Genomic DNA, 144,179 nt, shown 5'->3' with positions numbered 1-144,179 from the left:
ATAGGAAAGAGGGTAAGTCCTGAGAAATCATCAGGTGCCCTCCAGAAATCAATGTGTACCGAGAAAAGTGATACACTTCTGAGGAACTATAAACTGTACAACTCAATTGAAAAACAAACTGAAATCTTTTAGGTGGAGGGAAAAACTAAAAACCTAAAATAATGTGGTTGCATAAGTGTGCACACCCTCTTATAACTGGGGAAGTAGCTGTGTTTAGAATTAAGCAATCACATTCAAAATCCTGTTAAATAGGAGTCAGCATACACCGGCCATCGTGTAAAGTGCCTCTGATTAACCCCAAATAAAGTGCAGCTGCTCTAGTTGGTCTTTCCTGAAATTTTCTTAGTCGCATACCAGAGCAAAAGCCATGGTCCACAGAGAGCTTCCAAAGCATCAGAGGGATCTCATTGTTAAAAGGTATCAGTCAGGAGAAGGGGACAAAATAATTTCCAAGGCATTAGATATACCATGGAACACAGTGAAGACAGTCATCATCAAGTGGAGAAAATATGGCACAACAGTGACATTACCAAGAACTGGACGTCCCTCCAACATTGATGAAAAGACAAGAAGAAAACTGGTCTGGGAGGCGACCAAGAGGCCTACAGCAACATTAAAGGAGCTGCAGGAATATCTGGCAAGTACTGGCTGTGTGGTCCATGTGACAACAATCTCCCGTATTCTTCATATGTCTGGGCTATGCGGTAGAGTGGCAAGACGAAAGGAAAACATCCAAGCCAGGCTACATTTGTACAAAAACACATCTTATGTCTCCCAAAAGCATGTGTTATGGTCTGATGAAACCAGGGTTGAACTTTTTGGCCATAATTCCAAAAGATATGTTTGGCGCAAAAACAACACTGCACATCACCAAAAGAACACCATCCCCACAGTGAAGCATGGTGGTGGCAGCATCCTGCCAAGGGGCTGTTTTTCTTCAGCTGGAACTGGGGCCTTAGTTAAGCTAGAGGGAATTATGAACAGTTCCAAATACCAGTCAATATTGGCACAAAACCGTCAGGCTTCTGCTAGAAAGCTGAACATGAAGAGGAACTTCATCTTTCAGCAGGACAACGACCCAAAGCATACCTCCAAATCAACAAAGGAATGGCTTCACCAGAAGAAGATTAAAGTTTTGGAATGGCCCAGCCAGAGCCCAGACCTGAATCCGATTAAAATCTGTGGGGTGATCTGAAGAGGGCTGTGCCCAGGAGATGTCTTCGCAATCTGACAGATTTGGAGTGTTTTTGCAAAGAAGAGTGGGCCAATCTTGCCAAATCAAAATGTGCAGCTACTCTGACCCGTGTCTCACCTCCTCAGCCCCCTGTTACATATCTTAGAGACAACTGGAGGAAGAGGAGAGAAGCTTCTGAAGTGGTATTTTGTGCTGATGGGGCAGTATATTGTGCTGCATTGTGGTATTTGGTTCTGCTGGGATGGTGTTTGTCCTGCACCATGGTATTTGGTTTTGCTGGGGCAATACCGTATTTTGCGCTGCATTGTGGAATTTGGTTCTGCTGTGGCAGTATATTGTGCTGTACTGTGGCATTTGGTTCTGCTGGGGCAGTATATTGTATTACATTTTGGTATTTGGTTCTGCTGCTTGTGTTGGTTCTACCTTCTGTCAATTTGATCCCTGACAGAAAGTATTCAGACGGAATGCCTAGGATGGCTCCAGCCATAAATGCAGCCCAGGGTATTTGTAATTCAAAAAAACATTTTAAATTGTTTTTTTTATTTTTTATTAAAGGCTATGTACGCCTTTAGGGGCATTTTTATTATTATTATTACATTGTACTTATTTTGAGCTAAAAATCATTTTTTTTTTCAATTGGTCTTGATTAAAAATATTGCATCCTTTTTTGTGTACAGAGCTGAGATTATGTAGTGGATTTTCAGTCTTTTCCGTCATCTGGGGAGCAGACAGACTCCTTATATCTGCTCTCTGACATTATAAGCACTCATTATAGCTCAGTTCTTATCTTACTCATAAGAATGTGGCTTAAATAAGTGTTTATGACCTCTCAGTAGTTTAGAGATATGGTTTATTAGATGACCCGCACAAAGGGAAAGTACCCTTTCACAGCTAGGAAAACAATGACCCCTTTGTGAAATAATGGCTCGATATTTTTTAATAAGGGACAATTGAAAAGTAGATTTTTAGCCCAAAATTTGTAAAATGCAATCTTAAACAAAAATTACCTCCCAAGGTGTACATAGCCTTTAAGCTGGTCATCTCATGTCACTCATCTTGGGATAGATGGAGGAAAAATACCAGCGGATACATGTGTGTTTAAAAAAAACAAAATTCATTGAAAAAATTAAAACCATTTTAGGATCACAAAAACTATTAAAGATATTTAAAGGTCATCTGTCAGCAGTTCTGTACCTGTGACACTGGCTGACCTGTTACATGTGCGCTTGGCAGCTGAAGGCATCTGTGTTGGTCCCATGTTCATATGTGCCCGCATTGCTGAGAAAAATGAGATTTTAATATATGCAAATGAGCCTCTGGGAGCAACGGGGGCATTGCCATTACACCTAGAGGCTCTGCTCTCTCTGCAACTGCAGCTCCCTGTGCACTTTGATTGACTTTGGAAGAAGTCACGGCCAGACGGGATGATGTTTTCACTTCCTAGTCCTGTCAATCAAAGGGCAGTGGGTGCTGCAGTTGCAGAGAGAGCAGAGCCTCTAGGTGTAATGGTAACGCCCCCATTGCTCCTAGAGGCTCATTTGCATATATTAAAACATCATTTTTCTCAGCACAGTGGGCACATATGAACATGGGACCAACACAGATGCCTTCAGCTGCCAAGTGCACATGTAACAGGTCAGCCAGTGTCATAGGTACAAAATCTGCTGACAGATGCCTTTTAAAAAGGGAGAAAATTAAAAAAAACTAAATCCAGCAAAATGTAAAAAAAAAATAAATATGTCATGCCACAAATAAATTTTTTTTTAAAAAAAATTATTCTTAATTTTTATTGACTTGACCCTCAATATGAAATCTTAGGACCTGTAATTGATTTCCATGTCTACGTTTTAGATTTTTCTCTTTTCCAATGCTCCATTTTATTGCTGAATTACATTTCCAAGGGTTACTTCCTTCCAGTAATAGGATCCTATGGGCCCACACATCTTTTAATGGCAATATTTGTACTAAGTCATTTAATGGCATATTGTGTTACAGTCTGAGACAGCCAAATCACCTCGGTGAATTAAATATGCTTGCTGGTGCATTGCTGTCATAGTATTCAAATAATTACCCATATGTTCACGGAAGTTTAAAACGCGTCTGTCATTCCCCCGCTAATTACAGATTGGAGCCAGGCTCGTTTTTCATTTTTGGGACGGTGTCAAACTTATGGGACTTGATGAGCTGTTTACCCCGTATTTTCAGAAGTTTCAGATTTGCATTGCTAATGTCGTGGAGGTGGAAGATGTATTGTCTTCGCAGCTGTAAGATGCGCGGCGTGTAAGGTGTCATCGCCGCAGAACTGGAAGCTAATGTCTACATTTTCATACCTAGGTGGTAGAGTTTATCATCCACTTTACAGGCTGTTATATAAAGTGCAGCATAAACAAAGACAATATGTTTGTTTCAACGGTATAAAGTGGAGGATAAAGAGGAGAACGGGAAAGTGACATTTTACAAAGGTTCTTTCAACATCTACATAACTATCAGATGTGAATACCATGGATGGTCTGAGGATAATGGGCAAATGCAAGGATCTTAGTGAGTTTGGAAAGGACCACATTTTGATGGTTCATTAAAGCATCTCAAAAATGGTCAATCTTGGAGGTGTTCCCGATACGTAGTGGTTGGTACCTACTAAAAGCGGTCAAAGGAAGGTACAACCAGAGAACCGGTGACAGTTTCATGGGTGCCCCAAAGCTCGTTGATGCATGTGGGAAGTAAAGGCTAGCCCGTCTGGTCCGATCCCACATAAAAGCTACTGTTGAAAATCGCTGCTGGTGATTACAGAAAGGTGTCAGGACACAGAGGACATTGCAGCTTCTGTGTAGCCTCAGACCAGCCAAAGTGCCCATACTGATCTCCATCAACAACCAAAACCTCCTATTTTTGGCACAGGAGCATCAATACTGGACCATGTGTAGTACCCCAGAGTGGCACTACCATTCCTACACCTTGCTACGGTCTGTAATGGTTAACACATCATGTCATCTGTGTATTTATTCAAGGTCCTCCTACACTGTGCATTAATGGTACTGCTATGTAACTGTTATTTGTTATGTCCGTGTACTGTGCCTGGTTCACCAGCAGGTGGCAGTCGATCTGTCAGAGACAGATCTTTAGATAGAATGAAACTTACCATTCCATTCTTCCACTTTTGGGCAGAAGTGGGCGAGTCCTGTTTCCTACCAAGGGAAGAGTTGCAGGAAGCTATAGTTTAGTTTAGATTCGATAGTGGAGCTGAGAAGACATGAAAGATGGAGCAGTGAGGAGAAGGACCCCTTCCTGCAACTGGAGTCTCTCTAGGGAATCAGCTTATAGAGCACCATGACTCCTTACAGACACCCCACTCCAAAGGTACCAGAGCAGTTAGCAAGTCCAGTAATTAGACTGAAGCCGAGTTTAGGACACAATCGGCCCTGGGGGGCAGCTTGTTGTACATGGAAGAATGGAAATGGACATCCTGGTCTAATGAATCACATTAGATCATGTGGATAATGGGGAGTATGTGTGTCACTTACCAGGGGAAGAGATGGCACCAGGATGGACTATGAGAAGAAGACAAGCCGGCAGAAGCAGTGTGTTGCTCAGAACAATGTTCTGGCGAGAAACCTTGACTGTGGATGTGACCCAAACCACCTACCTAAGCATTGTACAGACTATTGTACCCCTTTCATTCCAGCAGTGCCCCCTAATGGCAGTGGCCTCTATTAGCAGGATAATTCTCCAATCACATTGCAAAATTTGTTCAGGAACGGTTTGAGGAACATGACACAGAGAACAAGGTGATGACTTGTCTCCAAGTTCCCTGATCATCTTCTGTGGGATAAACTGGAAAAACAGATTCAATCCATGGAAGATGCACCCAGCAATTTACAACATGTAAAGTGGTTTTCTGGTACTTAGATATTGATGGACTATCCTCCGGATAGATCATCAATATCAGATAGGTAGAGGTGCGACTTCAGGCATCCCCACTGATCAGCTGTTCACAGCAGTTGCTAAAGTCTTGGTGCCAGATACCATAGGACACCAGAGTTTTTGAGGAGTTCATTACTCTATGGGTCAGAGCCGTTTTGGAGGCACAAGGAAAGCTATACAATATTAGGATTTAATATGGTTGGTGTATATTCTTAGAAGTACTGTATAGACTTTGCAATCAGCTATTTTTGCCTTGACGCCTCTAGAATATAAAATTAAAAGGGCATCTGTCAGCAGTTTTGTACCTATGACACTGGCTGACCTGTTACATGTGCACTTGGCAGCTGAAGGCATCTGTGTTGGTCCCATGTTCATATGTGCCATTTTTTCCATTGCTGATAAAAATGAGATTTTAATATATGCAAATGAGCCTCTTGGAGCAATGGGGGCGTTGCCGTTACACCTAGAGGCTCTGCTCTCTCTGCACTTTGATTGACAGGGCCAACTCATCATATCTAATCTTTGCTAGAAACTTTAGCATTTAGGTTTTGTTTTGCATTTTTGTGCCTTTTTTTTTTTCTAAAAAATTGAGTCAAATTTCCAAAGCATAGTCTGAATTCCGCACAGGTTTTTCCACTATAAATGAGTGAGACACCCCTTTCATAAGAATCATATCATAAATTGTCTCAAATCTGCATCATACCATAAGGCTCTGTTCACATAGGCTTCCCTTTATGATGAAGCAAAAGCTGATATTGTGGATACAGTTGTCTCACAAGAATCTTTGTCTACTTGCCCTATTAGGGCTTATGGGCATTATTTGTGCCAGAATGGACAGTCTTCTGGGCCCCATGCAATCATGAATTACATGGACAGCCACCTAGCTGCTACTTCTCCTGTAGGCTCTTCTGGATACAAATTCGAACAGTTCCTAAAAGTTTGTTGCTCTGATATATTAAAGATATAAGGTCAAACTTCAGAAAGTTCATCAATAAAGTTATGTCTCTCATCAGAGTCCACGCTGAAAAAGTGCCAAGAAAAGCAAAAAGTAACGTACATTCCTTATTCTGCATCTTTTGTTGGCTTTGTCTAAATGACTGTGCGATATGCTTGATTACGCGCAATCTACAATGTTGTGTCTACATATATTTACTGACTATGCTGACACTGCTCAGAGACATGATGGCTGCTTCATGCTTATGAATGATAAATTCATTTTGTTTTTGTTTTTGTTTTGTATTTTAAGAAAGACTTACGTGAATTTGATTAAAAGTGTGAAGGGATGTAAATGTGCAAAAGAAGTAAAAAAAAAAAAAACTTTCATCAATCAGCCGGAGGGGAGAGCAGCTACAAAGGGAGTCTCTGGCTCTGGAGATGTCTGGCATACAAAGTAAGGAAATTTATGATGTCAGACATCTCAGAAAAGAGACTTTTTAATGCCTAAAGTAGCAGTAGGTCAAGGAAGGGAAGCTGTGGAGAAAGATGCAGAAGGGTAACTGTAAGGGATATAGTGTTCTCACAGCACCAGGTCAGCGTCTGTTATGAGGCAAGATGAGCATTCCGCCTCAGGCAGTGGCCACCCAGCCTCTGAGGGGGCGGCAGGTAATGACGGGGTATGGGAACCTATGGCTCCTGTTCCTGCAGTTCAATCTCATAGGCTTCAGGCCACTAGTCCTGAAGGCTATGAGGTAGTATACCGATGCAGGTGATCATGATTTGATAACATCATCATGACCTCCTGTGCTGGGACCTAGGTGATGCAGATGGGACCTGAAACACAGACCTGCATGGCAGGATGAAGCTATTGTCAAGTGAGTATTTTTTTATTTTTTTATTCTTTCACAGCACTACTGGAGACAATAAAGAGGGGGCCATATTAAATACCTAAGTACTGTGGGCACTACTGGGGGACATTACACATACTGGTGGCACTTGCACAACTGGGGGCATGATAAATATTGGTGGCACCACTAGGGGCATTATAAACACTGGAGAAACTACTTGTGCATACTTAATACTGGGAGCACTATAAATACTGGGGGCACTACAGGGGGCCATTGTAAATATTGGGGGCACTACAGGGGTGCATTATAACTACTGGTAGCACTTCTGGGGGCACTATAAATACTAGGGGCACTAGATGGGGGCCATTATAAACATGGGGGGCACTACAAAGGCTCATTATAACCACTGGGGGCACTACAGGGGGCCATTATAAATACTGGTGGAACAAAGGGTACATTATAACAGTATTATTACCACTGTGGGTATTGTGGGAACATTTTTATTATTAGACACAGTATGGAAGACACTACTACTAATTGGGCACTCTTTGGAAGCATTATCACTATAGGGAGCACTATTACTAATGAGGGCACTCTGGAAGAGAATTATTAGTATTGGTGGGACTTTAGGGAGCACTATTACTATTACTAAGGGGCCTTCGGGTGGGCCGCTGCTTTTTTACGGCAGCCCAGTCTAAGCGATGCACCAGTTGCCCGTGCAGCGGGGAGAGGGGGCCCGTCTCTCACATGAGAGCCACGGCCCTGCTCTAACAGTCCGGACCAGCAGGAGGGCTGATCCGGGCTGTTTAACACTTTACATGCCGCATGTAAAGTATTGACAGAGGAAGAGGACACCCTCTGTTTCCCATCGGCATCGCGCAAATGCGATCGCGGAGTGCTGATTTGTGTGAAGGCTGGCAGGGGTCTTATGTAGGCCCCAGACCTGCCTTGAGTAATTTCCAGCAGGCTGCACCTCTCTGGCGCAACCTGCTGGCCAATGTCAGAATAGCACTATAGGGATAATGCATTGCATTTTAAAATCAATCAAAAAAGTAAAATAAAAAAAGTAAAAAAAAAATACATTTATTGAATAAAAAAACATAAAAAAAGACGCTTTTTTTCCATTGAAAATACGCTTTTCAATGAAAAAAAATTGCAAAAAACTAAATCTCCCCCATATGTTTGGTATTGCGTGTCCGTAATGACCCGGACTACATAAATATCATGTAAAAAAAAAGAAAGAATTGCTAATTTATTCTTAGTTACCACCGAAAAAACGTAATAACAAGCGATCAAAAAGCTGTTGTAATGTAGAACTTTGTGGCACTCTGCCAATATACGCTTTGAGTCCGGTTCCCACCCCTCATATAATAATGAAGAAAACTCCAGCAGTTATGTTGCAAACAGGTGAATCATTTATTTGAAGTGCGGCCTTTACATACAGTAACGTTTTGGCTGCCTATGGCCTTTATCAAACTGTGACAAAAAGGAGTGAAAAAACAGTGTATCAATCTACAAGCAACTCATGGTACAAGTCAGCTATTAGAAAGTATAATACAAGCAAATACAGTACACTCCGGTCTCATATGGTTTATAGAATCCACAAGGAACAACAAGACGAGGTATCTAGTGTGGTCATATAAGGAAAACGGTCCAAAATCACTAATCATAGAAGTTCTGTACAATATGTCAAATATATACAATATATACAATATATACATTCCGGTACTTGTGCTAAAAGATATTGTGTTAACATTGGAATCAGGTACTCTGCATCATAAGTTAGACCAAGGGGTAGCCATATCTGAAAATGGGGCAGTGGTCATATTTGTAACAGGGACACACTGTTTTCTCACTCCTTTTTGTATAACATAAAAACGCAGTGGTAGTATTGCTGTTTTTCCCATCTCCCTACCAGAGAGAGTTAATAAAAGTTAATCAAAAAGTTATGTGTACCCCAAAATGGCACCATTAAAAACTACAACTCGTCCCCCCCAAAAAATAAGCTCTCATAAAGCTATATAGATGGAAAAATAAAAAAGTTATTGCTCTTGGAAAAAAGGAAGAAAAACGCTTGGTCAGTAAGGCCCAATACAGGCTGGTCACTAAGGCGTTAATTATACTCTAGTAGATTAATACTTAAAGGGTTCCATTTTGGGACTTTCATTAAATATTGATAAGATATGCCATAAATGTCAGTTTAGTGCAGGTCCCACGTCAGGGACCCATTCCTATTTCAATAACGAGGCCACACATGCATGGCCATTGTATGGGGCTTAAAAAATGACAATCAGATATCATACAGTACAGGGCAATCTCTCTATAACAAAGCTACCACACATGGATCCAGAGATCTCCCCATTCATTGCTCTGCTAGATTTATATCAGGCTGGCAGCTCAGGAGTTGTGTCCTTTTTTAGGGGACGGGGGGGGGGGGGGGGGGACTGCTAAATTGTTCAGATCCAGATGCTGGTTGAAAAATGTAGAATATTTTTTGTAGGACAACCCATTTACTATACTCACAAATATCACCATAAATATAGCATGTTTTTCATTGGCATTTGATAGGGACGTTCTGAATGAGAATTAAAGGAACTCCAGGGGGCGCTACACCAAGTACACCAACACTGGAGCATTTTTTTGAAAACTATTCCAATTGAAAAAATATTGTTTCATTTTGCATAATCCAACAAAGTACATTTTTATTTATTTGTAAAGCCTCTCCTTGAAATTTCTTCATAATTTCAATTGCATTTTTTTAAAAATTTCAAGTTCTTTTAATATGCCTTCCTTTGACTCAACTCTTCTTTTACCCAGAAAAAGTAGGTGCCACCAAAAAGCTTTTGCGTTACTTTCTTTTTCCCACCAGATATCCTGTTACTTAGTAAAGACCAGGAAGTGAAGAGCAGCGGGGACTGGACCAGTGACGGAACGGCATCGATCGGGGATCAGTGGAGGGGAGTAATGATTCTTTTTTTTATGTTAAACTCCATATCCCGTTTTGACCCATACTGCCTGGAAAACCCCTTTAAGGCTTCCAAACATATTTCAGATTATCAGATTTACTGAACTATTATGTATCTCTTACATTTTGGGCGATTTAACAATAACCATAATTACCGACAGGATATTCCCATGAGATGAATCACAAAAGAGTGGTTCTTAACAAAATGGGAGGGTTGGTTAAAAAGTCCTACATATTGGGAGGTACACTGATTACTGATGTTCATGAGGGCTCATGCACACAAACGTATTTTCTATCCGTGTCCATTCCATTATTTTGCGGACCGTATGCGGAACAATTCATTTCAATGGGTCTGCAAAAAAATGAAAGTTACTCTGTGCGAATTCCTTTTCCATATGTCCATTGCGCAAAACAATAGATAATGTCCTATTAATTGTCCGCATAAGGGTCTGTAAGGACTGTTCGATTAGGGGCCAGCTGCTCCGTTCTGCAAAATACGGAATGCACACGGGCGTCATCCATATTTTTTGCGGATCCATGTTTTTCGGACCACAAAATACATACGGTCGTGTGCATGAGGCCTGACAGGGATCGGACTATGACAACTTCTAATTTTGAGAATGCTGCCATAATAGATTCTATATGTGTAACACAGCAAGTGTGGGCCCACTGTGCCTACTAATGATTTGGCTTGGGGCTACTCCTGAGGACATGGTCAATGTGGACCCCGAATTTTAACCCTTTTAACCCCACAAAGGTACATTTGCTGCAGGGGTCACCAAGACAGTACCTCTAGGCATAGTCTCCAAGGCTGCTCACCCAGGCAGATCAAGATACTTTGGCGCATGGCATGAATGTGACAGACACAAGTTTGGTCAGTGGGCATGTAAAGGTCAGAACAAGCAGAGTTTGAGCAGTACAGTACAACTGCCGCGCCCTCTCACTTTGATTGACAGGGTCAGGTGTGATGACTAGGGATGAGCGAACTCGAACTGTATAGTTCGGGTTTGTACCGAATTTTGGGGTGTCCGTGACACGGACCCGAACCCGGACATTTTCGTAAAAGTCCGGGTTCGGGTTCGGTGTTCGTCGCTTTCTTCGCGCTTTTGTGACGCTTTCTTGGCGCTTTTTGAAAGGCTGCAAAGCAGCCAATCAACAAGCGTCATACTACTTGCCCCAAGAGGCCATCACAGCCATGCCTACTATTGGCATGGCTGTGATTGGCCAGAGCACCATGTGACCCAGCCTCTATTTAAGCTGGAGTCACATAGCGCCGCCCGTCACTCTGCTCTGATTAGCGTAGGGAGAGGTTGCGGCTGCGACAGTAGGGCGAGATTAGGCAGATTAACTCCTCCAAAGGACTTGATTAACTGATCGATCTGCAGCTGTGGATCATTGAGCTGCTGATCCTCAATTGCTCACTGTTTTTAGGCTGCCCAGACCGTTTGTCAGTCACATTTTTCTGGGGTGATCGGCGGCCATTTTGTGTCTTGTGGTGCGCCAGCACAAGCTGCGACCAAGTGCATTTAACCCTCAATGGTGTGGTTGTTTTTTGGCTAAAGCCTACATCAGGGTGAAGCTGTCACACCAAGTGCATTTAACCAGCAATAGTCTGTTTATTTTTTGGCCATATACTACATCAGGGGCAAGCTGCGCCCGTCACCAAGTGCATTTAACCCTCAGTAGTGTGGTTGGTCAAGCTATCACACCAAGTGCATTTAACCAGCAATAGTCTGTTTATTTTTTGGCCATATACTACATCAGGGGCAAGCTGCGCCTGTCACCAAGTGCATTTAACCCTCAATGGTGCGTTTGTTTTTTGGCTAAAGCCTACATCAGGGTGAAGCTGTCACACCAAGTGCATTTAACCAGCAATAGTCTGTTCATTTTTTGGCCATATACTAAATCAGGGGCAAGCTGCGCCCGTCACCAAGTGCATTTAACCAGCAATAGTCTGTTCATTTTTTGGCCATATACTACATCAGGGGCAAGCTGCGCCCATCACCAAGTGCATTTAACCAGCAATAGTGTGGTTATTTTTTGGCCATATCCCAGTCTAATTCTGTCACTAAATCCATACCGGTCACCCAGCGCCTAAATACTAGGCCTCAAATTTATATCACGCTAAATCTCTCGTTACCGCTGTCCTGTTGTGGCTGGGAAAGTTATTTAGTGTCCGTCAAAGCACATTTTTTGTTCTGGGTTGAAATACAATTCCCAATTTAGCAATTTAAAAATTTAGTGGTTTCTGCTATATCAGAGCTATTTGAAATCTATCCCTAAAAGGGTATATAATATTCAAGGTGCACATAGGGTCATTCAGAATAACTTCACACACCCGCTACTGTGCATTTCCAAGTCTAATTCTGTCACTAAACCCATACCTGTCACCCAGCGCCTAAATACTAGGCCTCAAATTCATATCCAGCTAAATCTGTCGTTAGTGCTGTAGCTGGGCGAGTTATTTAGTGTCCGTTCAAGCACATTTCTTGTTCTGGGTTGAAATACAATTCCCAATTTAGCAATTTCATAATTTAGTGGTTTCTGCTATATCAGAGCTATTTGAAATCTATCCCTAAAAGGGTAGATCATATTGAAGGTGCACATAGGGACATTCAGAATAACTTCACACACCCGCTACTGTGCATTTCCAAGTCTAATTCTGTCACTAAACCCATACCTGTCACCCAGCGCCTAAATACTAGGCCTCAAATTTATATCCAGCTAAATCTGTCCTTAGTGCTGTAGCTGGGCGAGTTATTTAGTGTCCGTTCAAGCACATTTCTTGTTCTGGGTTGAAATACAATTCCCAATTTAGCAATTTCATAATTTAGTGGTTTCTGCTATATCAGAGCTATTTGAAATCTATCCCTAAAAGGGTAGATCATATTGAAGGTGCACATAGGGACATTCAGAATAACTTCACACACCCGCTACTGTGCATTTCCAAGTCTAATTCTGTCACTAAACCCATACCTGTCACCCAGCGCCTAAATACTAGGCCTCAAATTTATATCCAGCTAAATCTGTCCTTAGTGCTGTAGCTGGGCGAGTTATTTAGTGTCCGTTCAAGCACATTTCTTGTTCTGGGTTGAAATACAATTCCCAATTTAGCAATTTCATAATTTAGTGGTTTCTGCTATATCAGAGCTATTTGAAATCTATCCCTAAAAGGGTATATAATATTCAAGGTGCACATTGGGTCATTCAGAATAACTTCACACACACCCGCTACTGTGTATTTCCAAGTCTAATTCTGTCACTAAACCCATACCTGTCACCCAGCGCCTAAATACTAGGCCTCAAATTTATATCCTGCTAAATCTCTCGTTAACGCTGTCCTGTTGTGGCTGGGAAAGTTATTTAGTGTCCGTCAAAGCACATTTTTTGTTCTGGGTTGAAATACAATTCCCAATTTAGCAATTTCATAATTTAGTGGTTTCTGCTATATCAGAGCTATTTGAAATCTATCCCTAAAAGGGTATATAATATTCAAGGTGCACATTGGGTCATTCAGAATAACTTCACACACACCCGCTACTGTGTATTTCTAAGTCTAATTCTGTCACTAAACCCATACCTGTCACCCAGCGCCTAAATACTAGGCCTCAAATTTATATCCTGCTAAATCTCTCGTTAACGCTGTCCTGTTGTGGCTGGGAAAGTTATTTAGTGTCCGTCAAAGCACATTTTTTGTTCTGGGTTGAAATACAATTCCCAATTTAGCAATTTCATAATTTAGTGGTTTCTGCTATATCAGAGCTATTTGAAATCTATCCCTAAAAGGGTATATAATATTCAAGGTGCACATTGGGTCATTCAGAATAACTTCACACACACCCGCTACTGTGTATTTCCAAGTCTAATTCTGTCACTAAACCCATACCTGTCACCCAGCGCCTAAATACTAGGCCTCAAATTTATATCCTGCTAAATCTCTCGTTAACGCTGTCCTGTTGTGGCTGGGAAAGTTATTTAGTGTCCGTCAAAGCACATTTTTTGTTCTGGGTTGAAATACAATTCCCAATTTAGCAATTTCATAATTTAGTGGTTTCTGCTATATCAGAGCTATTTGAAATCTATCCCTAAAAGGGTATATAATATTCAAGGTGCACATTGGGTCATTCAGAATAACTTCACACACACACGCTTCTGTGCATTTAAAAGTCTAATTCTGTCACTAAATCCATACCGGTCACCCAGCGCCTAAATACTAGGCCTCAAATTTATATCCCGCTGAATTTGAATACAATACATTGTGCCAAATAATATATTTGTTGTTGTGGTGAACCATAACAATGAGAAAAACATCTAGTAAGGGACGCGGACGTGGACATGGTCGTGGTGGTGTTAGTGGACCCTCTGGTGCTGGGAGAGGACGTGGCCGTTCTGCCACATCCACACGTCCTAGTGTACCAACTACCTCAGGTCCCAGTAGCCGCCAGAATTTACAGCGATATATGGTGGGGCCCAATGCCGTTCTAAGGATGGTAAGGCCTGAGCAGGTACAGGCATTAGTCAATTGGGTGGCCGACAGTGGATCCAGCACGTTCACATTATCTCCCACCCAGTCTTCTGCAGAAAGCGCACAGATGGCGCCTGAAAACCAACCCCATCAGTCTGTCACATCACCCCCATGCATACCAGGGAAACTGTCTCAGCCTCAAGTTATGCAGCAGTCTCTTATGCTGTTTGAAGACTCCGCTGGCAGGGTTTCCCAAGGGCATCCACCTAGCCCTTCCCCAGCGGTGAAAGACATAGAATGCACTGACGCACAACCACTTATGTTTCCTGATGATGAGGACATGGGAATACCACCTCAGCATGTCTCTGATGATGACGAAACACAGGTGCCAACTGCTGCGTCTTTCTGCAGTGTGCAGACTGAACAGGAGGTCAGGGATCAAGACTGGGTGGAAGACGATGCAGGGGACGATGAGGTCCTAGACCCCACATGGAATGAAGGTCGTGCCACTGACTTTCACAGTTCGGAGGAAGAGGCAGTGGTGAGACCGAGCCAACAGCGTAGCAAAAGAGGGAGCAGTGGGCAAAAGCAGAACACCCGCCGCCAAGAGACTCCGCCTGCTACTGACCGCCGCCATCTGGGACCGAGCACCCCAAAGGCAGCTTCAAGGAGTTCCCTGGCATGGCACTTCTTCAAACAATGTGCTGACGACAAGACCCGAGTGGTTTGCACGCTGTGCCATCAGAGCCTGAAGCGAGGCATTAACGTTCTGAACCTGAGCACAACCTGCATGACCAGGCACCTGCATGCAAAGCATGAACTGCAGTGGAGTAAACACCTTAAAACCAAGGAAGTCACTCAGGCTCCCCCTGCTACCTCTTCTGCTGCTGCCGCCTCGGCCTATTCTGCTGCTGCCGCCTCGGCCTCTTCCTCCGCCTCTGGAGGAACGTTGGCACCTGCCGCCCAGCAAACAGGGGATGTACCACCAACACCACCACCACCACCTGCGTCACCAAGCGTCTCAACCATGTCACACGCCAGCGTTCAGCTCTCCATCTCACAAACATTTGATAGAAAGCGTAAATTCCCACCTAGCCACCCTCGATCCCTGGCCCTGAATGCCAGCATTTCTAAACTACTGGCCTATGAAATGCTGTCATTTAGGCTGGTGGACACAGACAGCTTCAAACAGCTCATGTCGCTTGCTGTCCCACAGTATGTTGTTCCCAGCCGGCACTACTTCTCCAAGAGAGCCGTGCCTTCCCTGCACAACCAAGTATCCGATAAAATCAAGTGTGCACTGCGCAACGCCATCTGTAGCAAGGTCCACCTAACCACAGATACGTGGACCAGTAAGCACGGCCAGGGACGCTATATCTCCCTAACTGCACACTGGGTAAATGTAGTGGCAGCTGGGCCCCAGGCGGAGAGCTGTTTGGCGCACGTCCTTCCGCCGCCAAGGATCGCAGGGCAACATTCTTTGCCTCCTGTTGCCACCTCCTCCTTCTCGGCTTCCTCCTCCTCTTCTTCCACCTGCTCATCCAGTCAGCCACACACCTTCACCACCAACTTCAGCACAGCCCGGGGTAAACGTCAGCAGGCCATTCTGAAACTCATATGTTTGGGGGACAGGCCCCACACCGCACAGGAGTTGTGGCGGGGTATTGAACAACAGACCGACGAGTGGTTGCTGCCGGTGAGCCTCAAGCCCGGCCTGGTGGTGTGTGATAATGGGCGAAATCTCGTTGCAGCTCTGGGACTAGCCAATTTGACGCACATCCCTTGCTTGGCGCATGTGCTGAATTTGGTGGTGCAGAAGTTCATTCACAACTACCCCGACATGTCAGAGCTGCTGCATAAAGTGCGGGCCGTCTGTTCGCGCTTCCGGCGTTCACATCCTGCTGCTGCTCGCCTGTCTGCGCTACAGCGTAACTTCGGCCTTCCCGCTCACCGCCTCATATGCGACGTGCCCACCAGGTGGAACTCCACCTTGCACATGCTGGACAGACTGTGCGAGCAGCAGCAGGCCATAGTGGAGTTTCAGCTGCAGCACGCACGGGTCAGTCGCACTACAGAACAGCACCACTTCACCACCAATGACTGGGCCTCCATGCGAGACCTGTGTGCCCTGTTGCGCTGTTTCGAGTACTCCACCAACATGGCCAGTGGCGATGACACCGTTATCAGCGTTACAATACCACTTCTATGTCTCCTTGAGAAAACACTTAGGGCGATGATGGAAGAGGAGGTGGCCCAGGAGGAGGAGGAGGAAGAGGGGTCATTTTTAGCACTTTCAGGCCAGTCTCTTCGAAGTGACTCAGAGGGAGGTTTTTGGCAACAGCAGAGGCCAGGTACAAATGTGGCCAGCCAGGGCCCACTACTGGAGGACGAGGAGGACGAGGATGAGGAGGAGGTGGAGGAGGATGAGGATGAAGCATGGTCACAGCGGGGTGGCACCCAACGCAGCTCGGGTCCATCACTGGTGCGTGGCTGGGGGGAAAGGCAGGACGATGATGATACGCCTCCCACAGAGGACAGCTTGTCCTTATCCCTGGGAAGCCTGGCACACATGAGCGACTACATGCTGCAGTGCCTGCGCAACGACAGCAGAGTTGCCCACATTTTAACCTGTGCGGACTACTGGGTTGCCACCCTGCTGGATCCACGCTACAAAGACAATGTGCCCACCTTACTTCCTGCACTGGAGCGTGATAGGAAGATGCGCGAGTACAAGCGCACGTTGGTAGACGCGCTACTGAGAGCATTCCCAAATGTCACAGGGGAACAAGTGGAAGCCCAAGGCCAAGGCAGAGGAGGAGCAAGAGGTCGCCAAGGCAGCTGTGTCACGGCCAGCTCCTCTGAGGGCAGGGTTAGCATGGCAGAGATGTGGAAAACTTTTGTCAACACGCCACAGCTAACTGCACCACCACCTGATACGCAACGTGTTAGCAGGAGGCAACATTTCACTAACATGGTGGAACAGTACGTGTGCACACCCCTCCACGTACTGACTGATGGTTCGGCCCCATTCAACTTCTGGGTCTCTAAATTGTCCACGTGGCCAGAGCTAGCCTTTTATGCCTTGGAGGTGCTGGCCTGCCCGGCAGCCAGCGTTTTGTCTGAACGTGTATTCAGCACGGCAGGGGGCGTCATTACAGACAAACGCAGCCGCCTGTCTACAGCCAATGTGGACAAGCTGACGTTCATAAAAATGAACCAGGCATGGATCCCACAGGACCTGTCCGTCCCTTGTCCAGATTAGACATTAACTACCTCCCCATAACCATATATTATTGGACTCCAGGGCACTTCCTCATTCAATCCTATTTTTATTTTCATTTTACCATTATATTGCGATGCTACCCAAAGTTGAATGAACCTCTCCTCTGCCTGTGTGCTAGGCCTAAATATATGCCAATGGACTGTTGCAGTGGTGGCTGACATGAAGCCTGATTCTCTGCTATGACATGCAGACTAATTCTCTGCTGACATGAAGCCAGATTGTCTGTTACGGGACCTCTCTCCTCTGCCTGGGTGCTGGGCCTAAATTTATGACAATGGACTGTTGCAGTGGTGGCTGACGTGAAGCCTGATTCTCTGCTATGACATGCAGACTGATTCTCTGCTGACATGAAGCCAGATCGTCTGTTACGGGACCTCTCTGCTCTGCCTGTGTGCTAGGCCTAAATATATGCCAATGGACTGTTGCAGTGGTGGGTGACGTGAAGCCTCATTCTCTGCTATGACATGCAGACTGATTCTCTGCTGTCATGAAGCCAGATTGTCTGTTACGGGACCTCTCTGCTCTGCCTGTGTGCTAGGCCTAAATATATGCCAATGGACTGTTGCAGTGGTGGGTGACGTGAAGCCTCATTCTCTGCTATGACATGCAGACTGATTCTCTGCTGACATGAAGCCAGATTGTCTGTTACGGGACCTCTCTGCTCTGCCTGTGTGCTAGGCCTAAATATATGCCAATGGACTGTTGCAGTGGTGGGTGACGTGAAGCCTCATTCTCTGCTATGACATGCAGACTGATTCTCTGCTGTCATGAAGCCAGATTGTCTGTTACGGGACCTCTCTGCTCTGCCTGTGTGCTAGGCCTAAATATATGCCAATGGACTGTTGCAGTGGTGGGTGACGTGAAGCCTCATTCTCTGCTATGACATGCAGACTGATTCTCTGCTGACATGAAGCCAGATTGTCTGTTACGGGACCTCTCTGCTCTGCCTGTGTGCTAGGCCTAAATATATGCCAATGGACTGTTGCAGTGGTGGGTGACGTGAAGCCTCATTCTCTGCTATGACATGCAGACTGATTCTCTGCTGTCATGAAGCCAGATTGTCTGTTACGGGACCTCTCTGCTCTGCCTGTGTGCTAGGCCTAAATATATGCCAATGGACTGTTGCAGTGGTGGGTGACGTGAAGCCTCATTCTCTGCTATGACATGCAGACTGATTCTCTGCTGACATGAAGCCAGATTGTCTGTTACGGGACCTCTCTGCTCTGCCTGTGTGCTAGGCCTAAATATATGCCAATGGACTGTTGCAGTGGTGGGTGACGTGAAGCCTCATTCTCTGCTATGACATGCAGACTAATTCTCTGCTGACATGAAGACAGATTCTCTGTTACGGGACCTCTCTTCTCTGCCTGTGTGTGTGCTGGGCCTAAATATATGCCAATGGACTGTTGCAGTGGTGGCTGACGTGAAGCCTCATTCTCTGCTATGACATGCAGACTGATTCTCTGCTGACATGAAGCCAGATTCTCTGTTACGGGACCTCTCTCCTCTGCCTGTGTGTGTGCTGGGCCTAAATATATGCCAATGGACTGTTGCAGTGGTGGCTGACGTGAAGCCTCATTCTCTGCTATGACATGCAGACTGATTCTCTGCTGACATGAAGCCAGATTCTCTGTTACGGGACCTCTCTCCTCTGCCTGTGTGTGTGCTGGGCCTAAATATATGCCAATGGACTGTTGCAGTGGTGGCTGACGTGAAGCCTCATTCTCTGCTATGACATGCAGACTGATTCTCTGCTGACATGAAGCCAGATTCTCTGTTACGGGACCTCTCTCCTCTGCCTGTGTGTGTGCTGGGCCTAAATATATGCCAATGGACTGTTGCAGTGGTGGCTGACGTGAAGCCTCATTCTCTGCTATGACATGCAGACTGATTCTCTGCTGACATGAAGACAGATTCTCTGTTACGGGACCTCTCTCCTCTGCCTGTGTGTGTGCTGGGCCTAAATATATGCCAATGGACTGTTGCAGTGGTGGCTGACGTGAAGCCTCATTCTCTGCTATGACATGCAGACTGATTCTCTGCTGACATGAAGCCAGATTCTCTGTTACGGGACCTCTCTCCTCTGCCTGTGTGTGTGCTGGGCCTAAATATATGCCAATGGACTGTTGCAGTGGTGGCTGACGTGAAGCCTCATTCTCTGCTATGACATGCAGACTAATTCTCTGCTGACATGAAGACAGATTCTCTGTTACGGGACCTCCCTCCTCTGCCTGGGTGCTGGGCCTAAATATATGCCAATGGACTGTTGCAGTGGTGGCTGACGTGAAGCCTCATTCTCTGCTATGACATGCAGACTGATTCTCTGCTGACATGAAGCCAGATTGTCTGTTACGGGACCTCTCTCCTCTGCCTGGGTGCTGGGTAGTGTTGAGCGCGAATATTCGAAAAGCAAATTTTTTTCGCGAATATCGCAACTTCGCGATTTCGCGAATATTTCGAATATAGTGCTATATATTCGTAAAAACGAATATTCGTTTTTTGTTTTTTTCCCCCCCCCCCCACAAAATTACAGTACACATATAATTGATTGTTTCCCAAAGGTCCAACAGCTCAGATCTTACTCACATTGCCTAGAAAGTGATTGAGGCGCGAATCTTCGTAAGGCGATTTTATTAGCGCACATGCGAATATCGGCACGTCCCAGAACAGAGGCAAAGGGCTTTGCATTCATACATTAGTGAATTGAGTTGCGAATCTTCGTAAGGCGATTTTATTAGCGCACATGCGAATATCTACACTTGTCCCAGAACAGAGGCAAAGGGCTTTGCATTCATACATTAGTGATTGAATTGAGCTGCGAATCTTCGTAAGGCGATTTTATTAACGCAAATGCAAATATCTACACTTGTCCCCAGAACAGAGAGGCAAAGGCCTGTGCATTCATATAGTATAGCACCATATTCGCGAATACGTAGAACTTCGTAAAATTCGATTTACGAATATTCGTATTTTTTATTTTACTTTCCACCTTACAGATTACATTGATCTGTACTCTGTCAACTACTGTCATCACCCCCCACTGTATCTCGATTGATTCCCAAAAGTCTCACATTCCCTAGAAAGTGATTGAGGTGCGAATCTTCGTAAGGCGATTTTATTAGCGCACATGCGAATATCTACACTTGTCCCAGAACAGAGGCAAAGGGCATTGCATTCATACATTAGTGATTGAATTGAGTTGCGAATCTTCGTAAGGCGATTTCATTAGCGCACATGTGAATTTTGCATAGCATATGTATTATGCGATGCGAAAATTCGAATTATCGCATATGCGAAATAATAACGAATTTGAATAATCGCGAATATTTTACGAATATTCTTTCGAATATTCACAAAATTTCGCGAATTCGAATATGGGACATGCCGCTCAACACTAGTGCTGGGCCTAAATTTATGACAATGGACTGTTGCAGTGGTGGGTGACGTGAAGCCTGATTCTCTGCTATGACATGCAGACTGATTCTCTGCTGACATGAAGCCAGATTGTCTGTTACGGGACCTCTCTCCTCTGCCTGGGTGCTGGGCCTAAATATATGCCAATGGACTGTTGCAGTGGTGGCTGACGTGAAGCCTGATTCTCTGCTATGACATGCAGACTAATTCTCTGCTGACATGAAGACAGATTCTCTGTTACGGGACCTCCCTCCTCTGCCTGGGTGCTGGGCCTAAATATATGCCAATGGACTGTTGCAGTGGTGGCTGACGTGAAGCCTCATTCTCTGCTATGACATGCAGACTAATTCTCTGCTGACATGAAGACAGATTCTCTGTTACGGGACCTCTCTCCTCTGCCTGGGTGCCGGGGCCTAAATATCTGAGAATGGACTGTTCCAGTGGTGGGTGACGGGAAGCCAGATTCTCTGCTATGGAACCTCTCTCCAATTGATTTTGGTTAATTTTTATTTATTTAATTTTTATTTTAATTCATTTCCCTATCCACATTTGTTTGCAGGGGATTTACCTACATGTTGCTGCCTTTTGCAGCCCTCTAGCTCTTTCCTGGGCTGTTTTACAGCCTTTTTAGTGCCGAAAAGTTCGGGTCCCCATTGACTTCAATGGGGTTCGGGTTCGGGACGAAGTTCGGATCGGGTTCGGATCCCGAACCCGAACATTTCCGGGATGTTCGGCCGAACTTCTCGAACCCGAACATCCAGGTGTTCGCTCAACTCTAGTGATGACGTTTTCACTGTTTGGCCCTGTCTATCAAAGTGGAGAGGGTGCGGCAGTTGCAGAGATCGCAGAGCCTCTAGGTGTAATAACAATAACTAGGAGCATCGGGGGCATTGCTGTCACACCTAGAGGCTCAGCTCTCTCTGCAACTGCCGCACCCTCTCCACTTTGAAAGACAGGGCCAAATAGTGAAAACCTCATCACACCTGGCCCTGTCAAAGTGCGAGGGTTTGGCAGTTGCAGAGAGAGCAGAGCCTCTAGGTGTAACGGCAACACCCCCGATGGTCCTAGAGGCTCATTTGCATATATTAAAATGTGGGCACATATGAACATGGGACCAACACAGATGCCTTCAGCTGCCGAGTGTACATGTGACAGGTCATCCGGTGTCATAGGTACAAATCTGACAGATGCCCTTTAATTTCTGTGAGGGTGTGTTGGCCCTAAGGGAGCAGGCAGCAGGAAGCAGGTGGGGACGGTCTGCAACAACATACAGCATGGAGCAGTGAAGAGGGTGACTACAGTGCCCGTGCCTGCCAAGGGTAGGGAGAAGCCAGCAGGCATAGACCAGAGGCACCGCAATGTGGTTGCTTTTGCAGTGTACAGTTATTAAGAACTTCATGAAACTTTTGGAAATACATCAGTTTCAGATAAAACTTTTTTTTTTTATACATGAAAAGTCATCTGTCAAGACTTACCTTCCCCTCATGATGTGCGGGTGGTGAGTGATTACAATAAACCCTTCATGAAGCAATTAGCCATGCAGAAGACCCATGTTTCATCATAAAAATCAAAAAAAGTTGATTAATTAAATTGATTACAATGCAACACTCTAACTTTTGTCCAAATCATCAGAGCAAGTAATTACTTCTGAAATCCAAACTCATTTCTCTGACAATTAGCTACAGTCCACAAGAAACGTCTCTCAACAGTTTGTCTCCTTCACCGGAAGCCTACTGTGATAGAACATGTAAATCATTGAAATCTTCCATCTTCAGAACACAACCCAAGCCTGGGGAAACCGGCATCAATCTGAAAGAGTCAGGATTACGCTCTCAGACTTCTAGGTGGCAGTAAGAGCTCTGGCTATTTACATGGATATATTTTTGGACCATATTTCAGAAGCCTTCAGGAGCATTGAAGACTTACTGCAGCAGTAAGTCTTCAATGCTTAAAAGTTCGGGAGAGTTCACCGCACATGTGAGGCTGCCATCCATTCATTTTTATGGTTATGCCGAAAGTAGCTGAATGGCGTGCTCGGCTATTTTAGGAAGTCCCGGAGAAATGAATAGAGGGCAGCCACCATGCATGGTGTATTCTTTTTCTCTTTGGGAGCTTCTTTCTAGAAACAGGTGTGAGTCCCTGAGGTAGGACCCACAACTATCTGACATTGGTGGCATATCCTAGTAAAATACCACCAATGTTTGAGGGGAGACAGCCCCTTTATATATTCATTGCCTGTTCTTGAGATAGTTCAGAAATTTTAGATAAGTGGGTTCTGGTTCCTAGCAGCCCCACGATCAGATATTTCAGGTGAGCATCATAGTATCTTCCTTGGGCCTGTGACATCATGTTCATCAGTCAAATGGGATTCATCTGCAATACCAAGCACAGCCACTAGCCAATGTACAGTGCTGTGCTTTGCATGCCATGAAGAGGCCTCATCACTCAGGTCCCCTTCAAACAGCTGATCAACCATGGTGCCAGGAGTAGGACCCCCCAATTGGATATTGATGACTTATCCAGAGGATAGAGACAAATGGGCAGGAGCAGCACTCAATGGTCCGTCCTTGTTGTAGGGAGTTGCAACAGCCCCGCACCAGCCGCGGATCCAATCAGCCAGAGAATACGTGAAAATCAAACAGCGGCAGCATCTCCCATTATTCAATTTTTATTAGGACTTCACAGCATACAAAAAATCAGCAATGTTTCGGCTGTGCAACAGCCTTTGTCAAGCATGTCTCTACTACCTTATCCAGAGGATAGGTCATCAATTTTAAGCCCTTTAAGTTCTTCCCATCAGTGTCCCCTTGGAATTATAACCACAAGTTATGCCACAGATGCATAGCACTAAAATGATATTTGGACCCAGTTCCCTTAGACAAAAAGAATCCAAATGAAGACTGGATGCAGAGGTAAGGACACATATACACGGCTCTCTCCATTCAACTCTATAAGAGTTGTGGAAGCTCGCCTCTGGATTCACCCTTTACAGATAACACATTGTTAAACTGGTTATACACATACTATGAAAATCTGATGAAATGGTTGATTTTCATCATTTCTGTATCCAATGTACAGTAAGGAATCACATTGCACAGGTTTTATTTTTTTCAATGATGTGCCTACACTGGGAACCCAGGGGTTCAGGAGGCAAATGAGGATGAAAAAGTGAAGAAAAAAAATATCCAAATCTAACACCAAGCTTGATCATTCCAATTGACTTGTATTGAGGCCCAAAACAAGTCTATGGCAGCCTTGAATCGCAACCTTGTTTCTGTCAGGCTGTGCTTCTCCAGCTCCACCTGTCCCACGAGCAGTTTCTAGACCAGTTAGAAACTGTATAAAAGTAGAGCAATCCAAGCCCCTATAGAGTTCTGCTGAAACCAGTGCTTAGTAGAAGAGATTCTGCCAGACTGCATGAGGGACCAGAATAAGATGCTGAGCCGGGCATACTCTTCCACAGACCCTGGGTCACCAGACCTTTGAGTAGGGAGCCAGCCAAATGACTGAGCAACAGACCTTGGATCACCAGCCCTTTGACCTTAACCAGAGGGAAGACTGGAGAAGCCAGCTTAGTGCATTGCCTGTATTGTTTTGCACTTGAGTTTCTCCAGTAAAGAAGCACACTAGTTTACTGCAAACCAGACTATATGGACTAATTTTCAATTGGGGCGCACCACACTTTACCATCTCCACCGGAGAGCAGCAACATGTGGTGACTTCTCGATGGTGCGAAGGGGACACAGTCTAGCGTTGGGGGGCCACCTCAAAACCAGCCACTGCATGTAAGAGGGTCAAAAACATGTGGATGTGGTCTATGACCATTACATGTTACCCCACTCTAGGATAGTGGCGTAATTCTCAACAAAGTTTAACATGAACTTCCAATATATGTGACGCAGAGAGGGCTGAGCATAACCATATATCACACAAACACATTTTAGTACAAGAGCATAAAATACAGTACATACATAAATACCCCACTATATATAAAACAATCCCGAATCTCAGTATAGAGTATTATATGTCTGTTCTAACAAAAACGGTGCTCGTAGGTGGCAAAAAGGCATTAGTTGTCTTCCTTCTGGAGCTTTAGGCTACTGGTTCTCATTGAGGAGATCCAGCTGGTATATGGGAAAAAATCTATGCAAATTAGATCTCTTAAAGGAGGAAGAAACTGCCTCCATCTATACCATCTATAGGTAGGTACCCTATTAATGGCACTTAGAGGCAGTTTTTCACATTTCATGGTTGTGATCTGGGATGATGATACTGCAGATCAAACTCAAATATCACTCAGCCCAGGTGGGTCTTCTACTTGAGCTAGGAGAACCTCTTGGGTTCGATGGCATAAATATAGACAGGCTGTCTACACCGGCACCACATTTATCACAGTAACTCAGGCTGGATGATAAATGTGGTACAGGGATAGAAACTTTTGTCTAACTCTATGCCAACTATTGTGACATAATTTTAGTGCAAAACATTACATCTTAGGCCATGCCCCTTTCCCACAAACACACACCGCTTCCAGCACAGCTACTCCCCCTTTTTAAGCAAGGAAGAAAAACTAAATTGCATCAAAATTGTGCCAATTTTCACAATTTTGTAGACAGATTCTAGGCACAGAACCAGTTCTAAATCAGAGCCCTCTCCCATTGTTTTCAATGTTTTCAATGGCAATCTGTGCCGTAATTCATATGCAGCGTCCCACTGCAGAGCAGTGGTACACTGCAAAACTGCAAAAAAAGGGATTAAAAATATACTAGTATGTGAAGTAAGTATAGTCATGAATTTTGTATGCAAATAATAGGCCGCGATATCAACCACCAGACACTCGGTGGATCTGTTGTCACTTCCTCCATAAGGAGGAGTTAATCAGTCTAAATTGCGGAGTCTAGTCTGAGACAGCAAAGAGAGCAGATGCAAAATGTAGGAGCTGATTGTAAAGCCATCCCTGGATCAGGTACCAACCAGGACACGGGCAGAAAGACAACAAAAATAACTTTATTTGCTGCAGAAGCCGTTCAGATGAAATAGAGGGAGAGTACAGCTAAAGTCTTTAAAGGATCATCAAAGACTAACTAAACTTTTTTTTAAAGTTCTTTTAAAATCTTCTAAATAGCCCAAAATTTTTTTGGGGAATAAACTTTATTAATAAATTATACTGTTTGCCTACCCAAATAGGCACCTGAAGTCATGAGTGCTATCTCACCTGCGGATTTTAATGGGGGCCGCAGCGAACACTGCACAGGCCAGAGCGCTGATTGCGGCTCCTGCCTGTGCTCCCCTCAAGCTCGGCTAAATTCTGGCACAGCCCGTCGGTATCCTGATGTATCTAAGCGGAGCAGGCTCCTGCGTGAGCTCACTCCGCTCAGCTCAAGGCTCTTATAGCACATCAGCACAGAAGCCCGCTCCGCTCAGCTAAATCCTGGCATAACACATCAGTACAGGGTACAGGGTACCTATGTGCTGTGCCAGAATGTAGCCAAGCTTCAGGCGCAGACATCTGCGCGTTCGCTGCAGCCCCCACTGAAATCCATACTCCAGAACAGCGCTTAGATGTCATCGCTCTACTAGAATAATGATTTTAAGGCACGATAGCACCCAAGACTTCGGTTGCCTATTTGAATAGAAAAACAGTATAATTGATTAATAAAGTATATTACAAAAATAAGTCTCCATTGCCACATGTCTAGGAGATAAAGTCCTCCGGTGCCTGGACTCACAAAGAGCTGCTTGATCACCTGCATGAATAAAATATCCACTCCCGGTAGTGGAAATTGTGCACTTGTACCGCTGGGGTACGGCATCCTGTTCAAAAAAGTGGCAGAGCACATTCTAATGTTTAGGGTCCACTCAGTGGTTGCAAGTGTTACACCCAATGCCTGGACGCTTATGTTCTAGTCAAAAAAGTGTAATGTAAGGAAGACTGCTCTGTGCAGCCGTGCCATCTGTAAGAACTTTGTAAAAGTTCCCTGCCTTGCCCCTCAAAACCTTCAACACCAAGGGCGCCCCAACCTAGACCAGGCAGAAGACCCCAGGAATCAGGGTATGCCCTTCCCATCACTGCACGGCCTAGGGGAGCCAGAGAGTGAGTACTACAGCCACCACTCGTGTTACTATCACTCCTATCCTCTGCTCTCCTTCCCTGCGGCGTGCTGCCCATACAGTGCAGATTTATTTGAAATGCATCTAAACGAGAAAGCCACAGATTCCACGGCAAATGCGTTTAGAACTTTTCGCCATGAGAATATGACTCGTGTAGAGGAATAGAAATGACATATGCCTCATTGATATCATCCAACCTTTTATAAGATTTTTCTCTTTCCATTTTTTAAATTGGCTCTCCGCCGAATCCTCCTATTTTGCTTCCTTACTTGTTAAAATAAAGTACCCATTTTATGCTTTTCCAAGACTAAATTGCTAATTTATTCCTCTGCACCAGATGTCAACCACAAAATAAATGTGTTCTCTTAAATCGCGTACAGTCACATTTACTTAGGAAAACATAGGTTTTATAGATGGACATAAGGCGATTACAAGAAAGAAAAGTAAAAAAAAAAAACATTAAAAAGCATTCTAAGAGGTTTTGCAGCCGATCTGCTGCTGCTCGCACTGGATACTGATACATCACATGAGTAATTATTGGAATCACTCATCTGATTCTGCTTCTCTTGGTTAACTCTCCAGATTGCATGTCCTGCACCTGATACACCCAGTGTGTGCAACTAATGCTCCTCAAGGTAATAATTCATTTAATGTGCAATCAGACCTTGAAATTATATACATGCAATACATATTTATGATGAATGTTCTCTAATAGCATCCTATTAAACCTGCCATTAAGTTCAAACCTAAAATTAGACTACACATGACGATTGAATAGGCAAGTGTGGTCAACATGGTCCTTTGTTCCCCCTTGTTGCCTTCATGTAAACAAAAACTGCTATAATACTGTCTCTATATAAAAGAGTATAATTATTATAATACTGGTCCCTATGCTCACTATTAAATGTAATTAATATAATACTGCTCTTATGTACAAAAATGTACCTACTATAATACTGGTCCTATGTACAAGAATATAACTACTATAATACTGCTCCTATGTACAAGAATATAACTACTATAATACTGCTCCTATGTACAAGAATATAACTACTATAATACTGCTCCTATGTACAAGAATATAACTACTATAATACTGCCTCCTATGTACAAGAATATAACTACTATAATACTGCTCCTATGTACAAGAATATAACTACTATAATACTGCCTCCTATGTACAAGAATATAACTACTATAATACTGCTCCTATGTACAAGAATATAACTACTATAATACTGCCTCCTATGTACAAGAATATAACTACTATAATACTGCCGCTATGTACAAGAATATAGCTACTATAATACTGCTCCTATGTATAAGAATATAACTACTATAATACTGCCTCCTATGTACAAGAATATAACTACTATAATACTGCCTCCTATGTACAAGAATATAACTACTATAATACTGCCTCCTATGTACAAGAATATAACTACTATAATACTGCTCCTATGTACAAGAATATACCTACTATAATACTGCTCCTATGTATAAGAATATAACTGCTATAATACTGCTTTCTATGTACAAGAATATAACTAGCATTATGCACATGTTAATGTGTTCTCTAAGTTGTGTAGCAACTTTCTTTGATATGATGTGTTTGCTGAATAAGCATTTTTCCAGCTGCGCCTGGTACACAAGTTGTTTGTCTTTTCACACGACAATGTGCTTTTCTCATAATAAAAAGAAATTTGATTAAGAATATAACTACTGTAATACTGCCTCCTATGTATAAGAATATAACTACTATAATACTGCCCCTATGTACAAGAATATAACTACTATAATACTGCTCCTATGTACAAGAATTTAAATACTGTAATACTGCCATGTACAAGAATATAACTACTAGAATACTGCTCCTATGTACAAGAATATAACTACTATAATACTGCCCCTATGTACAAGAATATAACTACTATAATACTGTCTCCTATGTATAAGAATATAACTACTATAATACTGCTCCTATGTACAAGAATATAACTACTATAATACTGCTCCTATGTACAAGAATATAACTACTATAATACTGTCTCCTATGTAAAGGAATATAACTACTATAATACTGCCTCCTATGTACAAGAATATAACTACTATAATACTGCCTCCTATGTACAAGAATATAACTACTATAATACTGTCTCCTATGTATAAGAATATAGCTACTATAATACTGCTCCTATGTATAATAATATAACTACTATAATACTGCCCCTATGTACAAGAATATAACTACTATAATACTGCCCCTATGTACAAGAATATATCTACTATAATACTGCTCCTATGTACAAGAATATAACAACTATAATACTGTCTCCTATGTATAAGAATATAACTACTATAATACTGCTCCTATGTACAAGAATATAACTACTATAATACTGCTCTATGTACAAGAATATAACTACTATAATATTGTCTCCTATGTATAAGAATATAACTACTATAATACTGCTCTATGTACAAGAATATAACTACTATAATACAGCTGCTATGTACAAGAATATAACTACTATAATACTGCCGCTATCTACAAGAATATAACTACTATAATACTGCTCCTATGTACAAGAATATAACTACTATAATACTGCCCCTATGTACAAGAATATAACTTACTATAATACTGCCCCTATGTACAAGAATATAACTACTATAATACTGCCCCTATGTACAAGAATATAACTACTATAATACTGCCCCTATGTACAAGAATATTACTACTATAATACTGCCGCTATGTACAAGAATATAACTACTATAATACTGCTCCTATGTACAAGAATATAACTACTATAATACTGCCCCTATGTACAAGAATATCACTACTATAATACTGCCGCTATGTACAAGAATATAACTACTATAATACTGCCGCTATGTACAAGAATATAACTACTATAATACTGCCCCTCTGTACAAGAATATAACTACTATAATACTGCCCCTATGTACAAGAATATAACTACTATAATACTGCCCCTATGTACGAGAATATAACTACTATAATACTGCTCCTATGTACAGGAATATAACTACTATAATACTGCTCCTATGTACAAGAATATAACTACTATAATACTGCTCCTATGTACAAGAATATAACTACTATAATACTGCTCCTATGTACAAGAATATAACTACTATAATACTGTTCCTATGTACGAGAATATAACTACTATAATACTGCTCCTATGTACAAGAATATGTTACAAGTAGAATATTGTACTGTTTATCCTATAGAACTATGATTTCGCTCCCCCATAACACAGAACACATTTGCACATCTCATTTCCTATACACACATATGTCACAATGCCTGTGAGAGTTTAACGAAGACACGTTCCTTAATAATATTATGCAGGAAAGCAGCAATCGTGAGCCAAGAAAGTCTTATCTCTCTGCGTGAGAAGATATCAGTGCGGCTGTGCCCGTTATTGGTATTCATGCAGAGTGCGCCTTAGTAAAGATGTCAAGTGCTCACGTTGGAATCTTCGGTTCCTGGGCTCCAATAAACTCTACCACCTTCTGTGTACATCTACTTGGAATGACAACTTTTTCTGCATGTTATTTATGCCCAGCGGAAGCTGAGGAAAATACATTTTAGTGCCTCGGAAAAACAAGAGTTCACAGGGAGAGAAGTCTGAACTTGTGGATGTTATATCGCATCTTTAGCCATGGGAGCTTAGCAACAAGGAAGACTCAAATTTCACAGAATTTCTAAATGATTCTTTTATTATGATTTTTTGTTTCTTTAATGATAATTTATGTTAAAAAAAATATTATGTTTATCTAACTTGTCATGTCATGTGCGCCATCAATGTCTGAGATAAGACAACCCCTTTAAGCAATGATTGTAATAAATTATTAGTAGTAGTAGTAATTATTCATTTTTATTGTATTTATTAATTATAAAATTATATTTGAGCTAACTTATCCATGTATTCATTTCATAATTTAAAGAGATGTGCTCAACCAATGTATTTTTTATTTATTTTTTTGCAATTAGAATCATTAATTTAAATTTAAAGGGATTATCCCATGATTATTAAAAAAATTAAAATCAGATATCATATAGTAATCGACAATCTCTTTCTAACAAAGCTAGAACCAGCCCTGTACCTCACATGGATCCAGAGATCTCCCCATTCATTGCTCTGCTAGATTTATATCAAACTGGCAGCTCAAGGGGCGTGTCTCAGCTCTCCCTATCACAGCTCAGGGGGCGTGTCTCAGCTCTCCCTATCACAGCTCAGGGGGCGTGTCTCAGCTCTCCCTATCACAGCTCAGGAGGCAGTTGAAGGATGAAACTGAGCATGTGCGGCCTTCTCAGTGAGCAGGACAAAGAAATAAGGAAAAGAACAAACAGCAGGTGGTGCTATACAGATACATTTTATTGAATAACTCAGTTATAATAAATGTTTAACTAGAAAAGCTACAATTTCTGGGGAAATTGTGTGAAGTGATCTTGCCTCCACCAGTAGTCTACAACTGGAGTGGGCGGAGTAACTGTTGAGTGGTTGGAGTGGCTGGAGTAACTATGGAAAGGTTGGACTGGGGAGAGTAACTTTATGGAGTGGGCAGAGTAACTGTGTAGAGTGTTTGTTTGGAGTGAGTAAAGATAGTAAACATTACACTAACCAATTGTTTGATCAAATTAAAAAAGTGCACATGGCAAGCTTGATAGGGTAAGAAATGCATTTCAACTTTTATTTATTGATATAGCACATTTAATTGCAATGTTATTGGCCAAAGTGCTTCACAGTTACATTAAAACATAGATTTATAAAAACATTAGCAGCCGATTTGTGTAGGTGGGTGGTAAAATGAGTGGTGACAGTTTAGAAATCATGCCTTGATTTTTCAGCTCACACTCTAGCTTTTGTCACTCAGCTGGCTGCTCACACACATGGGTTCCCATGGCAATTCACTCTACAGCAAGGGCAGAGAAGAGCGGTTAAGAACAACTATACTGGGCGTAATGGATCCGTGAACAGGGACAAAATAGAACATGCATCCTTGCTAAAAACATGGACCCACGGACCGTGTGATAGACACAAGAAAATTAATGTAGAACACGGAGACCATGTGCCGGTGTAACACTGACGTGTGAATGAGGCTTAATGCTGCACCGGCCGTGTCATTATCAGGGCTGATTGCTTGACACGTGAATCGGAGGAATGAACACCACCCAGAATTCATCCAGCATCAGGGGACGAGGAGCGGAGAAAGCAGGCAGGAATCTGAAACTCTGATGGAATATCTCTAGGACAGGGCTCAGCAACCTCTGGCACTTCAGCTGTTGTGAGATTACAATTCCCAAAATGCTCCATTCACTTATATGGGAGTGCTGAGAAGATCAGAGCAAGTATGCATGCTGGGAGTTGTAGTTTCAAAACATCTGGCGTGTCGGAGGTTGCTGACCCCTGCTCTAAGATATGCCATCAATGTCAGATAGGTGCGAGTCCCACCTCTGTGACCCGCTCCTATCTAAAGAACATGGTCTCCGATTTGAAAGAGAGCACAGTGTAGTTGCACAGGGTGCTGTCTATTCATCTGTATGGGAGTTCAAAAATACCCAGAATGAGCACACTCGTATAATGGTGGATCGGGAGCGCACTGTGCAAGTGTAGTCAACGCTATGGGAGTGACGGAAATAGTGGAGCCAGCACTGGACTATTTTTAGAACTCCCATAGTGGTGAACATAGGGAAGCTGCACAGATGCACTATTGGTGTCCCATTCTGGAGATAGGAGCAGGTCCCAGAGGTTGGACATATCCTAGCGATGTCCTAGATGGGAATACCCCTTTATCTTTCATTATGGCTTTCATCTGGATAAAAAAAAATATATAATGTTGACACCCACGATGGGAATATCCCTTTAAGTTTTCGATGGGGAAAAAAAATGTCTTAAATATTTGACATGAGTTGGACGTTAATAGCGCAAACTATTCCGGCTTCTCAAGATATCGGAGCTATATAAAACAAAGCATTGGAAAGCTTTCAAGGTGGAATGATGAAGAAGGCACCGGGGAATACAATGATTTCCTTTAATTGCTTTTTCCTGAGTTAGGACGGAGAGGGTTGGATGCCGCACTATCCGATCAATATTATTTTACGAGAAATAAATAATTTATACGTTTTATCCAAATATAAAGGAAGAGCGGAGAATCTGTTTGTTTTATTATGTTTCTTGAATATTTCTAAAGCAAATAAATTTCGTGTGACCAAATTCTCCAAGCTAAAGTTAAAGGGGTTGAGATTTTGATATTGATGGGCTATCCTTAGGATAGGTCATCAATATCAGATCTGCGGGGGTGGGGCAGTATTCTTCTGTTTGAAGAGGCCAGAACGCTGTGATCCCTTCCTAGGCCACTGATATCACCATACATCGGTCACATGGCCTAGGCGCAGCTCGGTCCTGTTCAAGTATCAAGCATGGCCACTGATCCTGCTGATTGGCGGTGGTGCCTGGTGCTGCGACCCCTTCCAATCTGATACTGATCACTAGTGTTGAGCGAATCGAAGTTCATGAAGCGGACTTCGATCTGAATTTCTGGTAAAATTTGATTTGCCGCAAAGCAGAATTTTCCATAAATCAATTTTCCATAAAATGACGGTAAAAAAAAAAAATCATACTCAACTCATCCATTTGGGCGCGAAGAGTCCTCCGTGGCTATCTTGATTGAAGATCCCGTGCAAAATCTTGTGTGTGGTGATGTATAACATTAGCATGCCGGCCAGCATGATTACGTCATCACGCAACGTGCAAAATTTTCGCGCTGGATCTTCAAGCAAGATGGCCGCAGCAGGCTCTTCGCGATCAAATGGATAGGTGAGTATTTTAAAATTATTATTTTTTACCAGATTAACCCCTGACAGCCCTGAATGGTCATCAGCGATGAACACAGCATCTGAGGGGTTCAATGACGGGGGAGGGCGCAATTGCCGTTCCCTGTCATTGCGCCCACTTCTGATAAAGAAATGCACTTCACGATAAATTAGTTTGTCACAAAGCTAATTTCTTTGTGAAATTCGGCGAGGCAGCCGAATCAAAGTTTTGAGAACTTCGTTCATGTCTACTGATGACCAATCCTGATGATAAATCATCAATAGAGATGAGCGAAGTTATGAAAAATTTGATTCGCCAAACTTCACAAAGAAATGTAATTCTTGACAAATAACTTTGTCATGAAGTGCATTCAGCAAATGGATGATGTATGTTCTTGTTAGGTTTATTTACCGCCTTTTTAGGAAAAATTGATTATTTGCAACGAAACACGAGGAAATTCCGCTTTGCAGCGAATCAAATTTTTCCTGAAATTTGGATCGAAGTCGACACTTGTCATCAATATTAAACACTCAGAAAACCCCTTTAGCAAAGGCATATGTTATACATGAATATGTGCAATTTATTACTATACCCATCCTTGGGGTTCTGAACTGTTTTCTTTAATAAATGGGTTGTCCCACGAAAAAAAATATTCTATATTTTTCAAACCAACTTTGAAACATACTTTGTAATTGCATGTAATTAAACATTTAGAAAAGCCAATGAGCTATTTACTGAAATCTTTCTCTATAGCGCCTCCTGCGCTTTTTCTAATTTCCATGTCCTGCTCACTGAGATGGACGCACATGCTCAATTCCATCCTTCAACTGCCACCAGCTGCAGTAGAACGGACACGCCCCCTGAGAAAGTACACGCCTCCTAAGCTGCCAGCTTGAAATAAATCTAGCAGGGCAACTGGAGCAATGAATGAGGAGATCTCTGGATCCATGTGAGGTACAGGGCTGGTTCTAAGTTTGTACCATATGATATTGAATGTTCATGTTTTTAGGTTAATCATAGGATAACCCCAGGGGCGTAGCTAAAGACTCATGGGCCCTGGTGCAAGAGTTCAACCCCCCCCCAGTACTTTGTGGCCATGAACAGGGAAGCACATAGCTTCTTGACCTAACCCCTTCTGTCCAGCCGGAGATGTCTCTTGACCTGTATGCACTTTCTATAATACCGGTGTCTTCTTATGTGGCACAAGGGTCTTTAGGCCCCCTCAGGCTCCTGGGCCTTATAGCGACTGCCACCTCTGCACCCCCCATAGCTACACCCCTGGATAACCCCTTGAATTACACCATGCACCCTTGTTTGGCAAGCCTTCTTTCCCTTCTGCGCAGCAGTCCCCTGGATAGGTCATTAATATTTATTGTGGGATCCAACTCCTGACACCTCCACTGATCAGTTGTCTGAAGAGGCCACACCGATCCATTGAGAGCTGCAGCCCCGGAGGTGTCACTATGGGCTAAATAACCATTTGCAGGGCACCACTAGTTATATTTAAGACAGGTTGGTATCCACATGCATATAGACCACATGCACGCTAATACAAGTGCGTGCCAAAAAATGGATGCACACCAATAAAATATAAAAAAAATATAACTTTATTGGATCAATTAAAAACTGTTAAAAGCACGCAACAATGGAACTTCAGGACTCCAGACAATATATAGTAGTACCACCACCCATTGCATGGTTCATGATACAACCAATAGGAAGAAGTCTGAATAAGGCTACTTTCACACTTGCGTTCGGTGCGGATCCGTCTGGTATCTGCACAGACGGATCCGCACCTATAATGCAAACGATGGTATCTGTTAGGAACGGATCCGTCTGCATAACATCTTTTTCAGATCTGAGTTTTCACATCGTGAAAACTCATATCCGACAGTATATTCTAACACAGAGGCGTTCCCATTGTGATGGGGACGCTTTAAGTTAGAATATACTAAGAATTGTGTACATAACTGCCCCCTGCTGCCTGGCAGCATCCGATCTCTTACAGGGGGCTGTGATCCGCACAATTAACCCCTCAGGTGTCGCACCTGAGGGGTTAATTGTGCGGTTCTCAGCCCCCTGATCGGGTGCTGCCAGGCAGCAGGGGCCAGACCCCCCTCCCTCCCCAGTATTAAATTCATTGGTGGCCAGTGCGGCCCCCCCTCCCTCCCTCCCCAGTATTAAATTCATTGGTGGCCAGTGCGGCCCCCCCTCCCTCCCCAGTATTAAATTCATTGGTGGCCAGTGCGCCCCCCCCTCCCTCCCCAGTATTAAATTCATTGGTGGCCAGTGCGGCCCCCCTCCCTCCCTCCCCAGTATTAAATTCATTGGTGGCCAGTGCGGCCTCCCCTCTCCCCCCCCTAATTAAAATCACCCCCCATCATTGGTGGCAGTGGAGAGTTCCGATCGGAGTCCCAGTTTAATCGCTGGGGCTCCGATCGGTTACCATGGTAGCCAGGATGCTACTGCAGTCCTGGCTGTCATGGTTACTTAGCAATTTTAGAAGCATTATACTTACCTGCGCTGCCTCTGGCCGGCCGGGCGCTCCTCCTACTGGTAAGTGAAAGGTCTGTGTGGCGCATTGCTTATAGCACAGACCTGTCACTTACCAGTAGGAGGAGCGACCGGCCGGCCACAGACAGCGCAGGTAAGTATAATGCTTCTAAAATTGCTAAGTAACCATGGCAGCCAGGACTGCAGTAACGTCCTGGCTACCATGGTAACCGATCGGAGCCCCAGCGATTAAACTGGGACTCCGATCAGAACTCTCCGCTGCCACCAATGATGGGGGGGTGATTTTAATTAGGGGGGGAGAGGGGAGACCGCACTGGCCACCAATGAATTTAATACTGGGGAGGGAGGGGGGCCTGGCAGCTCCCGATCAGGGGGCTGAGATCCGCACAATTAACCCCTCAGGTGTGGCACCTGAGGGGTTAATTTTGCGGATCACAGCCCCCTGTAGGAGATCGGGTGCTGCCAAGCAGCAGGGGGCAGTTATGTACATAGTTCTTAGTATATTCTAACTTGAAGCGTCCCCATCACCATGGGAACACCTCTGTGTTAGAATATACTGTCGGATCTGAGTTTTTACGATCTAAGGCTACTTTCACACTTGCGTTTGGGGTTCCGCTTGTGAGATCCGTTTGAGGGCTCTCACAAGCGGCCCCGAACTGATCCGTTCATCCCCAATGCATTCTGAATGGATGCAGATCCGTTCAGAATGCATCAGTTTGTCTCCGTTCCGCCTCCATTTCCGCTCTGGAGGCGGACACCAAAACGCGGCTTGCAACGTTTTTGTGTCCGTCTGGCCGTTCGGAGTCAAACGGATCCGTCCTGACCTACAATGCAAGTCAATGGGGACGGATCCATTTGACGTTGACACAATATGGTGCAATTGCAAATGGATCCGTCCCCCATTGACTTTCAATGTAAAGTCAGGAGTCCCTATTAATATACCATCGGATCGGAGTTTTCTCCAATCCAATGGTATATTTTAACTTGAAGCGTCCCCATCACCATGGGAACGCCTCTATGTTAGAATATACCATCGGATTATCCATATCAAAATACAAAATAAACAAACAAAATGTGATAAAGTGCTAAAAGTCAATAAAACTATTTTTTAAAATGTGAAAATTCATGATGTGACTAGTGATGTGCAGTATAGGCAATAATCAATTTTGCGATTTTTTTTTTTTATATTTGGCCTAATAACTGCACTAATATATTTGCCATTCAGCAGTGCAGTCATATGATCTAAAGCCCTTTTTGGAGTGTATTAGTGGCAAAAAAATATATATTATTTGCCATTCAGCGGTGCAGATATATGTTCTAAAGCCTTTTGTGGCATGTATTAGTGGCAAAAAAATATATATATTTGCCGTTCAGCGCTGCAGTTATATGTTATAAAGCCCTTTTTGTCATGTAATAGTGGCAAAAGAAAAATCTATTTGCCATTCAGCAGTGCAGTTATATGTTCTAAAGGTTTTTGTGTAGTGTATAAGTGGAAAAAGAAAAATATATTTGCCGTTCAGCGGTGCAGGTATATGTTCTAAAGCCTTTTGTGGCATGTATAAGTGGCAAAATAAAAATATATTTGCCGTTCAGCGGTGCAGTTATATGTTCTAAAGCCCTTTTTGCGTGTATTAGTGGCAAAAGAAATATATATTTGCCGTGCAGCTGTGCAGTTATATGTTCTAAAGCCCTTTTTTGTGTGTATTAGTGTGAAAAAAGGGCTTATTAGCCGTTGTGTGGTGAAGTGAGAAAATTATAGCATTTTTTGGGGTGTTTTAATTTCCTTTTTATTTATTTATTTGATCTAACAGTATGTAAGACAGATAAGTGCCAGGCCCTGCACATGCGTAGTTGTCACGGATGATGTTGCAGGTAGCTGGAACTTATGAATAAACATCCGACTGGCTTGATCCCAAACTAAGGAGCATATAGGTGAGCCCTTTAAAACCCTAAGAGCTCTTCCTGACTGCTATGCCCATGCAAGGGTCTCAATGGTAGACGATTGCATGCCCACGTACCTAAGACTGTGTGACACCTGAAAACCCTATAATAGTGAGGGGACACGACCACCGGCTCCCTGCACTTAATACGGACGGAGTCAGGGTCACCTAGAATCAAGCCAGCAAGGAAACACATCACATGAAAAGACTTATCTGAGCAAGCAGCAGCAGCCTCCAGCAGTGAACACTTCATCCAGGAAGTAGTATAAACCGCAAAGTGAGGCAGTATGGGAGGGAATATAAAGGGAGACGATTAGTCTAAATAGGTGACACCTGGGAGAAGGAAAGGAGATGACAAAGTGAAACCAAAACAAATAACGTCATGCAAGAGGTAGAGAAGGACGTCTGCCAGACCTTCTCACAGAACTGGCGGTGACAGTAGTGTTGGGGGTAAAATCACCTACTCGGTCAAGCTTATGAAATTCCGCCTTATTGACCACATCTTCACCACTGTAGGTTTTCCAGCCATTTTCTTTCCACCTTGGCATCCATTCTTTCACACCTAAATTATACAGATACATTGCACAGTTAAAGAGGTTATGTTTTCCACATTTCATTTTTGGTTTACATTCTATGTTTGGGCAGGTCCTGGAGAATACAGCAAATATATACACAGAACCCATATTCACCTGTCACTGGGTCACTCTATGGTCTCCTTATGCTGTTGCCACCCCGACATTATGTCACCTTGCCACTCTGTGGCATCCTGATGCTGCTGCCACCTCCACACTATGTCACCTTGCCACCCTGTGGTTTCCTCATGTTGCCACCACCTCCACACTGTCATTGTGCCACTCTGAGGCCTCGTGATGCTGCTGCTGCCACCTCCACACTATGTCACCTTGCCACTCTGTGGCCTCCTAATGCTGCTGCAAACTCTACACTATGTCACCTTGTCACTCTGTGGTCTCCTGATGCTGCTGCCCCCTCCACATTATGTCACCTTGCCATTCTGTGGCCTCCTGATGCTGCTGCCAACTCCACACTGTCAGCTTGCCACTCTGTGGCCTCTTGATGCTGCTGCCACCTCCACACTATGTCACCTTACCACTCTGTGGCCTCCTGATGCTGCCACCACCTCCACACTATGTCACCTTGCCACTTTGTGGCCTCCTGATGCTGCCACCACCTCCACACTGTCATTGTGCCACTCTGTGGCCTCCTCATGCTGCTTACACCTCACCACTAAGTCAAAAGACTTCTCATGCTGTTCCCACACTACCCACTTCATGACTGGGCCACTATTTTGCCTTTCGGCCTGGCTGACATCATCATTTCTTTGACCTTTCTTCTGATCTGTCAGAAGGAAGGAAAAATGAGACTCACAACGGATCCTGTCTGTGTGGCAGCTGTAAGGCCTGTATGGTCCCATCATAATTGGCTTGTGATTTGGTAGCCAAAAGCAGGAGTGGGTACAAAACACAGAAGATGTGCAAATATTCCATTCACGTGTCATCTCTGTTTTGAATCAACTCCAGTTTTTTTTGGCTTTAGCAATACTAATGGATTACTGATCAAATGCTGACCGAGTGAAGACTGATGCTTCACAGACAGGATCAGTTTTTTGGGGGTTATTGTTCTGACAGATCAGAGGAAGGACACAATAATCAGTGACGTCAACACAAACTTACTGCTGACACCCTCTCCACTCTGTCGGGGGGCTCTACTTGTATAAGCGTTTAATAGAACAGGTTCTGTAGACATCTATGTGGAATCAGTGACGATGGTGTAAAAGGAGTGCGCTTCTTCTTGACGCTAACATCGACCTGTAAGGCTGAATTCATACATGAGTTATTTGGTCAGTTTTGGCCCCGTGACTGCCCAAATAAGTGAAGTGTGCAGTGATTCTAAGATTTACCCTTGTAATCTGCATGTCATACGGACTCACAGTATTATTTCACTACAACAGCAGACTCCCTATGCCTGATACTGCAAGGCACAGTGTTCTACACCACTATAGAGGCTCTCTGCAGCCAGGAAATAGCTGTTTTTTAACACGATTCGCCGCAAATAAATTCGGATCGAACCAAATTTTTTTTGAAAATTCGGCAAACCGGCCGAATCGAATTTTTGAAAAATTCGCTCATCTCTAGTGCTGAACACTTACTGTGATTGGGGCTCTGATTATTACTGGGGTGAAAGTTTATAAGTAGAGCTAAAAATACCATATTGTAAAAACTCAAGAAATTAACTAAAAAATATCTGAGTATGAAACAATAGTTGTCACAAAAGAAGTGAAAAGTTAAAAGGAGCTAATGATTCGCGTCTGTGCGTCTAATAAATGCGCAGTCAGGTCCTGCTGTTGGTTTTCACATAATTACCATGGCCGTTGATTGTAATTATTTTCAAGAATACACGAGACAAACGCAAACATTGTAACTATCTAATACCGTCACCATGGAGCAGTGTCTGATTAAAGGGTCTACGAAACACCAAATATTTAGTGAAGCAAAATAGTATCAAAGTCAGTGCCGCATAACAACAGCAAATAAGGTCAGATCCGTAATTCCTTGATCAGGATGTTTGTCACACCTTGTGGATCATGGAGATTTTGGAAAGATTTTCATCAATTATTTGGAAACTCTCATTTATCTAAGGAACATCATTATACATAATAGGGAACTTAGCACCGCCTTAAAGGGATGATTTAAGTAAAAAAAAAATCTTAATAGAAATCTGCTTTTTCCAATCAGAAATGTGTCCTGAAATGTAGTCTTTATTTTAATCTATTTTTATTTTGTGATTGTCTATTTTTTATTCTTTTTTCTTTATGTCATCTTGCCTGAGCCTCTGTAACAAGAAAATTGCTTTACAGCAGGCTCATGGAAATAAGATGATTTATAAAAATAGAAAAATCTATTGACTTGGGAGAATGTGGTGGGCATGCTCTGTGCTACGTGTGGAGGATGCTGTGCAGGGAGAGGGAGGAGGAGCTGAGCACAATTGAAAAGTATATATTGTGAGGAAGGGGTTAAAACATTTTTTTTGTATTGTATAGACATGAAATTAAATAGAAAGAGCACCAAATCTAAAAATAATTCTTGAAAAAAAATAGGAATCTATCACCTTTTGGTGTCTTCTGCTTTTTGCTGGTGGCCTGTTGGGGTATGACTTCATTTGCTCGGTCTTTTATGTACTCACATTACTTGTGTTTTTTGTATTTTTTAGGGTTTTTATATTTTTCTCGCTTATTTGTATTGATGAAACAGTTTATCTAAGCAATCAGTTGTGTAGCTGGGGGTCTCTTATTTATCTAGGATGAAGTCGGGGACAGCTGTGGTGAGGTGGAGATGAGTGTCTGTAATATGTATGTGTATAATGTGTAGAGATGATTGAATCGAATCCAACGAAGTAGAATTCGATCAGAATTTCAGGATAAATTAAATTCGCCGCTAAGTCGAATTTCCTCGTGCTTTGTGGTAGCAAATAGATTTAACCTCAAATAGTGTAAAAAACTAAAAAAACTCATACCTCCTCCATTTGCTCACGACGGGGCCGGCGACCTCCATCTTGATTGAAAATCTCGGCCAAAATCCTGTGCATGGTGACGTCATCTCACAAAGCAATTCACAAAGCGATTTATTTTGTAAAATTTGGCGAAGCAGCCAAATCAAATTTTTCTAAAGTTCACTCATCTCTAGTAATGTGTGTGCATGGGTGTGTGTGTGTGTGTAATATGTATAGGTATTTGTGTCATGAGTGTATATATGTAAGTGTAAACAATATATGTGTGTATTATTTGACATTACTTTATGTGTGCGGTATAGAAGTAGTCCTATGTATGTGTGCAGTTTAGAGGTATATACGATATAATGCGTGCAATATTGTGGTACTATATGTATATGTGTCACAACCAGACATCTGAGAAGCTCTGACAGAAGCCTTTCAGAACCTCCTCCTTGAGCTATTCTTTGTTTTGGTTTTCAGTTCCACATCTCGTTAGCCTCTCTCAGCTGTCATGTAGTTGGACTGATTGCATCCCTTTAAATTCCTCCCCATAATGCATTAGTGTGCGGCTTATACTACTTCCTGTAGTGTGTGTGTGCATGCTGTTCCTATTTCCCAGTCTTCTACAAGATAAGTGTTACATTCTTTTGTGATTTCCTGTTTGCTGGATCCCAGATGACCCTGACTCCCTCCGTGTCTAGTGTAGGGAGCCGGTGGTCGTGTCCCCTCACTATTGTAGGGTGTTCAGGTGGTATATAGTCGAGGTACGTGGATATGCGATCATCCACCATTGGGATTTTCGCATAGGCTGAGCAGTCAGGGAGAGTGCCAGGTCTTATGCAGGGGTCTCCCTTTTGTTCCTTAGTTTTGGATCCAGTGAGTCATACATTCATTTTGCATTGTCTTGTTACCTGTACACCTTCTGTGACAATATGTGTTGTATAGCAGTGCTATGTACTGTATGTGTTTATGATATAGAATTACTTTATGTGTGTAGTTTAGAGCTACTATATGCTGTATGTGTGCAGTACTATGTATGTGTGCAGTATAGCTGTGTATACTGTATATTTTTCCAATACAGCAGTACAATATGTATATGTGTTGTATAGCAGTGCCGTGTATGTGTTTATGATATGACATTACTTCATGTGTGTGGTTTGGAGGTACTATATTCTGTATGTGTGCAGTACTATGTACAGTCATGTGAAAAAATTAGGACACCCTTTGAAAGCATGTGGTTTTTTGTAACATTTTTAATAAAAGGTTATTTCATCTCCGTTTCAACAATACAGAGAGATGAAAGTAATCCGACTAAACAAAGAAAACTGAAGAAAAGTCTTTTCAAGATCTTCTGTAAATGTCATTCTACAAAAATGCCTATTCTAACTGAGGAAAAAGATAGGACACCCTCACATGTATTCCCTCTTAAATTGGCTCAGATCTCACACAGGTATATCACACCAGGTGCACATAATTAGTAGATCGTTACTCTGCATGTTGAATGAGGCTTGCCCTATTTAAACCTCAGACATTTAGTTTGGTGTGCTCCTGACTGTTGAAGTGAGAGTGAGCACCATGGTGAGAGCAAAAGAGCTGTCAGAGGACTTCAGAAAAAAGATTGTAGCAGCCTATGAGTCTGGGAAGGGATTTAAAAAGATCTCAAAAGATTTTGAAATCAGCCATTCCACTGTCCGGAAGATAGTCTACAAGTGGAGGGCTTTCAAAAGAACTGCCAACATGCCCAGGACTGGTCGCCCCAGCAAGTTCACCCCAAGAGCAGACCGCAAGATGCTAAAAGAGGTCTCCAAAAACCCTAAAGTGTCATCTCGAGAACTACAGCAGGCTCTGGCTACTGTTGATGTAGAAGTACATGCCTCTACAATCAGAAAGAGACTGTACAAGTTTAACTTGCATGGGAGGTGTGCAAGGAGGAAACCTTTGCTTTCAAAGAGAAACATCGAGGCCAGACTGACATTTGCCAGAGATAAAGTTGACAAAGACCAGGACTTCTGGAATAATGTTCTTTGGACAGATGAGTCCAAAATTGAATTATTTGGACACAACAGCAGAGGACATGTTTGGCGTAAACCAAACACAGCATTCCAAGAAAAGAACCTCATACCAACTGTGAAGCATGGAGGTGGAAGTGTCATGGTTTGGGGCTGCTTTGCTGCAGCAGGACCTGGTCAGCTCACCATCATAGAATCCACGATGAATTCTACTGTGTATCAGAAGGTGCTTGAAGAACATGTGAGACCATCAATTAGAAAATTAAAGCTGAAGCGGAACTGGACCATGCAACATGACAATGACCCAAAACATACTAGTAAATCAACCAAAGATTGGCTGAAAAAGAAGAAATGGAGAGTCCTGGAATGGCCAAGTCAAAGTCCAGATTTGAATCCCATTGAGATGCTGTGGGGTGACTTGAAAAGGGCTGTACGTGCAAGAAACCCCTCAAACATCTCACAGCTGAAAAAGTTGTGCATTGAGGAGTGGGGTAAAATTTCCTCAGACCGATGTCGAAGACTGGTAGATGGCTACAAGAACCGTCTCACTGCAGTTATTTCAGCCAAAGGAGGTAACACTCGCTATTAGGGGCAAGGGTGTCCTATCTTTTTCCTCAGTTAGAATAGGCATTTTTGTAGAATGACATTTACAGAAGATCTTGAAAAGACTTTTCTTCAGTTTTCTTTGTTTAGTCGGATTACTTTAATCTCTCTGTATTGTTGAAACGGAGATGAAATAACCTTTTATTAAAAATGTTACAAAAAACCACATGCTTTCAAAGGGTGTCCTAATTTTTTCACATGACTGTATGTGTGCAGTATGGCTGTGTATACTGTATATTTTTGCAACATAGCAGTACCACATATATATGTGTTTTATAGCAGCGCTATGTAGGTGTTTATGATATGGCATTACTTTATGTGGGTGGTTTAGAGGTACTACATATGTGCGCAGTATAGCCGTACTATGTATATGTGCAGTGAACCAGCACTATGTAAGCAGTAGTATCTTTGTGATAGACAGTAACACCACTATTATTGCAACAGAAAATCCACAGTTGATGAACACCTATTTGTAACCGGACTACTCTAGAGAATAATATAATCCACAACACAAAAAGGCGCTGGAACCAGGGGAAGGGCGGAAGCAGCTATTACGTGGCAGGCAGGGATTGGCCTTGCGCCGCTATTATGGCGCGAATTTCTCACTGTCACATGTAGTCGTTCCGGATGCTGGATTGGCTATTGCCACTTTAAAAGCATATCCCGTCCCCTTGATTATCTCTCCTCCCGAAGAAGCTTGACCAGCGAAGCGCGCGTAGAGGCGAAGTCCGCCATTGCACACTTGTCATAATCTGCTACAGGTTTCAGTCTATTACATGGGCATTATAATATACAATATGGAGGTGATTGTCAAGTAGCAAGGGGCTATGTCATTTGTTATCCAGTTATGGTAGTGACGGTTTTTAGCCCCATGTTTATACTATTCATTCACCAACACTAAATACAGTATTCCACACCCTTACAAGGTTTTTTGCCCTGTGTATAGACATTTTTCATGTTCGTTTGTTATTGCAGGTGAAGGCATATGGCGTTAATTGTTGGATTTTACTAGTATATGACGTAAAGTAATGATTTTATGAAAGACACGGAGGCGAGTATTGCTTAACTCTTTCTTTACTGAATCAACAGCAGCAAAGAAGATAATCAGAAAAAACATTCCACCAATGAGGATAGTAGCCCCTCCCCCTTAGTCCCTAATATAGTCCCTCCTTCATAATATAATCCCTCCTTCATATCACAACTTCCTCTTTCTTTGGTAACCAAAACTGCAACCGAAACTGGAACGCCAACACTCATGAAGAAAATGGCGTCACCTCCAACTGATGCCTGAAAAACGGAATGGTCCCCAACTGAAATCCTGCTAGGACGAGAAACAACACTGGGGAGCGATCATCCATGGGTCGCTGGAAACCTGGAGTCAACCTGTAAAGAAAATAAATATAAATAGCAAGGAGAAGAAGATGACCCCCAAGCAGTAGTGCTGATACACTAAAACGCAAGAGCTAACATAAAAGTTAACATCATACACAGAATCAAGAAAAAACAAACCATGTAAGGGGAAGGGTGATAAGGGTGGGACAATACTCGCCTCCGTGTCTTTCATAAAATCATGACTTTACGTCATATACTAGTAAAATCCAACAATTTTATTTCAAGACACGGAGGCTCATATTGCTAGTTCAAAGTCGATTCACAATGGAGGTAAACACATGTGGACCCGGTCTGAAGTAGAACTCCCTGAACGTAGAAACTCGAGACCAGTCTGCCAGTCTCATGACGTCCTCCAACTTAGCCCCAGACAAGGCTAGGGACGTGGCCGAAGCTCCCCGTACCGAGTGTGCCGTGAAAATGGAGGTGTCAATGCCAGATAGGGATAGGATCCATTTCACCCAACGCGACAGGGTGACACTTGTGACCGGTAAGTGGGGACCGCGAAACGAGATGAACAATTGTGAATGAGACGGGGAGCACAAAGTAGAAGTCCGAACCTTGTATTCTCTAAGACATGCAACAGGGCATAAGGCCAAAGACTCCGGAAAGGCCGGATAATCCACTGACCGAATACTGGTCTTAGTGCGGCGTGAGATATTAAATGTCACGCCTCCAGGGGTGAACGAGCGGGCGTCGTAGTCCAACGCCCGCACGTCTGACAACCTTTTACAAGAGACGAGGCATAGTAAGATAACTAATTTAGCTGACGTAAGGTGACCTCCTGATTGACCGGCCAGGCCGACAGAAAAGACAAAACTGTAGATACATCCCAGGAACTGGAGAAACGGTGAAGGGGAGGACGGGTAAGGCGAGACCCTCTAAGCAGGCAACAAACGAGGGGATGGCGTCCCGCCGGGCAGCCCTCGAACCCCCTATGCCCCGACGAGATGGCAGACCTAAAAACATTAATAGTCTGATAGGCCTTACCGTCCTTGTACAAGGAAGAAAGAAAAAGGATAGTATTATTCACGGAAGCCGTAACGGGATCCAAGTTCCTAAGCAGGCACCAATCAGCCCATGATTGCCAGGCAGACCTGTAAGCACTTCTGGTCCCGGGGGCCCATGCGCTTTCCAAAAGGAATCTAGCCGTTTCCGAAACCTCTGTGAGGCGACTGTGATTCCCAAAATCCTGCAAGCCAGCAGGCGCAAAGAGTCGGTTGCGACTAGGGGATGCGGTTGACCCAATGGCCCCCGCAACAGGGTCGCTGACTGAGGTAACAACAGGGGTCTGTCCACCAACAACTCCAGCAGTTGCGGGAACCAAGATTGTGTCCCTCAAAATGGGATCACTAAGACCACGTCCGCCGACTGGTGGCGCACCATTGCCAGAACCCGTGGGATCAGGGAAAAAGGTGGAAAGGCTTACATCAGGTTCTCCGACCACTGTTGTAGGAACGCATCCACCGCTTCCGCGGATGGTTCCGGTCTCCAACTGAAGTATCTGGGCAGTTGGGTGTTCCATCGAGACGCAAAAAGGTTGATGGAGAAAGGGCCCCAAAGGGATAACACCGAGGCGAAGGTCTCCTCGTCCAATTTCCAATCACTGGAATCGGACATGAAACAAGAATTCCAATCGGCCTGGGTATTGTGGAGACCCGGCAGATATTCCGCCACGACCAACACATTGTTGGAAAGACAGAAATCCCAGAACTCCTTGGCCAGATGTGTTAACATCTTGAATCGGGTACCCCCCATGGAGTTGATGTACCGGACGGCTGAGATGTTGTCTATCCGTAGACGAACACACGCCCTGGCTTTCCCTTTGGCGAAACTGCAGATCGCAAAAGATCCCGCAAGGAGCTCCAGGGCATTGATGTGCAGGTTCGATTCGGTGGCCGCCCAAGGACCTCCGGAGTATACCCCTTCGCAATGGGCACCCCATCCCAGAAGGCTGGCGTCGGACTCCACGACGAGGTCCGGACGAGGGCCAAAAATGGCCCTGCCGTTCCAGGCTGAGAGATTGGCAATCCACCAGACTAACTCGTCTCATGTGTCTGAGTCCAATCGAATCAGGTCCACATAAGTTGCTCCCGCCTGCAAGTGGGCGATCTTTAGGCGCTGTAAGGCCCGATAATGCAGTGGGGTGGGAAAAATCGCCTGAATGGAGGATGACAAGAGACCTATCACCCTGGCCAGCTGCCGAAGGGACACCTTAGGCAAAGACAATGTGCGACGTAATTCTTTGCGAATCGAGCGCACTTTCACTGGGGGAAGGCTGAGAGTGAAGGCCTCGGAGTCCACCAGGAACCCCAGGAACTCCATGGTCCTGGACGGGGTCAAGCAGGATTTTTCCCAGTTGATAATGAAGCCCAAGTCGGTGAGGAGGGACATTGACAAGCGAAGGTGGTCCTGAATGGTGGGGTAATCCCTGGCCATGATCAGAATGTCGTCCAGATAGATTATGAGCCTCACCCCCCGCCTGCGGAGCCAGGCCACCACTGGACGTAGTAGCTTGGTGAAGCACCACGGGGCGGATGACAGGCCAAAAGGGAGGCACGTTAAGCGCAACAGGGTGTCCTGCCAACGGAACTGTAATAGGTCCCTTGAGGATGGGGCAATCGGGAATGTGAGGTACGCATCCTTCAGGTCTAGTTTCACCAGCCAGTCGTGTGGGAGGAGCATATCCCGGAGGAGGTGGATGCCCTCCATTTTGAAGTGACGGTATCTCACGAAGGCATTTAAGGCCTTGAGATTTATCACTGGTCTGAATTTACCTCCTTTTTTCTCGACAAGGGACATGTTGCTGATCACCCCCAGCGGGACCTGGGAAGCTGGCTCTATAGCCTCCTTTAGGAGCAACTTGTTTAATTCCTTGTCTATGAGGGATTGTGAAGTCAGTGTCGCCCGTGTGAGAGGTGGAGGAACAATGGAATACGGGGTTGACACCAGTTCTATATGAAAACCCTGAATCGTGGATAAAATCCACGGGTCCGAGGTGGTGGTGGCCCACATATGCGAAAAGAACCGGAGTCGGCCCCCTACGCCCTGATCCGAAGAAGGGAGAAAGGCTGGTTGACTTACCAAATGGACGTCGTAGGTTCGGTTGTCCTCTGTAGGATCTACCCCTTCCAAAGGAGCCTCGCAATGGAAAGAAGGATGGGGGTTGCCTCGGGTCCTGACTGGAGGACCGGAACAATGATGAGGGGCCTCGACTCGAGCCTCGGGTCTGGAAAGACAAATGGCCGGCCAGATGGCCCCTTGTACTGCCAGCCCTGGAGGAAACTCGATTATTGAATACTTTGCGCATTGAGGTTTGCGCCTTATCTAGGGCAGTAAATGTCCCTACAAATTTTCCCAGCCCCTTAATAAAGGGGTCACCGAAGAGGAGCCCCTGGGCATCTTTGCCCGACTCAGTGAGGGCCATATTGGCCAATTTAGGCTCCATCTTGATAAGGATGGCCTTCCTGCGCTCAATGGCAATAGAGGTGTTGGCATTGCCAGCCATGCATATGGCTCTCTGGACCCAGCCTCTAAGCTCATCGGGGTCCACTAGTCAGGCCTTCGGCTTTTGCCGATTCCGCCATGTCGATTATCTTGGCAAGCGGACCCATGATGTCCAATAATGTGTCCTGGCAGGCCCGTAGGGCTGAGTCCAGGCCCCTACGGGGACTAAATCCTGATTTGGACAAAAATTGTACGACCTTAGGGTCGACCGTAGGCGTCTCGCACACCTTGTTCGGTATTGCTGGACGGGGGCATTCGGCCCGTAGTTTGTTTCTTGCCTCCTTACTAAGGGGCTTGTGGATCCATGGACTCCAGGTAGCTGGTGACATGGGGGGCCGGCAGCCACTCTGATGACCTGGGGTGATGGAGAGAGTCCGGGTCAAATAAAGGGGTACTGGAAGGATCTGTAAGGGATGACTGCGCATCGGTTGTTGAAGACGACTTAGGCGCAGCCGGGCGGGTTAACTGGGGTGACCCAGAGTCCGGTCCAGGTTGGCCCTCATCCAAACTCAACTCTTCCCCGTCTGAGTTAACCGGGGATTGCGAAGTAACCCCCTCCTCAGACTCCTGAGAGTCAGATTCCGGTTCCGGCTGGCATCTAGCCGCCTTCCAATTCCGTGCAGGTTCTGCCTGGCGCAGACAGGCTCTTTTGCGCGACCGAAGCGCGCTGTCAGAGGATGGAACTAGGCCATCAGTCAAGGAGTTTCTGGAGGTATTGGGAAGTGATACCATAGTATCGTGAGTCATAGCAAAGGATTGGGCGCAGAAAACCTGAGATAGGGAGCTGGTTAGGGCTGAGGAAACGGAGCCCATTGCAGAAAATATGGCGTCCGATATGGACTGCTGTAAAGCCCTAGTCTGGGCATCCGCCGAAGGAGGTATAGCTCCTGCGGAAGGGAGCAACGTCTGAGGCACAGCGGAGGAGGGATTAGCATATTGACATATTGATAGGGTTAATATCCCACAAGAAGGGGTTCTGGCAAAAGAGGGTTAATAAACCAGCCTACTGCAGTCAAGCAGTGTAGGGAAAACCTCTATGGGAACCTGTCTGGGTCAGAAAAATAGATGTGGTCACTAGGATTCCTAAAATGAACCTGTGGGAAGGAGCACGGCAAGCACGAGGTGGCCGTTGGTTGCAGGCACTATGGTGTCCGAAATCTTGCGAGATCTCGGACGCTTATGGTGGCCGGAGCACAGAGTGAAAGCCCCCGCGATCCAGCGTTAGCGAGACTTTGGGCGCAATTCAAGATGGCCGCCGAATTCTCGCAATATTAGGATCGCAAGAAGAAGGCAGGAAAGATGGCGCCCGGGATCCCTGACCGCGGGAACGGACGCGGGATCCAGATAAGTCGCGGGCACCTTGCGAAAGCAGAAAAAACCCCGGGTGGGGAAGGGACTCCCCCCCAGGAAAAAGAGGCAGAAAGGTAACGCGATGCAGGGTAGTACCGGTAGGTGGGGGCACCAGAGGGGCACAGAAGGCAAGAAAAGGGGGGAAATCAATGAGGGGAAAAAACCCAAATAAGAGTACAATCCTGGTTGGGAGGGACAATAGTACAATAGTAGGTATATATAAATGTAACAATACAATATATTCCAAGACAAATCCCCACCCGCAGCCCAAGAGGACTGTGGTGGGGTACTTACCTGAGCAGCAGCAGCAAAGAAAGAGGAAGTTGTGATATGAAGGAGGTCCCTATATTGGGGACTAAGGGGGAGGGGCTACTATCCTCATTGGTGGAATGTTTTTTCTGATTATCTTCTTTGCTGCTGTGGATTCAGTAAAGAAAGAGTTATATGAGCCTCCGTGTCTTGAAATAAAATTTGTAGTTTCCCTGCAGTTACTATGATTGCATGTGTATTTTTATAATATTTAATAAAAATTGCAATAATTTTAAAGGACTTCTATAGTACTCTTATTTTTTTGTTGTTGATTATAGTAACACCACTATGTCTTAACTTATCGCAATATCCTGCACGGTTTGCGGTTAAAAGCAGAGACTTTTCTCTGGTCTGCACGACCTTTAAGTTCTGTTGAGTAAAGATGAGAGGGACGGCTGGTGAGTGGCAGCTGTAATGGATATAACATATTGCTAAGTCTCCTCAGGTCACCGTGGTTAATATATTCTGACATGAATGTAGAAGTCATTGATTTCTGTTCATATGGACCTCATCAGATTAATCACATGAGATATTTATAACTATAAATCCCGCGCCATCTGTCTTAATGTTGCCGATGAGATAATTAGATGCAATTAGGCCTCATCAACAGATAGCTCTTGTTTAAATACTTTATTCATAAAGCGAAAGGGGAGAGAAAGTCCCAAAAGTGCGCCGTGTTTATACATCCAAATTAAAATGTTTGACGACTAGATGAAGCATATTAGTGTCGGTAAATAGCGGATTTCATGCTACATCAAAACGTGGTTAGCCGGTAGGAATTTTGTAAAATCCATGTAAACCAAACCCCCATGGTCCTGGTCGAGGGAGGACTAACTATACAGATAGTGGAAATACTGAGAATAGGGATGAGCGAACTTGTGTTTTCAAGTTCGGCGTACAAGGTTTGGGTTATCTAAGAATTCCAGTAAGACCTACATATGCCCACAAAGTATAATATGGACACTTGCTCTCAATAATAAAATAACTTTAACCACAGAAAAAAGAAAAAAGAGAGAGCCAAAAATTAAAAATATTTAAAAATCAATATTGCTGTAAACTATTGAAGGGAAGAATCCCAACAATACAGAGGGCACCCTGGCGGTGCAACCCACCAATGACTAAAATGAAAAAAAATAAGAATAAAAAATAGAAAAAGATTGATGTGATATAAATGGAACTGTGGTGCCAAAAGTAATAAGTATATAGAGACAAAATATATATCACATAAATAATAATATAAAGCAATCAATGTGCATCAATAGATAGTAAATGCTGTTATCACAATGAATGCATGTAATGTCGAAGCCAGCAGCGTCGAGCTGGACATTCTTCCTGACGGTGTGATACCACATTTTCATGATGTCTCAGGGTATTGTTTATTATTTTGAGTTTTTGAGGTCTACATTACATGCATTCATTGTGATATCAGCATTTACTATCTTATGCTGTTATATATGTGGCTGTGGACCGTTGATGCGCATTGATTACTTTATATTATTATTTATGTGATATATATTTTGTCTCTATATACTTATTACTTTTGGCACCACAGTTCCATTTATATGACATCATTCCTTTTCTATTTTTTATTCTTAGTTTTTTCGTTTTGGTAATTTTTTGTACATATCCGTTGAGACACAGAGTGTGGGTTGCACCTCCAGGGTGCACTCTGTATTGTTGGTATTCTTCCCTTCAATAGTTTACAGCAATACAGATTTTTCAATATTTGTAATTTTTGCTATTATGGGATAAATAAATTATTTGAAATTTTGATTTTTGCGCGTTTGAGGTTGAGGTTATCTAAGAATTCCGTATGGTCCGTGGTAGCGGAATCCATAACAAAATTATTAGATAACCCGAAGCCGAACCTTGTACGCCGAACATGAAAACACAAGTTCGCTCATCCCTACTTGAGAAGAAAGCAGAGTCCGTATGACTTGTAGAATAAAGCTCATGGTGGGTACTTGCTCTCATTAAGGAGACACTGTGTTGTATAGAGACCTATTCTTCAGGCAATGCTCCATGGGAAACAGATATGCAAATTGGCCATTTCAGCCAAACCAGAGGCACCCATCTGTGGACAGCTATTTTGGGGTCCTCAACCCTCATTGGTACAAGCAGGGCACAGGTCGGCTTGATGAAATGCCTCAATACAGCTCATGGGGTACTGTTTTTCACCATAGTGAAGAGAGACTTACTTTTCAGGCAATGCTCCATGGGAAAAAGTATGCAAATCATACCAGCCAAAGAAGAGGCACCATCTGTAGACAGCTGTTTCAGCATTCTTGCCCCTCATCAGTACAGAACACAATACTTCTTTGGCTTCATTGAAGAAACACAGCAGTTTATGGAGACTTGATGCAATGTTTCATGGGGAAACGGTATGCAAATCATCATACTGGCCAAACTAGAGGCACCAGCTGAAGACAGCTGTTTTGGAGTTTTAACCCTCATCGGTACTTTGCAGGATTCTATTTGACTAGATGAAATGCCTTAGATGCAGCCTGTTTCTCATTAAAGAGATACAGCAGTGTATATAGACTTATTTTTGAAGCAGTGCTCCATGAGAAATGGGAATGCAAATTATCATACCAGCCAAACCAGAGGCACCATCTGGAGACAGCTGTTTCGGGATTCTTGCCTCTCATCAGTACAGAATACAGTACTGGTTGGCTGGATAAAATGCCTTAAACAAGATTCAGGGGGTACTGGTTAAGGTTAACGAGACACAATGGTGCATAGACTTATTTTTCAGGAAATGCTTCATGGAAAGATGCATGCAGATTACACCATACCACCCAAACCAGAGGCACCCATCAGGTTTTTTGCCCCTCATCAGTACAGTGCAGGGCACACTGGAGGAGGGGCTGAAAGGTATAAACCTGGCACACACAGATATTTGGCACTCTATTGAAGAACTTAATCCAGGTAGGATGTTGATTGATATATATCCCTATATCTTGTATGACCATGGGGTGTCAGTCATGGGCTATGACATATTGTATGTGTAGGTCAAAAATGATTATTTATTTGTCTGTTTTACCTTATATGCAATCACACTTAGTAAATATATTTATTCACTTAGCCTGCGTAAGCTTATTCATTATTAAATGAAAATGCAACTCGTGGACAGATGTGGTGCTGTTTTCTAAGAAAGCATCCATGTTTTTCTAATCCTGGACAATGCCTTTAAATTGTTAGCTGGCAGCACATGGCCTCGTATAAACTGGGGATGTGCTGCCAACAATAACAAAAAGTGTAGGAGAGGAGAAAGCAAATGATCGACCGCGTGAAGGAAAACGACATAAATGTAGCACATGGTCAGAGACTAACTATATTGGCAAATGGGGCTCATTAACGGGAAATGTATCTGCCCCTTTAAAGGCACCCAGTGAAGGAAGCAAAGTACCATAGAACGAACACATGTCACATCTGGATGCAGTAGTAAAACTACCCATTTGACACAAGGACAATGGATGTGTATCTAGAACATTGCTTATCTGATCATGGAGGTGACTCTGTACCATACACCAGACACAGAATGTAATCAACTATATTTGACTCTAAGTGCTGGTGATAAATTGTACAAATCTCATTTATTTCCCCTAATAAGTTTTTCAGATCGAAGGATTATATTTAGTAAGTCATTATAAGACCTGATATTCATGTAACATCTTGCAATTTCTAAGTAAGTGACTAGAGCTCTCATCAGAAGCTACCTAGAAATGTTACATTGTATTCTCTTTTATAGAAGTTTCTTAATATGCCGTTTAATACTGGTCATAATTAACCCCTTAAAGATGTGGCTCTTTGTGGCTTTAAAGCAGTTTTATATGCCCAGATTCCCCCAAACATTGCATATTCTTGGCCCACACATCTGTTTTTCATGTTAGCACTTTCCTTCCTCTGTTCTCAGCATCACTGTATCCTGGCTGGATGTTTACATGCAGAACTTCCTGTTTTCATCAGCTTCTTGCTGTTTTTTTTTAAACAACCCCAGCATGCTTTATTCTGTAATATTAGAGGGCTTACTTCACCTGCCACGCGGTTCCCTCTGTAGTAGTTAAGCCCTTTTTTTAAAATGTGAATTTAAAAGATTTGAGAATGAATAAGCTTATGCAGGCTAAGTGAATAAATGTATTTACTAAGTGTGATTGAATATAAGGTAAAACAGACAAATCACATATAGAGTAGTAAAAATAAATAATCATCACTGGACTACACATACAATATGGGGGGACTCCTAGTCCCCCATGTCGTAGCACATGGCTGACACCCCATAGTCATACAGGAGATAGGGATAGTATTTCAATCAACATGCTACGAGAATGAAGTTCCTCAATGGAGAGACAATTAAATGTCTGTGTATGTCAGGTTTATACCTTTTAGCCCCTCCTCCAGCATGCATGTTTCTGAGATAACCACTCAGAAATTTGGCTTTCTCAGCACAACGGGGGTTGGGTTGGGGGTTTTGTATGTTATCTATTACTAACTAACTACACTACAAGGAATATCATTACACAGAATATAGAAGATAATATAAAAGGGACATAATTAAAGGGGACAGAACCAATCAGTAATTACAAATGCCCTTAAAATACAGCCCTCCACACCTCCCCTCTCCATGTTAACTAGGTGAGCCCTGGGATTGGTTAAAGAACTCAGTAGGAAGCTGATGGAAACAGGAAGTTGCGCCTATAAACATCCTGCCAAGATGTATTGATACTTAGAACAGGGAAAAGAAAGTGGTGGCATGAAAAACATGTATATGTGCAAACATATGCAGAGTTTTAGCTAATCTGGGGACAATTCCATTATGAAACCAGAGAACCCTTTTTAGGATGCAGGTTTTTTGTTTTCTCATTGTCACTTTTGGAAAGCCATAACTTTTTTTATTTTTTGTTAATGTAGGTAAATGAAGCTTTAATTTTTTTCAAGTTATATTTTTGATTTGATTAATGTCCCGTTTTTTCATGTGCCTGAACAAAACTTCCTTTCAAAGTATCAAATGTGGACAAAGCCTCAGGAGACCAATTGAGAAGATCCGCCCCCTTCCAGGTTAAGTCCGTCAAAGGTTTGGCAATGACAGAAATTTTAATGAATTTCCTATAATAATTAGCAAATTAGAGGTAGGCTTTACCCAATTAAGAATGGCTTATACCTTAGCAGGATCCATACAAAATTTTGGGGCAACAGGATATAACCCAGGACAGAGACCTCTCTCAATCCAAACTCACATTTGCTCATTTTTGCAAACAAATTATGGTCCCTCAGTTTTTGAAGGACTTTCCTCACATGTAAAACATGAAAAAATCAAGATATCATCAAGATATACCACTAGGAACTGACCCAGGAACTATCAGAGAATATTGTTCACTAAGTTCTGAAACACAGCTGGGGCATTACATAGCCCAAAGGGCCTCACCAGGTATTCAAAATGCCCTTCGAGGGTATTGAATGCAATTTTCCTTTCATCCCCCTCCCTGATTCTGATCAAATTGTAGGCTCCTCTAAGGTCAATTTTGGAGAACCACTGAGCCCTGACAGTTTGATTAAATAAATCAGGAATTAGAGGAAAGGGTTACTGGTTCCGGATAGTAATTTTATTGAGATCCTTGTAAAAAAAAATCAAAGGGTGCAATCCACTTTCTTTTTTCCCAACAAAAAAGAAGCGAGCCCCAACAAGAGATACAGTCAGTCAAACGTGCTCTTTATTTAGACCGTCCTGAATATAGTCATTTATTGCCTGCCTTTCAGGCCCAGAACGGTTGAAAACCTGTCCATTAGGAAGTTTAGCATCAGGGAGCAGTTCAGTGGCACAGTCATATATTCCTGATGAGGCAGTAAAGCTTAAGAAGCCTCCTTGGAGAATACATCCCGAAAGTCCTTGATGAACCCATAGATAGGACCCTCCTCCAGTTCTACACCAGAGAGTTGAACTGATATGCAATGATTAGGGCACTAAGGACCCCATTTAATGAATTCCCCAGAACTTTTCAGAATGAATAGACCCAAACTAAGTCATTTGTTTGATATTCAATAAACCCACAGGATAATGGAGTGGTATCCACCCTTGACACCGGTTCAGATAATTTACAGACCACGGAAACCAAAGAAGACTCAAAATTAAAATTAATTTGCGACAGCCCCCGAATCAACAATGGCTATACCAGAGACAAACTTCCTCTGTGAAGATAAATTAACAGGCAAGAGTACTCTATCAAATCTTTTTGGAAATACCTGTACATCTGAGTGACCTCCCCGATCATCACTCAGACACTGAAATTTTCCGCCTTTGGTCTAGAATGTCAGGACCACAGTTGGTGAGCAGGGCTGCCACAGTAAATGCACAGACCATTCTGCAGGCAATTTTCCTTCCGCTGCTGAGAGGACATGGCACCGGCTTGCATTGGCTCCTCAGACACCTCGGGGCCTTGGACAAAGAGCATTTAGAGACAGAGAAAAGAGAAAAGGGATGGACATAGACAGATTTCTCCCGCTTGCGTTCCCTAAGATGTTTGTAGAGTTGAATAGCTAAAGATATAGGCTTGTCTATGGAACCTGGGTCGGATGGCACAACAGAAGATCTTTTAGTGTGTCAGCAAGATCAAATCTAAATTGTGACCAAAGAGCTGAGTCATTCCTACACAGACCGTCGCCTGACGCAAAGATAGAACTTTGCTCTCTGCATAAACCTCCCTGTCTGGCTCATTATATAGCAGACCTAATGAGGAAAAGACACTATCCATAGAAAATAATTCAGGAGAATTGGGCAACAGGGAAAATGCCCAATCCTGCGGATACCCCTGAAGCAGAGATATAATGATGCCCACCTTCTGTCCCTGATGAGCGAAGCCTAAGGTGGAAACAAAGTTTACAGTTCTCCTGAAAAGTTACAATATTTTTTCAATAACCAGAGAAACAGTCAGGGAGCTCTACTTTAGGTTCTACCTGTAATAGAGCCTAAATGACAGGAATATGGGTCTCTTTCTGCTGTACCTTCTCTATTAGGTCCTGAACCAATTGGGCAATACTCTCCATTCAAGTGACTAATGCTGCCATGGCGTCCATAATAGTGCAGATACCAGTCTTTTTAGGCCAGTGATAATGTAGTGTCAGTTGGTAGGGACAGACACAAACGGTGAGCCCTAACTGGAACCCCACCTGCTTTCCCTGCCTACATACAGTGCAAGCACTAAGTAGCAAGTCCGCAACTGGTCGACGTTCCCTATTCTGCTAAGGTGCAAGACACACAACACACAAAGATCGAGTCATACAGAAATGGCTCAGAACCAGGAGAACAACAAAGTACCAAATTGAGAGACAGAGAGTAGTCAAAAAGCCAAGCCAAGATCAGAACCAGACGAGAAGCTCAGTATCAATGTGTTAGACAGAGAGTGGTCAAAAAGGCAAGCCGAGGTCAGAACGTAATCCAAAAACAGACGAACAGGATCCAGGAACCGAGTTAGTGAGTCAGAGACTATCACTGACAAAGGTGTATTGCCAGGAGGGAATTTAAATAGAGCACGAAGTCTCTGGATCAGAACCTGATAGGTCCTTCAACTCTGCGCTCCATAGGACAGTATACAATCTTTACAGCAACTGGACACCTGGGCTGTCACTCAGCCCACCGGCAATCTCCCTCAGCACATGCACGCTGCCGGGTGAAACAGAGCAGTGACTGTGTCGCCTCACCAGCGCTGCAGCACAGACAGGTAAGTTCGTGTTTTTTGTTTGTTGGGGTGGGCAGGATGTAGTTTTTATTAATGCCCTTTTGGGGGGGCATAGAACTTTTTGATCACTTTTTATTTTATTTTTGAGGGGGGTTGAACAAAAATGCAGATAGATAGATAGATAGATAGATAGATAGATAGATAGATAGATAGAGCACCTGATAGACCATAAACAGCAAGGTACAAGCCTGAGGGACCAAATTACATAGATAGATATGAGATTTTTAGTAAAACAACTCCACAACTGATACATTTACAAGTATAAAAACATCAATTTCCAAGCAAAATAATAAAGTGAGTGCAGTTCCTGCTGATATTTAGCATTTCCTCAGGATGTGTGAAGCAACACGTTTCATGGGGATCAGGATAAAATGTGCACATCTGTAGTCTGGAAATGCGTTAGCAGCAATAAAACATAATAATTGCTGCTTGTGACACAGATTCATCACATAACTAAGACGTCTGTGCAAGAGAAAACACTGCATATATCCTGTCACTACACAGGGAGATAGATAGATAGTGTGGGGGGTTGCTTTGGTAGACACTTGGTAGCTGTGCAGAAAGCAGGGACTCAGATAGGGTAAAGTTAGATTTAAGTTTTTTTTTTCACACTTATATATTTAAAAATAAGCATTGTGGCAGGCGCAGCACTATGAAGTGCCTGTTGCGCTGTGGCATTAGAAGAATTCTGATATCTCTGACTTTTAGTCTAACCAGACTGTCTATTACTCTGTAATTCCTCTACCGCCGTTCTATGGAAACAGTAGGTTTAAAGAGCACACCAAAGGCTTGAAATAACTTCTTTATTAACTTCAACTTTTCGTCATATGTATAACACTGCAGCCTCCACAGCAGATAGTCATGTACATAACACGTGTTGAAAAGATATCACAAAATGGCGGTATGCATAAAATGGTGGTTCAACTGTTCAATCTTGTCATTCAACATAAAATGGTGGATATATTTTTCTCTTGAGTATCTGTACTCTCACTTTAAGTTTTTTAAACACTTTATGATCTTTCTGAGAGGTATATCTGAGGTCTAACTAATAGTTCACTTGCTGAATTTGGTCGCAATTTGCAATATGCAGTTAGCAGTAACTATTTGTAGATTGGTTGAGTATGATCTGGTATGGTTGTATGCAATTTGCATTGCAATATGGAATTTGAATTTGGATTGTGAACTTTGTAGTTTGCAATTGTATGGTATTTTCAGTTGAATTTGGTGGAACTGCAAGTAAACACACATATAACTGGTTCAGTATACAGTTCTGATCACTACATTAACAGTAGGAACATTATATAACTGTTTTAAATACCTATTTTGGCCTCTCTGCTTCCCTAAAACAAAACTCTTAGTGGAGTGAATGTCTGTTCAGCTTCTGTCTCTGGTGAATAATGATTCCAGCAGCTCCAGGGGAATTTCCCACACAAGCTGTGTATGAGGCTGGCTGTGATTGGTCAAAACTCCTGGGTTGTGTGAGGCTGGCTGTGATTGGTCTAGACTCCTGCCCAGCAACAATAGTTTAACTCTATGCTTTCTGTTATTTCTTCTGTGTCATTGCGCTTACCTCACATTATATAATGAATCCTTTTTGCTTCTGTGAACACAATATATATAACTATAATATGACATCCAAAAACATGAAGTCACAGTAAATAACTCTGCTTTTATCTTTAACATATTAACATATGAGCTGTATTAAGGTTATTGGCAGGTCTAGCTGTATAAACACACAAGCTATATCAGCATCCTAGGACAAGCATTGACTTAACAAATAGGCTTAAACAGACAAATCCTGCTCGGCTGACCAAGTACCTAACACAAAAAGACAGTCCCTGACTATACGTGGGACCAGCTACCCGGCCACAGGTACAAATGGCAAGTATTGGGTGGCACATGCAATACCTTCTGTAGTTCAGCAGTCAGTTTCTCCAGGTATGGCCACCCTACTTAGCTCTACACTGAGCTTTAAATTAGGCCCTAACGACCCATGTGACTCTCAGCTGTGGGCTATGGAAGCCCAGGACCGAAGTCCGGGTGGAGTGAGCATCAAACTGCCAACCTCACTCACTACAGTATAAGCAGGTCCCAGTACGTATTTTACAATCTGTCTATGTTAGCTATGGCTGACAAAACAGGCTATCAACCCTGCTTATCCTGTGTCAGTTCACAGAGACACACCCAAGGCTTACCACACACAGTTTACCATTTTAAAGGCAGATACCGGTTCTCCCAAACCATGCCCTTCTCACGATAGATAGATAGATATTAGATAGATAGATATGAGATAGATAGATAGATAGATAACACCAAGACCCAAACAGTAAGAACACCAATCTCCACATTCAGTACTTCAAGGACCTTTACAAAGATATCCCAAAGGAGGACCAAAGCCGAAAACAAAAAGAGATCATGAAAAAAATTTAGGATATGGAGAAAAAAATCTAAAATTTCCAAAACCCTCAGGACACACCGATCACACTGCAGGAGATAACAGAGAGGATCTTATTGATAAAGGGTAAGAAATGATCAAATACAGGCTGCCAGATATCCAATAGCAAACTATTCAATATTGCGATGAGTGTCGCTACTTCCACCAGAGCTGGAATTAGGGCCTCATCACCCCCATACACAAGAGCGAAGACAGGTAGGACCCGGCCAACTACCGAGTAATATGTGTCAGCAGCAACCTAGGGAAACTCTTCAACAACATTCTGAATAAGAGGATCCTCAGTTTCCTCACCCAGAACAACATCCTTAACAGAAGCCAAGAAGGCTTAATGCCAAACCACCACACCACAGACCACATCTACACCCTGCAGACCCTCATCAAGAGCCATCTCCACAATACAAAGCATGGAAAGATTTATGCCTGCTTTATGGACCTTAAGAAGGCCTTTGACTCAGTGTGGCACCCAGGCCTATTCCTAAAACTTCTGGAAAGCGGAATAAGAGTAAAAACATATGATGTCATCAGGAGTTCCTACACTGAGAACAGATGGGAGGAGAACGGCTTATTTCCAGAAGAGCCGAGGAGACAGACAGTCGAGGAGACAGACAGAGCTGCAGCCTCAGTCCAACCCTCTTCAACATCTACATCAATGAGCTGGTGGCGGCTCTGGAGTCCTCCTCAGCGCCCAGTCTCACCCTCCATGACACTAAGGTGAAATTTCAGCTTTATGCAGATGACCTTCTGCTACTGTCACTAATTGCGAAAGGTCTCTAAGATAACCTGGAAATCCTGGAGAAATTCAGCACCATGTGGGCATTGTCCATCAATCCAAAGAAAACAAACATCATGGTATTTCAGAAGAGAAACTAGAAAGCAACCGAGCATCTTCCCTTCGTGCCAAACAACTGTCCACTTTCAGAAACTGACAGGTATACCTAGCTGGGACTAGAAATTCACCCGTCCAGGAGCTTTAAGAAAGCCATAGAAACACTGAAAGACAAGGCGTGCAAAACCATCTATTCCCTAAACTGGCCTCTACATAACTTCAGCGCATCCAGTGCTAGTTCTAAATGTGAGACAGCTTCCTTGCTGTCTTACATTTCGACTCTTTTCTACGCCTAAAAGAGGTTCATGAGACGGATCTGCTGGCCTGCCCACTTCTTGCCCACAATTTTAGACCTGACGTGAGCTAACCGTTGCTCCACTATCTGCATCTGAAATAAGCCTAATTTAAGCATAAGTCACCCAAATCCAGCCTGACCAAGCCACCAACCAATACAGCCTGACAAAGGGGGAAATCCAGAAAACAATATGCAGGAGCAAAGAGGAGCATGTCAGCCTCTAGAGGAACAACATAAGAACATCACAGAAGCTGACAATCTACCAGAGCCTGTAGAGGGAGTATAAACTGGCCCCATATCTTAAAAAACACTCCAATCCCAGAGACCAACAGATCCTGAGCCGGTACAGACTGAGCCCCCACAGCCTGCTCATCGAATCCGGACAGCACTAACAGAGGTACATGCCCAGGGAGAGCAGACTGTGTATCATGGGACCCTGAGGCGTTCGGTCTCCTCAGCGCCATCGGCGTCCCGTCTCAGTTCCCCCGGCAACCAGGGGAGGTCTGAGCACTGACCTGGGCACTCGGTGCTCAGCTGTATTTACTAGTGTGGGTCATGTGGCGCTGGCAGCGTCACATGACCCCAGCTAGCCAGTATTTAACAGGCAGCCTGTTGGCCACAGGTTGCCTGTTGATTAGGTTCTTGGCGATTTTGTTTCCTGGCATACTTACTTACCTGTTCCTGTGTTCCCTGACGATCATCTGCCTGCTCCTCCTGTACTGCGCCTCTCTCCTGGTATTCTGACCCCGGCTTCCACCTGACGATTCTTTGCAGACTCCTGTGGTACTTCATTACTCTCCTGGTATTTGACCCCGACTTCTCCTGACTACTCTCTGCTTTATCCTTTTGTACTGCGTTGCTCTCTTGGTATTGACCCGGTCCGTTCACTATCCGTTATTTGTCTTGTCTGTCCTTCCCAGCACGTATTCTAAGCTAGGGACTGCAGTTGTCGAGCCAGGGACTAGGAGTTGCGAGCCAAGTAGGCAGGGTCAGGGGTGATGGTGGAGCGCAGTGGTCACTATCCTCCCCCCTGTGTGTCTGTGTATGTGACCGTTACACTGTGCCAGCAGTGTGACCAGAAGGCCGTGAAGGATGAGATCCACTTCTTGCTGCTCAAATCCTTAGCAGTGAGGGACGCTCACTTCAGGAGCCTGTCTGATCTCTGCCCAGACTTCACCTCCATGGAGGAGGAAGAGAGACTCTCCATAATGCTGGGGGAAGAGGAGAACACAGGCAGCCATAGCAGCACAATATATTACTGCCTTCCATAGACTGAGAGGAGCCTGATATACCATGGACTCCTATATCCCCACCCTAGATGTGTCCCTATCCACTTATTTCCCTTTAGTTTGACGATAGATATGAAATAGATAGATAGAAGATAGATAGGTAGTGTGGGGTTTTGCTCTGGTAGATAGAGTAAGTGGACGCAGTACAGAGGCAAAAGACAAGTTCTTAAAGAGGACCTTTCACCTGTAAAAACAATGTGAACTAAGTATGCTGACATATAGAGCGGCGCCCGGGGATCTCACTGCACTTACTATTATCCCCGGGCGCCGCTCTGTTCTCCCGTGATGTCCTCCGGTATCTTTGCTCTGTAAGTTATAGTAGGCAGTGTCTGCCTTGTCCTGTGGGCGCCTCCTTCTCCTAGTTTTTTTTTCTCCCAGGCTGTGAGCTGTGCGCTGCGATTGGCCAGCGCTGCAGCCTAGGAGAAGGAGACGCCCACAGGACAAGGGCAGACACCGCCTACTATAACTTACAGAGCGAAGATACCGGAGGGCATAACGGGAGAACGGAGCGGCGCCCGGGGATAATAGTAAGTGCAGTGGGATCCCCGGGCGCCGCTCTCCGTGTCAGCATACTTAGTTCACATAGTTTTTACAGGTGAAAGGTCCTCTTTAACACAAAACTTCTGTGTTTGATCACACACGAGGCAAATGCACAAAACAATGCGTTACTTTGCAGTCTTGGTGTTACTTCACACAAAATGGAAAGTTAATATAAGACAAGTTACCTTGAGGTCCGTTCTGCCTCCAGCAGTCCATGGCAGGCTTTAGGGGGCCTGTTTCCTCGGCCTATGGGTCTCAGCCCTCCAACCTGGCACCAAGCCTCAGATCCCAACACAGAGATCCTGCTGCTGAGCCCAGCTGCCTATTTAAGGAAAGCCAGGTGCTGCCAAAAACCCGGACCGGCAATTAAAATCCAGTCCGGTATTTGACCCCACCTGGCTGCAACTCAGACCAGTAGCACACGCTGGGAGGAAAATACCTATTTTCCCAGACCATTACCCTCACTGTGTCACATATTCCCCCCTTTGTTCAACCCTGAGGGGGTGAACACTCGCCAGACAATGTATTCGGGACAGGGCATCCGCGTTTCCCTGCAAGCGGCCTGCCCTGTGTTCCACTGTAAATTTAAAGTTCTGTAGGGAAAGGAACTATCTGGTGATCCGGGCATTTCTGTCTTTGTCCTGGCTCATCCACTTGAGAGGCGGAATTTTCTCCCCAACAAATAATAACGGAGAGACTTGAGTGCCCACTTGATAGCCAGGCACTCTCTCTCCACTATACTGTACCTGGTCTCGGCTAGGGTGAGCTTACCTACTGAGGAAGACAACAAGATGCTCCTTCCTGTTGACTTCCTGAGACAGTACAGCACCGCCTACTTAGGAGGCATCGGTCTGTACTATAAATTCCTTTTTGAAGTCGGGCGTCACCAAAAACGGGGACCTGCTCAGGGCCAACTTCAAAGTGGAGAAAACCTCTTCTGCCCGATCATCCCAGTGAACCATCACCGATTTGCGTCCCTTCAAGAGCCTTGTCAATGGTGAGGCCACTTTAGCAAAGTGGGGGACAAATCTTATGTAATAGCCCACCATTCCCAGGAACGACTTTACTTGCCTAGTGGTGACAGGTCAGGGCCAATTCCGTATTGCCTCTATTTTGTTCACTTGGGATTTGATGACTCCGCGCCCAATGACATACCCCAGGTATTTAGTCTCTTCTAACCCTATCGCTGTCACAACCAGACATCTGAGAAGCTCTGACAGATGCCTTTCAGAACCTCCTCCTTGAGCTTTCTTTGTTTTGGTTTTCAGTTCCTCATCTCGTTAGCCTCTCTCAGCTGTCTTGTAGTTGGACTGATTGCATCCCTTTAAATTCCTCCCCATAATGCATTAGTGTGCAGTTTATACAACTTCCTGGAGTGTGTGTGCATGCTGATCCTATTTCCCAGTCTTCTACAAGTTAAGTGTTGTACATTCATTTGTGATTTTATGTTTGCTGGATCCCAAGTGACCCTGACTCCCTCCGTGTCTAGTGTAGGGAGCCGGTGGTCGTGTCCCCTCACTATTATAAGGTGTTCAGGTGTTATACAGTCGAGGTACGAGGATATGCGATCATCTACCATTGGGATGTTCGCATAGGCCGAGCAGTCAGGGAGAGTGCCAGGTCTTATGCAGGGGTCTCCCTTTTTGTTCCTTAGTTTTGGATCCAGTGAGTCATATGTTCATTTTGTATTGTCTTGTTTCCTGTACACCTTCCGTGACATTATAAACCGCCAAAACCATCTCAAGCATGGATCCGGTTTCACTTTTGGCTGAACGCTTTCAGGGTCTTTCATTGGAGGTAGCTGATCTCCGTAAGACTCTTTCTCAGTTTCTAGTGACCGGTTCAGCTTGCGTTCATGGAGTTTGTTCTGAGCTTAAGATCTCGCTGCCGGATACGTTCTCCGGGGGTAGTGAGAATTTTGTGCGTTTTAGAGAGGCTTGCAAACTCCATTTTCGCCTTCTTCCCCATTCCTCTAGTGATGAGGAACGGAGGGTGGGGATCATTATATCGCTGCTCAGGGGTAACGCTCAGTCGTGGGCCTTTTCGCTGCCGGTGGGGGCACGGCCCCTCCGTTCAGTGGATGAATTCTTTTTAGCCCTGGGTCAGATATATGATGATCCGGATCGTATTGCTTTTGCTGAGTCTAGACTACGTCAGTTATGCCAGGGTAAACAATCCGCAGAGATATACTGCTCAGAATTTCGGAGATAGGCAGCTGATACTGGTTGGAATGATGCTGCACTCCGAAGTCAATTTTGCCATGGTCTTTCAGAGGGATTGAAAGATGCATTTGCCTTTCATGAGAGGCCTATCTCCTTGGACTCTGCTATGTCTCAGGCCATTCATATTGACAGGCGTCTTAGAGAGAGAGGAGAGATCTCTCCTTCCTGTCATACTCAATCCCAGGACAGTGCAGCGGTCTCATTCTGTGCGCAGGGGTCTCAGTCGCTGTCAGCCCCTTCTGAGCAGGAGCCCATGCAGCTGGGGTTGATTGCCTCTGACAATAGAAGATTCAGCCCGCATGGGAAGGTTTGCTTTTGTTGTGGAGGTATAAATCATTTGGCAAATGTTTGTCCCTCTAGGAGATTCAGGCTGTTTTTTGGGAGTAATAAAGAAACAAAAGGGAAAAAATCTTTTAAAAATGTTCCACTATTGGAAGGGTTGAGGCGGAAATTGAAGGTTTTCCGTTTGCTTGTAGTTCCCGTTTTGTCCTGCCTGCCAGGGTGGCGCTAGAGAGCACGAACATTTCTTGTGAGATTTTTGTAGATAGTGGAGCAGCTGTCAATCTCATTGATAATCAATTTGCGATAACTCATGGTTTCCAGGTATGCACTTTGGGAAAGGATATTCCTGTTTTTGCTATTGATTCCTCTCCACTTTCTCAGAAATCTTTAAAGGGCATAGTTCACAATATCCGTTTAATTGTGAGTGATGTTGAGGCTACCCTGGCTCACTAAACATAACCCCACCATTGATTGGCAAGCGAGGCAAATAAATGGTTGGAGTGACTTTTGCAGAGAGAATTGCCTCACGACATCTGTTTCTGAGGTTTCTACTAAGACTGTACCACCTTTTCTCTCTGAATTTTCGGATGTCTTCTCTGAGAGTGGAGTTCAGGATTTGCCCCCGTACAGGGAGTACGATTGCCCTATTAATCTCATCCCAGGCGCCAAGCTGCCTAAATCTCGTTTATACAATCTTTCTCAACCTGAAAGGGTTGCTATGCGTGCTTATATCTCTGAGAGTCTGAGAAAAGGACACATACGTTTTTTTCTTTGTTAAGAAAAAAGATGATTCTTTAAGACCTTGTCTGGATTTCAGGGAGCTGAACAGTATCACTATTCGTGACCCTTATCTGCTTCCTCTGATCCCGGACCTGTTTAACCAGATTGTTGGGGCTAAAGTCTTTTCCAAATTAGATCTAAGAGGGGCATACAACCTGGTCAGGGTCAGAGAAGGAGACGAATGGAAGACGGCCTTCAATACCCCTGAGGGCCATTTTGAGAATTTGGTTATGCCTTTTGGTTTGATGAATGCCCCAGCCGTTTTTCAGCATTTCGTGAACAGCATTTTTTATCATTTAATGGGAAAATTTGTATTAGTGTATTTGGATGACATTTTGATATTTTCTCCTGATTTCAAAACTCATAAGGAACACTTACGTCAGGTCTTGCTCATCCTGCGGGAGAATACATTATACGCGAAACTGGAAAAATGTGTGTTTGCGGTTCCAGAAATTCAATTTCTGGGGTTTCTTCTCTCCGCTTCTGGTTTTCGCATGGACCCCGAGAAGGTCCGCGATGTGCTTGAGTGGGAGCTTCCTGAGAATCAGAAGGCGCTGATGCGTTTTTTGGGCTTTGCCAATTATTACAGGAAGTTTATTTAGAATTATTCCTCTGTTGTTAAACCACTCACTGATATGACCAGAAAGGGGGTAGATTTTTCTTCCTGGTCGGTAGATGCGCGTAAGGCCTTTTCTAATATCAAGGAGAGTTTTGCTTCCGCTCCCATCTTGGTACAACCTGATATTTCTCTACCCTTCATAGTTGAGGTTGATGCTTCTGAGGTGGGTGTGGGTGCGGTCTTGTCTCAGGGTTCCTCTCCTGCCAAATAGCGACCGTGTGCCTATTTCTCGAAGAAACTCTCCTCCGCAGAGAGAAATTACGATGTGGGAGATAGGGAGTTGTTGGCCATCAAATTGGCTTTTGAGGAATGGCGCCATTGGCTACAGGGAGCCAGACACCCTATTACTGTGTTTACGGATCATAAAAATCTGGCCTACTTGGAGTCAGCCAAGCGTCTGAACCCGAGACAGGCCAGATGGTCTTTGTTCTTTTCAAGGTTTAATTTAGTTGTCACGTTCCGCCCTGGGGTTAAGAATGTGAAGGCAGATGCCCTGTCACGTTGTTTCCGGGAGGTGGGAATTTTGAAGACCCGGGTCCCATTTTGGCTGAAGGTGTGGTGGTCTCTGCTCTTTTTCCTGAATTGGAGGCAGAGGTGCAGGTAGCCCAGTCAGAGGCTCCTGATCTTTGTCCTCCTGGGAGGTTGTTTGTGCCTCTCGCTTTAAGACACAAGATTTTTAAGGAACACCACGATACTGTCCTTGCTGGGCACCCGGGGGCAAGAGCCACAGTGGATCTCATCGCTCGGAGATTCTGGTGGCCTGCGCTTCATAAGTCGGTTGAGGGTTTTGTGGCAGCCTGCGAGACCTGCGCTCGTGCCAAAGTCCCTCATTCACGGCCATCAGGTCCTCTCCTTCCCTTACCCATTCCTTCCCGTCCTTGGACACATCTGTCCATGGACTTCATAACGGACCTGCCTCGTTCCTCGGGGAAGACTGTGATTCTGGTGGTGGTGGACCGTTTTAGCAAAATGGTGCATTTCATCCCTTTTCCTGGTTTGCCCAATGCTAATACGCTGGCGCAGGCATTTATTGATCACATTGTCAAATTGCATGGTATTCCTTCAGACATAGTCTCTGATACGGGCACGCAGTTTGTTTCCAGATTCTGGAAGGCTTTCTGTTCTCGCTTGGGGGTTCGGTTGTCATTCTATTCTGCTTTCCACCCGCAGTCGAATGGCCAGACAGAGCGCGTCAATCAGAATCTGGAGACATATCTGCGCTGTTTTGTGGCGGAGAATCAGGAGGATTGGTGTTCTTTTTTGTCCCTTGCTGAGTTTGCTTTAAATAACCGTCGTCAGGAGTCCTCTGATAAGTCACCATTTTTTGGTGCATATGGGTTTCATCCGCAGTTTGGGACATTCTCGGGAGAGGGTTCTTCTGGTTTACCTGATGAGGACAGATTCTCCTCATCTTTGTCATCGATTTGGCAAAAGATTCAGGATAATCTAAAGAGCATGAGTGAGAGATATAAGCGTGTGGCAGATAAGAGACGTGTGCCTGGTCCGGACCTGAATGTTGGTGATCTGGTGTGGTTGTCTACCAAGAATATCAAATTGAAGGTTCCCTCCTGGAAGTTGGGTCCTAAGTTTATTGGGCCTTACAAAATCCTGTCTGTCATCAATCCTGTTGCCTATCGTCTTGATCTTCCTCAGACTTGGAAGATCCATAATGTTTTTCATAAGTCCTTATTAAAACCTTATGTTCAACCCATTGTACCCTCAGCCTTTGCCTCCTCCTCCAATTATGGTTGATGGTAATCTTGAATTTCAGGTCTCTAGGATTGTGGATTCTCGTGTTGTCCGCGGTTCTCTCCAGTACCTCGTTCATTGGGAGGGTTATGGTCCTGAGGAGAGGATGTGGGTCCCAGTGACGGACATTAAGGCCACTCGTCTCATCAGGGCTTTCCATAGGTCCCATCCTGAGAAGGTGGGCTCTGAGTGTCCGGAGTCCACTCGTAGAGGGAGGGGTACTGTCACAACCAGACATCTGAGAAGCTCTGACAGATGCCTTTCAGAACCTCCTCCTTGAGCTTTCTTTGTTTTGGTTTTTAGTTCCTCATCTCGTTAGCCTCTCTCAGCTGTCTTGTAGTTGGACTGATTGCATCCCTTTAAATTCCTCCCCATAATGCATTAGTGTGCGGTTTATACAACTTCCTGGAGTGTGTGTGCATGCTGATCCTATTTCCCAGTCTTCTACAAGATAAGTGTTGTACATTCATTTGTGATTTTATGTTTGCTGGATCCCAGGTGACCCTGACTACCTCCGTGTCTAGTGTAGGGAGCCGGTGGTCATGTCCCCTCACTATTATAGGGTGTTCAGGTGTTATACAGTCGAGGTACGAGGATATGCGATCATCTACGAATTGGGATGTTCGCATAGGCTGAGCAGTCAGGGAGAGGCCAGGTCTTATGCAGGGGTCTCCCTTTTTGTTCCTTAGTTTTGGATCCAGTGAGTCATATGTTCATTTTGTATTGTCTTGTTTCCTGCACACCTTCCGTGACAATCGCACATTTTTTGGGGGTTAGCGGTTAGTCCTAGCCTTCCGAAGGAAGTCCACTATGGCCTGCACTTTGGGTAGGTGACTTTCCCAGTTGGTACTGTGGATGACAATAACGTCCAGGTAAGCCGAAGCGTACCGACGATGTAGACGAAGCACAATGTCCATAAGTCGTTAAAAAGTGGCATGGGTGCCATGCAAACCAAAGGGTAACATCTATATTGGTACAGCCCCTCTGGTGTGATGAAGGCAGTTTTCTCTTTGGCATTCTCCGCCAAGGGTACCTGCCAGTACCCTTTGGTGAGGGTCAAAACAGAAAAATACTGGGCTTGTCCTAACTAGTGATGGACGAACATCAGCCGGGACGATTCGCGAACGCGCTCAAATGTTCTCCAACCGCAAGTTTGTAGAGGGCCCTATTCACTATAATGGCATATTCGAGCAACCAAATACTTACTAGAAGTGCACAAATAGTCCCACAACATGGACAGTGACATACTAGAGGGGGATCAATGACAAAAATTCCCACAAAAAATATGTATTTTAATAATGGCCCATTTTTATGCGTCTTAAAGGAAAATTCTCAAAAATGTGCCCTACTGGAGCCTAGAATTTTTTATTTATGGGCCCTAAAAATTAGGCATTCACAGAACAGAAAAGATCACGTAATTATGTGGCTGGAGGTATATTAGACAGTCATTGGATATTCATTTTACTGCAGGCCAGTACAAATACATGTCAAATACATATGTTTAAAAGAACTAAAAATATAAAATTGGGATTAAAAACATGGCTAACAAAATCCCCCCTCTTGAATAAACCCCAAATGATAATAGGTGAAATTCGATAACACGTGGTCATCACAGGTCTTGAATTCCTCCGAGGACCCAACAATTAGGCATTCACCGTACAGAAAAGATCAAGTGATTATGTGGCTGGAGGTATATTAGACTATTAGACGGTCATTGGATACCAATTTTACTGCAGGCCAGTGGAATACAGGTCCCAAACATTAGGCATTCACTGGACAGAAAAGGGCTTTTATGCCGCTGCATTTACATAAGACAGGGACCATTCTTTGTTCTGGGTGGTGGCGGATATGTTTGGGCTGGCATGAGGAAATTCAATTAAACGTGGTTGTCACAGGTGTTGAATTTCTCTGAGATCCATGCCTCATTCATTTTTAAAAATGTGAGGTAGTCCACACTGTCGTGAGCTAGGCGAGTGCGCTTATCGGTCACGATCCCACCTGCTGCGCTGAATGTATTTTCGGACAGGACACTCGACGAGAGGCAAACCAAGAGTTCAATGGCAAATGGTGCCAGCTCTGGCCACAGGTCAAGCCTGCACATCCAGTAGTCCAGGGGTTCCTCGCTTCTCAGAGCAGTCCACATCGTCCGTTAACCCGATGTAGTTGGACACCTGTCGGTCTAGGCATTCCCTGAGGCTGGATCCGGAGGGTGGCTGTCGATGGGTTGGTTGCAAGAATGATCTCATATCCGAAGTGACCAATACATCTTCAAACCGCCCTCTTCTTGAATGAGCGGTAGGATCGGTACCCGTAACTGTTATTCTGTGGGTGGAAATTCCTCTGCCAGCGCCCGCAACACCAGAATTCAGCATCTCTCGCAGCAAGGCCTGGAAATGCTGCATTCTGACAGCCCTCTGTGATGCTGATAACATGTCCGCCATTTAGTGTTTGTACCGGGGGTCTAAGTACGTTGCCACCCAGTACTGGTCCTTGCCCCTTGCCCTTTATGCTTTTTATACGGGGGCCCCTCTTCAAACACTGGAGCATGAAGGCCCCCTTTTGCACTAAATTGGAAGGGGTGGAGTGGCCTGGCTCCTGCTCATCGCTCGGGAGAATGTCGTCTTTGGTTTCCCCCCTCATCCACGGACAACACCAGGATCCCCGAAAAGTTTAAAGCCTGCTCTTCTTGCTCCTCCTCCTCCCCCCAGCCACCATCATCCTCTGACTCTTCTTCAGACCCCTGCTGACTTGTCCCAGATGGAGTAGCCCGCCCTGGGAATTCAGCATTGGACTTCCTCATCTTCCAGCTCCTGCTCCTCGACGGCTTGATAAATGATACAACGCAATGCACTCTCCAGAAATAATGCGTAAGGTACGATGTCACTGATGGCGCCCTGGCTGCGACTGACCAATTAGTTGATCTCTTCAAATGGCTGCAGAAGTCTGCATGCGTTGCGCATGAGCAAGAAACCAAGCTCCCGAGAACCTGTCCTGCTGCAGAGTTCGTACAGGTAGTCGTTAATGGCACAATGCTGCTGGAACAGCCTATCAAGCATATACAGTACAGACCAAAAGTTTGGACACACCTTCTCATTCAAAGAGTTTTCTTTATTTTCATGACTATGAAGGCATTAAAACTATGAATTAACACATGTGGAATTATATACAAAACAAACAAGTGTGAAACAACTGAAAATATGTTATATTCTAGGTTCTTCAAAGTAGCCACCTTTTGCTTTGATTACTGCTTTGCACACTCTTGGCATTCTCTTGATGAGCTTCAAGAGGTAGTCACCTAAAATGGTCTTCCAACAGTCTTGAAGGAGTTCCCAGAGATGCTTAGCACGTGTTGGCCCTTTTGCCTTCACTCTGCGGTCCAGCTCACCCCAAACCATCTCGATTGGGTTCAGGTCCGGTGACTGTGGAGGCCAGGTCATCTGGCGCAGCACCCCATCACTCTCCTTCATGGTCAAATAGCCCTTACTTTCATAGTTTTCCCAATTTTTCGGCTAACTGACTGACCTTCATTTTAAAGTAATGATGGCCACTCCTTTTTCTTTACTTAGCTGCTTTTTTCTTGCCATAATACAAATTCTAACAGTCTATTCAGTAGGACTATCAGCTGTGTATCCACCTGACTTCTCCTCAACGCAACTGATGGTCCCAACCCCATTTATAAGGCAAGAAATTCCACTTATTAAACCTGACAGGGCACACCTGTGAAGTTAAGACCATTTCAGGTGGCTACCTCTTAAAGCTCATCAAGAGAATGCCAAGAGTGTGCAAAGCAGTAATCAAAGCAAAAGGTGGCTACTTTGAAGAACCTAGAATATGACATATTTTCAGTTGTTTCACACTTGTTTGTTATGTATATAATTCCACATGTGTTAATTCGTAGTTTTGATGCCTTCAGTGTGAATCTACAATTTTCATAGTCATGAAAGTAAAGAAAAATCTTTGAATGAGAAGGTGTGTCCAAACTTTTGGTCTGTACTGTACATGGTGGAGTTTCAGCGCGTTAGGCTGTCACAAATCAGACGTCTGACGGACAGGTGGTGTTGCCGCTGAACATCAGCAAGGCGAGCCATGGCAGTGTAAGATCTTCTAAAATGGCCAGAGATTTTCCTGGCCTGGCGCAAGACGTCCTGGACCCGGGTTTTTTGGCAACGATTTTGCCCTGTTTCAGCGCGCTCAGCAGATTAGCACCTTTGTCGCACACCACTTTACCAACTGTCAAATTGAGCGGGGTTAGCCACTGATTGGCCTGCGACCGCAAAGCTGAAAGCAGTGCAGGACCAGTGTGGCTCTTGGCTTCCAGGCACAACAGCCGCAGCACAGCATGGCAACGTCTCACCTGGCATGTCGAATAGGTTCTGGGGAGCCTGGGGGGGTGTAGCGAAGAGGCGGTGTCACGGCCACGGTTATGGCCGTGACTCCTGGGGAGCCGCATACAGTTGCCCGCAGTTTGGGTTGTTGTGTCAAGCGCAGCTGAGGCATAATGTAGTTAGCCTCAGTGCGGTTGCCGCGGACAACAGCATTGTGTGCAGTTGCCTGGGAGTTGTGTGCATGTGTGTATGCACTTTTGGTATGTCTGTGTGCACGGTGTTTTGTGGTGTGCACTGACATCCTTCCCCGCACTGTGGTTGCCCGTGGCAACGTTTGTTGTAGTCTGTACATGTGGGGGCACTGTCTCGGCCTTCGGGCTGACTCCCTGGACATGGTTGCCACCCATGTCGTTGCCAGCGGCAACAGCCACAGTGTGTGATGCAGTTGGACACTTTCCCCTATATGTGTGTTTTCCCTTCTGTGGTGCTGGAAGGGTTAACTCCCTTCCCAGTGTGTGTGTGATGTCACTGGGTGTGTCCGACTGTGGGGTATGGCTTCTTGGCCTATATAGCCTGAGTGTCTGGCATGGCTCAGTAGGTTGCTTCAGTCATCCATGGCTGGAGCAGCCTCCTGTGCTTATGACCTGCCAGTGAGAGCCACCCCTGTGGTCATAAAAGCATTGTCGGTATGTTGATGTCTTTATGTTTGTGATGTTGTATGTTGTTCTGTTGGGACCTTCCTATGTCTTTGGTGCAGCTAATGGTTCTGGATTCCTGTGTGCTCAGGGATCCAGTCAGCAAGGCTGTGGCAGGTTGGTGGAACTACTTAGTTCGCCTGCCATTTCCATTAGTCTGTTTATGTCCCCTTTTCCCAACAGCTTGGCCATTGAGACTCCTGCTCCTCCGTGCCAAGGAGGAGTAGGTCGTCTTACCCAGCTCCTAGCTCAGGGATCTGCGGAGGGTAAGACAGGGCTCCGAGGTTCCTGCGCATGGGTTCTCCTACCTTAAAGGTCGGCCCATGCTGGTTAGGAGTTAGGGTCAGGTTAGGGATGCGTGAGGAGGTGACCTGCTCCCTATCCTGTGCTCATGGCATAGTAGCCACTACACCACCTGGCATCGCACGGCTGAGGGTTTCCCCCATCCTCAGCCGTGACAGTATGACCACAGCGGCTTCCCACCTGGCGCTCCCTCGAAAGAGGGTAAAGCATGCACCGCCATCTGCGGACGGGGTGCATGCGCGCTCTTCGGAGGGAGAGCGTTCTGGGGGTTTCGCCTTTGACGGCGCGGTGAGTGGCGTTCCCCGCCTTCCCTTCACCGTTGCCTCGCTTGGCGTCCCCCTGATTTCTTGCACGTGGTGTTGTTTGGGGTGCGGTGTGCACATCTTCGAAAGAGGGTGCAGCATGCAGGGCCAGCCTCTTGTGGCCTGCATGCGTGTTCTCCGGAGGGAGAGCGTCCCGGGGGGATCACCGTTAACGGCACTGTGTGCCAGAGATGCATTCACTTTCTGCTGAACATGGCCATATAGCTCTGGGATGCCCTTCTTTGAGAAATATTTCCTTCCGAGGACCTTTCATTGCGGTGTGCCAATGGTAACAAATTTTCTAAACACCTCCGTCCATAAGTTTATATGGCAGTAGTTGGCGGGCTAGCAGTTCCGACAAGCCAGCGGTCAGCCGTTGGGCAAGAGGGTTATCCAGCGTCATCAACTTTTTACGGATGGAGTAGAGTTAACATTCCTGTTTTCTGAGATTTCTGAGTTGTGTTATCTAATCTAAGCAAACACCTTCAATTGCTTTTCAATTGCTTTTGTCTCAAGATAACGCGATGAGTTAAGAAATTTGAGTTAAGAGCTGGAGTGCTAACCCTGCTACATCTGTAAGTTCAAACATTCGGGCCATGGAAGCTTGCCTTTTGCCAGATGAACGCGACAACGGCACGGTGGAAGGTGGAGTGGAGGGCAAATGGGAAGAGAGAGGATAAGAGGCAGGACATGTAGCGCCGGGAGTGTGGCTTTGTGGGTTCTGACGGTGTTGCTCCCACTGGGCTCGGTGATGGGAGGCCAGGTGCCTTCTTAAGGCAGTCATCCCTAGGTGAGTGTTGGGCTTACCGCGACTTATGCGTTGACAGCACAGGCTGCAGATGTTAACACTATTGTCAGCAACAGACACGTTAAAAAAAAAGCCCACACTGCGGAGCCATGTGCCGGCATCCTGGGAGCACCAGATGTGACCGTGCATGGTGGACGGCTCGCTCTAGATACATTTGCAGTCTGCTTTTTGCCTCCTGTGCACTGCAAGTTCTGCCTGCTTCTCCTCCTTCTATCCCCTATCTGCTGCTCTGTCTCTCCCTCTGAACTCCCTTCCTCTTCCTCTTTTGTGGGCACCCACATGACATCCATCGACAAGCCATCATCGTCACCTTCACCACCACTGACATTAGAGATCTCTGAGTAGGCAGCAACAGCGGAGTTCCCCGTCCTTGGGCTGATCTGAGTACTGTCGTCAGTAGCTCCTCTTCCAGATCCTATGCCAAGAATGGATGCGCATCGGTAAGGTCTGGGAATGGATGGGAAAATAATTCCTCTGAATCGAGTGGAGGGTCAATGGTGGTGGTGTCTTTGGGGATGCACACAGCAGAGAGTGAGGAGGATGCATATACAGAAAATGAGGAGGGTGCAGAAGCGGAAGGCTGAATGAGCCACTCAACCAACTCTGGTGCGTCCTTTGATGTACTTGCACACACCTTCTCCAACCTCCCACTTAGGCTCCGGCCGGGTGCACCTGCCCGACCCCTACAACCCCTGCGGAAATACCTGCCTCTTCCTCTGCCTGTCATTTTCAAAATGACCCTGTCTGTGACAAAGTCCATATAGAAGAGCTGTATTTGTGGAAGCAGGTATATCAATCCCCTCTATCAGTATTTTGTGGAAACAGGTATAAATAACCCCTTAATGAGTATTTGCTGGAAGTTGGTAAATCAAACCCCTTAATCAATATTTTATAGAAGTCGGTATATCACTCCCCTCTATCAGTATTTTGTGAAAACAGGTATATAGAACCCCTTAACCACCTCAGCCCCCCTAGCTTAAACACCCTTAAAGGGTTTCTATCACTTAGGCGTCACATATTTGGCTGTCAGACACTAGCGATCCGCTAGTGTCTGCTCTGGCCAACCATTCTAATACAATTGCTTTTGGGGCGGTGGTTTGGCTAAAAAAACTACTTTTATTAATATGCTAATGAGCCTCTAGGTGCTATGGGGGCGTCATTAGCACCTAGAGGCTCCGTCTACCTTTAGAAACTGCCGCCCCCAGCGCGTCCCTCCAGCCCGCCCATCTCCTCCTGAATGCGATCCTCGTATGTATTCTGCGCATGCGCAGTAAATGTCTGACAGCTTCCCTGCTCAGACATCTCCACTGCGCCTGTCCTCGGAGCACTATGGCGTCATCGCGCAGGCGCAGTGGAGATGTCTGAGCAAGGAAGCGATCAGACATTCACTGCGCATGCGCAGAATACATACGAGGATCGCATTCAGGAGGAGATGGGCGGGCTGGAGGGACGCGCTCGGCGGCGGCCGTTTCTGAAGGTAGACGGAGCCTCTAGGTGCTAATGACGCCCCCATAGCACCTAGAGGCTCATTAGCATATTAATAAAAGTAGTTTTTTTATCCAAACCACCGCCCCAAAAGCAATTATATTAGGATGGTTGGCCAGAGCAGACACTAGCGGATCGCTAGTGTCTGACAGCCAAATATGTGACACCTAAGTGGTAGAAACCCTTTAATGACCAGACCACTTTTTACAATTCTGCACTACACTACTTTCACCATTTATCGCTCGGTCATGCAACTTACCACCCAAATGAATTTTACCTCCTTTTCTTTTCACTAATAGAGATTTCATTTGGTGGTATTTCATTGCTGCTGACATTTTTACTTTTTTTGTTATTAATCGAAATTTAACAAAATTTTTGCAAAAAAATGACATTTTTCACTTTCAGTTGTAATTTTTTTTTTTTAAATGACATCTATATATAAATTTTTCGCTAAATTTATTGTTCTACATGTCTTTGGTAAAAAAAAATGGTTTGGGTAAAAGTTATAGCGTTTACAAACTATGGTACAAAAATGTGAATTTCCGCTTTTTGAAGCAGCTCTGACTTTCTGAGCACCTGTCATGTTTCCTGAGGTTCTACAACGCCCAGACAGTAGAAAACCCCCACAAATAACCCCATTTCGGAAACTAGACACCCTAAGGTATTCACTGATGGGCATAGTGAGTTCATAGAACTTTATATTTTTTGTCACAAGTTAGCGGAAAATGATGAATTTTTTTTTCTTTTTTTTTTCCTTACAAAGTCTCATATTCCACTAACTTGTGACAAAAAATAAAAACTTCCATGAACTCACTATGCCCATCATGAAATACCTTGGGGTGTCTTCTTTCCAAAATGGGGTCACTTGTGGGGTAGTTATACTGCCCTGGCATTTTAGGGGCCCAAAAGCGTGTGAAGTAGTTTAAAAATCAAAATCTGTAAAAATGGCCTGTGAAATCCGAAAGGTGCTCTTTGGAATGTGGGCCCCTTTGCCCACCTAGGCTGCAAAAAAGTGTCACACATATGGTATCGCCGTACTCAGGAGGAGTTGGGGAATGTGTTTTGGGGTGTCATTTTACATATACCCATGCTAGGTGAGATAAATATCTTGGCAAAAACAACTTTTCCAATTTTTTTATACAAAGTTGGCATTTGACCAAGACATTTATCTCACCCAGCATGGGTATATGTAAAATGACACACCGAAACACATTCCTCAACTTCTCCTGAGTACAGCGATACCACATGTGTGACACTTTTTTGCAGCCAAGGTGGGCAAAGGGGCCCACATTCCAAAGAGCACCTTTCGGATTTCACAGGCCATTTTTTACAGATTTTGATTTCAAACTACTTTGCACGCATTTGGGCCCCTAAAATGCCAGGGCAGTATAACTACCCCACAAGTGACACCATTTTGGAAAGACGGCACCCCAAGGTATTTCGTGATGGGCAGAGTGAGTTCATGGAAGTTTTTATTTTTTGTCACAAGTTAGTGGAATATGAGACTTTGTAAGAAAAAAGAAAAAAAATCATAATTTTCCGCTAACGTGTGAAAAAAAATTAAAAATTTTAGGAACTCGCCATGCCCCTCATGAAATACCTTGGGGTGTCTTCTTTCCAAAATGGGGTCACTTGTGGGGTAGTTATACTGCCCTGGCATTTTAGGGGCCAAAATGCGTGCGAAGTAGTTTGAAATCAAAATCTGTAAAAAATGGCCTGTGAAATCCGAAAGGTGCTCTTTGGAATGTGGGCCCATTTGCCCACCTAGGCTGCAAAAAAGTGTCACACATGTGGTATCGCCGTACTCAGGAGAAGTAGGGCAATGTGTTTTTGGGTGTCATTTTACATATACCCATGCTGGGTGAGAGAAATATCTCGACAACTTTTCCCATTTTTTTATACAAAGTTGGCATTTGACCAAGATATTTATCTCACCCAGCATGGGTATATGTAAAATGACACCCCAAAACACATTGCCCAACTTCTCCTGAGTACGGCGATACCACATGTGTGACACTTTTTTGCAGCCTAGATGCGCAAAGGGGCCCAAATTCCTTTTAGGAGGGCATTTTTAGACATTTGGATCCCAGACTTCTTCTCACACTTTCGGGCCCCTAAAATGCCAGGGCAGTATAAATACCCAACATGTGACCCCATTTTGGAAAGAAGACACCCCAATGTATTCAATGAGGGGCATGGCGAGTTCATAGCAATTTTTTTTTTCTTGGCATAAGTTAGCGGAAATTGATTTTTTTTTGTTTTTTCTCACAAAGTCTCCCTTTCCACTAACTTGGGACAAAAATTTCAATCTTTCATGGACTCAATATGCCCCTCAGCGAATACCTTGGGGTGTCTTCTTTCCGAAATGGGGTCACATGTGGGGTATTTATACTGCCCTGGCATTTTAGGGGCCCTAAAGCGTGAGAAGAAGTCTGGAATATAAATGTCTAAAACATTTTACGCATTTGGATTCTGTGAGGGGTATGGTGAGTTCATGTGAGATTTTATTTTTTGATGCAAGTTAGTGGAATATGAGAGTTTGTAAGAAAAAAAAAGAAAAAAATTAAATTTCCGCTAACTTGTGCCAAAAAAATGTCTGAATGGAGCCTTACAGGGTGAGTTATCAATGACAGGGGGGTGATCAGGGAGTCTATATGGGGGTGATCACCCCCCTGTCATTAATCACCCCCCTGTAAGGCTCCATTCAGACGTCCGTATGTGTATTGCGGATCCGATCCATGGATGCGTGGATCCGTAAAACACATACGGACGTCTGAATGGAGCCTTACAGGGGGGTGATCAATGACAGGGGGTGATCAGGGATTCTATATGGGGTGATCACCCCCCTGTCATTAATCACCCCCCTGTAAGGCTCCATTCAGACGTCTGTATGTGTTTTGCGGATCCGATCCATGGATGCGTGGATCCGTAAAACACATACGGACATCTGAATGGAGCCTTACAGGGGGGTGATCAATGACAGGGGGGTGATCAATGACAGGGGGGTGATCAGGGAGTCTATATGGGATGATAAGGGGTTCATAAGGGGTTAATAAGTGACAGGGGGTGTAGTGTAATGTAGTGGTGTTTGGTGCTACTTTACAGAGCTACCTGTGTCGCATCTACAGCCTGCCACGAACGATCGCCGCTGGCAGGCTGGAGATCCACTCTCTTACCTTCCGATCCTGTGAACGCACGTGCCTGTGTGCGCGCGTTCACAGGAAGTCTCGCGTGTCGCGATATGACGCGTAGATGCGTGACTCTGCCTGGGACAGCCGCCTCCGGACCGCGATCCTGCGTTAGGCGGTCCGGAGGCGGTTAATGAGTATTTGCTGGAAGCCGATAAATCAGAAACCCCAAAGTGCCTATATTTCTATGTTAACCCCCCCCCCTGCAGCCCTCTGTGTTTTTGTGCCTGCAGGCGCAGCGGGGGGGGATTGCGGGCGGTGCGGGAGACGGGCATCAGTGTGGGGGGCGGGTGCGCGATCTTCCGCCCGCCCCCCGTTTATTTTCAGGATGGCCGAGCGGTTGAATCAGAGTGTCAGCTCATTGCTGACACTCCGATACAAACGGCAGACATCTGTGCAGATGTCCGCCGTTTTAACCCCTTCCATGCCGCGGTCCGTAGGGACCGCTGTATGGAAGAGGTGAAGAGGGAGGGAGCTACCTCCCTCTCCCATCGGGGGGCTGCTGTGCCTTTGCAGCCCCCGGACAGGATGGGGTGACAGAGGGAGGGAGCTCACCACCTTTCCTTCCCCGTCTGCTCAGTTGTGGCAGACGGGGAAGGTTCCCATGGCAACAGGACGCCTTCTCAGGCATCCTGCTGTCCATGGTGCTGAACAGATCTGTGCTAAAGGCAGAGATCTGTTCAGACAAAGTGTGAATGAAATACAGTGCAGTACACTATATAGTGTACTGTACTGTATTATACAGACATCAGACCCACTGGATGTACAAGAACCAAGTGGGTCTGGGTAAAAAAAAAATGTTAAAAAAGTGAAAAAAAAGTAAAAATAAATAAAAACACATTTACCCCAGGTCAAAAATTAAAAAAATAAAATTCCCTACACATGTTATATATCACCGCGTCCGTAATGACCCGATCTATAAAACGGTCATGTTACGTTTCCCGCACGGTGAACGCCATAAAAAATAAAAACTATGATGAAATTGAAATTTTGCTCACCTTTCTTCCAAAAAAAGGTAATAAAAGTGATCAAAAAAGTCGTATGTAAGCCAAAGTAGTACCATTCAAACCGTTGTCTCATCCCGCAAAAAATGAGCCCCTACATGAGAATATGGCCCAAAAAATTAAAAAACTATGGCTCTCAGACTATGGAGACACTAAAACAAGTTTTTTTGGTTTAAAAAATGATATTATTGAGTAAAACCTTAATAAATAAAAAAAGGTACACATATTAGGTATTGCCGAGTCCGTATGAACCTGCTCTATAAAAATATCACATAATCTAACCCCTCTGGGGAACAACGTAAAAATAAAAATGGTTTAAAAAAAGCCATAATTTTGTCACCTTACTTCCAAAAAAAGGTAAACTATGACTCTCAGACTACGGAGACACTAAAATGATTTTTTTTGTTTCAAACTTGTGTAAAACTTAAATAAATTTAGAAAAGTTAACATATTAGGTATCCCTGCATCCGTAACAACCTGCTCTATAAAAATGGTACATGATCTAATCTGTCAGATGAACGTTGTAAATAATAAAAAATAAAAACGGTGCCAAAACAGGTATTTTTGGGCAAATTTTCCATTTTAATCCATTTTTTCCCATAACAAGGCAAGGGTTAACAGCCAAACAAAACTCAATATTTATTGCCCTGATTCTTTAGTTTACAGAAACACCCCATATGTGGTCGTAAACCTCTGTACGGGCATACAGCAGGGCGCAGAAGGAAAGGAATGCTATATGGATTTTGGAAGGCAGTTTTTGCTGGACTTGTTTTTTGACACCATGTCCCATTTGAAGCCCCCTGATGCACCCCTAGAGTAGAAACTCCAAAAAATGACCCCATTTAAGAAACTACACCCCTTAAGGTATTCAAAACTGATTTTACAAACTTTGTTAACCCTTTAAGTGTTCCACAAGAGTCAATGGCAAATGGAGATGAAATTTCAGAATTTCTATTTTTGTTACTTTGCTTCACAAAAAGTGTAATATAGAGCAACCAAAAATCATATGTACCCTAAAATAGTACCAAAAAAACTGCCACCTTATCCCGTAGTTTCCAAAATGGGGTCACGTTTTTGGAGTTTCTACTCTAGGGGTGCATCAGGGGGCTTCAAATGGGACATGGTGTAAATAAATCACACAGCGTTCCTTTCCCTCTACGCCCTGACGTGGGGCCGTAGAGTGGTGTACGACCACATATCGGGTGTTTCTGTAAACCGCAGTCAGGGCGATAAATGTAGAGTTTTGTTTGGCTGTTAACCCTTGCTTTGTTAGTGGAAAAAATGGACTAAAATGGAAAATTTGGCATAAAATTGAAATTCTGAAATTTCATCTCCATTTGCCATCAACTCTTGGGTAACACCTAAAGGGTTAATAATGTTTGTAAAATCAGTTTTGAATACCTTGAGGGGTGTAGTTTCTAGAATGGGGTCACTTTTGGGTGGTTTCTATTATGTAAGCCTCCCAAAGTTACTTCAGACCTGAACTGGTCCCTAAAAAGTGGGTTTTTGAAAATTTCAAGATTTGCATCTAAACTTCTAAGCCTTGTAACGTCCCCAAAAAATAAAATGCATTCCCAAAATGATCCAAACATAAAGTAGACATATGGGGAATGTAAACTAATAGATATTTTTGCAGGTATTACTATGTATTATAGAAGTAGAGAAATTGAAACTTGGAAATTTGCCATTTTTTTAAAAAAAATTGGTAAATTTGGTATTTTTTTATAAATAAAAATGATTTCTTTTTACTTCATTTTACCAGTGTCATGAAGTACAATATGTGACGAAAAAACAATCTCAGAATGGCCTGGATAAGTAAAAGCGTTTTAAAGTTATCACCACATAAAGTGACGCTGGTCAGATTTGCAAAAAATGGCCAAGTCCTTAAGGTGAAATAGGGCTGAGTCCTTAAGGGGTTAAAAGGACTTTTGTGGCCCTATTAGCTAGTGTTTGGTGTCCCTAACAGTCTGTCCCTGCTCCACACAGCAACCTCTCCCTACACTGGCAAAAGACTGAATGTATAATGGCAGCCAGATTGGGTTTATTTCTAGGGTAGGCGGTATGTCCATGTGCTGAAGCGTCTCAATTGGCCGTCCTGTACCACCTGATGGATGTGTTATGGGTCAAAGTTCGGCACTATGCAAAAAAATATGGCGCATGCTAATATCGCCATATGTTTGCATGTTCGGCGAATCGCGAACGAGCAAAGTTCACAGCTAAACGGCCGCCAGGCAAACCGCAAGGCCATCTCTAGTGGCATGGGATAGATAGATAGATAGATATGAGATAGATAGATATGAGATAGATAGATATGAGATAGATAGATAGATAGATAGATAGATAGATAGATAGATAGATATTAGATAGATAGATAGATAGATAGATAGATAGATAGATATGAGATAGATAGATAGATAGATAGATAGATAGATAGGAGATAGATAGATAGATAGATAGATAGATAGATAGATAGATATGAGATAGATAGATAGGAGATAGATAGATAGATAGATAGATAGATAGATAGATAGATATTAGATAGATAGATAGATAGATAGAAATTAGATAGATAGATAGATAGATAGATAGATAGATATGAGATAGATAGGGAGATAGATATGAGATAGATAGATAGATAGATAGATAGGAGATAGATAGATAGATAGATAGATAGATAGAAATTAGATAGATAGATAGATAGATAGATAGATATGAGATAGATAGGGAGATAGATATGAGATAGATAGATAGATAGATAGATATGAGATAGATAGATATGAGATAGATAGATATGAGATAGATAGATAGATAGATAGATAGATAGATAGATATTAGATAGATAGATATTAGATAGATAGATAGATAGATATGAGATAGATAGATAGATAGATATTAGATAGATAGATAGATAGATAGATAGATAGATAGATAGATAGATAGATAGATAGATATTAGATAGATAGATAGATATGAGATAGATAGATAGATAGATAGATAGATAGATAGATAGATAGATAGATAACTGGCCCCATATCTGGAGAAACTCCCCAATCCAAAAGACAGACAGATCCTGAGCCGGTACAGACTGAGCGCCCACAGCCTGCTCATTGAATCCGGGCGTCATCGACAGAGGTACATGCCCAGGGAGAGCAGACTGTGCCAGCAGTGCGACCAGGAGGCCGTGGAGGGTGAGGCTCATTTCCTGCTGCGGTGCCCCAAATACTCAGCAGTGAGGGAGACTCACCCCAGGAGACTGTCTGATCTCTGCCCAGACTTCACCTCCATGGAGGAGGAAGAGAGACTCTCCATACTGCTGGGGGAAGAGGAGAACACAGCGGCCACAGCAGCACAATATATTACTGCCTGCCATAGAGAGGAGCCCGATATACCATGGACTCCTATACCCCCACCCTGTATATGTCCCCATCCCCCAACCCTACCCAATTATTTCCCACTTGCTTTGGCAATGCTAATATGTATTTAGTCCTGCCAATAAAACTGATTTGTTTTGATTTGATAGATAGATATGAGATAGATAGAAGATAGATAGATAGATAGATAGATAGATAGATAGATAGATAGATAATAGATAGATATGAGAGAGATAGATAGATAGATAGATAGGTGGATAGAAAGATAGATAGATAGATAGATAGATATGAGATAGATAGATAGATAGATAGATAGATATTAGATAGATAGATAGATAGATAGATAGATATGAGATAGATAGATAGATAGATAGATAGATAGATAGATAGATAGATAGATAATAGATAGATAATATATATTCTCCTCCCGGCTGTGGGTTACATTCAGTACAAGTCTCTACCTCCAGTATTCGCTGTATTCGGCCATTACTGCGTCCGTGTACTTCATGTCTCTTTCGCGTTTGACAATCACTAATTGCTCAGTAATCAGCTTCCACCTTTGAGCACAACCTGGTCAATGTCAGGGAAATATTAGCCTGTTCAAAGCCGAAATCCCTCACCAGCTGTCTGTACAGAGCAGATTAGATAATGAGCTGCCATTATACATCATTTGGGTGACTTTCTTGTCTAAACACTCCATTAATAAATCTAGACGGGAATTAGAAGCCCATTAGGCAGCGCTCATTTACTGTGATGTTTTGGGTTATTTTGATTGGTAATGGTGGCCGTCCTGGGACGTGGCCTGATGAGGGCAGAAGCTAACTACAGTTCCTGTCACATGAAGGTGTTGTGTTCATAAGTCCTTCAACTATGATGAGTCCCCCATACTTACCAACATTGTCATTGGTAAATTCAGGGCACAGAAGCCTCACCCCTGGGCAGGACCCCAAACCTGGCCAGTAGCGCCCACATCTGGACGTGGTTTACATAAGCACTGACCATTTCCGTGCTGGGACAAGCTAAATTGAAAAAGACAATCACAGCAATTTCAGGACTGTTGCCATCTATGGTCCCCTTTATATTGGACTTCATCTTTTGTACCCAGAAATCTAGAAGGCAACAGAAAATAATACACCGAAGAGGATGTATACCCTAATACTGCCATACAATGTTAAATAATGCTTTTATACAATGTCCATTAATACTGCCATTGAGCGCCTAAATAATACCGCCCCACAACGTCTTAATACAGCATCTATATAGTACTACCGTACAGTGCCCATATAACACTGCCATACATTTCCTACATAATACTGCCATTCAATGCCCACATAAGCCATTCAGTGTCAAAATAGTTCTGCCATATCCTGACTAAATAGTGAAGGAATTTGTGCTAAAATCCCTGGTGGTCAGTGAAGGTTTTTCGTTGCTCCTAGGGAAGGATGGCCATATACCGTACATTACGCTATGCATGGGTGTCTCCTGGCTCTTCCCTATTGGCCTATGTCAGGTAAAAGAAGGATCAGGCAGTTTAATTTCAATATGCCTGATCTTTTTGATTAATCCATGTGCAGTACGTCGCCCTGCAGGGTGAGGCGAATGGTGAGGTCACAGGGGTAGTTACTAACAGAGGGTGGTTATAGTACTCACAGTCTTTTATATACCCTGGGCAGACGTACAGCAGTGATGGAGAGGCTGGCACAGGGGTCCTCTGGGGCACTCTCTGTGTATAGGGACCAGGCCTGATAGTAGGTGAGGTGCCCTGGATGTTGCAGGTTTTGTTTAATGTGCCTGTGGCAAGATCCCTTGTGACGCCAGTGCCGGTAACGGTGGCACACCGATTTATGGTAGAAATAATTGAGGAACACGATGTTGTGGTGAACCAAATCTTCCTTTTACTGGAACAATTAACTATTTACAGTCTTTTGGTCAAAGTTCCATATGTAAGCAGTAACATGCAGGCCTTATATCAATTGGCAGGCACAATGTTCTTGCAAGATACTCAGAGGGTTAAACACTTACAGATCAGGCTGCACTTTTCCTCAGAATCCTGTCTATCTTTATCCCAAGGCCCGTATGCCCTATTGCTGGCTTTATCCTTGGTTAGGGAAAACTTCCTCAGGTATATGTCTCTTTGCTTTAAATAGATCCTTCTGCCCTTCAGCTCTCTGGTTCGGCTGGAATCACTTTTGCTCTGCTCTGTTATAGGAACTTCAGGTTTCTCAGGAGGCAACTCTTCCCCTGGTGACAAGCTAGAAGCCTGGGCTGTCTAGCTGCATGTCAGGAGGTGGCCTTCAGCTCCTCTCTGGCTAAAGTACCCACTCTCTTCTGACTCTACACAGACTCCTGACTGACCCTCCCTGAGCTGGGCCTGACTATAAATACTAGGGGTTTCCTACACCCTAACAGGCCTGAAACACTGATAAAAGGGAAAAATCACATAAAACATCACATAAAATACAATGGCCCTGTTCCACAGGAGGTGGAGAACAACATGGCCCAATTGACCCTTGTGTAGTGCCCACATTTACCTAGTGGGACACTACACATGCTTATTAACTTCTTCCTATTAAAAATAAAATATGCACGGTCAGCAGAGCCAAGCGTGCATGTGTATGGAGGGGGGAATCGGGAGGAAAAGCGGTGGGCTGTATGAGCGCTTGGCCTGCAGCTACTTATGGCTAGCCATGCACATTATGTACTTACCTTTATAATCTTAGATAATAATCCTTCTGTCCTTCCTAGCCTAGAAATCCCTGGTTGTGCTGACCTGGAGAGCTTGTGCTGATACACAGGAGCCAAGCGAACAAGCAGAGCTGCAGTCCAAATAAGGAACCAAACTGTAGCCTGGGCTTTCGATTCGACAGGTGGAGAATGTCTTCTGCTTGTGCTACTTATCTTTGAGGGTCAGTGGTAGTGGGCAGCTGATGGGAAATTCTTTCTGGCCTCTGGAAGTGAATGGGTTAATGTCCTGAATCCTGGTGTCCAGCGGCTAATTCAGGCTGAAGCACATTCTGGTCCATCAATCACTAGTCGACAGGTCGGCTGATAAGAGATGAGAGAGCGCCATACAGTCACCTCACTAGCACTGTGACACGACTGTGTGATGTCCAGTAATCCTTAACCCCTTAGTGACCACCCATACGTGTTTTTATGGCGGTCACTAAGGGGCCTTAGGCTGGGCCGCCGCGTTTTTACGGCGGCCCGGTCTAAGCGCTGCACGGATCCCCCGTGCAGCGGGGAGCACGGACCCGGCTCTCACATGAGAGCCGGGACCCTGCTCTAACAGCCCGGACCGGCAGGAGTGCCGATCCGGGCTGTTTAACCCTTTACATGCCGGGCGCAATAAAAAAATATGCTTTTTTTCAATTGAAAATACGCTTTTCAATGAAAAAAATTGCAAAAAGAAAATATCCCCCATATGTTTGGTATTGCCGCGTCCGTAACGACCCGGACTACATAAATATTACATAAATTATCCCCTATGGTGAACGCCGTAAAAAAAAAAAAAAAAAAGACTGAATTTCTAATTTATTCTTAGTTTCCACCGAAAAAAACGTAATAACAAGCGATCAAAAAGCGCCATTTACTCCAAAATGATACCAATGAAAAATACAAGTTGTCCCTCAAAAATCAAGCTCTCGCACAACTCCATAGAAAAAGAAAAAAAAAATGATGGGTCTTGTGAAGTGGCAATGCAAAATCATTTTTTTGGTTAATAAAAGGGGTTTTATTGGAAAAAAAAGTAGTAAAACGTAAAAAAAAAAATTTAAGTATTTAGTATCACTGTAATCGTACTGACCCAGAGAATAAAGATATTATGTTATTTGTACCGAAAAATGAACGCCGTAAAATTTATAATGTAAAAACGCAGTGGCAGTATTGCTATTTTCCCCCATCTCCCTCCCAGAAAGAGTTAATAAAAGTTAATCAGAAAGTTATGTGTACCCCAAAATGGTGCCATTAAAAACTACAACTTGTCCCGTAAAAAACAAGCCCTCATAAAGCTATATAGACGAAAAATAAAAAAGTTATAGCTCTTGGAACGAGACCATGAAAAAAGGAAGAAAAACGCTTGGTCATAAAGGCCCAAACAGGCTTGGTCACTAAGGGGTTAAAGGATATGAACACCTTCAAGAATAATTTATTTTTATTTTTGCATTCTACTTATTTTGGGCTAAAAATAATTTTTCCTATTGGTCTTTATTAAAAATTTGCAACCACTTTCCCAGAATAACCCTGTAATCTATGCAGTTACAGAGTGTTTACGCTGAATCCCATCATTTGACAGCTCATGTGAATCTCTTATCTGTGATCTCATCTGTCAGCAGTTTTGTACCTATGACACTGGCTGACCTGTTACATGTGCGCTTGACTGCTGAAGTCATCTGTGTTGGTCCCATGTTCATATGTGCCCGCATTGCTGAGAAAAATGATGCTTTAAAGAGGACCTTTCACTACTGTATAAACTAAAAACTAACTAGATCAGTGGGCAGAGCGGCGCCCAGGGGTCCCCCTGCACTTACTAGTATGCCTGGGCGCCGCTCCGTTCGCCCGGTATAGGCTCCGGTGTCTGTGCTCCCTCTGACTGATTTTTTGTAGGAGGCGTGTCCCTTGCTGCAGTGCTGCATAGCCTGGCTATGAGCTGTGCGCTGCGATTGGCCAGCACTGCAGCAAGGGACACGCCTCCTACAAAAAATCAGTCAGAGGGAGCACAGACACCGGAGCCTATACCGGGCGAACGGAGCGGCGCCCAGGCATACTAGTAAGTGCAGGGGGACCCCTGGGCGCCGCTCTGCCCACTGATCTAGTTAGTTTTTAGTTTATACAGTAGTGAAAGGTCCTCTTTAAAATGATGCTTTAAAATACGCAACGGGGGCGTTGCCGTTACACCGAGCGGCTCTGCTCTCTCTGCAACTGCTGCACCCTCTGCACTTTAATTGACAGGTCCAGGACTGATGACGTTTACACTGCCTGCCCCTGTCAATCAAAGTACAGAGGGAGCAGCAGTTGCAGAGAGAGCAGAGCCTCTAGGTGTAACGACAACGCCCCCGTTGCTTAGTGGACGTAGCTTGTAAGTACAGTATTCACTTTGAAGGAAGCAGCTCTGCAGTAATCAGCTTCATCCATTACCCAATACATGGAGCTGTGCCGTTACGGAACTGCTGATCGGTAGGGTTGTGGGGTGTCGGACCTCAGCCAATAAGATATCGATGAATAGATCATCGATATAAAAAGTTGTGGAAAACCCCTTTAAAGGGGTTATCCCATAACTAATGTAAAAAAAAATGAAAATCAGACATCATACAGTACACGACAATCTCTTTCTAGCAAAGCTAGAACCAGCCCTGGACCTCACATGGATCCAGAGATCTCCCCATTCATTGCTCTAAAGGCTGTGTCCTTTCCATGTCCTTTCTGCTGCATGCTGCAACTGAGCATGTGCGTCCACTTCATTGAGCAAACAGCAGGTGGCGCTATACCGATAGATATCAGCAAATAACTCAATTTTTAATTGCATGCCATTACTAAAGTATTCAGGCGCTGGTTGGAAAAACATAGAATATTTTTCCTAGGACAACCTCTTTAAGAAAGTTTCATCTCATGGACGTTGCGGCCCTGATCTCTATATAGAAGGACTATCATACATTGAATTTTCACTCTACCTCTCCCTCAATTTACTTAAATATTTTTTTCTTCTAACATTTAAAAAAGAAATGAATGGCGTTATGAAGCATTGCCTGCCTTCTGGAGAGCCAGCTGTCGGCCATTTGTATCTGTACTTCCGACGACGCTCTCCTTCATTATTCTGCAGCCATCCTTCGTCTTGCTTGCCGCACACCTGTCTCAGGCACACGGGGGCGATCATCAGACGTCTTCTTAGCTCTGGGACTCTTTAAATCTGTTGTCATACATTTAATTCAAATTATGCTAATGAATCCGACGCTATCACCTCGGCATCCGTCATGCTCGGTACTGTTAATTACACTTCCTTTAATGCCATTTTGTCTGAACGTAAGAGGAGCGGCGACGAAGAAGACCCAGCGCCAGCTTGTCCTCCTTCCCGTAATCACTGTTTTATAGATTGGAGGGGGGGGGAGAGGTGATGGGGGGGGAGCAGAATCCCAAATAATGAAGACGATAATCTAACAAATGGAAGAAAGAGAAAGATCAATCATGTTTTCAGATAATATCTCAACTATATCCATAGAGAATGATAGGAATAAGTATTTGCCCCCCTCCCACTTATCGATGATGAGATTTAAAGGCGATGGAAGTTCTGGCGTTGAGCAGAGGTCGGAGAACTTGTGGGGGTGCCGTAGGATCAGCAGCACAAATCGCTTGTTACAATGTATCGATGCGGGAGAAATGTATCAATCTGGAATCCCATCCGTTTGGATCGCAGAGCACACAATTGTGGCAAAGCCTCAGATTAGAATGAATGTTCTCCTTCACTGACAGCAAGCGGAGGTCTTGAAGATAAATTGAAGAACAGATTAAGGCAGGAGCAAGGAGAATGGTCAGCACTTCGGATAAAGAGAGGAAGCTGATCCTTTAGGTTATGTTAATACCGATGGGCACAGAGGACACGTTAACCCATTCGTGATCACCGCCACATATGTACAGCTGAAGTCGCGTCTTTAAAGGGTTTGTGTCACCAGAAATACTTAAATTAAACTGGCTGACATAAGCGATGTGCTAATGTCAGCTGAACCTAACTAACCTATTCCTAGTTTTATCCATGGCCCCGTTACTCCATAAATATAACTTTTATAATATGCAAATTAGCCTCTAGGAGCAGGGGGGGCGTTGCTCCTGCTCCTAGAGGCTCCATTCTCCCACCTCTGTCACCTCCCTTTAAGTCTTGATTGACAGGGCCAGGCAGCGTTCGCCTCCTCCTGCCGGCCCTGAGTGTTAAATCTCGCGCCTGCGCCATGCCGTTCAGTATTTGGCGTAGTGAAGGAAGGGCGCTTACTGGCTGCTGACTTCTTTACTGCGCCTGCCCTGAATACTGAACGACGCAGCGCAATTATGACCATGGGATCTGAGTGGTCCGGAAGCGGGAGCCGTGTGCTCTCACTCCTGTAACAGCGCTCCCTGACTGAGATCGGGGAACCTGTTACGCTCTACTATGAGATCGAAGCCTCAAGCGGGCTTAGCTATTAGTAAAATATACCAGTACAGAAAATGAAGGGTTCAATGATGGCTATATAGCCATCACAGAACGCAATGGACAATCTAATGATGATCAGTTATAGTCACCCAGGGTGACTTAAAAAAAAAAGCAAAAAATGAGAATCAGACATCATATAGTACATGACAATCTCTTTCTAACAAAGCTAGAATCAGCCCTGGACCTCCCATGGATCCAGAGATCTCCCCATTCATTGCTCTGCTAGATTTATATCAGGCTGGCAGCTCAAGGGGGTGTCCTTTCTGCTGCAGATCGGGGGGGTGTCTATTCCACTACAGCTCTCTCCCTATCACAGCTCACGAGGCAGTTGAAAGATTAAACTGAGCATGTGCGGCCTTCTCAGTGAGCAGGACTAAGAAATAAGAAATTAAGTGCCACTATACAGATACATTTTATTGAGAAGCTCAATAGTTTTACAAAATTTTTAATTACATGCAATTGCAAAACTATTCAGATGAAGGTGCTGATTTGAACAATCCCTTTAAAAGGGCTGTCGTACAAAAACTCTTATCTACTCAAAAGAAAGCATATTAGGCTGGGTTTTAAACTCTGGGCACTCGCATTCTATAACTACCAAAAAACAAGGTTCTCCAAGTTCTCTTCCTGGCCAGAGAATTGGTTGCATTGACTCTCCAAAGAAATGTCGGTCAGTGCTCAACTGCTTTTGGTGCTTCCCTTCATTTCTGTAGAACATGGCTGACTTTTTGACTGGAAATAGGGATTTGGGGCCCCTGGTAACTGAAGCTTATGTATCATACTTAGAGTATATGACCTATTCAGGTGATTGGTCGGATCATCAAAGAAAATGGGTTTTCTTGGTACAACCTCTCTAAAGCTTGGCAGGTAGATACCGATTTACAAATTAGCCCTGTTTTCAAGAAGAAAAGAAAGTTGCGCCTCTGGTGCCACCAGCTTTCAACTAGCTATCCCATAAGTCAATGTTTCACCTTCTGAACACGCAAATTTGAGACATAAGTTAGGGTTACCGCCAAGCCAGTACTTCATCTGCAGACAGATGTTTCAGGGTAATTGGCCCTCATCAGTGCAGAGTCAAGAGAACTGGGCTTTTAACTGGGTGAGAGATCTTCATCAGGATGGGATAACTACCTTCTGGTACCTTCTAGGCGTCCTCCACAAGGAGAAATGGTACTTACAGGAGTCAGATATCATGTAGGTCGATTCTGCCACCTAGTCCAGCTCGACACTTCCAATGGCCGCCCACTCTGTAAGTTAAGTAGGACGTGGCACGTTTCCGCATCTCCTTTAGTTAAAGTTATTTTAATGAGTTCATCTTTCATGGACGCCAGGAGAACCCAGCGATACAAACCTTTAGCTCTAAGGTAGCGTCTGTCTTGTGGGTAATGAACCATATGAAATGACATCTGCAAAGCCTGCAAAGTATGATCATTAATTACACCAAAGACATGACACTTCTATCCGACTGGCAACAAAATATTTCAAAAAGTCAGCGTGATTAGGAAAAGGGCAGAGAAGATGAAGCGGTGTGAGAAATGTCTACAGAACACGGCGGTTCCTTAGATCCTAGCCGGGTTTCACATCTATTTTCATGACAGGTATCTGTCCGTGACTTTCTGTGTCAGCGTTTGAATTCTTCATCAAAGTCTACATGGAGTATGTGGCATCAATACCCCAGGGTCACAATATGGCCTCATATAATGGGTGGCCGGGATGAGATAAATACCGACAGATATAATAGTAATCATGGACAATCTAATGTGTATGGGTTAAACAAGGATGGGCTATCATGTATTTTTACATGCCTGAGCCAATGTTGTCCCAGATATATATTTAAAGGGGGAGTCCACGATTAGAAAACATGTCCGCTTTCTTTCCAAAAATAGCACGATGGCTGCCTGGCATTGAATGAAACTGAATTGCAATACCAAACATAACCCGTGGACAGATGTGGCACTGTTTTGGGAAGAAAGCAGCTATTTTTTTATCCTGCATAACCTCTTTAGAACTGCCATGGACGCTGCTATTGTCACTTCTGCCTATACTTTCCTGCAGTGATGACATCATGTATACTGCAGCCAATCACTGGCCTCCGCGATGACCCTTGCATATATTTCATGAGGCCGCTAAGGCCATTGATTGGCTGCATTGATCACATGGGTGTATGTAATGTCATTGCCTCGGGGAAGTAACAGAGGAGATACAATAGGTGCTTTAGCCCGATTTTTTTAAATTCTAGACAACCCTTTGAAAGAGGTTGTCCGCTCTTCCTTTTTGTTAGAGCGGGCACTTAACGTTCGGTTGATTGGCGAGTTTAGATATCAAGAAGATAGTCCTGGGCAGCAAACGCACATTACTAGGTATGATCAAAGAGATGAAGTTTGGAGACTGAGCCAAAGTTGATAACACAGAGCACGATATACTTAGCGTGAAATCAAAAGATATTGTGCACATCTCCTTGTCTGCTGATTCAGCTTCTTGCTCACCAGGCTCCTGTTCCTGAAAGTTATTGCTCCTGTGATTCTGACCCTGACCTTGACTCCTTTCCTGGATTCTGCTCTTGTCCCAGCCTATGGATTGTTGCCTGATATCTGTTTTTCTTCTTCTCATGTTGACCTTGGTCCATCCACCATCCATTCAGGTTCAGCTTGTTCTCTGGCTTGTGGCTTCCTGTGAACATTCCTGATGATAGCCCCTAGCTGTGTTCCTAACTAAACTAGCATCTCGTCAGCATTCCTGCCACCAACCGTAACTATTCCGGGGAATGCAATCTGAAAAGTCCATACCTCCTTGCAGAGATTAAGGGTGAAAAATGGAGATTCCTTAGACTTCACACCTAGGTCTAGTCTATGACAACCCAATTGAGGCACAATTTCAACAATTCACGGTGCAGTTTTTCCCAGATGGTTCGGTGTGTGTATAGGCCAGGTTCGAAAATGTGGAACTCCTTCTCTACAGAATCTGAGGCTAGCAATAACACTTTTGAAATTATAGCTGTAGTTCATTACTGCATTGTACAGGTTTAAGATACAACTGGCTAGGTCATGTCTAAGTGTGGATGGTGCATTCCACTCACAGCAGTAAAGTCTATAAGCTTTTAGGCAGCCATGTACCTTACTGAGAACGTTTGCTCAGCCGTTACAGATCCTGGAACTTTCTCTCCCTCTCTTTTCCTTAGGTAGTGCAGTGTATGTGTTTCCTCCGGGATAAGCCTATCCTACTCAGACAATAGGAAGTCATAGAAAATTGTATAAGGAACCAATCAGTTTGAGGATACAACACAGAAGATGAAGTTGAGATGGGCAAGAACCAAGGCTGTATTTGCAACTAGGCACTAGAGGTCCAATGCCTAGGGCAACACATGCCTAGGGCTACACCAGATTTTCTTTTTTTTTCTTCTTAAAAAAAACTTTTCCCCTAGCCAGGTAACTGGGTCAACCTGTGGGTTGGTATACCAGCCAATGGGGCTGCAGTGATAGGCTTGAAACAAGTCACCCCTGCCACCACACACGTCAACAAGGCAGAGAAGGAGAGAGAAGAGCAATTCTCCTGTTGCACATCAGCCAGGCATCAGCGGCTGTCAGAACTTATTCCACTAATCATCAGCATTATCCTGGAGAAGAGATAGGCAGTACAGCACAATCCTAGGGAAGAGATAGGTGGGATAGCACAGACCTGGGGAAGAGACAGGCAGCACAGCACAATCCTGCGGAAGAGAGAGGCAGGAGAGCACAATCCCGGGGAAGAGACAGGCAGCACAGCCCAGACCAGGGAAAGAGACAGGCAGGACACCACAATACTGGGGAAGAGATAGGCAGTACAGCACAGGCCTGGGGAAGAGATAGGCAATACAGCACAGACCAGGGGAAGATACAGGCAGAAGAGCTCAGACCTGGGGAAGAGACAGGCAGCATAGCACAATTCTGGGGAAGAGGCAGGCAGTGCAGCACAGACCTGAGGAAGAGACAGGCAGGACACCACAATACTGTGGAAGAGATAGGCATTACAGCACATGCCTGGGGAAGAGATAGGCAATACAGCACAGGCCAGGGAAAGATACAGGCAGAAGAGCTCATACCTGGGGAAGAGACAGGCAGCATAGCACAATCCTGGGGAAGAGACAGGCAGAACAGCACAATCCTGGGGAAGACACAGGCAGAACAGCACAATCCTGGGGAAGACACAGGCAGAACAGCATAATCCTGGGGAAGACACAGGTAGAACAGTACATTCCTGGGGAAGAGACAGGCAGAACAGCACAATCCTGGGGAAGAGACAGGCAGAACAGCACAATCCTGGGGAAGAGACAGGCAGAACAGCACAATCCTGGGGAAGACACAGGCAGAACAGCACAATTCTGGGGAAGAGACAGGCAGGACACCACAATACTGGGGAAGAGATAGGCATTACAGCACATGCCTGGGGAAGAGATAGGCAATACAGCACAGACCAGGGAAAGATACAGGCAGAAGAGCTCATACCTGGGGAAGAGACAGGCAGCATAGCACAATCCTGGGGAAGAGACAGGCAGAACAGCACAATCCTGCGGAAGAGAGAGGCAGGAGAGCACAATCCCGGGGAAGAGACAGGCAGCACAGCCCAGACCAGGGAAAGAGACAGGCAGGACACCACAATACTGGGGAAGAGATAGGCAGTACAGCACAGGCCTGGGGAAGAGATAGGCAATACAGCACAGACCAGGGGAAGATACAGGCAGAAGAGCTCAGACCTGGGGAAGAGACAGGCAGCATAGCACAATTCTGGGGAAGAGGCAGGCAGTGCAGCACAGACCTGAGGAAGAGACAGACAGGACACCACAATACTGGGGAAGAGATAGGCATTACAGCACATGCCTGGGGAAGAGATAGGCAATACAGCACAGGCCAGGGAAAGATACAGGCAGAAGAGCTCATACCTGGGGAAGAGACAGGCAGCATAGCACAATCCTGGGGAAGAGACAGGCAGCATAGCACAATCCTGGGGAAGACACAGGTAGAACAGTACATTCCTGGGGAAGAGACAGGCAGAACAGCACAATCCTGGGGAAGACACAGGCAGAACAGCACAATCCTGGGGAAGACACAGGCAGAACAGCACAATCCTGGGGAAGACACAGGCAGAACAGCACAATCCTGGGGAAGACACAGGCAGAGCAGCATCCGGGGATCAAATGGGTCACCAAAATGTGCAACTTTTTTATGCTGCTCTTTCTATTTTTTTTTAACTAAAAGTGTTTATGGAGTTTAGCAGTAGGGGCTGCGGCTATGCACAGCCTGGCACATTTATTATACACTGCCTTTTCAAAAAAAAAAGTCGCCCCCTGGATTTAACTAAGCAAATAGTTCTGAGCCTCCTATTGGATAATTACTGCAGGGGTGATTATCTTTCAGCTGGCAATAAGTTATTTAACCCCAACTGGTGCAATGAGTTGCTTCTCATTTCTTAAACAACCATGTCGAAAGACACATCTCGTGGTCGTGGAAAAGATGTTAGTCTGTTTGAGAAGGGTCAGATCATTGGCTGCATCAAGCAGAGAAAACATCTGAGGAGATTGCACAAACTGCTAAAATTGGGTTAAGAACTGTCCAACGCATTATTAAAAACTGGAAGGATAGTGGGGACCCATCGTATTCGAGGAAGAAATGTGGCGGGAAAAAAATCCTGAATGATCGTGATTGCCGATCACTTAAATGTTTGGTGAAATCAAATCGAAGAAAAACAACAGTAGAACTCAGGGCTATGTTTAATAGTGAAAGTAAGAGCATTTCCACGCACACACAATGCGAAGGGAACTCAAGGGATTGGGACTGAACAGCTGTGTAGCTGTAAGAAAACCACCAATCAGTGAAGCAAACCAGAAAAAAGGGCTTCAATTTGCTCGGGAGCATAGTTTGGACTCTGGAGCAATGGAAGAAGGTCATGTGGTCTGATGAGTCCAGATTTACCCTGTTCCAGAGTAATGGGCGCATCAGGGTAAGAAGAGAGGCAGATGAAGTGATGCACCCATCATGCCTAGCGCCTACTGTACCAGCCTGTGGGGGCAGTGCTATTGCAACACGCCAGACCTGCAGGGTATGGACGAAGTGAGGTCACAGTTATGGGCAATCGAGGGTACTCACTATATTTGCGGATCCCTGGGCAGGCGCGTGGCAGTGAAGGAGAGGTAGACACAGTTCCTCTGGGGCACGCTCTGTAGATAGGGACCAGGCCTGATGGTAGTTGAGGTGCCTTGGATGTTACAGGTATTTTGTGTGCCTGGGGCAAGGTCCCTGTGGTATTCGTGACGCCAGTGCCTTTGGCCGGTGGCACGCCGGTTGGTGGTTGGAAAGATAAAGGTACACAGTATGCAGTGAACCAAACGTAAACTTTACTGGACAATCCAACTTTGTACAGCAGGGAGTAGTACAGTCTTTAGATTATTACAGTTCCACAAAGAGGGGCTTATTCACAAGTATGGCAGGCAATAGTCATGCAAGTTACACTGAGGGTAAATTCCACAAGCACTCAGCAGCAGGTTGTACTTTTACACTGTCCTTTCTAGAACTCCTACTCTGGCTTGATAACTCCCAAGGCCCGGATGCCTAAAAGGGTGGCTTATATCCTTGGTTATCTCCTTCCTCAGGTATTATACTACTTGCAATGGTTTCTAAGTTCCTCTGCCTATCAGGGGCACTTGGCTTACCCTGGGACGCCTCCTCCCATCAGGTGGATAACTGTCGGTTTCTCCCAGGAGGTTGAATCCTACAACTGGGGTATCTCTTCAGAGCTAACTTAGGCTCTCTTGTTCTCAGGCAGGCTGGAGCTTCTCAACAGCCTCCTGGACATCACTAGCAGCCAGGGCTATCCAGCTGCATGTCAGGAGCAGGCTTCTTAACCTGTGTCTTCTCAGACTCCTGGCTCTGCACACCCTCTCCCTGTCTGGGCCTGGACATTTATACTAGGGGCTCCCTATCTCCCTCTAGTGTCTGGGATGTCTAACTACACCCAACTAGGCCTGCTGCTGCATTAGACAGGGGTACATTGCATATAACAACACATTAAAACCTACATTAAATGCAGAATTAAATATGACATTTCTGTTCCTTGTGAGTAGGAGTAACGCGCACACCAATTGACCCTTGTGTAGTGCCCACCCATACCTAGTGGGACACTACATACCCCCACGCTATAACGTTGCCCGTCCTCGGCGCAACATGGAGGGTCCCTGCACAGCTGGATACTGCACCTGTAATGAGGACAATAAAGCAAAGCAGGAAAACACATCTACATTTGCAAAATATACATTATATGTATACATATATTAGGCAGTTCCACTGGAATAGGAGCAAGTAATGGTGAAAAGGGGCGTCGTTCTCTTCTCTCAGGATAAAACAATGGGAACAGGGGCGCTGACCTGGCACAGCGTAACAATAAATACCAGGATAGTCCATATAATACTTTTTAAGTGCAAATTGTCCATGATAGAACAGTTGTAGTCCATGGAAAATGTAAAACATTTAATAACAATCCTTGGAGGCTCAAAGCATATAAAATGAGTCCGTACCCAGGTTTTTTCTTTTCGTTCATTCCACAGCTAAGTAGAGATATAAGACCTTTAGGAATCATAGCAAGAATCACAGAGGCTCGCACGGGGTGGAGTCCATCTCTGGGCACAATACTTTAAAACAGTAGCAAAATCTCAGAGGCTCATGTGCATTTGAGTCTATTCCCTGGGCCCAATTCCTTTAAATTCCAGTTGCATAATAAAATGACAGCACATAAAATAGTCCACATTATTTAAATAGCATACACATAGAAATAAGTGCTGTAATACCCTTAATCAACCTGAAAAGGGGGTTAAAGGGTTAAGAGGTGCAACATGAAAACAGGCACAACTGGGTTTTCACTCTGAGAAAGCAGGCAGGAGGTCCTGTAAACAAGATGGCCTTGCTGCACGTGGTATTTCAGTGGCTCACCGCCTCCACTGAGCCGTGGGTAACTGGCAGCAGCAACAGAGGGCCAAAACAACGAAGGACTCCTGTCCTGAAAGGGTTAAATCTTCGGTAGGATCCCTTGGCAAAACAAATCACACATCAAGGGCCTAGCAGGCCAATTCACAGGGGCATATCGTATCCACTTTGCATTTCAGTGGTGCTCCCTGGCTCCATTTGTATATTGGGCCTGTACTGAGATTCAATCGATGGATGTGCCCACAACACAGTATTGGGGGGCAACTGCAACATAAACGGACCCCTAATAGGTATAGGCCCCATAGGCCTAGGGGTAATCACAGTCGCTGACCTCACCGGAGCAGGCATTACAATCGTGGGCTGCTGCACTGGCCTGGGTACCGCTGCTGCAAGCGGTCCGGTGGGTCCTTGGACGACTGGCTCTGTGCGCCGGTGCACAGCATATGAGGATCCCACCGCGGGTGCCGGTACTAAGCAGGGACGACTGGCAGGGACAGGTACTCTCACCTTTGGCCCGGAGACGTCCGGGTCCTTACGTTGTAGGCCAGGTGGAGTCCGGATCCTGGCGGTGGCAAGCTGGCGTAGCTCCCGCAGTTTCAGCTCCAGCCGCACGATCTGGTCGTCCAGGCTTTCGGAGTCGGGATCGCTGGTCTCCGCTGTCGTTGTCGGCACTTGGGCGGTGGGTGATTCGTCCTGCGCAGCCGCTGCAGGCTCAGGTGAGGCGTCCGCTTTCCTCCCTCTGCGGATATTCTCCAGGGCAGCTTTAAATCTCTCTGCATCCTGAAGCTCACGGACAGTTTTCTCCCTGCGAGGCAACTCAGGTGAGGGCCATGGGCTAACCCTCTTCTCTACCACTGTCGGCTGCCAGAACACATTTGGGCCAATAAAAGAGCCCCGTTCTTGGAAGGCGTGATGGGCCGGTCCTGGAGAGCATTCAGATTCACGCTCGCAGCCAGGGTTGTCCTCCGGAGAGCGCACAGACTCACGCTCGCAGCCAGAGTAGTCCTCATCAAAGTCCCAGTCCTCTGTCTTCTTCTTAGGACGGGACACGGCAGTGGCGTAGGGGCCTCGCAGGCCCTCAGCAGGGGTAAATTCAACCTCCTCTCCCTCGCGGAGGTTGTGTAGACGTTCTGGGAGGTAACTCCGCTTGACGGACCTCCTGTTGACATATAAGTCTCGTCCAGTCAGGTAGTCTTTAATGAAACCGAAGCCTCGGTCCTTGTCAAAGGCGGGGTTGTGTGTCAGTGTGGCACTCGTGAACGGTCTTTGCCAGTTCTTCATAGTAGATTTTTGTCTTAGTCGTTTTCTTTATGGCGGCCTCCCGGATCTCTGCCATCAATGCGGACCACTTGAACGAGGGCTGGAAGAAGTCTCTCCAGGAGCCATAATAGGTCTCCGGTTGCGTCCTCTGTGGCGGGCAGGCGGGTCTCTCCGGTCCCGGAGAGTAGGCCGGTGGAGCGTCCTCTGGCTCTACACCAGTCACATCCATGTTTAATAAGTCAGGCGCGGACATAGCAGAAAAGTCCTCACTCCTCAACATGCTCGATCCTTCTCTGGAGAGCGACAGGGTGGCGCCAACAAGTTCAGACAGATCCTCCCATTGCACTGGGAGGCCGCCCCCCAGGTACTCCAGTATGGGGGAGGCGGAGTCCATCACAGCAGACATGCAAATGTCCAGACAGGGCGGTGGCGCCAGCATACAGCCTTCCCGCACTTTTAGCAGAAGGCGCCAATTTTTACCGCCAATTTAAGATGAAGATGACGCAGCAAACAATTTCAAGCAAGCTCAGCGGCCATCTTTGAGCAAAATAGCTGTCTATTCATTGACAGCAAGCGGTGGCTTAAATAAGTAGAAAACAGTCCACACAATGCTATTTTCACACCGCAATCAGTACAGTTCACTTTGGCCCAGCAATTTTCAATAAAACAATTGGGGCATGTCACTTTAAGACAATTTTCAGCACACAGTTCTTAAATCCGCTATGGCGCAGGAATATTCGGATCCTGTTCGTGACGCCAATTTATGCAACACGCCAGACCTGCAGGGTATGGACGAAGTGAGGTCACAGTTATGGGCAATCGAGGGTACTCACTATATTTGCGGATCCCTGGGCAGGCGCGTGGCAGTGAAGGAGAGGTAGACACAGTTCCTCTGGGGCACGCTCTGTAGATAGGGACCAGGCCTGATGGTAGTTGAGGTGCCCTGGATGTTACAGGTATTTTGTGTGCCTGGGGCAAGGTCCCTGTGGTATTCGTGACGCCAGTGCCTTTGGCCGGTGGCACGCCGGTTGGTGGTTGGAAAGATGAAGGTACACAGTATGCAGTGAACCAAACGTAAACTTTACTGGACAATCCAACTTTGTACAGCAGGGAGTAGTACAGTCTTTAGATTATTACAGTTCCACAAAGAGGGGCTTATTCACAAGTATGGCAGGCAATAGTCATGCAAGTTACACTGAGGGTAAATTCCACAAGCACTCAGCAGCAGGTTGTACTTTTACACTGTCCTTTCTAGAACTCCTACTCTGGCTTGATAACTCCCAAGGCCCGGATGCCTAAAAGGGTGGCTTATATCCTTGGTTATCTCCTTCCTCAGGTATTATACTACTTGCAATGGTTCCTAAGTTCCTCTGCCTATCAGGGGCACTTGGCTTACCCTGGGACGCCTCCTCCCATCAGGTGGATAACTGTCGGTTTCTCCCAGGAGGTTGAATCCTACAACTGGGGTATCTCTTCAGAGCTAACTTGGGCTCTCTTGTTCTTCAGGCAAGCTGGAGCTTCTCAACAGCCTCCTGGACATCACTAGCAGCCAGGGCTATCCAGCTGCATGTCAGGAGCAGGCTTCTTAACCTGTGTCTTCTCAGACTCCTGGCTCTGCACACCCTCTCCCTGTCTGGGCCTGGACATTTATACTAGGGGCTCCCTATCTCCCTCTAGTGTCTGGGATGTCTAACTACACCCAACTAGGCCTGCTGCTGCATTAGACAGGGGTACATTGCATATAACAACACATTAAAACCTACATTAAATGCAGAATTAAATATGACATTTCTGTTCCTTGTGAGTAGGAGTAACGCGCACACCAATTGACCCTTGTGTAGTGCCCACCCATACCTAGTGGGACACTACACTATGATCTGGGGTTGCTGCAGTTGGTCAGGTCTAGGTTCAGCAACAGTATGTGCTCCAAGAATGAGGTCAGCGACCACCTGAACCTACTGAATGACCAGGGTATTCCATCAATGGAGTTTTTCTTCCCTGATGGCACGGGCATATTCCAAGATGACAATGCCAGGATTCATCGGGCTCGAATTGTGAAAGAGTGGTTCTGACATAAGACATCATTGTCACACATGGATTGGCCACCACAGAGTCCAGATCTTAACCCCATTGAGAATCTTTGGGATGTGCTGGAGAAGACTTTGCGCAGCAGTCAGACTCTACCATCATCAATGCAAGATCTTGGTGAAAAATGAATGCAACACTGGATGGAAATAAATCTTGTGACATTGCAGAAGCTTATTGAAACAATGCCACAGCGAATGCGTGCCGTAATCAAAGCTAAGGGCAGTCCAACGAAATATTAGAGTGTGTGACCTTATTTTTTTGGTGGCGACTTTTTGTTTTGACAGGCAGTGTAGTTTAGGTCAGAAACTGGTGTAAATTATAATGCAAATCTCATAGCTTTGCATTTAGCTGCATGAAATGAAGTGTGTGCCTCTTAACAAAGTAGCTGCAACTAACTCCATTGGGTTTAGTGAGATTGGCGTAGGGTATGTCAGCCTTAGTATAATCTGCCCCATGGTCTTTAGTCTAATTTTTATTTTTTTTGCAGTGTGGCATTCAGCTGAGTATGTATATGTACGCAGGAGTTGTGAGGGATAGTTGACAGCCTAGGGAGTGTTTGGCAATCAGCTATTTAAGTGCTATTGGGGGGGAAGAGGCACTAAAGTGCCTAGGGCATCAAGATCTCTAAATACAGCCCTAGCACGAACAAAAAAGATTTATGTGATGGTGAAGATGTAACACTCAGAGAAGCTGCGCTCCCCCTGCATTCAAAACCTGCCAAATTGTCTAGGTGCAGTTTGTCAGCAGGAGGGAGGTAGAACCAAAGTCCAAGAGACAGCAGGGGAAAGTTTGAATGGCCTTCACAGGAAAAGCATACCTCCTAAATTTTTGAACGGTCCAAGAGGGACACTTATGGTTTATTTTCCTGCATATTTATATACTTCGATGGTTTTTTGTTTGCACAAAAATTCACTGAATATAAAAAATTTAAAAAAAATCCAAATTACATCAAATAATGAAATAATATGCAAGTCAGGAAAGCACATTCTGGATGAATATTGTAAATGTAATAATGCAAATCTGTATCTTATTCCAGGAGCAAAGAGGGACCAAGGAACTTGGGTCAAAAAGAGGGACAGTCCCTCCAAAAGAGGAGCACTTAGGAGGTATGGAAAGGGTCTATATATTATAGTGGACATAGAGTCTGGTGTGTGTCCTGGACAAGGAAACAAAAGTGTCTACAGACCTAGGTGAAGAGCGTACCACCAAGTGTGTCCTGCTCAATTCAGAGATAAGGAACTGTGCAGAGTGTGGGAATCGGGCAGAAGGCTGGAGGGCGGCTGAAGTCACATTGCACTGCCAGGCTACAACCTGTGCACCAGCCCCGTAACATAGGAGTGGATTGAGCAGAGCAACATTACAAACACATAGATTGTGGTCATAAACATGGTGGGCTTTGATGGGTTGGTACCATCACTTATGACAATACCCCGAGGGGATGTAGATGTTCAGAAGCACCTGGTGTAAGGACTGTTGAACTATATCCTATAGAAGAATATTGACTGATTTGCATTGCTGTGGCTGTCCCTGACAACTAGAGACTGTTCACATATAGAAGATTAAGGCTGAGTTCACATCATGGTTCAGGAGCAAAAGAACAGAAAGGACGGATTCGGCACATAACTGAGTCGAATGGAGCCTAAGGTCCATTAAGTTTTCGCTCAAAATAAGTTTTTTGCATGCAAGACTTTTGTCTCCACTTCAAAAATCTTCCTCTGAGCGGAAACCTCACGGACCGCATTATAGTCTATGGGGCCCTTCGGCTCCGTTATGTGCCGAATCCGTCCTTTCCATTCATCTGCTCTTCTAACGGAGCAGGAGAACCGAGAGCTGAGCGCTGATGTGAACTCAGCCTAAGAGACACTACATTCAAGTTGTGTGCTGGTTGCACCTGTCAAGTAATTTTCTTATATCATACTGTTACTCAGTGAAGAATTGCAAATTGCACCACCTGCCTCCGCATCATTGTCGCCACTAGATAACAAACAGCTTTACATAACTGAAGTCTACGCAGGTCCTTATTTTTGTCTTCTATCTTTAGGTTGGTGAATCCAGCCTAAACTTTCCTTCTGTCTTATTTTATTCGATAAAGGCCATAAACAAACTCTGCCGTAAAAGCCAAACATTTATAAACGGCATAAAAAAGAACAAAAGCAAACAAAAAAAAACAAAAAGATTTGCCGGCATTATGGTCTTTCTAGCTGTCAGCAGTGCAGAGTACATCACATCTGTCTTTCGTCCATTAAAGTGGCATATTTCCTTCGAATTAAACTTTACATTTGAGCTCATAATCAATGGAGCATGTCAATCTCTTCGCTCAACCACCGGCCTTGGCAAAGCTACATATCTCAAAGAGTGTAATGTAATTGCCCGTCAGTGACAGAGCACCACAGCAGAATCTTGAGCCGGCGAGCACTGTAAACGAGCGGCAAGTCTTTTACAACTTAGCATATTGCTGTTAATTGTTGAGCTGGATGGGGTTCGGAGGTGTTTTTAATTATCTGTACGCGGCGTCGTGCATGCGGAGCTGCCTTTTCGACATATTTAGGAAACAGTGTGCGATGCCGAAGCCAGATGAACTCATCAAATTTCAATTGCTTTTTGAAATGCAGATAATTAAAATCACTTCACAATTCAAGATGTAAATTTCCTGCAGGAATCGGTAGTAAAAAGTATATGGGCCTACATGAGAGATGATTGAGAGACCTGTCCATGGTTGAGCAGAGCAACATTACAAACACATAGATTGTGGTCATAAACATGGTGGGCTTTGATGAGTTGGTACCATCACTTATGACAATACCCTGAGGGGATGTAGATGTTCAGAAGGTTGAGCTTTGAGATTTGTGGATGTTTTTCTTTTATATTTCAGTCTTTCGAGATGATTGGATCCTAATCTTCATATAAATTTAGGATGGCCATAGACATGTGAGGATCAAACCCATCAATTTCAGCCAGGCTGGGAAACAATCTGATCTGTATGGTGGTGTCCAGGATCACCCCAAGGGCAAGTGTCAGGGAGAAGAATGATGGGGAATGGGAATGTTGTCCATCTTCATGGGCTGTATGCAGGGGTGCGTTTGACTACCATCTAGTCAGTGTCATTGAGTGGGTTCCCCTGACAGCGGCACCATTTCAGCTGTGTCCGCATCCTCAGCTTCACTGCTTGTTGAGATTTGTGGATGGTTTTCTTGGAATGCTTCAGTCTTTCAAGATGACCAGATGCTAATTATTGACTTGTTTGTTGCTATGTTATTTATGACTCTGTTTGTGCATCTCTGTGGAATATGTTGGTGCCATATAAATAATAATTATTACTATTATTAGTTTAGTTACATTATGTTTGTCTATAATTGTGGCTTAGGTAACAAGACAACAATTTACTAGTAATCAATGCAGAAATCCAAGTAAATCCAGCGGGTATACTTACGTTATTTTTTTTTAAACTGTATATGAGATAGATAGATAGATATGAGATAGATAGATAACATCCTGTACACCATGGCAGAACTAGCAGGTCTGAAACGGACCAATCTTAAAAGATCTAATAACAAACAGTCCCATAAATGGTTTGACAGCGACTGCAAGGCTCTACGCCATTTCCTAAGGGTGGCCTCCAACCAAAAACACAGAGACCTCAACAACAGGGATGCGAGGGAGGCCTACAACACTCTACGCAGGCGATGTAAACGCACCCTCAGAGAAAAGAAACAGAGGCACCTCTCCCACAAACTCCAGCAGCTCGAGAACTCCCTCCAGGACAACTCATTCTGGAAGACCTGGCACCATATGGGCACAAAGCCCAAGAAAAACTCCCCCCACATTCAAAATGACAACATCTGGCTCAGCTACTTCAGGGACCTCTACAAAAACATCCCTGAAGAAGACCAAACCCCGAAACAGCAACAGATAACCATAAAACTGAGGGACATGGAGGAGGCCATCAAGAACTTCCAGAACCCTCTGGACTCACCAATCACCATGCAAGAGATACAGGAAAGAATCGCCCAGCTGAAAGTCAAAAAAGGCTGGCAGTACTGACGGCATCCTGCCAGAGATGATTAAATACAACCCCCCAGACATACACACAGCACTGGCAAAATCATTCACACTCGTCCTCAGTGCGGGACACTTCCCCCAAGACTGGAACCAAGGTCTCATAACACCCATCTACAAGAATGGGGACCAAAATGATCCAGCCATCTGCGTCAGCAGAAACGATACAACAGCATCATCAATAAAAGAATACTCACCTTCCTCACACAGATTGAGGTCCTCAGCAAAAGCCAAGTCGGGCCACTGCAAAGGGAATACACCATGGCGCCCTACCTGGAGAGGATACCCCACCCCAAACACAGACAGATCCTGAGCCTGTACAGACTGAGCGTAAGCAATAGATGGTCGCGGACGCCTCACTGTACATTTTAATTGTTGCTGCCTGCCCCTAGAACCCCTGACCCCCCCCCCCCTCCCTATGCCCCCCGCAGGCTGACCTAAACTGGAGGGGGATGGAAAGTGTATTTAAAAAATAAATTAATAAAAATAAAATCCCTCTCTTTAGTGCCACCTCCCTTGCTAGGTCCCGCCCTAGGCACATGCCCTGCCGTGCCTAGTGGAAGATACGGCCATGATCACTGCATGGTGGTATTATTTCAGCACTGCATGGTGATATTATTTCAGCACTGCATGGTGGTATTATTTCATCACTGCATGGTAGTATTATTTGATCACTGCATGGTAGTATTATTTCAGCACTACATGGTGGTATTATTTCAGCACTGCATGGTGGTATTATTTCAGCTCTACATGGTGGTATTATTTCATCACTGCATGGTAGTATTATTTGATCACTGCATGGTAGTATTATTTCAGCACTACATGGTGGTATTATTTCAGCACTGCATGGTGGTATTATTTCAGCACTGCATGGTGGTATTATTTGATCACTGCATGGTAGTATTATTTCAGCACTGCATGGTGGTATTATTTGATCACTGCATGGTAGTATTATTTCAGCACTGTATCTTAGTATTGAACTGTGAAATATTAAAGTTGTAACTAAAAACTTTTGGCAACAAATTCTGGTAAATCCAATATCTGTCCCCATCTGTCCCCAAGAAGAGACCAGTGAGGGGCATGAGCTTAGGACTAGCCAAGGAAAATGGCCGTCACCCTATCAGGAGGCTGTGTGGGGTGAGGTCTCCTCCAAAACTCCACAGTATTTGCAGAAGGGCAGCAGCGAGCACGAGGATGAAACCTCTGCCATCTGGATGCATACGGACAGACGTACCTACACTTCCCCTCCACCAAAGTAAAATGGCAGCTTCACTACTACATAGTCCCCCCCCCCCCAACCAGTTCTTCCCTGTTTGCATTGCATTACGGTACTTGAGTTTATATGGCGGTAGAAAACATCTTGTCATGTGTCTGGAATGCAATTTATTAACCGCAGTGAGTGCGCAGAACAGATCGTGGATATAAACCCCCCCGCCGCCACTCTGTGGAGGCAGCTGCTCTGGGTGCAGATCTTCAGGCGGGAGACGTTTCTATCCCAGGATGATTTATCTCTGCCGTCGTCTGTTTAAGTGTCGTCATATATCTGTCATCGGAACAATGGCACATAAACGGGATTATTGTGACGATATAAACATATAACGATCAGCCAGTAAATTAAACACCGGCCTATCATTATTCTGTTTATCAGCCGGGAGGAAAGGACTTCGCTGATGGAGTGAACTTTAGTTTAAAACATGCAGGGTTTATCAGGAACTTCTTAAAGTGACGTCACCCTGCTGGGTAACCAATATGGCCTCCGGGGCAGCTCTCACAGGGGGTGTCAACCATCAACCTGAATGGCATTTCTACCTACTCCACGCTCAATGCCTACCTAGGAAAATGGATTGTTCCAGAATCTTGGAACCATTATGTCCGCCCTGGAGACCCCACCCACATTGTGACCCAGCTTGCCTGGATGGCAATTCTGACGGTGGTGCAGGAGTTGGGGTAAGCTGGAGGAAGATAAAAATGGATCACACCATTGACAGCTCCACCTCCCTCCTCCCTCTCCCCGCACAGTGACCTGACACAAAGCATGCTCGCTTGTAAGTCAGTAGGTTGTTCTCTGATGGAGGTACATGTACAGGATGTCGTGTCTAGATCAGTAAATGGTTTGTTTGTGCCGGGAAAGAGGGGGTTCAATGTTGAACTTCTATGGGAACAGATAGAGAAGAAAAATTCATGACTGCAGGATCAGACTACGCACAGTGTTTGGTTGTAGTCTGTAACCATAGAGACACATAGATCTGTAGAGGAACTGTATACACAGATTAGGTTAGATCAGGCATGCTCAAACTGCGGCCCTCCAGCTGTTGCAAAACTACAACTCCCATCATTCCCGGACAGCCTACAGCTATCAGCCTACAGAAGGTCATGGTGGGAGTTGTAGTTTTACAACAGCTGGAGGGCCGCAGGTTGAGCATCCCTGGGTTAGATCTTCTGGAGCATTGTAAATTAAGAAACTTGCTTCTACTAATACTGCCAGGGAAAACTGAACACCCACCCCATTCCAATTTCTTAACCTAACTCCTTTGCCACAATGAAAGCGCTTATTGCCCATGGCCCTCCCATTGACCCCCTCTTGTCCCTACCTGGTGCTGCCTGAGGCAGTCACCTCACCTGGCCTCATTGGTGGTGCACCCCTAAATGGAAGAAAACAACCTCATGTCAGCCAAACTAGAGACCCCTCCAAAATGATTGCAAAAGTGTACATACCCCTTAAAAATTCCTAGAAAATCTCCCAGTGACCATTACCATTACCATGGTATGTGTCCTAGCCCAGGTCCCCACTCTATAAGCCAGAGTGTAGAAGTTCTTGCCCTGGTGGACCCAAGCCACTCATGTATTACATAAAATGCCATTCATAGGGGACCAAACGGTTTGTGATGAGACCAATGGTGTACCTTTAACAGGAGAGGGTAAGCCTGGAGCTGAACTCCTTTTTGAAACCAATGGTGTACCTTTAACGGGAGAGGGGGAGCCCGGAACTGAACTCCTTTTTGAGACCAATGGTGTACCTTCAACAGGAGAGGGGGAGCCCGGAGCTGAACTCCTTTTTAAGACCAATGGTGTACCTTCACCAGGAGAGGGGGAGCCCGTAGCTGAACTCGTTTTTTTCTTTCTATGGGCTCATGCTCAGTCGTTCCTTGCACTAGAGTCCGCAATTTGCGTTCCCCAGTGCGCGGGCAACATCCATGAGGATTCCGCAGGCAGATGCAGACCCATTCAACTTGAATGGGTCTGTGATCCATCCGCACCGCAAAAAAATAGAACATGTTCAATTGTTTTTGCAATGCGGAGATACAGAAAGAAAGTAAGGAGTGCTTCTGTGGGGTTCCATGCCTCCATTCCGCACCAGACCTTCCGGATTGCGGACCCATTCAATTGATGCGATGTAAAAACGGCCAGGGCCGCAATACGGGCCTGGCTGGCACACTGTCGTGTGCATGAGTCCTAATATGAAGACACTGCTTTTCATGCAGACAACACTAGGGGGAGGTCAGTGCAAACAGAGGATAACAGCTTCTATTTCAGTCAATCATAACTGCCTAAATTCCTAAGCACTGAGCTCCCCCTAGTGGTGGCCTAGATTTGTAATAGAAGAAAAGCAGGAGATATACAGGTCCTTCTCAAAAAATTTGCATATTGTGATAAAGTTTATTATTTTCTGTAATGTACTGATAAACATTAGACTTTCATATATTTTAGATTCATTACACACAACTGAAGTAGTTCAAGCCTTTTATTGTTTTAATATTGATGATTTTGGCATACCGCTCATGAAAACCCAAAATTCCTATCTCAAAAAATTAGCATATCATGAAAAGGTTCTCTAAACGAGCTATTAACCTAATCATCTGAATCAACTAATTAACTCTAAACACCTGCAAAAGATTCCAGAGGCTTTTAAAAACTCCCAGCCTGGTTCATTACTCCAAACCGCAATCATGGGTAAGACTGCCGACCTGACTGCTGTCCAGAAGGCCATCATTGACACCCTCAAGCAAGAGGGTAAGACACAGAAAGAAATTTCTGAACGAATAGGCTGTTCCCAGAGTGCTGTATCAAGGCACCTCAGTGGGAAGTCTGTGGGAAGGAAAAAGTGTGGCAGAAAACGCTGCACAACGAGAAGAGGTGACCGGACCCTGAGGAAGATTGTGGAGAAGCAGTGGACTGAGTCTGGAGTAGAAACATCCAGAGCCACCGTGTACAGGCGTGTGCAGGAAATGGGCTACAGGTGCCGCATTCCCCAGAAACAGCGGCAGAAGCGCCTGGCCTGGGCTACAGAGAAGCAGCACTGGACTGTTGCATGTCATTCGGAAATCAAGGTGCCAGAGTCTGGAGGAAGACTGGGGAGAGGGAAATGCCAAAATGCCTGAAGTCCAGTGTCAAGTACCCACAGTCAGTGATGGTCTGGGGTGCCATGTCAGCTGCTGGTGTTGGTCCACTGTGTTTTATCAAGGGCAGGGTCAATGCAGCCGCTATCAGGAGATTGTGGAGCACTTCATGCTTCCATCTGCTGAAAAGCTTTATGGAGATGAAGATGTCATTTTTCAGCACGACCTGGCACCTGCTCACAGTGCCAAAACCACTGGTAAATGGTTTACTGACCATGGTATTACTGGGCTCAATTGGCCTGCCAACTCTCCTGACCTGAACCCCATAGAGAATCTGTGGGATATTGGGAAGAGAAAGTTGAGAGACGCAAGACCCAACACTCTCGATGAGCTTAAGGCCGCTATCGAAGCATCCTGGGCCTCCATAACACCTCAGCAGTGCCACAGGCTGATTGCCTCCATGCCACGCCGCATTGAAGCATCCTGGGCCTCCATAACACCTCAGCAGTGCCACAGGCTGATTGCCTCCATGCCACGCCGCATTGAAGCCTCCTGGGCCTCCATAACACCTCAGCAGTGCCACAGGCTGATTGCCTCCATGCCACGCCGCATTGAAGCAGTCATTTCTGCAAAAGGATTCCCGACCAAGTATTGAGGGCATAACTGAACATCATTATTTGAAGGTTGACTTTTTTTGTATTAAAAACACTTTTCTTTTATTGGTCGGATGAAATATGCTAATTTTTTTAGATAGGAATTTGGGTTTTCATGAGCTGTATGCCAAAATCATCAATATTAAAACAATAAAAGGCTTGAACTACTTCAGTTGTGTGTAATGAATCTAAAATATATGAAAGTCTAATGTTTATCAGAACATTACAGAAAATAATGAACTTTATCACAATATGCAAATTATTTTAGAAGGACCTGTATAATTGTATTTGTGACAAAATTAAAAATGTGTCTGTTTAAAGGAGTTAAAAAATATTCAACAGTTTTCAAGCCAGCACCTGGATTGCATGTCATTAAAAATGTATAATAGCTACTGAGTTATGCATTGAAATCTATCTGTACAGCGCCACCTGCTGGTTGCTCTTTTTCTGATTTCTCTGTCCTGCACACTGAGGCAGAAGCACATGCTCAGTTCCATGCTTCACCTGCCACCAGGGCCGGACTGGCCATAGGGCCGACCGGGCATTTGCCCGGTGGGCCGGGCCGCCTGGTGGGCCGGGCCGAACACAATCAGCCGTTTTTTTTGTTTTTTTTATTAATGTGGCAGGCAGCAGCCAGCAACAGGACGGCCCGATGTGGGCGGAGCTATCATAGCCCCGCCCCTTTTCTACCCGCGAAGCGATTCCTGCAGCCTGAACCTTTCCTGCCCAGCAGCATGCTGAACATCAGTTGGATTGTCACCAGTTAACTGCACCAGTGATGTGAGTGGCAGGGGAACTGGGGTTATATTCAGCTTTCCCAGACTGTGCACATGTGACCTGCAGTACAGTAGGAAAGCTGGGTGAATTATATCATGAAATGTCCTCCAGCTTCCCTGGGTGGAAGCTGGGTGTCTATATATGTGTATTGTATATGTGTGTGTCCATGTATGTGGAGAGTGTGTGCATGTGTGCGTCCATGTATGTGGAGAGTGTGTGTATGTGTGCGTCCATGGATGTGGAGAGTGCGTGTATGACTGCGTCCATGTATGTGGAGAGTGCATGTATGACTGCGTCCATGTATGTGGAGAGTGCGTCCATGTATGTGGAGAGTGCGTCCATGTATGTGGAGAGTGTGTGTATGACTGCGTCCTTGTATGTGGAGAGTGAGTGTATGAGTGCGTCTATGTATATGTGGAGAGTGTGTAAATGAGTGTGTCCATGTATGTGGAGAGTGCGTGTATGACTGCGTCCATGTATGTGGAGAGTGCGTGTATGACTGCGTCCATGTATGTGGAGAGTGCGTGTATGACTGCGTCCATGTATGTGGAGAGTGCGTGTATGACTGCGTCCATGTATGTGGAGAGTGCGTGTATGACTGCGTCCATGTATGTGGAGAGTGCGTCCATGTATGTGGAGAGTGTGCGTATGACTGCGTCCATGTATGTGGAGAGTGAGTGTATGAGTGCGTCTATGTATATGTGGAGAGTGTGTAAATGAGTGCGTCCATGTATGTGGAGAGTGCGTGTATGACTGCATCCATGTATGTGGAGAGTGTGTGTAGGACTGCGTCCATGTATGTGGAGAGTGCTTGTATGACTGCATCCATGTATGTGGAGAGTGCGTCCATGTATGTGGAGAGTGCATCCATGTATGTGGAGAGTGTGTGTATGACTGCGTCCTTGTATGTGGAGACTGCGTCCATGTATGTGGAGAGTGCGTGTATGAGTGCGTCCATGTGTGTGAAGAGTGCATCCATGTATGTGGAGAGTGCGTGTATGAGTGCGTCCATGTATGTGGAGAGTGCGTGTATGAGTGCGTCCATGTATGTGGAGAGTGTGTGTATGACTGCGTCCATGTACGTGGAGAGTGCGTGTATGACTGCGTCCATGTATGTGGAGAGTGCGTCCATGTATGTGGAGAGTGCGTCCATGTATGTGGAGAGTGCGTGTATGAGTGCGTCCATGTATGTGGAGAGTGTGTGTATGACTGCGTCCATGTATGTGGAGAGTGCGTGTAAGAGAGGCCGGACCTGGACGGAGGTAAGGGGAGGGCGCCATGATGGGTTTTGGTAGGAAGGGCCGGGTGGGAATTGGTTAACCGTGGGGGGGAAGGAGGAGTTAGGGTGATTAGTGGGGTGGAGTTTAGGGGGTTAAATAGGGGTGACCGGCAGTTAGCCGGCGCCATTTTTGTGAGGAGAAATCTTGGAGAGATCTTGCTGCGGCTTACCATGGCGGCCGTGGAAGAATTGTTGCAGCAGCTGCGGGCGGAGGCGGCGGTCCGAGGTCCGGAGTGGCTACAGGGTCAGGTAGCCGGTCTGCTGAGCGGGGGGGGGCGGCGGGTGCTGTTAACTCGCCGCCGGGCGGGTCCGACCGCCGGCGCGCCTGAGCCCTGAGGTTACCCCCCGGGTCCGGCGCCGGGTCAGACTCCCTCCAGGTCCTCCTGGCGTGGGAGGAATCCATGCGGTCGGCGGGGCCCAGTGGGAGGCGGGGCGGCAAGTGCTCCGTCTCCAGCAGCCTTCAGCGTGGTGGCCGGAGCTGGTACTGCAGGCTCCCCTCTCCAGGAGGGGGGGGGGAGCTGCTCGACGTGGGAGAGGCGGCAGTGGCGGCAGGGGACACGAGGCTGTGCACCAGGATGGCGGCGTGGTGCACAGGCCTTTGCAAGGTGACGGACAGCAGGCCGCTGGTCCTGCTCATCGGGAAGAAGAGGAGGAAGGCTCGTTTTCGGCGCGCAGCGCATCCAGTGTGGAGGAGGCTGGGATGCCCGGTCCGAGTAGCGGCGTTGGGTGCTTTTCTTGCGCTGGCGCAGGGGTCGGGGCTGGGGGGTGTCGGTGGGGGGCAGGTTGATATGCTTGCGGGTTTGGGGCGGTTATTGTGTGGGTTGGCGGGTGTGGAGTCGGGGGGTAGTGTGTCCGGGGGGGGGCCCTTTGCAGGCGTGGGGGGTTGGGTCTGGTGTGGGCATAGGGCCGGGGGGCGTAGGGCCGGGGGGCTCGGGTGTCGCGGCGGCGGCTTCGGTGTCGGTGCAGACGCAGGCTGGCGGCGACGAGGAGCGACCGCGGGTGGATGATGCTGCCCGTGGGGAGGTTTATGTGTGCTTTGAGGGCCCGCTGGGTGCGCACTTGAAGCAGGAGGTGAGGGAGCGGATTTGGCAGGGGGAGTACGTGGATATTTTTTCACTGCTCCCTCTGGAGCGTTTTAATCTGGACGTGGCGAGGCGGGACGGGTCGAAGAGGGAGGAGGATGAGAAGCGGCGTTATAGGCTGATACCGCGGACGTTTGCAAATTGGCTGCAGGCGTTCGCCATTTTGGCTAGCGTGATTGGGGAGAGGGCGCCTGACAGCTGTTCGGGGCTGTTCTGCTATTTGGACGCGATTGGGGAAGCGTATAGGGTGTATGGGGGGTCGGGGTGGTTGAGGTATGACGAACAGTTTCGTCAGCGGAAGGCGGTCCGCCGGAGTATGCGGTGGGACCATAAAGATATAGGGTTGTGGATGAAGGTGATGGCGCCGTTGAGGTCTGGGCAGCCCTTTCGGGGGGAGCAGGGGGGATCAGGTCAGTCGGGCTTTGCAACGGCAGCGGCCAAGGGATTGTGTTTCCTTTTTAACTAAGGAAGTTGCAAGTTCGGCCCCAAGTGCAAGTTTAAGCACGAGTGTTCTTCGTGCGGGGGGGGAGGTCACGGGGCCAGCCGTTGTTTCAAAGGGGCGAGGCAGAAAGGTGGCGAGGCAGGTGGAAAGGGGCAGGACGCCGGTGCGGGGGGACGTGATGGCGGGGTTCCTCGATAGGTACCCGGACAGGAGGGCGGCGGAATTTTTGCGGAAGGGATTTGCGGAGGGGTTTAGCATTCCGTCTCGCCCGGTGGAGAGGGGGTTTGGGGTTGGTAGGAACTTGAGGTCGGCGTTGGAGCACAGGGAGGTGGTGTCGGAGAAGCTGGCCAAGGAGGTGGCGCTGGGTAGGATGGATGGGCTGTTTTCTGAAGGATTTGAGGGTTTCTCCTTTGGGGGTGGTGCCCAAGAAGGAGCCGAACAAGTTTCGGCTCATTCATCACTTGTCTTTTCCAAAGGGGGCGTCGGTCAACGATGGTATTGACCCTGAGCTTTGTTCGGTGGTTTATACCTCCTTTGACGCGGCGGTAGGTTGGGTGCGTAAGTTGGGGCCGGGGGCCTTGTTGGCTAAGACGGACATCGAAGCGGCGTTTCGGTTGTTGCCCGTGCATCCTGATAGTTTGCACTTGTTGGGTTGTTTTTGGGATGGCAGGTATTTTGTGGATCGGTGTCTGCCGATGGGGTGCTCGGTGTCTTGTGCTTATTTTGAGACCTTTAGTTCTTTCTTGGAGTGGGTGGTCAAGGATGTGTCTGGGTGTGGGTCGCTGATTCACTATCTTGATGATTTTTTGTGCTTGGGTCCGGCGGAGTCCCGGGTTTGTTCATTGTTGTTGTCTACGTTGCAGGGTGTTTTTGAGTCGTTCGGAGTGCCGTTGGCGGGGGAAAAGACGGTGGGTCCCGTGACGGAGTTGAGTTTTTTGGGCATAGTCATCGATACGGTTCGGATGGAGTGTAGGTTGCCTGAGGAGAAGGTTAGGGATTTGAGGGGGGCGGTGGGGAGTGCGGTGAAGGCGCACAAGATTCGTTTGAGGGATTTGCAGTCGCTGTTGGGTAAGTTGAATTTTGCGTGTCGGATCATGCCGATGGGGCGAATTTTTTGTAGACGGTTGGCGGCTGCTACCGGCGGGGTGGTTGCCCCGCACCATTTTATTCGCTTGGGTCGGGAGTTAAAGGGTGATTTGTTGGTTTGGGGCCAGTTTTTGAGGCATTTTAACGGCAGGGCATTGGTACTGGGAGAGGTGGTGGACAGTTTTGATTTGTATTCGGATGCGGCTGGGGGGATAGGTTACGGGGTGTTCTGTGGTGGACAGTGGTGTGCGGGTCCGTGGCCAGAGTCCTGGGTGTTGAGGGGTTGGGTTCGTAACGTGGCATTGCTTGAATTGTTTCCAATTGTCTTGGCAGTGGTGCTATGGAGGGATAGGTTCCGCGATAGGAAGGTTCGGTTTCACTGCGACAACCTCGGGGTGGTACAGGTGATTAATGGTTTGACGGCCTCTTCCCCCCCGGTGGTGAAATTGTTGCAGCATTTGGTGTTGTGTTGCTTGGAGATTAACGCTTGGATTGTGGCGGTGCATGTGCCTGGGGTTGAGAACGGTGTTGCTGACTCTCTTTCTCGTTTGCAGTGGGAGCGTTTTCGGCAGCTCGCCCCCGGAGGCGGAGGCAGTCGGGTTGGTGTGTCCGGAGTCCCTCTGGGAGCTCTTGGAGGTACGGTAGCAGGGTTGTTGAGGGAGTCTCTGAGTGCTGGCACCTGGGTGGCGTACGGTAAGGCGTGGAGTGAGTGGGAGGGGTGGTGTGCTGAGTTGGGGGTGGGGGTTGATGGGGGTGAGGTTCCGTTGGTGTTGTTTGTGGGGAATTTGGCGGAGAGGGGGAGGTCGGTGGCGCAGGTGAATCGGGTCATGGCGGGGGTTGGCTTTTGGTTTCAAGCTTAGGGGCTTACCCGATTGTACCAAAACCTTTTTGGTTCGGCAGGTGTTGAAGGGGTGTAAGAGGGGGAAGCGTGTTGCGGATCAGAGACGCTCGGTTTCCTTTGCTTTGTTGGTACGGTTGGGGGAGCGGCTTGGTCTGGTTTGTCGGTCCGAGAGTGAGGTGCGGTTGTTTGGTTTGGCTTTCTCGTTGGCTTTTTTCGGGGCTTTTCGGCTGGGTGAGTTGGTGTGTCCTAGTGTTTCTAGGCAGGGGAGTTTGTGTTGGGGTGATGTGGATTTGTATGGGGACCGGGTGGTGGTGCGGATTCGGGTGTCAAAAACGGATAGGGAAGGCAGGGGGTGCAGTGTGTCGTTGTTTGAGATTCCGGGGTGCGGGTTGTGCCTGGTGCGTTGCTTGCGGCGGTATCGGGACGGGGCGAGTTTTGGGGCCAGGGGGCCCCTGTTGCGGCATGAGGATGGTTCGTTTCTGTCGCGTTTTCAGTTCGTGGCAGTGTTTAAGAGGTGTTTGGAGGCGTTGGGAATGGACTCTAATCTTTTCTCGGGTCATTCCTTTAGGATTGGGGCTGCTACGGAGGCGGCGAGATTGGGTTTGAGCGAGGAGGTGATTAAGAAGATAGGGAGGTGGGAGTCTTCTCGTTTTCGGTCTTACGTGCGGTTGGGCGGTTGTTGAGTTGTTGGCATTAATTTTCTTTGTTTGTGTTGCAGGTGCGGTGTTGGTGTGGATTCTGGGGCACTCCTTTGTTTTCTGGGGTGCGCTGCGTGCGGATGTGCGGCCGGAGGGGCGTCAACTTGGTTTTAGCAGGGACGAGGCGGTGCTGCGTTGGTTGGGGTGTAGGGGTATGTTGTGGGGCAGTGTATTGAGGGAGGTGCATCGCTTTGTGAGGCTGGATCGTGCCCCCGATGTGTTGGTGTTGCATGTCGGGGGGAATGATTTGGGGGTTAGGCCGTGTAGGGAACTTATTAAGGATATTAAGTTTGATCTGTTGAGGCTGTGGTCTTTGTTTCCGGGTATGGTGACGGTCTGGTCGGACATTGTGGCCAGGAAGAAGTGGAGGGAGGCGCGTTCGGTGGAGCGGGTCAACAAGGCTAGGGTGAAGGTGAATAGGGCTATTGGGAGGTTTGTGGCACGGAATGGTGCGGTGGCGGTTCGGCATACGGACTTGGAAGCGGGGAGTGGTGGTTTTTGGAGGGCGGATGGTGTTCACCTGAATGCGGTGGGCATTGATCTGTGGGCTTTGGGCTTGCAAGGGGGAATCGAGCGTGCTTTGCGTTTGTGGCGGAACGCGCAGGCTTGAGGGAGTGTGTTGGGTTCAAGCTGGCGGTGGGAGATCATAGAAGCTGGTGGTTTATGACGGTAGTGGAAATGGGAGGGCCTCAATGGTGGGGCTGGACTCTCATAGTTTAGGTACTTGGTTAATTGGAGAAGGCATCCATCAGCTGGTGTCTTCGAGCTGGTGCTTACGGCTGGAGGCAAGATGGAGTTGCCAGGTTGGCTTATGGTGGATGGTAGCATTTTGTGGCTTCTACGATCTCCCTCGTCAGGGGTTATTGTTAATTGTAATGTTATTATTATTATTTATGGATGTATTTATTTTATTAATAAACGGCTGCTGTGGCCGATTTAATCCAACCAGAAGTGTGTGGTGTCTTATTGGGATGGTATTTGGTTGGGGGAAAGAAAGGGGAGGTTATGGTAGGCCCTGAGGGAATAACCAATAACCCATCATGACTGCGTCCATGTATGTGGAGAGTGCGTGTATGACTGCGTCCATGTATGTGGAGAGTGTGTGTATGAGTGCGTCCATGTATGTGGAGAGTGCGTGTATGACTGCGTCCATGTATGTGGAGAGTGCGTGTATGACTGCGTCCATGTACGTGGAGAGTGCGTGTATGACTGCACTATGGGGGCATCTACTGGGGGCCCTATATACTGGCACGCATTATAGGTGGGCACTATGGAGAAGTGGGGGACAAGAGCACTATGAGGGCATTATATAGGGGCATTTAATACTGGCACCCATTTTGATGCCACTATGGGGAAGGGAGGAAAGGAGCATTATGGGGGTATCTATGTGGGGCATTTTATAGTGCCACATTATGGAGGGCACTATGGGGACGGGGAAGGAGCACTATGGGGGCATCTTCTGGGGGGACTATATAGGAGTATTTTATACAGGCACAAATTATAAGGTCACTATGGGCACCTAAGCTCAACTGGGCACTAAGTGTTTTTTGTAGTGGCACACAGTGCAGGTCATTAGAACACATGAGGGCACTCTGGGGACATTGGCTCTACTGGGGGCACTAAGAGGAGGTGTTTCTTTTTTTACTGCCACACGACTGAGCATTTTTTGTACTGGTGCACATTATGGGGGGGGGGGGGTTCTACTGTCACACATTATAAAGATAATTATTACTATCGGGGCATTATGGTGGGCTTTCTTACAACTGGGGGACTATGGGAGCATTATTACTTCTGGGACACATTACTGACTTTGGGAGCACCATTACTTTGGGGGCACCCTGGCACAGCATCAGCTTAGCACAGTTCTTTTTGCAGTATAGTTTTGGGGAGCACAGCTTCTCATTATTGGGAGTGCATGATGGGATGTTAATTGGAGGATGATGGAAAAGTAGGAAACTAAGATGTCTGTCAAACTCTGCAGGGACGTGAGATGGCTGAAAGAAATGATCACGGTGGTCTGGTCTGAATGGAGAAGATGAAGAAAGAGAACATCTACATCAGAGGAGACGTCACTGGATATAAGAGGTATGGGGTGCTGTATGAGGCTACTGTCACATCTGCGATAGTGATCCTGGCAGCTGTTCCAGCTGAGAATTCACTGGATCTGGCACTGCTGGATGCTGACAGAATGCCCATCGCCATCGGCCCCATTAACTATAATGGGGTACGGCAGAAATCAGGCCACAATCTGGGAAAAATGCAGAGAATCAGCGGGACATAAACTGCTGCAAGCTGTGCTTTGTGTCCAGTCGATTCCTTGCATTTTCTGCCGGAGTAGGTGGCCGGATCGTACTAAGACCCCTAATGTCACCTGGGGACCCCCAAAGAACCTTGTGTGTTGGCTGAAGCCTTCCTATCTTACTGGTGGCTGGCCCTGCCTCTCAATTGTGCTTCTGGTTTTGGCTCCGCCCCTAGATTGCAAGGGGATGGGGCCTGTTGTGGGTCATGTGATTGGGCTGCTCAGTCAAAAATGCCCGGGCCTATTTTTTGTCCCAGTCCGGCCCTGCCTGCCACCTACTGCAGCAGAAAGGACACGCCCTCTGAGAAAGGACACATCCCCTAAATTGACAGCTTGAATTAAATCTAGCAGAACAATTGGAGTAATGAATGGGGAGATCTCTGGATCCATGTGAGGTACAGGGCTGTTATTATTATTTTTTGTTAGAAAGAGGTTGTCATTTTTTACATTATTTATGGGATAACCTCTGTATAAAAAAAAAAATAATAATTAAAAAAGGTCAATTTATCAGAAATCCGGGGCGTTGGGTTTTGCATTCTGCATTGCTTGGGACTGGGAGTGATTATTGCATTTGCACTGGGGCAGAGGGACCAATACTAAGTCTTGCTATGGGGCCCAGTGGATAAGACAACCCCTTTTTAAAAAAAATTCTAGAAATTTTAGATTTTTATATGAAAGAAAATGCTTTGTACCATGCAGCGTTGTCTGGCTTTTCAGTAAATTCACCAGCACAGCGACAACTGGCATAGCAAAAAAAAAAAAAAAAAAAGAACAAGACGAAATGTTTTTTTGCAATTTCAAGAAAACATCTGTGGCCGGCATTTGTTAATTGGAACAGTCATATGGGTATTTAATCTTTACAATAAAGTTTAATTAACAACTAATTAAATTTAGGATGTGTGACAGCAAGGAGTGTTAAAATAATGGCTCTAATGACACGCCGCACACACGTCCGGATACTTCACTTCCCTTATTTTTTTTTCCAAATGTGCAAATGTTTTTGATAATTAGCGTTTTAGACTGTGAAATATTATGACAAGACAACATTTGCAGAGAGGACAAAGAGGAAAATGAACGTGCGCGGCGGCTTCGCGCCGGGATACGAAGTCACTTTCATTATTTGCAATTGCAGACAAGAATAGGCGGTTCTATGGGGGTGCCGGCCGGGTGTATTGCGGACCCTTAATCCACGTCCCATTGTTTTCATGCTTTAAATCAGGGATGGCCAACCAGCGGCTCTCCATCTGTTGTAAAGCAGGCCTGTGGGAGCCAGGACCCTCTAACCTGGGTAGGGTAAGCACTGAGCTGGGTGGTAGACCCAGATCCCGATAGAGAGGGAGAAATACCGTGTAGTCAGTGGCCAGACGGCCGAGGATTTGTGTTTATGATTTATGTTTGGTCTGCTGTAAATGTGACAATAAAGCTGGTCGTGGCCAGTGTGCACCCAAATCTGCAGTATTGGAGTGTGTGCCAACCGTCTAAGAGAAGAAGACTGCGATCCTGGAGAGCTAAATCACCCCGAGTTGTCACAGTACAGTTTATGAATAAATTACCAGCAGTCTGCAATAAAGGTCCAGATGGGTGTTACCAGTTGGGGGGGAGGGTCTCTGCACAGTGTGACACATTACCAGCAGTCTGCAATAAAGGTCCAGATGGGTGTCACCAGTTGGGGGGGGAAGGTCCCTGCACAGTGTGACACCATCTAATTAATTCTATCAGTGTCAGACTGTGCAGCGACACACCCCCAACTGGTAACCTCCGTCTGGACCTAATTTCAAACAGCTGGCAATTCATTCATAAACATCTAATAGGAATAATACAGGAATGGCACCACGTACAGTCATAAGAATAGATGCTCCAGAATTATTACTACCTGGGGATTTCACCCTTTGCAACCCTTAGGGCTATGTTCACACAGCTGGAATTTGCATCAAAACTCTGCATGTTTTCCACTCTGCATTTTTTTGTACTTTACCCTTTGATGCAGAGTATGTTGTGGTCATTACGCCTCTCATTGATTTCAATGGGAATTTCCCATGACAAATTCACACCAAGAATGAACATATTGCTTTTTTCAATGGTGTGGATACTCAACGTACGGGGGAGGGGGGGAATGCAGATTTCCCATTGAAAACAATCAAGATCCACATGGAAAATCAGATGTGTGAACTATTTATAGTTCGGCGCAGGTTGAGCCGCGAATTAAATTTTTTGCATGGCAATGAATGAAATCCACAGTGACACTCTGCAACATTTCTGCAATTGGAAATCCAAAATATGCCGTGAATAGCGTCAGATTTTTTGCCCTGGGACTAAATGTTTTTGAGCAGCATCTAGCAACGCGCAACCACTGGCGCAAATCTGTGATAAATTAATCTAAGAAGACGCAGCTTGTTCCTTGACCTTAGTAATTATGGGCCAAAATCTGCCCTATAAGAGTACGTTCAATGACTGTGTGGGTACTTTCACATTAGTGAAAGCGGAGCCCGACAGGCTGTTCTGGCGGGTGAACAGCCTGTCGGATCCGTCCTGCCGCTAGTTCACGTGTGCCCCCAGACTGCCACTCCGCCCCCATTGACTATAATGGGGGCGGGGGTGGAGTTCCGGCGGCAGCACGGCAGCGCACGGCGAGAGGCAGCCGGACTAAAAGTACTGTGTGTCATAGTTTTAGTCCGGCTGCCTCTCGCCGTGTGCTGCCGTGCTGCCGCCGTGACTCGCCCCCTTTATAGTCAATGGTTACGGAGCGGCAGTCCGGGGGCACATGTGAACTAGGAGGCAGGACGGATCCAACAGACTGTTCACCCGCCGGAACAGCCTGCCGGAGTCCCCTGCCACTAATGTGAAAGCAGCCTAAGAAAAGCATGTCTCCCCTGTCTCAGCAATGATATGTGGTGAAGGTAGCAGGATGTGCAGGAGAGGACTCTCCAGGCGATGATCTTCAGTCTACTTGACGGGGCGCAGTCACTGCACATCTCCTCAGGTGGCGTTGTCTTCATTCAGAGTGGCCTTCTCTACACATCACAAATGCTCATTGACTAAGGGGATTCTGCCACTTACCGTAAAACTGAGCTGAAGGCTCTCCTCTGCCTCTACAATGGTAGGTTTTCCTAATGTCTAGGCTGCAGGCTCCTCAGGGGCGTGGCAATGCAAAGTGCCTCTCCGCATAGACAAAATGAGATGTCCAGGCTGCAGTCAAGACATTTAGAGAGGTAAGCTCTAATCTCTCCAGACTACGTTGTGTGGTGACTGCAACCTGGACATCTCTTCCTAATGGGGACTGCAGCCTAGCCAGCTTCTGGAACTCAGTCTCAAAGAGACAATGTGGCGATTGAAAGCTGCAACATGAGACCCAGCCCTGGCACCAAAAAATGCTTTTAGGGGGTGTGACACGTCAGAGGGGTGTAGCTTATGTGGAAAGGGGGTGTGGTCTTAAAAAAGGAATAAATCAAAGCTCGAACAAAATTCAAGATACCAACTTTGGACGTTGCCAAATATGTTGTAGCTATGGGAGGTACAGACACAGCTATCACAGCAGGGCCCTGGTGAGCCGAGGATGCCCAAAAGTTCAGCTGCTACATAAGGGCTCATGCACACAAACGTATTTTTTTTTCCGTGTCCATTCTGTTTTTTTTTGTGGACCGTATACGGAACCATTCATTTCAATGGGCCCACAAAAAAAAAGTAAGTAAAAACAGAACGAGTCCTATTATTGTCCGCATTACGGACAGGGATAGTACTGTTCTATTAGGGGCCAGCTGTTCCGTTCCACAAAATACAGAATGCACACGGACGTCATCTGTATTTTTTGCGGATCCGTTTTTTGCGGACCGCAAAATACATATGGTCGTGTTAACAAGCCCTAAGACACATGGTAGGTGGGGCCCTATTGCAGATTTAGTATTAAAGCCCAGAAGCGGTGATCCAAATATCATCGAGAACGTCCATCTTCTTATAGCCTTCTTAGAATTTCATACTCTTGCAGCTGTCATCAATATAATTACACTAGCGGAAAATGAAAAAAGAACATCTGGAGAACTTAATGTGACTGAGCTAGTATAAACCACTAGTGGAGCTTGGCCAATGATTACACAACCAAGATGGTGCCCCCTTTATTTTGGGTTCTGCAGCCTGGTGTATGTTGAGGCAGGGTGACATTAATACTGGGTGGCATCTCTCCTTGCTGTGATACAGGCTGACTCTCCGGAATGGTAGCCGTCATACAGATGCTGGATATCCTCCTGTGGTCATTCCAAACTCTTGAGTTCAGCCAAGGTGGTTGTCGTCTGCTGTACATGGGAGATCCATCGCCCCCTCCAGTCCCAGACATTCTCTATGGGGGAGAGATTCTGGTGATGGAGATGGCTAGGAGATCTGCTGGAGACCCTGAGTTATGTAGTACGGGCAGTGTGTGGGTGTTATCTTGTTTCCTAGCTGAGTCAAAAAAGGCAGTAGGACTGGTTCCATGATGTCCTAGACATACCGAAGGCTGCTCAGTGTTCCCTCCACGATTATCAGATGGGAACGGCCATGGTAACTAATGATGTCCCACACCATGACCATCCAATTGTTTTCTGTTCATGTCTCCAGTGGGGTCTCTATATGCGTGAGCGCACCCTCCTCTGACCACTGTTGGCACCACCGATGCACTTTGGAAACTTCTCGTCTAACTCTTTCAGAGGTTTGATGGACAGACCATCCAGCTTCTGAAGGTTGCACTATTTGCCCCTGTTTTAAGTCTGTTATTTGCACAAACGGTGCATGCCTACGTCTAGCAGCCACTGTGACCACTTCAACAGCACCCAATCAACTGTCCTGTAAGAGAGAAGATCAAAAACAGTGCTGTCAGACAAAAACAACAGTGATGCCAGATAGAAAACAATAACAGTGATGCCAGATAAAAAACAGCTACGATGATGCCAGATAAAAAAACAACTACTGTGATGTCAGACAAAAAAGCAACAACAGTGATGTCAGACAAAAAAAAGCAACAACAGTGATGTCAGACAAAAAAAAAAAGCCTGTGGAGAATCTGCATGTAAAGTAAGAATCTTGGAATTCTGATCCTTTCATGTAACACCCTGTAAAATAGGCTTTTATCCTCAACTCCTTCTAGGTGGTCTTTTTCATTTTCCAGTTGTGCATTTCCTAAGGCCTCTTGCACAGGACCATATGTATTTTGCGTTCCGCAAAAAACAGATCCGCAAAAAAAACGGATGTGCATTCCGTATTTTGCGGAACGGAACAGCTGGCCCTTCATAGAACAGTCCTATCCTTGTCCGTAATGCGGACAATAATAGGACATGTTCTATTTTTTTGTGGAACGGAAATACGGACATACGGAAACAGAATGCACACGGAGTAACTTCCCTTTTTTTTGTGTACCCATTGAAGTTAATGGTTCCTCATATGGTCCGCAAAAAAAACGGAATGGACACGGAAAGAAAATACATTTGTGTGCAAGAGGCCTAAAGCTGATGATAACAGCCATCTCTGCTCCGACCATCACATTTCCCGCCACAATCTACGGGCAGCACAGAAATGGATGGAGTTCAGCAAGACCTAGGAGCAGAAGACTTTCTATGACCCAACCTAACATGTTTCTACCGCTTTAAGAGTCACTGATGAAATAACTCCAATCCATTACGAGCATGGGCGCCATTAGTGCTCCCCCAGGAGCTGGGAAAAAGCATTTTCCTAATAATCGTGGGTAAGTGTGCGTTTTATCGGCCATTATTTCCATATTTTCTTATTTTCCTACCATTACTATTATTGAAGTCTTTTACCACATCTTTAAGGAAAGCTGGAGTAAATTGATTGTAAGCAATTCTCCCGTAATGATATACTTACTACCTGCTGCTTACCTTCTAATGTCACAGAAGGGAAATCGGCGGCTCCACCATCAAACATTACTTAGGTTATGGCAGAAGCTCAGAGCGCGCAATGTCATAAAACAACAGAACCGCCTTTCTTTACTTGGTGTAAGTTCTACTTAAAGGGGTTCCATAGGATAGGTCATCAATATCTGAACGGCGGAGGTCCAACACCCATCAACTGGAGCAGGCACTATTATAGATATACCGTGGCAGGTACTATTATAGATATACCGTAGCAGGTACTATTATATGAGTATAGTAGGCTTTATTATAAGAGCACTATTATTATGGGGACACTGTAATAGGGGCACTGTTGTAGGCACTACTATATGTGCAGGGTAATAGACATTTAATTTAGAGGCACTATTATAGGATTGCTGTGGTAGACAGTATTATTGGGGCACTGTGGTAGACACTATAATGGAGGTACTGTTGTAGGCACTATTATAGGATTGCTGTGGTAGACAGTATTATTGGGGCACTGTGGTTGACACTATAATGGAGGTACTGTTGTAGGCACTATTATAGAACACCGTTCGTTCCCCCCTGTGTGATCAGCCCAAGTGCTTCAGTTCCCCCCAGTGCCATCAACTCTCCCCCACCCCAGAGCCTTCAGCTCTCCCCCACCCCAGACCCTTCAGCTCTCCCCCACCCCAGTGCCATCAGCTCTATCCCACCCCAGTGCATTGGCGAATCCAGGGGGGGAACGGGGCAATTGCCTTCATCGAGAATATACTGAGAGCCAGGGGCGGACTGACCATTCTGGCTGCGGTGGCAGCGGCAGGGAGAGATGAACGCTTCCGATGTGGAAGAGCTCATCTCTATATTCATCTGATGAACGGTGCAGGGAAGAGGTGTCTCCCTTGCCCGTTCCTCTGATAAGCTACAGGCACTAGGCCTGCAGCCTATCAGAGGCCGTGCAGGTGGCGCGATGACTGTCATCACGCCGCCTGAGCTGTACAGAGCGGGACACAGGCCAGAAGAGGCCTGCATTGCATCGCAGTGTCATGGAGGTAAGTATGAGTGTTTATTGTTTTAATTATTTTTAGTACAGTATGGCAAGAAGGGGGGTGGTGCCCTATATACTGGCACATTATGAAGTGAGCACTATGGAGAGGGGGGAAGGAGCACTATGGGGGCCCTATATACTGGCACATTATGGGGAGGGGAGCACTATGGAGAAGTGAGGGAAAGAGTACTATTGGGGAATCTAATGGGGGCCCTATATACTGGCACATTATGGGGGAGAGCACTATGGAGAAGGGGAGGGGAAGAGCACTATGGGAGAATTATATAGGAACATTTAATACTGGCACCCATTTTGGTGCCACTATGGGGAAGGGGGGAGAGAATTATTATGGGGGCATCTATGTGGGGCAGTCTATAGGGGCATTTTATACATTATGAAGGGCACTATGGGGGCATCTTCTGGGGGCACTATATAGGATGGCACTATGGGGGCATCTTCTTGGGGCACTTTATAGGAGTATTTTATACTGGCACAAATTATAGGGGCACTATAGGCACCCTAGCTCAACTGGGGGCACTAAGTGTTTTTTGTAGTGGCACACAGTAGGGGTCATTGGATCACATGAGGGCACTCTGGGTACATTGACTCTACTGGGGGCACTAAGTTTTTTTTTTTACTGCCACACAACATAGCATTTTTTGTACTGGCGCACATTATAAGGGGGCTTTATTACAACTGGGGGACTATGGGAGCATTATTACTTCTGGGACATAATTACTGTTGGGGGCACTGTAGGAGCACTATTACTACTAAGTGTAATTGTTACTATTGGTGGGATTTAGGGGATCACTATTACTGTGGGGGCACCCTGGCACAATATTAGCTTATCACAGTTATTTTTGGGGGACATTATGGTTACACTATTAGTGTCAGGGGCACAATTTGTGCTATCTGTGTGTAGTATTTTCAGGGGGTTTATCTGTTTCTACAGTATAGTTTTGGGGGGCACAGCATCTCAGTATTGGGGGTGCATGATGGGATGTTGAGGGAGGAAAAGTAGGAAACTCTGCAGACACGGGAGATGGCTGAAAGATATCATCATGGTGGTCTGGTCTGAATAGAGAAGATGAAGAAAGAGAACATCTACATCAAAGGAGACGTCACTGGATGTAAGAGGTATGGGCACGATATATGGGTGTGGCTTGAGGGTGGGTGGGGACACAGGGGCCCCATAATCTCCTATTGCCGAGGCAAGTGCCCCTCCCGAGACCAGGCTCTGGATCCGCCACTGCCCCAGAGCCATAAGCTCTCACCCCCTTGTGCCAGCAGCTCTTCCCCCCCTTGTGCCAGCAGCTCTTCCCCCCCTTTTGCCAGCAGTTCTCCCCCCTTGTGCCACCAGCTCTCCCCTTGTGCCAGTAGCTCTCCCCCCACTTGTGCCAGCAGCTCTCCTCCCCTTGTGCCAGCAGCTCCCCCCCTTGTGCCATCATTTCACCCACCTTGGGCCAGCAGCTCTCCCCCCCCCTTGTGCCAGCAGCTCTCCCCCCACTTGTGCCAGCAGCTCTCCTCCCCTTGTGCCAGCAGCTCCCTTCCTTGTGCCATCATTTCACCCACCTTGGGCCAGCAGCTCTCCCCCCCCTTGTGCCAGCAGCTCCCCCCCCCACTTGTGCCAGCAGCTCTCTCCCCCCCCCTTGTGCCAGCAGCTCCCCCCCCCTTGTGCCATCAGCTCTCCCCCTTTGTGAAATCACCTCCCCCCCCTGCTCCTCCTGACACATTGGTTGCTATGACGCTGTGCACTCTGGGCGCCCGGCCTTAGTCGCACCAACTTACCTTTCCAGCAGGGGCGCCGCCGACACTCCATCATTCCGCGCTGCTCTGCCTCTGACCTCACACGGCGCGTCAGGTCACGGCGTGCGTACGTCAGGAGGTCAGTGCAGCGCGGGACCATGGATGTGCTGTGGAGTGTCCGGATGCCCCCTGCTGGAAAGGTGAGTATTGCGGGTCTGTGGGAGACCACGGAGCGGAAGTAATAGCAAGCGTTTCACTCCCGCTCTGTGGTCACGTGACACAAACGAATCTTCGATGCATCAAGGATTTTTTTGTGTCGAATTACTCGATTCAACTGAGTAATCGTTTTAGCCCTAGGTGGTAGACACTATTAGGGGGGATGTGCTAGATACTATTATAGGGGTGCTATGGTGGGCACTATTATAGGAGGGCTGTGGTAGGCACCTTTATATGGGGTCTGTGGTTGGCAATATGACAGAATATAGGGGTGTTGTGGAAAACATTATGATAGGGGTTCTGTAGTAGATACTATTATATGGATGCTGTGATGGGCACTATTATAGGGGTGCTGCAGTAGACACTATTGTAAGGGTGTTCTGATAGACACTATTATAGGGGTGTTGTGATAGACACTATTGCAGAGGCACTATTATAGCTGTGCTGTGGTAGGCACTATTATAGCGGTGCTGAGATAAGCACTATTATAGCGGTGATGTGGTAGACACTATTACAGAGGAACTGTGTGAGGCACTAATATAGCAACACTCTGCTAGATAACTTTTAAATGAGAGATTTCAGCCATTATTTCTCTAGTGCAGCCAAGGAGCCATGACAGTTGTACTAGTGCAGATTACAGTAGACTGCATTCTGCGGTAGATCCCAAGGCTGTACCAAACGAGGCGCCACTGGCGCTGAATCTGGCCCCAGTCCTCTCTATGCACTGCAGACAAAGGCTGTGACTCAATGCTGGACTTCATCTCCCATTGCTGCCCCCTGCTGGTGCAGAAGGCAATGACACTGTTCAGTACAGGTATTAACAATGTTTATGGAATTGCTATTCATGCAGTTTCTTAAAGTGAAAATATATGAACCGGCTCATTAAAACGAACACTCCTGCTGGTGTGGGACTTGTGAGCGACGGCTCGGAGAATGCGCTCTGTCAGCTTGTCACTTGGTTTCAGCAGCGCATTATGCACAATTTGTGCAGATTTCGTCTGAATCGCTTAAAGTAAATCTTTTTTCCCTGTGTTTTCTGCTCGGTGCGTAGAAGAATGGGTAATGATATTCAGATTTGTGGTTAAGGAGTAATGTACTCTATTGATGTGCAAGGGAGAACGTGTGCCGAGCCCGATCCTGCAGGAATTTAGTTTTAAGAAGAATAAAGCCTCAATTTGTAAAAAAAAAAATATATATAATAATTGTTAATTTTGTAAGTTGCTGTGATAAGCTGTACAGGTGCATAATGTAACGCAAACTGGAAACAATGGGTGAGATCAGTCTCTCTGGTAAGTAATACAAAAAGATCCACACTCCCTTAACCACTAGAGGGAGCTCACTGCGCATAGATTTATACAGGGGGTGAGAGACAGAATTATATCAAGTATTTAGAATACTCACATGAACTCTTGTTTCTGGGAGATATGCCCCATTCTGATATTACTATAGTTAAACACATTTGGCATTCAAAAGTCTAGGAAAGCAGGGTGAGAATAGAAGCAGAATAGTGAGTGCACCTCTGGAGTATAATACAGGATGTAACTTAATGATTTTCCTAGTCTACGACGTAAAGTCATAGTTTTACAGCAAGACACGGAGGCGAGTATTGCATTCCCTTTCTTTACTGTCCACCAATAGCAGCAAAGAAATTTACATAGACAAAAAGTAACCATAGTAAGTTGTAACCCAAGGTCCTTCCCCCTACAGCCCCTATAATAGGCAGCTCCTCCTGTAGACCTTCCTCTTTCTTTGTGAACCTGGCGCCAATTACAGAAACCACCGGATCAAGAACCGCAAACTGGAACGGACATCTCCACTTCAAATGAACCCCATCAAAGAAGCCAACATGGCTAAACCGTGGGAACAGGAAAACCGGAGGTGCAGTGTCTTGGTATAGGCCGACATTCAACCTGAAAAGAGAAAACAGACCATATGCCCAGGTGAAACAGAGATGTCAAGTCCAACAGCGCATGGCAACGCAATCACCTGAAACAGACATAACCATTAGAGCGGTTAATGATAATAATAACAATAATAATAATATTATTATTAATGATAATAAGAGATAATAATAGCAACTAAAAATAATTAGACAATAAAGCGATGAGCCGACGACGAACAAACAACTCTGAAATAACCCAAGGGCGGGAAAAAGGGTGGGCAATACTCGCCTCTGTGTCTTTAATAAAACTATGACTTTACGCCGTAGACTAGGAAAATCATTAAGTTTTACAGCAAGACACGGAGGCTCATATTGCAAGTTCAAAGCTGAGCTATAATAGAGGAAAACAAGTGAGAAGGAGGGCGAAAATAAAACTCCCTAAAAGTTGTGGCACTAGACCAATCGGCCAAACGTAAAATGTCCACCAACCGAGCCCCCGAAAGAAGTGGCCGACGCACTCCTGGCAGAATGTGCGTTAAAGATGGAGGTATCTATCCCCGCCAGGGATATGATCCATTTCAGCCAACGCGCCAACGTCGGACTGGAAACCGGTCCGAAAGGATGGCGAATCGAAAGAAAAAGCTGCGATACCGCCGGGGACCGATGGGCCCTAGTCCTGGATTCGTATTCCCGCAAACAAGCAACAGGACACAATGCCGGTGTCGAAGGGAAGCTGGGGTAGGCGACCGACCTGGTGTTGGTCTTAGTGCGACGCGCAATGTTAAAAGTGATGCCCTCGGGCGTAAAAGATCAAGCGTCGTGATCGAGAGCCCGAACATCCTGAGACTCTCTTACAAGAAATGAGGCAAAAAAGAGCTAATAATTTAGCCGACAACTGCCTCAATGAAAGATCCGAATTACAGGGCCAAGAGGCGATAAAGGACAGGACCAAGGAAACGTCCCAGGTGGTCGAAAACCGCGGCCGGGGAGGGCGAGCCAAACGAGAACCGCGCAACAAACGAGAAACAGAAGGGTGTTGACCCGCAGGAACACCGTCATACCCTAGATGAGTGGAAGAAATGGCCGACCTGAAGAGGTTTATTGTCCTGTAAGCCTTTCCTGCCTCAAACCGTGAGGTGAGAAATTGCAGAAGGTGAGTTACCGATGCCGAAACGGGATCCGGGTCCCGTTCCAGGCACCAGCCAGCCCAAGTCCTCCAGGCTGCCCGATAAGACTTTCTGATGCCGGGAGCCCAAGCGTTGTCCAATAGGCGTCTAGTGTCCTCTGAAATGCCGTCGACAGCTTCAGGTGTCCGGAGATCCAGCAAGCCATCAGCCGAAAGGACCCGTCGAGAAGTAGTGGGTGGCGAAGACCTTGAGGATTGCGAAGCAGGTTCGTCCGATTCGGGAGAAGCAGAGGAACGTCCACTAGGATCTCCAGCAGCGACGGATATCAGACCTAAGAACCCCAGAACGGGACCCCCACCACCAAGTCCGATTATTGGCGACGAACCTGGAGGAGCGTCCGTGGGATCATTGCGAATGGGGGAAAAGCGTAAAGGCGGCCGAAAGACCAATCCTGAAGGAACGCGTCCACCTCCACAGCATCCGGATCCGTACGCCAGCTGAAGGACCGGGCGAGTTGCGTGTTGAGCCTTGAGGCGAAGAGATTCGATGGCCAACGGACCCCACACATCCGACACCGCGGAAAACACCTCCGGATCCATCCGCCAATCGTTGCCGTCTGACAGGTAACGAGAGTTCCAATCCGCTCGCACATTGTGCAGACACGGCAGGTATTCCGCTTGCGCCATAATGTCCCTGGAGAGGCAATACGACCAGAAGTCCTTCGCCAAGAGCGCCAAGGTCGCCGAGTGCGTACCGCCCAACCGGTAGACATGACCGACTGCCTAGACATTGTCCATCCTCAGCCTGATTGTCACAACCAGACAGCTGAGAAGCTCTGACAGAGGCCTTTCAGAACCTCCTCCTTGAATTTCTGTGTTGTGGTATTCAGCTCCTCCTCTCGTCAGCCTCTCTCAGCTGTCATGTGTTAATTGCTTCCCTTTAAATGCCTCCCCAGAATGCTTTTCTGGGCGGCTTATATTACTTCCTGGAGTGTGTGTGCACGCTGATCTGTCCTCCTGTTTGCTTCAAAGCTAAGTGTACCTTTATCTGTTAATATCTGTTTGCTGGATCCCAGGTGACCCTGACTCCCTCCGTGTCTTGTGTAGGGAGCCGGTGGTCGTGTCCCCTCACTATTGTAGGGTGCTCAGGGCTTTATAGTCAAGGTTCGTGGATATGCAAACCTCCACCATTCGGATCTTTGCATAGGCTGAGCAGCCAGGGAAAGTGCCAGGTCTTCTGCAGGGGTCTCCCTTGGTTCCTTAGTTTTTGGATCCAGCGAGTCGTTTATACATGTTGCTTTGCCTTGTTACCTGTACACATTCCGTGACATTATAAGCCGCCAAAACCGTCTTAAGCATGGATCCGGTTTCACTTTTGGCTGAACGCTTCCAGGTTCTTTCATTGGAGGTAGCTGACCTCCGTAAGACTTTTTCTCAGCTTCAAGTGACCGGTTCAGCTTGCGTTCATGGAGCTTGTTCTGAGCCTAAGATCTCGCTCCCGGATACGTTCTCCGGGGGTAGTGAGAATTTTGTGCGTTTTAGAGAGGCTTGCAAACTCCATTTTCGCCTTCTTCCCCATTCTTCTGGTGATGAGGAACGGAGGGTGGGGATTATTATATCGCTGCTCAGGGGTAACGCTCAGTCCTGGGCCTTTTCGCTGCCGGAGGGGGCACGGCCCCTCCGTTCAGTGGATGAATTCTTTTTAGCCCTGGGTCAGATATATGATGATCCGGATCGTATTGCTCTGGCGGAGTCTAGACTACGTCTCCTATGCCAGGGTAAACGATCCGCAGAAATATACTGCTCAGAATTTCGGAGTTGGGCAGCTGATACTGGTTGGAATGATGCTGCACTCCGAAGTCAATTTTGCCATGGTCTTTCAGAGGGATTGAAAGATGCATTTGCCTTTCATGAAAGGCCTATTTCTTTGGACTCTGCTATGTCTCAGGCCGTTCGTATTGACAGGCGTCTTAGAGAGAGAGGAGAGATCTCTCCTTCCTGTCATACTCGGTCCCAGGACTGTGCAGCGGTCCCATTCTCTGCGCAGGGGTCTCAGTCGCTGTCAGCCCCTTCTGAGCAGGAGTCCATGCAGCTGGGGTTGATTGCTTCTGACAATAGAAGATTCAGCCCGCATGGGAGGGTTTGTTTTTGTTGTGGAGGTATTAATCATTTGGCAAATATTTGTCCCTCTAGGAGATTCAGGCAGTTCTCTGGGTATAATAAAGAAACAAAGAGGAAAAACTCTTTTAAAAATGTTCCGTCTGTTACTATTGGCAGGATTGAGGCGGAGATTGAAGATTTTCCGTTTGCTTGTAGTTCCCGTTTTGTCCTGCCGGCTAGGGTGGCGCTAGAGAGCAAGAACATTTTTTGTGAGATTTTTGTGGATAGTGGAGCAGCGGTCAATCTCATTGATAATCACTTTGCGATAACTCATGGTTTCCAGGTGTGCGCTTTGAGAAAGGATATTCCTGTGTTTGCTATCGATTCCGCTCCACTTTCTCAGAAGTCATTAAAGGGCATAGTTCACAATATCCGTTTAATTGTGAGTGATGCTCATGTTGAGGATGTGTCATGTTTCGTCCTTAGCGGTTTGCCGACTCCTCTAGTGTTGGGGCTACCCTGGCTCACTAAACATAACCCCACCATTGATTGGCAAGCAAGGCAAATAAATGGTTGGAGTGACTTTTGCAGAGAGAATTGCCTCACGACATCTGTTTCTGAGGTTGCTACTAAGACTGTACCATCTTTTCTCTCTGAATTTTCGGATGTCTTCTCTGAGAGTGGAGTTCAGGATTTGCCCCCGCACAGGGAGTACGATTGCCCTATTAATCTCATCCCAGACGCCAAGCTGCCTAAATCTCGTTTATACAATCTTTCCCAACCTGAGAGGATCGCTATGCGTACTTATATCTCTGAGAGTCTGAGAAAGGGACACATACGACCCTCAAAGTCACCTGTTGCCGCTGGTTTTTTCTTTGTTAAGAAAAAAGATGGTTCTTTAAGACCTTGTCTGGATTTCAGGGAGCTGAACAGTATCACTATTCGTGACCCTTATCCGCTTCCTCTGATCCCGGACCTATTTAACCAGGTTGTTGGGGCTAAAGTCTTTTCCAAATTAGATTTAAGAGGGGCATACAACCTGGTCAGGGTCAGAGAAGGGGACGAATGGAAGACGGCCTTCAATACCCCTGAGGGCCATTTTGAGAATTTGGTTATGCCTTTTGGTTTGATGAATGCCCCAGCCGTTTTTCAGCATTTCGTGAACAGCATTTTTTATCATTTGATGGGAAAATTTGTATTGGTGTATTTGGATGACATTTTGATTTTTTCTCCCGATTTCAAAACTCATAAGGAACATTTACGTCAGGTCTTGCTCATCCTGCGGGAGAATAAATTATATGCGAAACTGGAAAAATGTGTGTTTGCGGTTCCAGAAATTCAATTTCTGGGGTTTCTTCTCTCCGCTTCTGGTTTTCGCATGGACCCCGAGAAGGTCCGCGCTGTGCTTGAGTGGGAGCTTCCTGAGAATCAAAAGGCGCTGATGCGTTTTTTGGGCTTTGCCAATTATTACAGGAAGTTCATTTTGAATTATTCTTCTATTGTTAAACCACTCACTGATATGACCAGAAAGGGGGTAGATTTTTCTTCTTGGTCAGTAGAGGCGCGTAAGGCTTTTTCTGATATCAAGGAGAGTTTTGCTTCCGCTCCCATCTTGGTGCAACCTGATGTTTCGTTACCCTTCATAGTTGAGGTTGATGCTTCTGAGGTGGGTGTGGGGGCGGTCTTGTCTCAGGGTTCCTCTCCTGCCAATTGGCGACCGTGTGCCTTTTTCTCAAGAAAACTCTCCTCCGCAGAGAGAAATTACGATGTGGGAGATAGGGAATTGTTGGCCATCAAGTTGGCTTTTGAGGAATGGCGCCATTGGCTAGAGGGAGCCAGACACCCTATTACCGTATTTACTGACCATAAAAATCTGGCCTACTTGGAGTCAGCCAAGCGTCTGAACCCGAGACAGGCCAGATGGTCGTTGTTCTTTTCTAGGTTTAATTTTGTTGTCACGTTCCGCCCTGGAGTTAAGAATGTGAAGGCAGATGCCCTGTCACGTTGTTTTCCGGGAGGCGGGAATTTTGAAGACCCGGGTCCCATTTTGGCTGAAGGTGTGGTGGTCTCTGCTCTTTTTCCTGAATTGGAGGCAGAGGTGCAGGCAGCCCAGTCAGAGGCTCCTGATCTTTGTCCTCCTGGGAGGTTGTTTGTGCCTCTCGCTTTAAGACACAAGATTTTTAAAGAACACCACGATACGGTCCTTGCTGGGCACCCGGGGGTAAGAGCCACACTGGATCTCATCGCTCGGAGATTCTGGTGGCCTGCGCTTCGTAAGTCGGTTGAGGGTTTTGTGGCAGCCTGCGAGACTTGCGCTCGTGCCAAAGTCCCTCATTCACGGCCATCAGGTCCTCTCCTTCCCTTACCCATTCCTTCCCGTCCTTGGACACATCTGTCCATGGACTTTATCACGGACCTGCCTCGTTCCTCGGGGAAGACTGTGATTCTGGTGGTGGTGGACCGTTTTAGCAAAATGGTGCATTTCATCCCTTTTCCTGGTTTGCCCAATGCTAAGACGCTGGTGCAGGCATTTGTTGATCACATTGTCAAATTGCACGGTATTCCTTCAGACATAGTCTCTGATAGGGGCACGCAGTTTGTTTCCAGATTCTGGAAGGCTTTCTGTTCTCGCTTGGGGGTTCGGTTGTCATTCTCTTCTGCTTTCCACCCGCAGTCGAATGGCCAGACAGAGCGCGTCAATCAGAATCTGGAGACATATCTGCGTTGTTTTGTGGCGGAGAATCAAGAGGATTGGTGTTCTTTTTTGTCCCTTGCTGAGTTTGCTTTAAATAACCGTCGTCAGGAGTCCTCTGATAAGTCACCATTTTTTGGTGCATATGGGTTTCATCCACAGTTTGGGACTTTCTCGGGAGAGGGGTCTTCTGGTTTACCTGATGAGGACAGATTCTCCTCGTCTTTGTCATCTATTTGGCAAAAGATTCAAGATAATCTAAAGAGCATGAGTGAGAGATATAAGCGTGTGGCTGATAAGAGACGTGTGCTTGGTCCGGACCTGAATGTTGGTGATCTGGTGTGGTTGTCTACCAAGAATATCAAATTGAAGGTTCCCTCCTGGAAGTTGGGTCCTAGGTTTATTGGGCCTTACAAAATCCTGTCTGTCATCAATCCTGTTGCATACCGTCTTGATCTTCCTCAGACTTGGAAGATCCATAATGTTTTTCATAAGTCCTTATTGAAACCTTATGTTCAACCCATTGTACCCTCGCCTTTGCCTCCTCCTCCGATTATGGTTGATGGGAATCTTGAATTTCAGGTATCTAGGATTGTGGATTCTCGTCTTGTCCGCGGTTCTCTTCAGTACCTTGTTCAGTGGGAGGGGTATGGTCCTGAGGAGAGGATGTGGGTCCCAGTGACGGACATTAAGGCCTCTCGTCTCATCAGGGCTTTCCATAGGTCCCATCCTGAGAAGGTGGGTTCTGAGTGTCCGGAGTCCACTCGTAGAGGGAGGGGTACTGTCACAACCAGACAGCTGAGAAGCTCTGACAGAGGCCTTTCAGAACCTCCTCCTTGAATTTCTGTGTTGTGGTATTCAGCTCCTCCTCTCGTCAGCCTCTCTCAGCTGTCATGTGTTAATTGCTTCCCTTTAAATGCCTCCCCAGAATGCTTTTCTGGGCGGCTTATATTACTTCCTGGAGTGTGTGTGCACGCTGATCTGTCCTCCTGTTTGCTTCAAAGCTAAGTGTACCTTTATCTGTTAATATCTGTTTGCTGGATCCCAGGTGACCCTGACTCCCTCCGTGTCTTGTGTAGGGAGCCGGTGGTCGTGTCCCCTCACTATTGTAGGGTGCTCAGGGCTTTATAGTCAAGGTTCGTGGATATGCAAACCTCCACCATTCGGATCTTTGCATAGGCTGAGCAGCCAGGGAAAGTGCCAGGTCTTCTGCAGGGGTCTCCCTTGGTTCCTTAGTTTTTGGATCCAGCGAGTCGTTTATACATGTTGCTTTGCCTTGTTACCTGTACACATTCCGTGACACTGATGCATGCATTGGCAATCCCGTTGGTGAAGCTCTTGGCGGCGAAGGAACTGGTCAGAAGTTCCAAGGCGCTCGCATCCGATTCCACGGTGAACTCCAGTTGAAATCCGAAAATCACTCTGCCGGTCCATGCCTCTAGATTGGCGATCCACCAGCGTAATTCCTCTCGGGCTTCCGCGTCCAGGACCACCACGTCCGCAAAGGAGGCACCAGACCGAAGGTGTATGATCTTCAGTCGCTGGAGAGTACGGTAGTGCAAGGGAGCCGGAAACACGGCCTGAATCGAGCAGGCCAATAGACCCGATGATGCGGGTCAGATGACGTAATGACAGATAGGGAGCGGTTAGAGTATGTCTCAGCTCCTTGCGTATCGACCGCAATCTCGTCATCGGAAGACTGAGGGATTCCCCAATCGAATCCACCATGAAACCCAGACACTCCATCCGTAGTGACGGAAAGAGGCAGGACTTCTCCACATTGAGGAGAAAGCCGAGATCCGCCAGCAGGTCCGACGTCCACCAGAGATGTTCTAGCAAAACCGTACTGGATTGATGCATCAGAGGGATGCCATCCAGGTACACGATGAGGCGGACGCCCCGACTCCTCAACCAGGACATGACCGGGCGTAGCAGCTTGGTGGAACACCAAGGTGCCGAAGACAATCCGAATAGGAGGCAGGTGAACCTCCAGACCTCCCCTTTCCACCGGGAGCGGGGAAGATCCCTGGAAGGTGCGGCCCCGGGAACCGTCAGGCAAGCATCTCTGAGGTCCAGCTTCACCCTCCAGTCCCCAGGGGTCAATAGGTCCCGAAGGAGATGAATCCCTTCCTTTTTGAACTGGCTATAGTGCACCACCGCATATAGAGCGCAAAGATGGATGGCCGATCGCATTTGACCGCCCTTCTTCTGCACGAGAAATATGTTGCTGAGGACATCCCCCCAGGAGGGGGGAGCCTATTTTATCGCTTGTTTGTGGAGGAGGATAAACAGTTCCGCGCCTACAAGCGCGCGATCTGGGCACGATAAATGTAGGGGCTGGGGGGTGGGCACAAGGTTCGGGAACCCTGTGAGCTCTATGTGGAAACCTCTGACCGTGGACAAAACCCATAGGTCTGATGTGATGAATTCCCAGGCACGGAAAAAATGTTGGAGTCTGCCCCCTACACAAGGGGCCGTAAAATCCCCGTCCAGGGTTGGACTTACCGAAAGTCTTCCGAGAGTTGTGGTTGCCTCTTAAGGACCGGGAGCGCCATTGGCCACCTCTGGTCGGGAAGAAGGGCGAAGGATTCCGTTGCTCCTGGAAGGGAGGCCGCTGGCTGAAGGAGCCTCGTCCCTACGGGCTTGAAAACTGGCACGGCCGGGCAGGTGGCCTCTGCTACTGCCGGCCCTGGTAGAGACCCGTCCATGGAATACCCTGCGCATTGAGGACTGGGCCTTGTCAAGTGCAGTGAACGCCCCCACAAAGCGGCTTAGATCTTTTATAAATGAGTTGCCGAATAGGAGACCCTGGGCATCTATGCCGTCTTCCGTAAGTGCCAAGTTGGCCAATTTGGGGTCAATTTTGAAAAGCATGGCTTTGCGCCGTTCAATTGCCAATGAGGTGTTGGCATTCCCAGCGATGCATATCGCCCTCTGGGTCCAACCACGCAGCTCCTCCGGATCAATAGGAGAGCCCTGAGCCCTAGCTACCTCAGCTATCTAAAATATATTGGCCAATGGGCCAAACACATCCAAAAGCTTGTCCTGGCAGCTACGCAAAGCTGAATCCAGGCCCTTGCGTGGGTTCCAACCAGTTTTGGCTAAAAACGGTGTCATTTGGGGTCTACCAGGGGGGTGTCACGCACCTTATTGGGGACCAGCGGTCTGGGGCATTCAGCCCTAAGTTTGCTACATGCCTCCTTACTTAGAGGATGGCGCACCCAATGCTCCAAGTATTTACCCACATACTCAGTGGGGAGCCACTCCGCGGACCTGGGGTGATGCAGGGCGTCTGGGTCGAACATAGGTTCGCCCGCTGGGTCTAACAAGGCACTGGTCACATTAGTAGCTGGAGGAGGAAGATGCATCCTTGGCCAAGGAGGCCGCAGGAGCGGGGACCGAGGTGCCTGGAATTGGGAGAGGGGCATCCTCCTCCGATTGGTAATCAACATCCACAAAAGCCTCCTCGTCTGATGCTCTGTCAGAGTCAGATTCGTTTGAAGCTTGTGTTCTAGCACATTTCCTTGTCCGCGCCTGTTCTGCCTGGTGTGGCAAGGCTCTCTTAAGTGATCTGTGCTTGTGTTCTTGGGTGGCATTATGCGCACCAGTCAAACTCTCCTGTGGAACAGGAGGCTCTAGATTGGCAGGCTGCGGTGTAGTAGAGGAGTTAGTCTGCAGAGCTACCCTAGCTGGCTGGGCAGATAAAGCCTGAGCAATGCTCTGAGACAATATGGACGACATGGATCCCATGGCGGCCATGATGGCGTCGGACACTGAGCGCTGTAGCGCCAGCGCCTGGGCATCCTCCCCAACAGGCCTCTGATCCTCAGGAGAGGCGGGAGAACTGTTAATGGTCGGTGTATGAGCTGAGTGGGACATCCTAGAATAGCAATAATCCCGAATGCCCTGGAAGCCAATATATATATATGTAAATATAACTTTGCCAAGTAGATGTCTAGGGATCGAAAACACTGGCAGTGGCGAAAGCGCAATGCCTGGGTACCCACAGCAGGAGAAGGGACAATAAGGGCGGCAGGCAGGCGCGGTGTGTGGGGAAGCAGCCGAGCAGGAAGCGCTAAAGAGCGGAAGCGCCGGTAAAGATTTACGTGAAAAAATCGCGTCAGAAAACTCAAAGATGGCCGCCGAGATCTCGCAAGATCTCGCGGCCGACAGGAGAGCGTAGCCCGAATCGCGGGTGAGGTACAGCGCGGCAAGGGAGCAGGCCCCCCCTCTCAACACAGAGGGAGAGCGGCGGAGGCCCTGGGAGACGATCGCATCAAGGTAGACCGAGGGAAACAGGGTCCAACAAGCAGTAAACAACTGCACCCAGGGGAGGGGGACCGCAATGAGGACGCAGCGGCGGTAATAAGAAAAAGGGGAGAGCGCCACAAAGAGGAAAACCGAATGGGCAAATGCCCAAGGGGAAGCGCTGCAGAGAAGGGTTAGTCACCCTAGAGGAGAGGCAGCGCACACAGTAATAAACCTGAATACAATAACAGAGTATTAAGAAACAGAATACAGCAAAACTGCAAGAGCAAAATATAGGTGTACTTAACTGGTGGCAGCAGCAAAGAAAGAGGGAGGTCTACAGGAGGAGCTGCCTATTATAGGGGCTGTAGGGGGAAGGACCTTGGGTTACTATGGTTACTTTTTGTCGGTGTAAATTTCTTTGCTGCTATTGGTGGACAGTAAAGAAAGGGAATGCAATATGAGCCTCCGTGTCTTGCTGTAAAACTCAGGATCAGAACAGAATAAGTAATGTAATGTATGTACACAGTGACTGCACCAGCAGACTAGTGAGTGCAGCTCTGGAGTATAATACACGATGTAACTCAGGGTCAGTACAGGATAAGTAATGTAATGTATGTACACAGTGACTGCACCAGCAGAATAGTGAGTGCAGCTCTGGAGTATAATACAGGATGTAACTCAGGATCAGTACAGGATAAGTAATGTAATGTATGTACACAGTGACTGCACCAGCAGAACAGTGAGTGCAGCTCTGGAGTATAATACAGGATGTAACTCAGGATCAGTACAGGATAAGTAATGTAATGTATGTACACAGTGACTGCACCAGCAGAATAGTGAGTGCAGCTCTGGAGTATAATACAGGATGTAACTCAGGATCAGTACAGGATAAGTAATGTAATGTATGTACACAGTGACTCCACCAGCAGAATAGTGAGTGCAGCTCTGGAGTATAATATAGGATGTAACTCGGGATCAGTACAGGATAAGTAATGTATGTACACAGTGACTCCACCAGCAGAATAGTGAGCGCAGCTCTGGAGTATAATACAGGATGTAACTTAGGATCAGTACAGGATAAGTAATGTAATGTATGTACACAGTGACTCCACCAGCAGAATAGTGAGTGCAGCTCTGGAGTATAATATAGGATGTAACTCGGGATCAGTACAGGATAAGTAATGTATGTACACAGTGACTGCACCAGCAGAATAGTGAGTGCAGCTCTGCAGTATAATGTACAGTAGGTTGCATCTCATTATTAGTAGAATAAAATAACTGAACTGAAGACAATTTAGTAAATGTGCATATAGTCCTATTTTATGAAACACTGTAGTCCGGACTGATCAGTACGTCTTCATGGATGCTTACTCATAAAATATTCAGCAGGACTGAATATTCTGCTTCTCTTACAGAAAGATTGCGTGTAATTAAAGTGATACTGTCAGTCGGTTGTATTCATGCAGCCGTTCTGCCGGAGTAATGAGCCATGGGGAAGCAATAATCCTCTGATATAACAATATAATTAAGCCTCTTATTTGGAGACGTACTGTAGTTGTATAATTGTGCAATTATTCTGCTAAATATATCCGACGAATGGCTCGACCTTCTTGGCCTTTGTGAAATGAAGGAAGATGTGGGGAGATCGCACTGCGAGGAACTCTTCAGAGAAATGATGTGAGACGCACGCATCTTATAGCTCCATTATTTACCGTGATAAGGAGCCTTCAGGAAGGTTACGCAATGAAACAGACCTTGTATTAAAGTCTGAATCAGAATATCTTACCCCAATCATCTTCTACTGAGTATAAGAGCCCATCACACTGAAGAGGGTGAGAATGAGGGATTAAAGATGTGTGCAGAGGGCCTATTTAGAAC

Source organism: Bufo gargarizans, chromosome 3 (genome assembly GCF_014858855.1).
Source record: "Bufo gargarizans isolate SCDJY-AF-19 chromosome 3, ASM1485885v1, whole genome shotgun sequence".
NCBI classification, from domain to species: Eukaryota; Metazoa; Chordata; class Amphibia; order Anura; family Bufonidae; genus Bufo; species Bufo gargarizans.
This window is presented reverse-complemented; position numbering follows the sequence as displayed.